We start from the raw sequence: 144179 nt of genomic DNA on the forward strand, positions 1-144179 counted from the left end.
AATTAATGTAAGTGCTTTTATAAAATTATAAGCTTCACATTTCTGCCTTTAAACCCTCCAAAAATTGGCCACATTCACTTCCGTTGTAAGTACCTCACTGTAACCTCAAATCTTTGCTTTTTTTTTTAAAGAAAAGGAGAGACAAGTCTTTGTTGTTGTTGTTGTTGTTGTTGTTGTAATCAATATTATGCCACAAATGCTGTCGATTGAGCTTAACTTGTACTGAATCCGGAATATTATTTTAAAAATGTAAAATTTTAACATCAAATCCTGATGTTGAAAAAAAGTCCATGGACATGTTATTTGTCAACAACCCATATACACAGATTCTAGAGTAATGTAAATCACAAGATAGACAGACAGAATGACAGATCGATTAATCAATCGATAGACAGATAAATCGATTGATCAATAGATTGATAGACAGAATATTAAGGCAGAACATTTGTGAAAGTAGATATTGGGTGAAGAATGTGTTATAGCATACTGACCTTACCTTGGTATCAGTGCAACTGTCCAAAGTTTAAATCAAAACAGGAATAGAACATTCTGGAATAAATTTAGATACTATTCTGAACCTGACTTAACAAAAGAAAGCCTTAATAAAAAAATTAAACCCCTTTATTTTTTCTCAAATACAAAAGAAATACAAAAAGAAACACAGACAGCAAAAGAGACACTCAGTCAGCGGCAGCAATCTGAAGTACCGCTCAGTCTTTTGGTTAAGTTTGCAGTCTCTTTTATCAGAGTTTTCTAGGCCAGCTCGCTCTTGTCTGTGACCTCGGCGTGGCTGGTGTCAGAGCCGCCCGGTGCCAGCAGAGTTCTGCGGTTATAGTGGCCCTTCATGATGCCTGAGTTGTTGTTTTCGTTGAGGATTTGTTTCTGCTTCTGGCGGTTGAGGGACTGGACCAGGCCGAGCACCACGGCGGCGAGCGAGTACTGGCCGGTGAGTTTCCGCGGCTGCAGAATAAGTGGGTTCGGCTGCTCGCGGCCTAGCAGGAAGTGTGTGCGGATCTTTCCTTCCTGTTCGCTGATGCCCTTCACGTAGATCTCACCTCGGTACTCGAAGGCAAAGCCACGCTCGTTGAGGATGGCGTAGGTTTCCTCTGGTAGCTGGATCTTCCCGCTGATGCCAGTACTGTCCATTCGGCTTGCCAGATTTACTGTCTTTCCCCAGATATCATACTGCGGCTTTTTGGCGCCGATGACGCCAGCCACCACTGAGCCATGTGCCATACCTGAAAGAAACAGATAGTGAGGGCACAGGATCGGCAAGTCTCACTTACTACAGCCTACAATATTACTATAGTAAAACCACGTTTCCGCCAAAAAAACAAAACCAAAAAAAACATGGAACTGTCATGGTTACATATAGTAAATTCATGTTTTTACTACAGTAAACATAATTAAACTATGGTATTTGTATAGTAAAACCATAATAACCACAAAAAATATGATTTTCATTACGAGAGTTTTCGTTTCCTTTCATGTTGGTCATTTCAATGCTAGGGGTTATTTCCGCAGGTGTAACCAATCACTGAAACTCTTTAAAATCTCGCCAATTTTAATTGGGAGATAGCGCTTTGTGCTCTGCCTCCCCACGAGTATCATCGGGCATATATACGGCGACATACAGCGCTGTCTCCTGAGAGTTTTCTCCTTCAGGATACCGATATCTCTCATACTCTGCACATCACTGGATTTCTCTTCTAGAATTGGTGTCAAGATTTGCACCCCTCACAGCGAGTGGATCTGAGTTTCTCTTCTACTCCCAGTGGTGCTCCGGCAATCACCGATTACTCTACGCCATTGAACGACAGCGTGTGGAATTTCCTTCTATGTGACAACGGACAGACGAGCATCTTCACTGTTTTCACTGCTTCACAGCGACCGGATTATTCTACGGGCAGCCTGTGGGCCTCAATGGAAAGTGTCCTTTGAATTATTGGAATTTTATTGGACTTTTCTGTAGCATGTAACATAAGCACTACAGCCTGATTGCATGTGTGTGTATTTGTTTACTGTGGTACATTTATTTTAACAAACTATTGCAAGGGAATGTAAAACTTATTGCGAGGACATGCAAAAAAATTCCCGCCTGTCCTCTAAGGGGCTCTGTACTATTCTTACAGTGATTTCCTTGAAAACAATGTTTTTCTGTGGCACTGTAAAAATTACTTCTTTGACAAATTCTGTGAATTTGGAGTGGGACTATCTGTTTGTTTGATTTTATGGTAGACAGGGGGAGTATTTGGGAAAGCTGTTTGAAAACAATGTTTACTTTTGCAGTTCCGTTGGGTTGCGCTAGTGGTGCAGAAATTACACACTTCAGCTTTAAATGTCGCCAAGAGTCTGTGTTTGATTCATTTGATTCTTACCAATTCTGAGTTGGAAGTTGTTGAAAGAATGCTTGTTGATCTCCTGAATGCTCTCATTCAGAGCAATGGCGAAGTCTGCCAGTGCACACAGATGCCCCCATTTATCCTCACATTGCTATGGTAACACACACACACACACACACACACACACACACATACACACACAAATAGAATGATTAGTGGACAAAGAAACAATATTTCACTAGGGATGAGAATCATTAGATATTTGACGGTTCTGATTCTAATTCCAATTTGATTCGTATTCCACTTAGTGATTCAGATTCCTTAAAGGGATAATTCACCCCAAAATGAAAACTCAGTGATCATTTACTCACCTTCATGTTGTTCCAAACCTGTATGACTTTCTTTCTTCCATAGAAACCAAAAGGAGATCTAAGGCAGAATCTTAGCCCCAGTCACCATTCACTTTCATTGCATCTTTTTTTACAGACGGTGAAAGTGAATGGTGACTGAGGCTGTTAGTCCCTAACATTTCTTTTGTTCCACAGAAAAAAGGAAGTCATACAGATTTGGAATGACATGAGTAACTGGTTGCAGAATTTTTATTTTTGAGAAGCGGTTCTTGATTCTCAACCTTAGATTTCACACAGCAGACATGGTTTACAGTAGATATCAAACAAGCCATAATAATGTTAATCCATGTAAATGTGTGTATGCTTTCATACTTGTTTCTCAGGTGACAGCCCCGACACCGCCATGTATGTGCTGCCGATGGTCTTTATCTTCTCGATGTCCTGAAATCGCTCCTCCCCCAGCAACTGTAGAGAGAAAATCTCTCAAATATGAAAACTTTCATATGTAACATTAAACATTAATTAGCAGCCACACACACACTGAGTAGGTTCTCTTCTCTGATGAATGTGTGTGTATTAGTGTGGATCATCAAGATTAACTGTGTGTTTGTTGCATTCTGACCTCATCAAAATCAGCGATGATCTCGTTGAGCAGTCGCAAACACTCCACACCCTGATTATTCATCTCGGTCTGCGTGTAAAAATCAGCAAAGCCTGGAATGGATGCGAACATCACTCCCACCGTATCATATGACTGAGAGTAAAGCTCCTATGGGCAGAGACCACACATTAGAAAGAATGTTGATGCTGCTCTTTCACATACAATGAAAGTGAAAGGTGACTGAGGTTGTAAGTCCCTAACCTTCTGCACCTTCTGCCTACAATCTCCCTTTGTGTTCCATGGAAGAAAAAAAATCATATAGGTTTAAAATGACAGGAGGTAGAGTAAACGGTGACAGAATTTAAATTTGGGTGAACTATCCTTTTTTTATATCCTCCAAACTTCAGATGAGTTCCATTCCATCTTGTATTGATCAAGGGAGACTGCTATACACATTTGAACATAGTGGTCAGTTAATTGTCAGTGAGGGATGTCACTGCTCTTGCTGCATGTGTTGACGCATCAAAACCTTTCACTAGAGGGCAGTGTTGCTTTATAACTAACAGAGATTGATTCGTAAAAGGAAAGCCTTTTAAGAAGATAAAAGATGCAACTGACTGGTTCACAAGTAGATGACCAATATTTGTTTTTCAGTGGTCATTGTCATTATCTAGAGTAGATAATATATATATAGTTGAGATATATATACACACACACACACACACACACACACACACACTACCGGTCAAAAGTTTAGGGTCACTTACTCATTCTTTATTATTATTATTTTTCACATTTAAGGATAATACTAAAGTCATCAAAACTATGGAAGAACAGAAATGGAACTATAGGAATTATGTTGTGACTAAAAATATTCCAAAATAAATTAAAACTATGTTATATTTTAGTATCTTCAAAGCAGCCACCTTTTGCATAGAATTTGCAGAAACATACTCTTGACATTTTCTCAACCAGCTTCTTGAGGGATCACCCTGGGATGCTTTTTAAACAGTATTGCTGGGCACTTATTAGCTGCTTTTCTTTATTATTCCAAGTCATCCATTTCAAAAATTCTCTTTTTTTTTTTAAATAAAATTTTAGTTTTGTAATTAAATAAATTAATATGTTGGCACAATTATAATTTTGTATACAAAACACATTTCAAACATTTAAGCATACGCCTTCAGATCAAAAGATTTTTAAGATCATGAGAAACACTTCAGTCAAGAGACCCCAAACTTTTGAACGGCAGTGTATATATATATATATATATATATATATATATATATATATATATATATATATATGTATATATATATTTACTGTAAATATATACACTCACCGACCACTTCATTAGGAACACATGTACACCTACTTATTCATGCGATTATCTAATCAGCCAATCGTGTGGCAGCAGTGCAATGCATAAAATCATGTTGATATGGGTCAGGAGCTTCAGTTAATGTTCATGTCAACCATCAGAATGGATGAAAAATGTGATCTGAGAGATTTTGACTGGCATGATTTTTGGAGCCAGATGGGTTGGTTTGAGTATTTCTGTAACTGCTTATTTCCTGGAATTTTCACACACAACTTTCTCTAGAGTTTACTCAGAATAGTGCCATAAACAAAAAAACAATGCCTTGTTGATGAGAGAGATCAACGGAGACTGATTCGAACTGACAAAATCTACGGTAACTCAGATAACCACTCTGTACAACTGTGGTGAGAAGAATAGCATCTCAGAATGCACAACATGTCGAACCTTGAGGCGGATGGGCTACAACAGCAGAAGACCACATCAGGTTCCACCTCTGTCAGCCTAGAACAGAAAGCTGAGGATGCAGTGGGCCTACCATCTGTTTACCTCAGCAGAAATCCAGATTCATTAGACCAGGCTATGTTTTTCCAGTCTTTAACTGTCCAGTTTTGGTGAGCCTTTGCCCACTGCAGCCTGATTTCACAGATTTCACATGTTCTAAACAGCACATCACAACATTTATGCACCCAGAACTACACACTGCAACAACACAAACTAATTACAGAGTATATCTGAACTGGTGACATTTTGTTATTTTTTTTGTTTTGTCACTTTATTAATAGGAGAGAAATAGAACGGGAAATGATATGAAAAAGTGTGGAAAACAGGAGCCGAAAATGACATAATCCAGATTCAAACCCTTTTCACCCTTTTGAACTCCACAGCTTAATGTGCCTGTGTACCAGAGCATGTGTGCTAGCTCTGACTATTTTGTTGTTTACAGAGGAAACGGTGGTGAATATGCTGACAGATATTAGAAAAAATAAAATTAGCTCAATACAGCATGGCTATGTTGGTACACCAGCTAGATCAACACCAAACCAGCAAAACCCAGCTTGGACCAAAATCCATGCTAGTCTAAGCTGGTCTGTTCAGAAGGGACACATCATTCCACTGATACGCCCCACTGATGCAGGATGTCATTATTGCGTACCGGTACTGTTAAGCGATTGTACATATTATAAGTTAGTGACTGCTGAGGTCAATTGTATAAAACAATTGTACAAAATACACTTAAGAAGTGTCATCAAATTAAATTATAATAATAATCAAATTGCTGCAGTGCCCTCCAAGTGTCAGGTTTATGTGAGCTGACAGTGTATGTGTGTCTGAGAGAGATCATTTTCTTGTCTTAATAACAGTAGAGAGTGATGTAAATTATGGCTCACACACACACACACACACACACACACACACACACACACACACACACACATCAAGAACGCACACACACACACCAGTTAAATCATGCCTCAAAACGCCACCTGATTATAAATGAATGGGATAAATAAAGCAACTCAATACACCCACATACACACTCACACTGGCTTAATGGATGCATTTTTTGTTTGTGAGTTATACAGCTCCATTATTTCACCTCCCTATTGTTTGATTGACTGACAGCAGAACATTCCAGAAATAAACAGAGGAGTCATGTTAGGACAAGAGAGCACAGATGCACACACACTGATTTAATTACAAAATGTAAAGGTTTTAGATGGAGAGAAACAGAAAACCCCCCCAGAAAGACAGTGAGGAGAAAGAGAGAGAGAGAGAGAAAGAAAAAAGAAAGAAAAAAGAGGTACCTACATTGCAAACACTTTTCACAGACTGTGATGACGCATTTCTGCCCTAATTCAGCAGGGCAATTTTTTTTTGGTCAAACTTTTGTTTATCTTCAATTTATACGTCACTTTATACATTTTTATGACTATAGTTTACATTATATCATCCTGACATTAATAATAATAATAATAAAATCACAACTGCTGTAATGGGGTATGTAAACTTGGCATCTTTTTCTCTTCTGTTGTAATTCATATTTCTCTATTTTTTTCCTCTTTTGGAAAGTTGTGTTAATGTAATAGTGGATTTTTGGTTTTTGCTGTTGGAGCAAATAGGAACACAAAAATAATATACTATGGTCTCCCATTCACCTCTTTGGAGGTTTGCCGTTCTATAGTTTTAATAATAATACAAAAAAAAAAAAAAAAAAAAAAAAAAATCATGAATTAAATTAATCAGACATCCTCCAAATGTTAAAAGTTTTCTAGTGAGAACTCCTTTGCTTACTACAGGAACACAAAGACAGCTGTGTATTCACAGGACAAAATGTCTTTACCTGCCATCAGTAGAGTTAACTACTATAAATCTCCTATTTCACATTCACATTCTTCTTCTTTTATTTTTTGGCAATTCGCATTCTTCGTGCATATCGCTGCCTTCTGGGCAGAATTGGTAAAAAGTGGAGATTTATAGAAAAAAGGACTTAAATATTGATCTGTTTCTCACCCACACCCATCATATCGCTTCAGAAGGTATGGATTTAACACTGGAGTCTTATGGATTACTTTTATTCTGCCTTTATGTGTTTTGGTCACCATTCACTTGCATTATATGGACTGACAGAGCTGAAATACTCTTCAAAAAATCTTCATTTGTGTTCTACAAAAGAAAGAAAGTCATACACATCTGATATGGCAAGTGGGTGAGTAAATGACAGAATTTTCATTTTTGGGTGAACTATCCCTTTAAGATGGAATATAGACATGTCAACTTTGTCAACTACCCTTATTTTGCCTGTAGTTTATTGTCCGCAGCTAAGCTGCAACTGCTTTAGCAAAACAAATGTTTTAATAGTTGTGCCAGTACAGCACAATATAGTTGAAAACTAAGAGAGAGAAATGGCTGTCATTCATTCTCTCCTCACATGCTCCTGCTGTCTCAGTGATGTCATGTTTTTTCTGTCAGACTAAAGGAGTGAGACACACAGATCCATTCTGTCTCTCTACCTCATTGTCTCTGTCTTTCTCCAGGAAGTGGCGTGCGACGTGGCTAGGGAGTATGTTCCGGAGCATGTTCTCATTGTGTTCGCGCAGCTCTCGCATCTCATTTATCTCTTCCTTCGCCTGTACACGCCACAGGAAGTCCAGACGAGCAGTGTACTCCAGCTGAGAGAGACAGAGAATGATGCTAATCAGAAAACATGGCACAAAAATAAAACATTAAAATAAATCAACAAAAGAAGCATAAACACAGTAAGACTAATCAGTATTACAGCACTTTACAGTTACTATAAAAGCATCTCTCATCTGTTGTGACATTTGGCCATTTGAAAATTATCAGCAGTGATCGATAACTGTGCCCGCTGACATCTGTTGCAGGGCTCCCTGTTCTTCTATTTTAATATTTTCTATTTGCAAAAGTAATGTTTGGAAGTCTAACATTTATATTTCCTATTAACACACTAAAGTTGAAGATATAAATAACCATCTTAAGACAAATGCTTTTGTGAAACATCTTATGTGCCTAAGACTTTTGCACAGTACTATATATTGCTACAGCTATAATTAAATTGTATTAGCTTACTGTAAAAAAACAAAAAAACTACTCTTCAGGATCACACAATCCTTGATAATAATAATAATAATAATAATAATTATAATTATAATAATAATAATAATAATAATAATAATAACATGTTCTTCTAAAGCTGTGTAAGTCTTGAGATACACACACAGACACCAAAGGCTTACACTTTGGATGAGACTTTGTTTGTGTGAGACTCACTGTTTATCACCACAAACACACTGAATATCATTAATTTGAGGCCTGCTACAAAATTTATGAGAGGCAGAGAGAGAAAAACAGTGATCGGCAAACAGAAATACTAAAACCCAGAGGAGAGACATCTTAGTTGCTTTATAATTCCCTGAACATTATTAAGTAATGCACAGGCAAACCAGTGCCTTTAACAGTGCCTTATAAAACAAATACAAAAATTTACCCAGATTAACAAACAAATTAAAAATAGTTTATAAAATCAAAAGAAACGAAAAGGAAATGTCAGTAGAAATGGAAAGAATTTGAATTGGTAAGCACTGGTAGTCAGTTACTGTCAGAAATATTAGGCAGAGAAATATTCTGCCCAAATACACACTCAGCAAACACAATCCAGCCACTGGAAAAGGAAGGCAAACAAAAATCATAGCAACAAGAGGTGAAAAGCACCTGTAGGTAATCAATGATGGGAAAGATGCACAGAGGTGCACTTAGGAATAACTACAAACCGATATTTCTAAAAATGCTAATATACTATAATAAAACTTACGTTAAAAATATGCTTAATGAAAACAGTAACACTTTACAATAAGTTTCCATTCGTTAACATTAGTTAATGCATTATGTTTCATGACATAATGAACTAACAATGAACAATGCATTTTTTTACAGCATTTTATTAATATTGGTTAATGTTAGATTATAAAAATACAATTGTTCATTGTTAGTTCATGTTAGATCATAGTGCATTAACTAATGTTAAAATATACAACTTTTGATTTAAAAAATGTATTATATGTTGAAATTAACATTAACCAACATTAACAAATGCTGTAAAAGTATGGTTCATTGTTAGTTTATGATAACTAATGTTGTTAACTAATGTTAACAAATGGAAACTTATTATAAAGTGTTAATCATGAAAACGTACAAGACCAAAATATGCTGTTTGCACAAGTCAGTTGCACATGTTAGTGCCACCTTCTCTGTCAGTGTCAAAATTAAAGGGATAATTCACGCAAAAAGGAAAATTGTCATAATTTACTCATTTATGACTTTCTTTTTTAAAGGAATATTTCTGGTTCAATACAAGTTAAGCTCAGTCGACAGCATTTATGGCATAATGTTGATTACCACAAAAATGTATTTTGACTTGCCGCTCCTTTTCTTTAAAAAAAGGAAAAATCTGGGTTACAGTGAGACACAACGGAAGTGAATGGGGCCAATTCGTAAACATTAAAACACTCACTGTTTCAATAGTGTAGTCACAAAATGTAAACAATATGTGTGTTAACATGATTTTAGTGTGGTGAAATCACTTACTAACCTTTTCTGTGTAAAGTTTAAGCCAATTTTACAACTTCGTTATCATGACGATGTGATGTCAAACCCTAAAACTTTAAAATGACTATAAAATTACCATTTAAACAACTTTACAGCTCAAATAATACATGAGTTTTAACAGAAGAATTAATGCAAGTGCTTCTATAAAAGCTATATTTTTTAAGCATTTAAACCCTCCAAAAATTGGCCCCATTCACTTCCATTGTAAGTGCCTCAATGTAACCTCGATTTTTGCTTTTTTTAAAGAAAAGAAAAGGTAAGTCTAAATTATTTTTTGTGGTTATCAACATTATGCCACAAATGCTGTTGACTGAGCGTAACTTGTATTGAACCTGGAATATTATCTGGAAGTAGCCAGAAAGCCTCAGTCACCACTCACTTTCATTCCATTCTTTTCCATGCAATGAAAGTGAGTGGTGACTGGGACTGAACATTCTGTCCAACATCTCCTTTTGTGCACTGAAGAAAACAAAAAAGGATTGAAATGACAATGTAAATGATGACAGAACTTTCATTTTTGGGTGAACTATTGCTTTAAGTGTTTTCAGGTATGTGTGTTCAGGTGTGATTTTGGCTCATTGTTCCAGGCAGATTTGCATCAGGTTATTGAGGTTAATCAGAAAAAGTTTGTGCATCGCAATTTTTAAATAGTGCCACATATACTCAATTAGATTGAGATCAGGACTTTGACTGGGCTATTGTATTATTCACATTTTCGTTTTGGAGTCACTCTAGTATTTATTTGGCTTTGAGATAATTGTCCTAGTAAAAGTGTCAGGCTTTTAGCAGACTGAGCAAGGTTCTTTTGCCACATTTTCCTGATTTTTTAAACCATCCATTGATCACTATGCTTTAACTGGATGCATCGTTCCAGCTGCCAGATAACCCAACCATACTAAACTGTAGGTACTTAATAGTGTTATTGTTGGGCCACAGATATCAATTTAATTTTAATTTTGGCTAAAAAGCTCTATCATGGTGTCGTCTGACCATCTTTACTCACATCACAATTGGTTAACCGTGCTTTTGGCAAAATCCAGATGGTTCTTTATAAATAAGTGGCTTTTTTAGCCACTCTCCCATACAGACCACACAAGCAAAGCTTTCATGTGGTTAACAGGTGCACCTTTATTCTGTTCCAAGCTACTGAACTCTGTATCTCCTTCAAAGTAATCATTATACTCTCTGTGGCTTCTCTGACAGGTCTCCTACTTGTTTGAACCAACAGAATCAGCTTGGACATGGTTTGTACACTTGAATATTATGCCCTATAGATTGGCAAAATGAATAATAATTCCTCAGCTAGGATTAACAGAGCATAAAAACAATATCACATTGAACTAATTAAGTTTCAGTACTTTGAAATGAAAATATCTGAGTTTCAGGAAAAGAGTCTAAGACTGATTTCTCCATCCCAAACTCCAACTTTACCTCCAATAATGGCTTTAATTTCGGTCTGTTCCTCACACAAAGCTATTGTATGGCTTTAGATGACTTGGAATATAGAGTCAAATGGACTACTTTTTTGTCTTTTTTGTAGCTTGATGAATTAAACTAGTCACAATCTAGGAACAGAGCAACCTGGGAATTCTGCTAAGTATCTTCTCTTGTGTTTTACAGGGAAAATAATAGTAATTCTGGGTTTAAGCGACATAAGAGTGAGCAGATGATGACAGAAGTTTCATGTTTGGGTGAAATATTGCTTTAAAATGACCCTGGTTTACTGGATTTCTTTCATAGACTACTGTGTAGGAAACCTATTGAGTCCCTTTTTGCAGTACTTGTTGACTCTAACAGGAAGTGAGGTGTGCAGTGTTTAGGCTTGCGTCTAATATCTCAGTTTAGTCTCAAATACTGGCTTCTGTCAGCTCTTTTCCAAACGAACAGCTCTAACAAGGTCTCCCCTAATTGAGCAGGAACAAATGCTCATCTGCATTCATTAATATACAGCTTTAATTGAAACTGTTTCACAAAGGAGTCCAGATTGAAAAATTAATTTACTAACAGTCAGGGCATGATGTAAGTATTTGTGCTTGTGTGTGTGTCTGTATAAGTGTTAAAATACGTGTGTGTGTATGTAACTGTACTTATGTGTGAATACTCAGATTGAATATGGATTGAAAGATTTTATGAGAAGTAATTATGCAAGTGGGGCAGACGGGTGTACGACTGTCCGTCTGATTATTAAAAACACATCAACAAGACTAACCTCCATTAACCTCTCACAGACAAACACACACACACACACACACACACACACACACACACACACACACACACACTCTCAAATGGTTGTCAGTTAAAGCAATGCATATTAAGCATATTACTCTTGACAAAAGTAAACTAAATAAAAAGATTAGAAGAGGGTGTAATACAAGTAAGCGTTCCAAGATTTATGCTTTTTATGAGATGTTATTTTGAATTTCATTGTTGTCAGAACATTGATTTAGACGATTGGTGTTTGGCTGGTAGAACAGCAGCTGTGGCACTGGGGGCCAAAATGAAAGCATTGTTTTTTGTATGTGACCCTTTGGTGGTGGTCTACTGGTTCTTAAGGCAGTCAGCTGATAACCCTAAAGTTAAATTCCCCTCCTGCTTCATGACCTTAAGCAAGGCAAATATACTTATGGTTACTCAAGTGGAAATTTTGCTGCTCAGAGGTTGCTGTTTCATAAAACGGCAGCCATAATGCCACGTTTAATTTAAGTCAACTTTGTCCCAGATGATTCTCCTGAAATTCCACAGGAGTAATAGAAATCCAATAAGAGTAAAAACTATTAAATATAATTTGATGAAAAATGTTTGAGTTCATATTTGACTTTTGATGGCAGACTTCTGAGCATAGTTTGTGACACTGTTGATATATTTTCAAAAACACTAGAGGAGACAAATGTTAGATTTGATACTATGTTCTTTTTTTAGGATTAAGTCTCCATCTGCTCTTTACTTTCATATGGGCAGATTGGCACCTGCATATAAAAAACAAACAAACAAATAATGTCTCGAACCGAACTGAAACAAAAGCAAAAAACACAAAACAAAATAAAAAAAACATAACAAAACACAAATAAAAAACCTAAAAATAATGTCTTGACAAAAACAAACTAAACAAAAAACAAAATGAAAAACATAACAAAAGCAAAAACACACACACACAAAAAACATAAAACACAAAAACTAACAATAATATCTCAAACAAAAACCAAACCGACCCAAACCAAATAAAAAAACAAAACAAAAAATGTATGTCTTAAATTGAACCAAAAAAAACCAAAACAAAATAAAAACCACTGACTATGAAGAGTACGGTAAATACTTAACGTGGAGATTGACCAGCGATGACAGTGTTTGCTCATTCTAACACACACACTTACACACACATACACACACACACACACACACACACACACACGCACACACACACACACACACATTTGTTTCACTATATAAGTTAGGACATCTCATAGACTTCCACTGATTATATAGCAGGCTAATAATATTTTCTATTCCCTAATCCTACCCCTAAACCTAACCCTCACAGAAATCAGTAGATTTAAAGCTAAACGTGATTTGGCCAATTTCAGGACTACCTAAAATGTGTGTCACTAGTAGGTTTTCAACAAGTATCACTATATTAGTGAGGACATTTTAAAAATGTGGCACTCACAAATATAGTGAAACCTGTACACACACACACACACACACATACACACATACACACACACACACACACACACACACACACACACAATTATCAAGATAAACATAAATTAAAATTGATCAAATCATTGTCCAACACACACACACACACACACACACACACACACCAAGTCACAATCATAGGCCAAGCAGTGCCAGTGGCACCATCTAAATGAACATCGGTTGCCATGGTTAAAGGGTGAGGGGTGGGGGCAGAGGGTTTAAATCTAGAAAGTGATTTTACAATACAGACAACATAATGCATTTGGCACAAACCAAAGCAAATCATTTTGGTCATATATCCTTAAGCCTTTATCAGGGCAGTGTCAATACCTAGAAAAACCCAGCACTCATTTTTCTCTCTCCCTCTTTTGCTCATAAGCACTCTGACCAGCTCGTCCCCTGATCTACAGCATCAAAGACAACAATCTGCAAAGTGAACTTAAAAAGCTTTGTACAGAGAGAGTGCGTCAGAGAGAGCAGGGCTTTTATATATTGACTGTGAGACCTTATGAAACAGCCAGTAACTTGCCTCTGTTTCTTGGAAACGTGACATTATAAAATAGAAACTGAATGGCCCTGAACCCAGGGCAGGTTTGTTTTTGTGTGTGTGTGTGTGTGTGTGTGTGTGTTACCTGTTGGCCATGGTAGAACACAGCTAAAAGGAACATCGCCATGAGAAGCAAAGACGTTTCCTTGGTTCCCAGGAAGCTTTTGCTGTAACCAGGGGAACGAAACAGTCGCATGAGCTTTGCAGCACTTTTATAGTGTTCAGAAAGCAGTTAGTTAAAGGTGCTGCAAGCGATTTTTTTATGGAATTGTATGCAGAAAATGCTAGATATCACTGAAATAAGTGTTCTGACTCACTGGTCTCTGTGACAACACTAGACTGTGTAAATAGCAAACAAAAATGTTACCGCGGGCTGTGGACACATTCTTTGATCAGCCGATCAGAAGATTTTGATTTGCTTTTAGCCTGTCATTTATTTTGCACATTCTCATAGTGTAGTAGTGAAAGCGGAACATTCAGGTTTAATGTTATATTCAGACCCTTAACAATTGTCAGCTGAGGGCATTATTTTGCTACTGTTGCGTTTGACGGCTGTGAGAAGATGCACTGCTGCTCTAATGTTTGGTGACGGTCTCAGTGCTATCTTTAGAGGGTGGTGTTTTGGAAAGAGGGGGTGTGTCTAGTTTAACGACTCAGTCTCGTGGAAGGACCAGAATGGAAAAATTTGCTTACAGCACCTTTAACATAAACATTTGTTAAAGACAAAAGGTTCTGATGCTAAAATCAGATATAATCATTTTGTTTTTAAATCCCAAAGTGTTGTATAATGAAGAGGTGTATTTCTTTTTAAGAATGTGTAGTAAAAGATCTGAAAAGGGGAAGCATGCAACTGACAGTATAGCATTTGGTTCAGATTTAGGGTTAGCTCAGGTTCAGGGTTTGCAGTTTGTTTGTTTTGGCTCTTATTAAAGGTTTGGGGTTTATATTTAGTTCTCATTTGGGTTTGGGTCCTGTTTATGGGTGTGTTCACACTTGTAGTCCGGTTCTCTTGGTCCTCTTGGTCCGGACCAAAAAAGAAAATGATACATTTAGTCCTGGTTCGCTTAGCATTCACACTGGCATTTTTAACACCGAACCTAAAGATACGAAACAAAAGGCATCAGGAAAAAGTCACAGCCTGATTGGACAGTTTTATGATGTATATTTTGCGACGGAACTTTCCGAACATCCAAAACAATGCTGGCTGCTGGCCAAAATGCACAACTTTAGATTTATATGTATATATGGTGGTATTTTTACCAGCTGAGAACAAACAAAGAGCTAATAAAATGTGTAAAAGAGTCAAAACAGCACCAGGAATTCCTCCGTTGCACACACAAACGAAGATATGCTGCAAGGATGGCTGATGGCGGTTCCGACGCCTGTACCGAAATGTAATGGGCAACATAGCTCCTATGATGAGAAGAACCAGGTATGCTTGAGGTCAGTATTAGGCAAATTACTTCCTGTTTTTGGTCCGTTTAGACGTCTTTGGTCCATGTTGCGTTCATATATCAATCGAACCGCGCCAGAGTTCGTTTGAAGCGGACCGAGACCAACTATTCAGGAGGTCTCGGTCCGCTTGTTTGGTGCGCACCAAGGTTCAGATGGCAGCGTTCACACTTGTTCAAATGAACCGCATTAACAGAACAATCGCACCAGAGTTCGTTTTAATCGAACCAAACCTGCTAAGTGTGAACACACCCTAAGGTTTTGGCTTAGTTATTGTTCAGGGTTAAGGTTTAGTTCTCTTAAGGGATTGTTTGTTTCTGGTTTTAAGGTTAAATTCTTATTAAGGATTTGGAGTGTGGGTCTGGTTTATGGTTTGAGGTGTAATTTTCATTATGGCTTTTTGGTTGATTCTGGTTTAAGGTTTGTGTTTTACACCTCGTTAGAGTTTGGTTCTGGTTCAGGGTTTGAAGTTAAGTTCTTGCTAAGGGTTTGGTTCTGGTTTAGGGTTTGAAGGTTGCTTCTTTTTAGAGTTAGGAACTGGTTTATGAATAAGGCTAAAATATGTCAATGCTTTATTTGTTGTAGATTTGAGAGCAGACAATTTGTGATGTCAATAGTAAAACTTTAACCAAGCTGAAAACCATAAATAATACCCTGGTGATTGGACAACTTAATGATGTTGCTCTCAAATCTGGTCTGCATCCGATTATGGTCGGACTTGCCTGAGTAACAATAAAGAATACACTGGTGAGCAAAAACATTATGACCACTCATAGGTGAAGCGAATAACGCTGATCATCTCCTAACAAGGCCACATGTCAAGGTCTGTGTAGATTAGATGGTAAGCGAACAATCAGTTCTCGTAGTCGGTGTGTTGAATGTAGGAGAAATGGGCAGGAGTAAAGACCTTGGCACAAGTCACAGAAAATGTTAATGGTGGTTACGGGAGGAATATGTCACAACATACAGTGCATTGTACCATGCTGCGTATGGGTCTGTGTAGCCGCAGACCGGTCAGAGTGCCAATGACAGCCCCTGTCCACCGTCGAAAGCGCCTACAATGGACCTTGGAGCAGTGGAAGAAGGTCGCCTGGTCCGATGAGTCCCATTTTCTTTTACGTCACATGGACGGCCGTGTAGGTGTGAGCTGTTTAACTGGGGAAGTGATGGCTCCAGGATGCACTGTGGGAAGATTACAAGCCGATGGAGGGAGTGTGATGCTCTGGGCAATGTTCTGCTGGGAAACCCTGGGTCTGGCCATTCATGTGGAAGTCAATTTGACACATGCCACCTACCTAAACATCGTTGCAGACCAGGTACACCACTTCATGGCAATTGTTTTCCTGATGCCAGTTGTCTCTTTCAGCAGGATAATGTGCCCTGCCATACTGCACACATTGTTCGGGAATGGTTTGAGGAACATGATGAAGAGTTCAAGGTGTTGCCCTGGCCTCCAAAATCCCCAGATCTCAATCCGATTGAGCATCTGTGAGATGTGCTGGACCAACAAGTCCAATCCCGCCGGGTCCACCTTGCCACTTACAGGACTTGAAGGATTTGCTTCTAATGTCTTGGTGCCAGATACCACAGAAAACCTTCAGGGGTCTTGTAGAGGACCAAAAGCATATTAGACGGGTGGTCATAATGTTTTGGCTCGTGTGTATATTGGTAATAGTTTGATGTATAACCAAAATGATTGATTTTTTTCCAATGTTTTCTGAATTCAGACTGAGGGTGCGGATGGCATAGTGTGTGGAAGAATGTGTACTTACCTTTGGTTGAGTGTAAGTGTGTCATAGCGGATGAATAATGGTGTGTAGAAGGCCTCGGTCAGCACTGCGTAGATGGTGATCATGATCAACAGAATGGCCAGCTTCAGAACTGAGTTCAGTCTCAGGAACACTGCACAGGTCACCATTGCCAACACTCCCGTAAACACGAAATACTGTCAACAAACGACCACACAACAATAAAGACCACATCAACAAACCTTTTCACTCATCACTTAAAGTGCAGTGAAAGAACTGATCATTAACTCTGTTTCTACAAATGGCAGAACAGTTCTATAAATCCTTTTAACAGACTGAAAATGCCCAAAAGAAATGGATATGTTTGTGTGGGAGGTGGTGGATGAAAGGACCTCTGGATAGAAGCAGATATCTGGGATTGAAGCAGATGCATTAAAAGTCTGGTTCCTGAATGAGACGGATTTATCGAAATCACACCAAAGCTACAATAAAAGAGAGAAGAGAATGTTAGATGCAAATGTTAGAGAATAGCATGCAATGAAATCTCACAAATAAACACCAACATACAAACAATTCAGATGCTTAGCTCTGGTTGCACATGCCATTGTCATTTCTGTTGTAGAGTGAAACGTCAATGGCAACTATGCACTCTGTGGTCATATGTTTGCGTGTATTCTACAATTCGTACAAATTCTGTGTTAAAGATGCAGTGGCTATATAAGGATGACAACTAAGTGTTTGTTCCATAAAGTTTGTTCCAAACTTTGCAGCTACTGGTTCGTGTATGCTCTAGAACTCGGAAATTATAGTTTGTTGGGCAGTTTAGCCAACTCTTTAGCCATAAACTGGTGAGTGTTGTGTAACTTTGTGACTAGAACTTTTTTTTTTTTGGTATGATAAGATTGTCTACAAAAGAAAACAAATTCCTTTCCACAATTAGTTCAAATTAAGGTAGAAATTGATAGTAGAATGTGTAAATTGCATATTCGTAATGATGTGTATGCTAGGATTTTGTGTCGCACAACAATGATAATTTTGGAAAGAAAAAATTATATGTGTTTTGCTCACTATGTTGATCATGGCAGCCAGGAAGTTGATTAGGATGGAGAGGAAAATGACGACGTTCCGTGCAGCGTACGTTTCATTCACCCAGCAACACGCTTTTCGCAAAACCAATGGCAAACACTTATAGTCCTCCGCCGTTGTCACGATGACAAGGCAACAGTGAAGAAAGATGAGGACAGAGAACTGTATCACCATTGTGACCATCCTACAAACATCAGTGAACACAGATATTACATGATACTCTTTTGTGAGTTTGTTTGCATATGCAGGGATGTAACAGAATATTCAAGATTGGATGGGATGAAATCTAAAAGTTTAAAACTTGGTCATTGAAAAACCCATATCGAACACTATTGTAAATAGTGCCCCCTAATGTCTATGGTAAATATGGCACTATGCTTGGGTGTTTCTTCAACTAGGAATAATTTTTTTTATGTATCCCAAATATGTACCGAAACTTTTTGGAAATTTGATAAAATTCCAGCTTAATTGCTCTCTTCATAATTCACATGTTTCATATTTCATATTAGTGAAAAATATATTCATATTTTTTATATATGAAATATATTCATATTTCACATAAATTAAGAAATATATACATATTTTCATATTTACTGTATCTCATTGGCTCTGTACATGTACTATGCACAGTGACAATAAAGTTGGATCTAATCTAATCTAAAAATAGTTTAGTTGTGATGGAAATGATGCCTTGGGGGCGTCTAAGAGACAATCCTAAAAATGTATATAAATAATTTCACACAATAAATATTGAAATGGTTTGTTTATTTTTTTATAAATGTAATAATAATTATTTTTATGATGGATTTTCATATTTTAAGTTTGGGACAATACAATAAAATCTACACATAAAAAATATTTTAAAAGTAGCTTAATAAATTATTAAATTATTAAGGCATGGGGCCAAGACAGTTTAAATGTGATCTTAATATAACAAAAAGAAAAAAAGTTGCAATCTTTTAGTGTTTCTAAAAATATCAACCCCAAGGACATAAAAGTGTCTAAAATAGAAGAAACACCCATAGGTATTTGAGTGTATGTATATGAATAAATGTATGTGATTATATGCATATGAGTATACGGTGTGAATGTGAGCATATGTTTTACCTTGCAGAGGGCAGAAAGCTCTGTATTCCAGTTATGAAGAAGAGAACAATGAAGGCACACACAAGATTAGACTTAAACACCTCATCTCTCATCTGGGAGTACTGCAGAGGAAACAAACACACATAGAAAAGTGAGGACAGAAGTTCTTCTTCACATGACATGATAGACATCACACACACACAACACCATGAAAGCAATACAGTTCACATAGGAGAGAGTAGGGTAGGGCCTCTCTCTTTTACTCACAAACTAACACACAAACTCCTGCGCTCTTTGGGTTAGTGAGAACATGTGTGATGTCAGGGCTGGTGGCGAGGCAAAGCAAAAAAAGCACAGAGTAGCACAGAGCAAAAAGTCAAGCAAAGGGGCAAAGGAAAACTCAAATGAGCACAAATTATGTGACAAAGGAGACAAATAAAAGACTTAAAAGCATTTTCACTAAGATGACAACATGCATGGTTAGTTGATCTTGAGTAATTTGAAGGCCAGTTGAGCGCAAATCCCAATTCCTCAAGATTAATTAATGTTCATATGGTCAACCAGGCTGCAGTGGCAGTGATTAGAATGAAACAATTTGGAGACCATCAGGTGAAGTCAAAGAGTCATTATACTAAGTGTTGATTTGAATTAAGGCTCTCTCCCTCTTTGTCAGAACACATTGATCGGATCAGAGCTAAAAAGAGAGAACCCATTTTGTCAGAACATTAATGAAGCTACAGTCTACCATGCTGGAAAATCCAGTTAAAACCAGCTACTGATGGTAACTGGCATTATATAGTTTATGGCTGGTCAAAGTTGGTCATTTATGGACATTAGCTAGGCCAAGCTGTTTTAAATAGTTGATCTGTTGGACTTTCTCCTGGTGTGGCTGAGGCTGACCAAGTAGACCTTCTTGGATAAGGTAGTTAGTGTTGGTAGACCACACTGGACCAGCTAAAACACCAAAAAAAATAAAAAAAATATAACACTATATTTTAGCTGTTCCAAGCTAATCTAGACGGCAGTTGGAATACCAAATGTTGAGCATGAGGTTGACCAGGAAGACCATTGTGGTGAGGTCGTGGTTAAGTGTTCATCCGGGGAGAGGGGAAGCAGTAAAGATTCATCCCTGGGTGATAATTAGGTCTAACAGCTGTTTCTTGTTGCAGTAATCCGGGGAGAGCGATATGAGGAGCCCATGCCAGAGGAAGGGGAGAGAGTGAGTGATGCACAGGAGTGCAGCACAATAGAGTGTTTATCCTGACCATTGAGTGTTTATTTTGTGAATAAAAAGTTTGAAGATTCCTGAACCACGATACCTCATTCCCACCCCGACCAGTCCTGTTACAGTGGTGTTGAAACTCAGGATCTTGAGGAAGACAATATGAGTCCTCGCTGCTAGCCGACGTCATTAAATCCCTTGGCAGCATGCACCAGGCTCAATACCAGGCCCTGCTTGAGCTACGTTGAGATCAAGACCAGTGTTTCCAGGCAATACTCCGGGCTCCAGTGGAGGACCAGCAGACCCTCCGGAGCTTCATACACCAGCAGCAAGGCTCAGCTGTGACCCCGGACCCAACAGCTTCCATGCCCCCACTCACCCTCTTGAAAATGGGCACGTAAGATGAACCGGAGGCATTCATAGAATTATTTGAGCAAATGGTGGAGCTGCAGAAATGGCCGAAGTCACAGTGGGTGGCTCGCCTCCTTCCGCTGTTGTCCAGGGAAGCCCAGCTCGCAGCCCAACATCTGTCTTCAGCGAATCTCCTGGTGTATGAGGATTTAAAGAAAGCCATCTTGCAATGGGTTGACCGCAGCCCAGAGCAAAAACGACAGCACTTCTGCTTGCTAACGCTGAGCGAGCGTGGCCGCCCATTTGCATTTACCCAACAGCTCCGTGATGCCTGCCAGAAGTGGCTGTTGGCGGAGGAGCGCGATGCCGAGGATGTCATCGATCTGGTGGTGCTGGAACAGTTCATCCTTCATCTGCCGACAAGAACAACAGAATGGGTTCAGTGCCACCGTCTGGATCAGAGGAGGCCGTCCAGCTGGCTGAGGACCATATGGCAGCGTACCCGAGGGTGGAGGTGCCCTCGTTTAATCTCTCTCCTCACTCTCTCTCTCACACTACCCCGCTGGGGACAAAAACTTAGTGTAGAGTCTGCGGTTAATTCCCGCCTCACCCATCCACTAATTTTGGGAATGAATTGGCCAGCATTTACTACTTTATAGAGGGGAATGTGTGTGGATGGGTCCTGTGACAAAGAGTATCGGTGTGTGGGGTGTGATGCGCTGGCTGGGGAGGTGGAGACAGGGCCGTCAACAGCAGCTCCACGTCAGGATGCCATAAGGGAGGGGGAAGTCTCGGCTTCCCCAGCCCTTAGAGAATTCCCTGTTGGGGATTCCCCTCTGGAGCAGTCACGAGACGAGACCCTTAGGCACGCTTTTGGTCAAGTGAAAGTGATTGATGGTCAACACCTCCGGCCAGACGTTGTACTCACATATCCGTATTTTTCAGTTATTAAAGACAGGTTGTATTGAGTGACAAAGGATGCTCAGACAAAAGAGGATACAACCCAACTGTTGATACCAAAAAGCCATCAGGAAGTGCTGTTCCAGATGGCTCATCATAATCCGTTGGCGGGTCACTTAGGGTGAGAAAAAACACTTAACCATCTAATGGCCCATTTCTATTGGCCGGGCATTCATGGGGATGTCCGCAGGTGGTGTGTGGCATACCGTGAATGTCAGCTGGTGAACCCGATGGCCGCCCCAAAAGCGACATTGTGCCCGCTTCCATTGATTGAGGTCCCCTTTGAAAGAATTGGTATGGACCATGTAGGGCCATTATGAATTACTGGGTATTAAATCGATTTGCACCCGTGTTTATCACCCACAAACAGATGGGTTGGTGGAACGATTTAATAAAACCCTGAAAAATATGATTCGTAAGTTCTTGCATGAGGACACTAGGAATTGGGATAAGTTGCTTAAACCTCTGTTATTCGCAGTACAAGAGGTCCCTCAAGCCTCCACAGGGTTTTCCCCATTCGAGCTGCTGTACAGGCGTTGGACATGCAGCGTGCTTGACGTCATGCGGGAAGCTTGGGAGGAGGGGCCTTCTAACAGTAAAAACAAAATTCAGTACGTTCTTGATCTTAGAGCAAATCTCCACACTTTGGGTCAACTAACACAGGAGAATTTGCTCCAAGCTCAAAAACATCAAAGCCAACTGTATGATAGGGGCACTCGGCTACAGGAATTTGCACCAGGAGATAAAGTGCTTGTATTACTCTCAACATCGAGCTCCAAATTACTCACCAAGTGGCAAGGGCACTTTGAGGTCACACGACAAGTGGGAGATCTTGATTATGAGGTAACATGAACAGATAGAGGTGACACATGTCAGGCTCCTTGGCCTGAGTTGGGTGATGGGAGTGTGTGGCGAGGCCGTGGTTGACCGTTCGTCTGGGGAGAGGGGAAGCAGTAAGGATTCATCCCTGGGTGATAATTAGGCCTAACAGCTGTTTCTTGTTGCAATAATCCGGGGAGAGCGATAAGAGGAGCCCACGGCAGAGGAAGGGGAGAGAGAGTGTGATGCACATGTGTGCGGCGCGTAAGAGTGTTTATCCTGACTTTTGAGTGTTTATTTTGTGAATAAAGAGTTTGAAGTTACCTGAACCACGCTTCCTCATTCCCACCCCGACCAGCCCTGTTACAACCATCTTGGCCAAGCTAGTTAGGGCTGGTAGACCACCTTGTACCAGCTACCATGTTTCAAAAACACCACCTTTAAGCTGGTCCAAGTTAGTCCAAGCTGGTCTAGATGGTTGATACCATCAGTTGAGGCAACCAGCTGGTCCAAGATGGTCCAAGCTGATCTAGATGGTTGATCAGTTGGATTTACATCTGTTAATCATGAGGTTGACCAGTTAGACCATCTTGGCAAAGCTAGTTAGGGCTGGTAGACCACCTTGGACCAGCTACCATGTTTATAAAACACCACCTTTAAGCTGGTCCAAGCTGATCTCGATGGTTGATACCATCAGTTGTGACAACCAGCTGGTCCAGGTTGGTCCAAGCTGATCTAGATGGTTGATCAGTTGGACTACCATCTGTTAAGCATGAAGTCGACCAGTTAGACCATCTTGGCAGAGCTAGTTAAAGATGGTAGATCACCTTGGACCAGCTACCATGTTTTAAAAACACCACCTTTAAGTTGGTCCAAGCTGATCTAGATGGTTTATCTGTTTGACTACCATCTGTTAAGCATGAGGTCGACCAGGAAGACCATCTTAGCAAAGTTAGTTAGGGCTGTTAGACCATCTTGGACCAGCTACCATGTTTCAAAAACACCACCTTTAAGCTGGTCCAAGCTGATCTAGATGGTTGATCAGTTGGACTACCATTGGTTGAGCCACCCAGTTGGTGCAAGTTAGTCAAAACTGATCTAGAGGGTTTATCAGTTGGACTACCATCTGTTCAGCATGAGGTTGACCAGTTAGACCATCTTGGCAGAGCTAGTTAGGGATGGTAGACCACCTTGGATCAGCTACCATGTTTCAAAAACACCACCTTTAATCTGGTCCAAGTTGGTCCAAGCTGATCTAGATGGTTGATCATTTGGTCTACCATTGGTTGAGCCCAGGTAGACCATCTAGGACAAGCTAGTTAGGGCTGAAAGACCACCTTGGACCAGCGAAAAACAGCAACCATATTCCAAAAACCAGCTTGACCACCTTAAGCTAATTTGACCTGTTTTTCCAGCAGGGTTTAGTAAGTGAGAACATTTCAAATGGCTGTACGTGTATGTTTTGCCTGCCTGTGTGTTTTCCAGGAAGTATTGATTGGTATTGCTAGCACAAAGCGTCCTTCAGTTCACTTATGATAAAAACACTCTCCCCTCCTCTCTTTTTCCTGCACCTCCAAAACAAAAACAAAAAAACAATACAACAAGAGCGAGAGAGAATGAAAGGGTGAGAGACATAGAGGCAGAACAGGATGGCTGGAAGAGGGCAGCAGGCTACCTTGTGCTCCAGCAGCGCTTCTCTAAAGGTGAGAGAGAAGGGTGAGATATGTTCTTGGCGGAGCTTGTCCCCGCTGCGCAAGGCGATGGCGCTCTGCATGCGAGCATTAATTTCCTGTGAGCCGGCGCGCACATGCAGGGCTTGAGCCAGGTGGTTGGGGAGCAGGTTAATGGAGTGACGTGTGAGCGCAGCCAGAGTCTACAGAGGAAAAGCACATGCAGCGCCCATGAGTCTGAGAGGGAGAGTGTATTTGATAGTTTGTGTTGTCAGTGTGTGTACGTGTCTGTTCATCAAAGAGCTCCGCACACCATGAATGGAAGTCAAAAAAATTAGAAAAAGTATTGAACACACACACACACACACACACACACACACAAAAAACACATGATTAACTTTTGTACTGCAGATGCTATGAACTGAAAATAACAGGCTTTTCTTATTGTCTACAGCTTGGGCCATTTGTTTAGAGTGGATATAGAAAATCCACACACCATCACAATGTCTAATATTTCAGTTGCTTTAAAGCCGGAAAGCCAGACCTTTTATATTGGATATTTTAAGTATCAGAATATGAGGCTGTTCCAGTTAGTTATTCTAGCCTGTGCTGGATGGGTGGTTTTCCATAGTTTCTAGCTGGTCCATGCTGGTCTAGATTAGTGTTTCTCAATCCTTTCCTAGAGGACCACTAACACTTCGCATTTTGGCTGTCTCCCTTATTTGACACACCCAATTCAGATCATGAGGCACTCTACTACTGAGCTAAAGAGCTGTTCAGCTTGTAGTCCAAAAACCCGGAAGAGAATTCACCATGGGTTCCCTTGGGATTTTCCTATGGGTTTTTATAATGGGGTTTTTGAACTTATGAGAAAAATAAGGTCTGTGGTAAACATTACTTGATGATACGTGGATGTTTTGTTCTACAACATAAATTACAAACAGTCATACCTCAAACGTGAATTTTGAAGCCATATTGATTCACATTCCTTTTTTTAAAAATGCATGCCGGCTTCAAAATTCACATTTGTCACGTAATGTTTACCACAGACCTTATTTTTCTCATAAGTTCAAAAACACCATTATAAAAACCCATAGGAAAATAGAAAATAGGGAAACGAGGGAACCCATGACTTCCAGGTTTGGCTACAAATTGATGTCACACTTCAGCTTTATTCAGAGTATCAGGTGTGTTAGATAAAAGAGACATTCAATACAAAATGTGTAGTGTTAGGCCCCATTTAACCCTGACATTTAAAGCACTTGACCACATTTAAAGGGATAGTTCACCCAAAAATGAACATTCTCTCATCATTTTCTCACCCTCATGCCATCCCAGATGTGTATGACTTTCTTTCTTCTGCAGAACACAAACAAAGTTTTTTAGAAGAATATCTCAGCTCATTTGGTCCTTATAATGCAAGTGAAAGGTGACCAGACCTTTGAAGCTCCAAAAATCACATAAAGGCCACATAAAAGTAATCCATATATCTCCAGTAGTTAAATCAATATCTCCTGAACTGATATGATAGGTGTGAGTGAGAAACAGATCAGAATTAAAGTCCTTTATTACTATAAATCTCCATTCTCACTTTCAAAATGTAAAAGAATGTGAAAGTGAAAGTGGAGATTTATAGTATAGATTTATAGTATGTTTCTCACTCACACCTATCATATCGGTTCAGGAGATATTGATTTAACCACTGGAAATATATGGATTACTTTTATATGGCCTTTATTTGATTTTTGGAGCTTCAAAAGGTCTGGTCACCATTCACTAACATTGTAAGGACCAACAGAGCTAAGATACTCTTCTAAAAATCTTGTTTGTGTTCAGCAGAAGAAAGTAAGTGTGTAAGTGTGATCAGATCTCTATCCGATCACAATGCAATGCACTTGACTGCAAGGAGTAAATGCAATCCATCTTAAGAAGATCCATGTACTATCCAGATAGGAAAGCATTTTAATGCCAGGTGTAAAGGGTGGCATAGTGGTCCTCCAGGAAAGAATTAAGAAACACTGGTCTAGAAGATGGATCAGTTTGACTACCATCTTGTTAAAGCTTGTTATAAGCTAGTAAATTACCCTGGATCAGGAACAAACTGGTTACCATGTTCCAAAAAACAGATCCCAGCTTAAGCTGGTCTAGTGTGTGTTTTTTATTTTTCCCCAGCAGGTTTCTTTGTGGTCTGAAATATGCTAATATATGGGCAATACAGGCTTTGAGGAGATGACAAAAGATTTAAACATGAAATAGCTGAGATGTTCATATATGGAAAGAGGTTGAACAAAGATATCACAAGCCTTAAACATACTAAAGTCAATGATCATGACATAAATGAAAAATGTCATGAACGGGACCTAGCTGTTTTAATATTCATAGACACACAGTAGAAAATAATTTTTTTTCATGTTAATTAATGTTCATGCTACTTATGATAAAAGCGCTAAGATCTAATCATTATGTTTGGCTCCCCTGGAGTTTTCATTTAGATAATCTGGCCCCGAAAGGAACTATTTGAAGAGACCTGGTCTACTGTATGGCAAAACCTTTGCTATGTAATCGTGCCTATGTTGCCCAAAAATGCTGTCGATGAAGTCAGCTCTCTGAGGTTTGGAACAGAGCCCATATATATTAATACAAGCTTACTTGTTGTCTATAATTTTGAGCAAGATGAAAGTCCCTTCTCATAAGGCAAAGCACACATGAATTGTGATGCTCAGGATGTTTAATATCCATGTGGAAAAATGTTCTGCTGCCCAACAAAACCAAAGTAGAGATGGTAACTTGAGGGGTGGTGGTAACTTAAGAGTTAAGGAACCAGGCTGGTTATGCAAAGATTGTAGGTTTGGTCCTCCTACCATTTTGTGTTGTGCCTTTGACTGAAATCTGAAATCAACGGGATTGTCCATGCTATCACTGTACTCAATTGCTGTAGATGAAAGTTGTCTGTCAAATGACAAACAACAAGTCTTTTTGGCTTTTATTCCAAATGATAGATGTATGTTTAGTTCAAAGCCACCAGAATCAACCAACCTGAGAGCAAATTCAAGTTTCAAGAGTGCTGTTTTGCATCATCATGCTGTCAAAGAACATTAGATGGAAGAATGAGAGAAGACCTCCATAAGGGTCACCAGACACATTTCTTTAAAGCTGTACACAATAATGGCCATATATATCACACACAGATGAACTGTAAGTAAAATGAAAGCACTGTATCATGATGTGTTGTATTGTGCTTGTATGTATTTAACTGTGGATATGTCAGCGCAAGGGTAGAGGTCAAATGACAAAATTTTCTCATGAACGCATGACTAGGAGATGATATTGCATAAACAGTTTCTGACACACACGTTTGATTTTGTTTTGGCTGTTGAATGTATCTTTAAAGAGGACCTTCTATGAGGTCATCAGAGCTGTTAGCAGGATTCCTGTGGTCACTGTGAACCGTGACTCATCTAGAGATGGACTAGAAGTAAAGTACATGAACTCAGCTGTAAGAATGCTCACACTAACACACACACACTCATGAAAAAATTGGGGCTGGGTATTGCCAATCACCTCATAATACGATATGTATTGCAATGTGTATCATGCTTGTCTAAGCTGGTCTTTTCTGTAAGGAAACCTTTTTGAAATCTTACATGGGCTTCTCATTCATCAGACATTAACAGTTGTGCATTAGTAGTCTTGCATTGCCACTATTTTTGGACTTTTGGCATAAAGTCTGGTCCACTTTGCTGCTTAATCTGTCCAAGACTGACTATGCCTAGGGTCATGAAGGTCACTGATGCACTGCATTCCTTTAAAATATTCTTTAGTCAAATAGCCAGGGAGAGAAGCTGGCAATTTTCGTGCCAGCGCAAAGTGCAAGTCACCGTGGGTGGGAGTGTTTGCACTATCTGTGCACGCAAACTTTGGGTTTATTGTATGTAAATGAAGTGGAGCAGAGCGCAGTTTGCTATTTTCCTGAGAAATAGGTCATTGCGCTAAGACGTTTTAAAAGGACATCTGTTTGCAGCGCAAGTCCAAACTTAGTTTCTGCACTGAGTTTTAATTTTTATTTATTTATTTATTTTTTAAAGATCTAATTTGTATTGGTATTTTACCACCTGTTGTCTTAGAGGGATTTTTAAAAGGGTCCAGTGGAAGAAAGAAAAATGTTTGGATTTGGTATGATTTTTTTTGACCACTTTGTTATTTTTATTATATTTTCATTTCATTTGAAGTGTAATTTGAATTTAGAAATATTTTTTTGGTTAAATTTGTTCATTTATTTCGATAACTGAATTACATTTTTCAAAATCGACTGGTAGAAATGAAGTGCGTTCCGATACAATCACTGTTAATACTAGCCATGATTTCTGTCAGTAGATGAAAATGATTCAATAATACTACATTCTTTATAATTTAACAGAGCTAAATCCTAATCCTGACGAGAGCCACATTTTCCGTGTTTATAAAAGGAACGTGTCACTGTCAAAGAAAATGCCTGACATTCAACAGGGATGAAATTGTTAATGCACAAAAGAACGTAAGTCCATATTTCTACTCTTCTAATTCATTGCGCATACAGTCCATGTACACTACCAACTTCTTATGTATGTGCTGTCTTTTTTTTTGTTTTTTTATCACTAGTGCTTTAAGAGAATGGACTATATACAGGGTTGGGAGGGTTACTTTTGAAATGTATTCCACTACAGATTACAGAATACATGCTGTAAAATTTGTAACGTATTTCGTTAGATTACACAAGGTCAGTAATATATTCTAAATACTTTGGATTACTTCTTCAGCACTGGTAGATTTTTTTACTTGTTTTGACTATAAAAACTCTGCCAGTACAGTAAGACAAAATGCACATGTTAAAAATACATTCTCTGAAAAACCTAAATATCTTATGCACTGTTGTTTCTAAAACAAGACAAATCAAATTAATCTTGTTTTAAGGATTTTTAGATATATTTACAGGAAAACAATACAAAAATTATTATCAAGAATACGATTTTTGCCCTAATATCAAAGGTCTTACTAGAAAAAAGAAATTATGATCCAATGTGAATTTTCTTGATTAAAATATATGATTGTGCCTTACATGTGCATGTAAAATGGCTATAAATAGCATTTTAGCTTAGCATAAAGCTGACAGTTTACACAAGGTTTATTTCTATTTCTTTTCTCAAAACTTACTTCAAACTTACTTCTCTGTCTTCTTGTATGAATGTAACACTTCATAAGAAAGCGTTTCACCGCTGTTCAAATGCACTTTTGATTGCATCATTTATATGTATAAATGTTTTCCATCTGAAAGGACTAAATATTAAATGAAACAAATGACAATAAAATGCAATGTAATCTCTTCAGTAATCAAAATACTTTTTGAATGTAACTGTATTTTAATTACCAATGATTTAAATTGTAACTGTAGTGGAATACAGTTACTAATATTTTATTATTTTTAAATATGTATTCCCGTTACTTGTATTTCATTACTCCCCAGCCCTGACTATATACTAGAATGCAAACAGTGCTGGAGAAGGACCTCAGAATTAAATTGCACTTGACCTAGCCCATTAGCACTTTGCGTGTGAAATTTCATCAAACCCACTTGTGCCTAGTCTTAGCGCATGTTTGCACGAAAATACCAAAACTTCATGGCTATGCCCACTGAGTTTGCATGCATGATTTATGGCATAGCCATGTGCTTTGTGCTAGCACTCTTAAAATAGTGCCCAGTGTGTCATAGGTTATCAAATGTATGTATCTAAATAACTTCATTTATGTAGTAGCTCCATGTTTGGAATGTCTTTAGAAATATGTGAACTTCTCAGCCAGCCCTTGCCATTTGCATTGTGTGAAATATGCATCAGACAGGCTATGGTCAGAATGGAATATTAGCATACTACTTACTACATACTTTGTACTATTTTTAAGAATAGTATGTGAAACAGAATGCATTATGCAAGAATAAATGTTTCAAGCTGTTGTATTCTACTTCAGTCAAAGATTGGAAACTAATGAAAATAAAATAGAAATAAAACTAAATTAAAAATTCCAAACTATAATAACCCTGCTCACAATAAAAATACTGTATACTTCATAAATAGTACAAGTAGAATGGTGGTATGCCACTCTGATCATAGCCAAAAGAAAGACTAGAGAATAAGCATCAGTGTATGTGTGAACTGATGTGTGTAATCAGAATTGTATTAACTGATGTGGGCTGGGCGAATCTGATTGGATTAGGTTGTGTTAATCTACTGTTAGCATTGGGATTTTTCATAGAATAATCCCAGTTCCCCTCTTTCTTTTCCTGTAGTCCCCCTCTCTATTATCACAGTGGCACTTCTTCTGATTAACATTTTTTATTGATTCATATAGATAACAAAGAAAAGCAAAACAAATATACACAGAATCAACATTTAACCCCCACTATTACGCCTCCTCCAACCTGACCCTCAACAACATCCCTGTGGTCACACATGATTATAGACACACACAAAAAAAACATTAAAATAAAAATATACATATATACAACAATCACACACATTTAAAACTAAACTTCTCCCTCCACTACCCCTCCCCGAGAGCCCTCCAAAAATGCTAAATAGCTACCCCATTTCCCATCAAACAAATCCCAATTCCCCAGCTTTCTACATGACCCTTCCTCGAAAGCCGCCACCCTCCCCATCTCCATGCACCATTCTTGAAATGAGGGCGCTCCAGCTGACTTCCATCCCCTTAAAACAATTTGTCTGCCAATCATAACACTGGTTAGGACCCAATTTTTTGTGTGTTTATCCCCTATATTGATGACCGCCCCATCACCTAAAATACAGAGTCTGGGGCAAAATACATCACACATAAAACAATGAACCTTGAGCCAAAATTATTGGATCTTAACACAACACCAAAAAACATGGGTTGTGTCTCCATCTTCTGATTGGCATCACCAGCAGGTGGGTGTGACTTTATGACCAAGCCTATACAATCTAGAGGGGGTCCAATAGAATCGATGTAACATTTTGAATTGCATAAGGCATACCCTTGCATCTCAAGATGCAGACTTGACATTTTTTAGAATCCTAGCCCACACTCCCTCCTCCAATACCATGTTTAAATCTTTCTCCCATAATCTCTAGACAGAAGTTAAAGCTCAATCCCCCAGACTCTGAATTAGCAGGGAGTAATACACTGATGCCTCATGACCTTTTCCAAAAGCAGTAATCACCACTTCCAGTGTATCTGCCGCCTTAGGGGGTTGTGTGCAACTCCCAAAAATAGTAAGAGCAGGTGGCGCAGCTGTAAATATCTAAAGAACTGAGTTCTGAGAATCCCAAAATGTTGAACCAAATTTTCAAAGGATCTCAACACTCCACTCTCATATAGGTCACTGAGTGTATTAACCTCCCTTACAATCCACTCTGACCAGCAGAAAGGGGACTTATTATTACTTAATTTTGGGTTCAGCCATATGCTTGAGGCAACATCTAAATAAATGTCCGAATTAAACACTCTGGACACTTTTGTCCATACTGAGTGCAAATGTGAGATAACGTGGTGTAACTTAACTTCTCTGGTTAGTTTAATAGAAAGGCTTTGCAATTGTGAAATAGGGGCAAGAACTTCCTGTTCAGTACAAAACCAGGGAAGGGCTCTCTCAGGTGGAAGCGACCAATGAGCCAAATGTCTGAGACTGAATGCACAATAACAAAACAAAATCCTGGGTATGCCTAGCCCACCTTTGTCAATCGGCCTATGCAACTTACTGCAATGTAATCTGGGACGTTTGCAGTTCCAAATGAAGGACTTCACTATGCTGTCAAATTGTTTGAAATAAGAGAGGGGAACATCTAGAGGGAGAGACTGTAGCAGGTAGTTGAATTTTGGAATACAATTCATTTTGATAACATTAACCTTCCCAATCGTAGATAAATGCAATGAAGCCCACCCGCCCACATCGCTCGAAAACCCCCTATTTAAAGGGTCAAAATTAACTCTAACTAAATCACACAAACTTTCTGGGAATAAAACACCCAAATACTCAATTCCCTGTTTGGGACAGTAGGCAAGACACAACATATGCTGGCAACAGTACTGTCTCACTCACAGACCATTTAATGTTCTATTTCAAGTCATTTCAAGATCATTTTGATTCTGACATGACCAGAAGGAGAAGGGTCTGTCTGCATCCTTCTGACATGACAAGCCCACTACAAGGCACACCCACTACAAGTTACGCCCTTCTTCAAATAACTAGAGAAATGTTAGTCAACAGTTGGATGTCACATTCATACACTGTCTTTGTTGTGTTTATTAGGAGTGCTGCAGCAACCGTACACCCAGTGTGATTCTTTCCCCCAAGCCACTTGAGCGCAACCACGCACTGCAGTCATGACTAAACCCTCAGGAATGTTTTCATTGGTCATCTCAATCACGCAGTCACCTGTGAATAGTTCAGACTCCAGAAAGATCATGAACGGATCCGATGCCGACCAATGGTAAGATTAGCCTGCCAGCAGTTTTCAATAAGGGCGTGGCTTGCGCTTAAGTGGTTTGAAAAAAATCATGCGTACACCCACACCTTTCCCTACCCCTAAAACCTAACCCTAACTACAATGATTATAAAAATGTAATTTTTGTAAAATTAATAAACATTCTGCAACTTAAAAGTTCTACTCAATAAAATCATACCGCCGTGTCACAAGGTGGTGACAATGAAATTTGATGAAAACGAATAGGAGAAGAAGCTAGCAGTGTGCTAAGCTAATAGACTTACCGGTTAGCTTGTGAGCTAACTGGAGAAAAAAGAACAGAGAAAAGTTTAATCTCACCATTTATATCTTCGGTTTAATAATATAATTTATGACATATAATTTAAAAGTTATTATTTGTTATATTTACACATTCAACACAACATGAACCATATAGCGATTGCATAGGATTTATAAAGTTCTTTTAACCAATATAATCGCTTTATGATCCAAGGGGGCGTTCCTTGGAGTAGTAGGTGTTCCTTGTCATCTAGCGGGATGCAAACAGGTACTGTCCATGGACAGTGTTATTTTAGAAATATGAATGCTATACACATAATTTGAGCTCACATTTCATGTTTTATTTATTTGATTTATGCACAGTCAATGATTTTTCTCATCCAAATTATTTGAGGAGGCACTGCCTCCCTTGCCTCCTCAGAGAAAACGGCACTCGCTGGTGACCAGCAATACTGGTTGTTTAAGTGGGGTGTAGTTGGAAGATTGAATTTTTTTTGGCAAGAAAGTATGACATTGGACTGGATACTGTGCTTTTACGAGCAGGAAAGATACCCTGTTTTTCCTGATTAAGGTGGGGTTTAAGTTGCTTTTTTATTGGAGAGTTAAAGGTGCACTCAGTTATTCCTGAGAAACACTGTTGATATTCAAACTCAACTGCCAAAACAAACACACCCCTCCCTTCAGTGCTGCTTTGGGAGCTCCGCCCCCCAAATTCATGCACGCCAGACGGTTTTACGCACACCAACTCCAGACACTCACAACTCTCCTGCTACTAAATCTAACATCACAACAACAGCATATATGGGTTCTGTGAATCATAGCAAAATTAATGTTACCCACCTATTGAGAAGAAAAAGAGCAACTTCTGCATCCGTCTTCAAGCCTTTTACCTCTCGGAGGTCTCTCCACCGCTAAAAAGCCTCGCCGATGTTGACGCGGCTCCTAGCCCTCGACTTATCATAATCCTTCTATTTTAGTTTATATTCGTCTGACCTTTTTCTCTTGGTCTGTTTCTCAGCCATTTGTCCTCCTTGGAATTTAGAAAGTTCACATCAGCCAGATTTGCCGTCGCTCTTCTTATGAAATTGCCTCTCGCTCTGCCCCCACCCCCCATCCTGTGTACGTGCAAGAACCACCTCCTGTTGCTGATTGGCTGGAGTAGTGTTGTGTGGATCGGTCTGTTCCACTTTGTTTTTGTCCCATTTAAAGAGCCAGGGCTGTGTACAAATACTAGATTTTTTTCAGCCCACACTCAGAACGGACAGCTAGCAGACTGTGAGGAAATAGTTGCAGAATTTGACAAAAAGTGTATTGGATTAGAATTACTGAGTGCACCTTTAAGTGCATGAATGATGGGACGAAGTTATGGGTCAAGGATGCGGAGATGAAAGAAGAAAGGCTCACTTTCTTTCTGCTTTATTGTTTGTAATTTGGAACAACTGTCATGGAGGGACACCAATAGCCAAGGGCTGGTTATAGTGCATGTGTGTGTGGATCTGAGCTGTCCTAAAATGGGCCATTACTAAAACACACAGTTTTAGAACTTCTACCTAGAGATGGCTTTTAGAAAACAAGAAAAATGATAGAGGCACTAAAGCTCTCACGAATTGTATATCTTTGGCTTGTTATGGATTTATTTATCGTCTATGGAACACAGATGCCATTTATCTTTTAACTCGCATCTTTTAACTGATCATTTTTAAATGTGTTCTCTCTGAAATACAAAATACATAGTCCCTCTTAAAGGGACAGTTCACCCATAAATTAAAATTCTGTCATGATTTACTCATCCTCATGTTGTTCCCAACCTGTATGACTTTCTTCTGTGGAACAAAAAAAGAGATGTTAAGCAGAATGTTAATCTCAGTCACCATTCACTTTCACTGCATTTTCCCCATATCATGAAAGTGAATGGTGGCTGAGACTGAAGAAATTCATGAAACAACATTAGGGTAAGTAAATAAAGACCGCTTTTTCATTTTTGGGTGAACTTTCCCTTTGAACTCCTGAGTGAACACTCTCAGCTTGCAGTGTTTATGTGTGGTTGTGTATGTAAGGGTCTCCATAAAATTTTGGACTGCACGCAAAACACAACTAAATCCATTAACAAAACCATCCTTCGGCAGAACACACACCCAAAAACCCATACACTCTCTAAAAAACTCACACACACACACACACACACACACACACACACGCACACACACATACACAGTGGCTGCAATGCGTCACTGAGGACAAAAGCTGAAGAGAGGGAGAGGATGTGGGGTAAAGGAGAAGAAAAGGAAAGCACATGAAAGAGGAGAGGAGAGAAAGAGAGGGAGGGATAAACGGAGTGCGAAGAAGAAAAAGAATCCTGTTACTGCCTTACAGACATTCCTGTTGTCATGGATACCAGCCTTATAATCTTACATACACACATGAACATATCAGCATACTTCTGTTTGAACACATCTAGAATAGCTGAGACATGCACGCACGCGCGCACACACACACAACACACACAGACATCTAATCAACCTGAAAGCTTGTGCTCTCAGCTGATGTGTAATTGGCTGGTCGCCCTGCCAGTCATACAGTGAGGGCTCTTTGATGTGTTAAGATGACTGCATGACAAAGGCAACAAAAGCGCCGCATTAATCAAAGACAACATTCCCTTATGTTAACAACGTCACCATAGCAACAGCCTGGCAACTTGGCCCACACCAAGTGAGAATTCTGCATCATAATCAGCTGCACTGTTCCTGCCCTACAGCCTTGAGAACCCTCTACAATACTGGCCCCTGTCCTACAGCCCTGAGCAGTGGTGCCTGCAGCTGTACAGCCGTACGCACTGTGCGTACCATGAGCGCTCCGACTGACCTGAGAAATTTTTACTCAGAATATTTCACCAATCAAGAAATGTGTCCCATATTTCTGTTGGCTGTTTAAAAGAACTAGCAATGCCCAATTTGCGAATGAATAATTATTTTGAGTCGGTTCTTTTCAGTGAATTGGCCAAACGGGCTTACAAAATGGTCTGAATCGATTCGTGATACACTACGTTCAGATCGCTCTGTCATGTGTATTTTGTTGATTCATGTATTTCATGTCTTTATTTTGTAAAGTTTAGTTCCTGTTTCCTTGTCATGTGATTTCATGTTTTCCCTCCTTGTTCATGTGTCTTGTTTTCATTGGATTATTGTCTCATTATCTTGTTATCAGTTCTGTCTGTTTATTGGTTATCTTTGTCATGTGTTCTCCCATGTCCATGTATTTAAACCCTCATGTTTTCCATTGTCCTTCTAAGTATTGTTGATGTAGGTTGGTTCATAGTCATGCCATGTAAAAGTCAAGTTCATGTTTTGTTTTTGTTTCATGTTTATGTTAGGGTTTATTGGATTTCACGTTTATTAATAAATTGCACTTGGGTTCTTATCATCATCATCGTCTTTGTCATTGCCAGCGCCAGCCATCGTTACAGAATACTTGACCCACAATGAACCCACCAATCCAGCTCCTCTGCCTACGTCAGGGGAATCGTCCCCTGGAGGACTATGTGGAGGATTTTTGCGCTCTGCCATACCAGGTGGATTTTAATGAGGTGGCCTTCAAGGACTGTTTCCAATTTAGACTGAGTGAGCCAATCTCCACTTTGATGTCTGGCGGTCGTAGTTCCCTCAGCCTCGCTCAGTATATCGACCTTGCCCTGCAGATTACTGGTTCTATGTTCACTGTGGGGGAGGCGGATGCCGAGCCAGCGTTCCACGTCATGGCCGCCGAGCCAGTGTTCCAAGTCACGGCTGCCGAGCCAGCGTTCCACGTCATGGCCGTCGAGCCAGAGTTTACCGTCATGGCTGCCAAGCCAGAGTTTCCCATCATGGCCACTGAGCTAGCGCCATCTTTTGTCTTAGCAACGCCTCAGCCAGCTCCATGCCACATCACAGCAACGTCTCAGCCTGCTCCATGCCACGTCACAGCAATGTCTCAGCCTGCTTCATGCCACGTCGCAGCAACGCCTCAGCCTGCTCCATGCCACATCACAGCCACGCCTGAGCCTGCTCCATGCCACGTCACAGCCACGCCTGAGCCTGCTCTATGCCACGTCACAGAGACGCCTGAGCCTGCTCCATGCCACGTCACAGCCACGCCTGAGCCTGCTCCATGCCATGTCACAGCCACACCTGAGCCTGCTCCATGCCACGTCACAGCCACGCCTGAGCCTGCTCCATGCCAGGTCACTGCCACGCCTGAGCCTGCTCCATGCCACGTCACGGCCACGCCTGAGCCTGCTCCATGCCACGTCACGGCCACACCTGAGTCTGTTCCACGCCACATCATGGCCACATCTGAGCAGTTGGACCTGGAGATGGTTCCCGCCCTTGTACCCACCCTTAGTTCTCCTGAGCAGGCAAGGGGAACTTTCAACCCTCCAACCCCGCCTGGACCCTCTGAGCCCTGGACTCCACCTTGGCCTGTCAGTCCCTCGACATTGCCTCAGCTCTGCGTTCCCTCGGCTCCACTACGGCCTGTCGGCTTTGCCGGCATCCCTCATCCCTCTGGCTCCTCCTTGGTCTGTCGGTCACCTGGCCCCGCCTTGGCTCTTCGATCCTCTGGCTGTGCCCCGTCCCTCCAATCTGTCAGCTCCACCGGGGACCTCCTTCCCTATGGCTCCACCTTGGTCCTCAGTCCCACAGACTCTGCCTCAGTCTTCTGATCCCCCAGCTCCGCCTTGCTCTTCGAGTCTTCGGCTACTCTCCGGGTATCCAGTTCCCCATGGCTCCGCCCCTCGAGCCTCTCATGGCTCCACCCCCCACGGGCTCTGCCCTGATCCCATGCTCCACGCCCTGCCAAGCCATGCCTCAAGACCACCCCCCAGCTCCCTATTGAACTTGGAAATTTATGTCATGTTTTATGTGTTTTGTTTATGTGTTGGGGCGTTGGGAGCCACCCCTTAGTGGGGGGGATATATCATGTGTATTTTGTTGATTCCTGTATATCATGTCTTTTATTTTGAAAAGTTTAGTTCCTGTTTCCTTGTCATGTGATTTCATGTTTTCCCTCCATTTTCATGTGTCTTGTTTTCATTGGATTATTGTCTCATTATCTTGTTATCAGTTCTGTCTGTTTATTGGTTATCTTTGTCATGTGTTCTCCCATGTCCATGTATTTAAACCCTCATGTTTTCCATTGTCCTTCGTCAAGTATTGTTGATTGGTTCATAGTCATGCCATGTAAAAGTCAAGTCAAGTTCATGTTTTATTTTTGTTTCATGTTTATGTTAGGGTTTATTGGATTTCACGTTTTTTAGCAAATTGCACTTGGGTTCTTATCATCATCATCGTCTTCGTCATTGCCAGCGCCAGCCATCGTTACATGCTATTTCACTTAATCATTTGGAGCGGTTTCTCACACAGTAAAACAGTATCGGGATATTTACAAACACTGAGAACAAACAGCCACTGAAACAAAAGGTTGTCTTTTTGAGAGGTAACTTTGAGAAACTTCAGCTAGTGCTGTGCCATGTGAACAAGGGAACGTGTTTTAGCGTCCGCTCGCGATGTTTTTCAATCGTTTTCCATGTAAACATTCATCAGATGTCTTTTGACAACTGCGTCACATTTCACTGTGTTTTTAGCATCTCTCTCAGGAGCGCTGCATTTTTAGACGCTGTGTCGTTAAAAAAAACTTCAACTGATAACAATGCATCTCGAGACACCTGCGTTCTGCTCTATTCGTTGTGGTGTGTTTTGCTTTTTTAGTGTGAAAACGCATCTGTCTGAATGGTTACTGGAAGAAATGTTTTAGCCAATAGTTACATTTACGCTACTCGTACTCAAGAGAATAAAACAAATGCTTATCTCAAAATTACCAGAATTGAACGCTTTGTTCACACACAAATCTCCCAGGGGAGCATGCCCCCGGACCCCACTACATATAAGGTTTATTAAGCAGATTTCTGTACGTACCCTCAGATTAAATCCTGCAGGTGCCCCTGGCCCTGAGTATCCTTTAGAACACTATTCATGCACAACAAAATACTCTCCTAAAGCTTTGGTAACCTTTTAGAACACTAGGCCTAGTGTAAGCCTAGGTCTATTTAGGCCAGTAGGCCTAATAGGCCTAAAAAGCTTCTACAACACTATCTATGTGAATGATCGTACATTTTATTTAAGGATAGTGATCATATGAAGCCATTTATCATCACATAGTTGTTTGGCTTCTTTTTAAATAATAATGATAACAGAAATCACCCAAGTGGCCTTGTTCAAAAGTTTACATACCCTTGAATGTTTGGCCTTGTTACAGACACACAAGGTGACACACACAGGTTTAAATGGCAATTAAAGGTTAATTTCCCACACCTGTGGCTTTTTAAATTGCAGTTAGTGTCTGTGTATAAATAGTCAATGAGTTTGTTAGCTCTCACGTGGATGCACTGAGCAGGCTGGATACTGAGCCATGGGGAGCAGAAATTACTGTCAAAAGACCTGCGTAACAAGGTAATGGAACTTTATAAAGAAGCCTTGAAAATGCCAGTCAGTACTGTTCAATCACTTCTTAAGAAGTGGAAAATTTGGGGATCTCTTGATACCAAGCCAAGGTCAGGTAGACCAAGAAAGATTTCAGCCACAATTGCCAGAAGAATTGTTCGGGATACAAAGAAAAACCCACAGGTAACCTCAGGAGAAATACAGGCTGCTCTGGAAAAAGACGGTGTGGTTGTTTCAAGGAGCACAATATGACGATACTTGAACAAAAATGAGCTGCATGTTCGAGTTGCCAGAAAGAAGCCTTTACTGCGCCAATGCCACAAAAAAACACCTTGACACGCCTCACAGCTTCTGGCACACTGTAATTTGGAGTGACAAGACCAAAATAGAGCTATATGGTCACAACCATAAGCACTATGAATGGAGAGGGGTCAGCAAGGCCTATAGTGAAAAGAATACCATCCCCACTTGAAGCATGGTGGTGGTTCACTGATGTTTTGGGTGTGTGTGAGCTCTAAAGGCATGGGGAATCGTGTGAAAATTTATGGCAAGATGAATGCAGCATGTTATCAGAAAATACTGGCAGACAATTTGCATTCTTCTGCACGAAAGCTGCACATGGGACACTCTTGCACTTTCCAGCACAACAATGGCCCTAAGCACAAGGCCAAGTTGACCCTCCAGTGGTTACAGCAGAAAAAGGTGAAGGTTCTGGAGTGGCTATCACAGTCTCCTGACCTTAATATCATCGAGCCATTCTGGGGAGATCTCAAACATGTGGTTCATGCAAGACGACCAAAGACTCTGCATGCCCTGGAGGCATTTTGCCAAGATGAAGGGGCAGCTATACCACCTGCAAGAATTTGCGGCCTCATAGACAACTATTACAAAAGACTGCATGCTGTCATTGATGCTAAAGGGGGCAATACACTCTATTAAGAACTAAGGGTATGCAGACTTTTGAACAGGGTCATTTCATTTTTTTCTTTGTTGCCATGTTTTGTTTTATGATTGTGCCATTCTGTTATAACCTACAGTTGAATATGAATCCCATAAGAAATAAAAGAAATGTGTTTTGCCTGCTCACTCATGTTTTCTTTAAAAATGGTACATATATTACCAATTCTCCAAGGGTATGCAAACTTTTGAGCACAACTATATATATATATAATATATATCAAGGTTTCCGTTAGCCGGTATTTACTGGTTTTTGACCGTTAAAATGTCCTAATGTCCGACAAATTCAAACATGGTCGGACACAATGTCTGGTAAAAATATTACCACAATGCACCAGGAACCCCTTTAGTTGATGCCACATATGCACAGCATTACACCATCCCCCTGATTACAGCGCTTTGCTACCATGGAGGTTTCAACTTTCCCAAAGGCAGCTCTCACTCGACCTGCCACTGCCATAGGCAGCTCTCGCTCAACTTGCCACCGCAAGAGGCAGCTCTCACTCGACATGCCACTGCCACAGGCAGCTCTCACTTGAGCTCTCACCACCAGGAGTTGCGTTAACCGAGAATTCTACATCATTTACCGATTTTTTTGAAACATTGACGGATAATTCCAAATGTTGTCCATCATTTTGACAGATAAAAAAATAAGAAAATCACTTTAACCTAGTGCAAAAAAAGCGGAGCATCGTTTCTGTTAACTTGCATTTAATATAAGTGCAAACATGATGTTTAGAGCAGAATTGTCAGTTATTTTAGTCAATTAAATGCATTAGAGCCTCATATGTGTGTGCTTCTCATCTGTGACATTTTATGTATGTATGTGAATTTTAAAATTTTCCGATTGGACGTTTATTTCCTTTTAAAGCCGCACGTAACCGGCAAAGTATAAAAATCTTGTTTTAGCGCAGCGGTTGACTGACAGGTAGAATTTGCGCTTGGGGAGTCAAAAAATCTATCATATCAGCCTATCCACTGTCATGTATATGCCATTATAATGGATGCTACGACCCCTAAATGTAGTACTTATAAAATGACAACTCAGTCTGTCAGAGTGACGGATACAGATTTTTGTTTACGCAACCTCTGGACCGCCACAGGCAGCTCTCACTCAAACTCTCACCGCGACAGACAGCTCTCACTCGACCTGCCACAGACAGCTCTCACTCGACCTGCCAATGCCTCAGGCAGCTCTCACTTGACCTGCCACCACTACAGGCAGCTCTCACTCGATCTCTCACCGCCAAAGACAGCTTTCACTTGACCTGTCACCGGCACAGACAACTCTTACTCGACTTTCCACAGCCACAGTCAGCTCTCACTCGACCTGCCACCACCACAGGCAGCTCCCACTCGACTTGCCACCGCCTCAGGCAGCTCTCACTTTACCTGCCACCGCCAGCTCTCACTCTACCTGCCACCGCCAGCTCTCACTCTACCTAACAACGCCTCAGGCAGCTCTCACTCGCTTCATCACTTTTCTTTGCATCTCCCTCTTGATCTGCCACAATCAGGTCATTTACATGGACACCAGAAAGCTGTTTATTGCGAGAAAGCTATATTTAAGATCATAACCATACTCTTTACCTCCATGTACATGCAGCTCCCCCATGTACAGTGTACTCCCCCAGGGTTGGTTGGCACACTTTTCATATTTGGTTGAATATCTCTGGTGGAAAAAAACTTTAAAATAGCCCAACTAGGTGCAAATGAAAGCTGAAGTTCGTCAATAAAAGAATAAATGCATGCAATGCCACGAAATGTTTATTGACATTTGTTAATGAATGATTACAGTTATGTTGTGCATTTGAGGTTGATTGGCACAGGTTTTGGGGTCGGTTGGCACAGTGTTGTTTGGCACTGTTGTTTGCAGTGATCGACTAGATTGACATGACTTATTAATAGACTTGAATGTGAAGTTACATTAATTCAACACATGAACAGCTGCCTAAATACCATTACTGAAGTGTTTATTTGTCCTCCTAGGGTCAATTGTGCTATAAACAGTGATAACAACACTGAATAAATGAATATGTAAAAAATAAATAAAAAATGTATAATACTTGTTTATATTTATGGAGTTTCAAATGTTTTGTCTACACATTTTATGATTATGTCAAATAAGAAGACCTTATTTGATTGAACTAGCATAAATTATGCTACATTTCAATGCTGCTTTGTTTTCTTGAGTGAACAGTCTCTCTCTCTCAGACAGACACACACACACATACACACATGTACACACACATACACGCACACCTGCCTGTTGTGTGGTGGACACACAGCTTTCTTGGAATGGGTGGGGCTAAAGTTAATAAATTTGGCTTTACTGTCAGCCCCGTTAATATTTTATACTTTAGCAGCCTCGATTTGAATCTCTAGGTTCACGTTCAAGTGACTTATTGTAATTTCTTTCCTGCGTGGCAGGGGATGAAACGAAACACAATGTCTCCTGAACCAAGTAACATATTTTCATATCTTACAAGACCAACACTTGGCACAGTTAGGGTAATTTACAGTGAGCTAGACATTTGAGAAAAAGGTACCCTACATCTTACTCTTAGAAGTACTGTTGTGCAAGTTGCACATCTGCAAATATTGCAGCGTATGATTTACATTATGAGGTTACAGCAAGTTCTCTTGTGCAATAGACATGCAGAGAAAATAGAAGCATACATATTACATTTAAATTTTTTCATTTGGCAGACATATGGATTGTAGAGGCAAGGGAAGTGCATATACTGTATATATAGGCCATATGTATTAAGTAGTGTATGGAAACAGAATATATATATATATATATATATATATATATATATATATATATATATATATATATATATATAGAAATGGGGCGGGGGGGGTAACAGTCAGTATCTGGTGTGGACATCAGCTGCATTAAGTACTGCTGGGCATCTCCTCCTCATGGACTGCACCAGATTTGACAGTTCTTGCTGTGAGATGTTACCCCACTCTTCCACCAAGGCACTTGCAAGTTCCTGGGTATTTCTAGGGGGAATGGCCCTAGCCCTCACACTCCGATCCAACAGGTCCCAGATGTGCTCAATGGGATTGAGATCCGGGCTCTTCGCTGGCCATGGCAGAACACTGACATTCCTATCTTGCAGAAAATCATGCACAGAATGAGCAGTATGGGTGGTGGCATTGTCATGCTGGAGGGTCATGTCAGGATGAGCCTGCAGGAAGGGTACCACATGAGGGAGGAGGATGTCCTCCCTGTAATGCACAGCTTTGAAATTGCCTGCAGTGACAACAAGCTCTGTCCGATGATGCTGTGACACACCGCCCCAGACCATGACGGACCCTCTGTCTCCAAATCAATCCCGCTCCAGGGTACAGGCCTCGGTGTAACGCTCATTCCTTCGACAACAAACACGAGTCCGACCATCACCCCTGGTGAGACAAAACCACGACTCGTCAGTGAAGAGCACTTTTTGCCAGTCCTGTCTGGTCCAGCGAAGGTGGGTTTGTGCCCACAGGCGATGTTGTTGCTGGTGATGTCTGGTAAGGACCTGCCTTACAACAGGCCTACAAGCCCTCAGTCCAGCCTCTCTCAGCCTATTGCGGACAGTCTGAGCACTGATGGAGGGATTGTGCATTCCTGGTGTAGCTCAGGTAGTTGTTTTTGCCATCCTGTACCTGTCCCGCAGGTGTGATATTCGGACGTTCCGATCCTGTGCATATGTTGTTACACGTGGTCCGCCACTGTGAGGAAGATCAGCTGTCCTTATTGTATCCCTGTAGTGCTGTCTTAGGCATCTCACAGTACAGACATTACAATTTATTGCCCTGGCCACAACTGCAGTCCTCATGCCTCCATGCAGCATGCCTAAGGCACGTTCATGCAGTTGAGCAGGAACCCTGGGCATCTTTCTTTTGGTGTTTTTCAGAGTCAGTAGAAAGGTCACTTTAGTGTCCTAAGTTTTTATATCTGTGACCTTAATTGCCTACCATCTGTAAGCTGTTAGTGTCTTAATGACCGTTCCACAGGTGCATGTTCATTAATTGTTTATGGTTCAGTGAACAAGCATGTAAGCATTGTTTAAACCCTTTACAATAAAGATCTGTAAAGTTATTTGGATTTGTACCAAATTATCTTTAAAATACAGTGTCCTGAAAAAGGGACGTTTCTTTTTTTGCTGAGTTTATATATACAGCGACGGATGTAAATAACGGTGACGGATCACGAGGGAGAAGATTATGACTGTGATGGCGCGAGTGAGAGCTGCCTGTGTTGGTGGCTTGTCGAGTGAGAGCTGTCTGTGTTGGTGGCAGGTCGAGTGAGAGCTGTCTGTGTCGGTGGCAGGTCGAGTGAGAGCTGTCTGTGTCGGTGGCAGGTCGAGTGAGAGCTGTCTGTGGCGGTGGCAGGTCGAGTGAAAGCTGCCTCCGTTGGTGGCAGATTTTACCTCCTCTCAACTTTCCCAAAGCGGAGTTCTAATCTGTGACTACAACTGGCAAAATCTCCCTGCGTTATTCTTGTCTAACGTATCACCTTAAAACCTTCTGGAGGAGCTTTTATGCTATGAAGATCTGAAGAAAATAGTTTTAAAAATAGTCAAGGAAATTAGCAAAGGTGAGAAATGATATGACATACGGTAACTAGGGGTGGGCGATATGACCAATCTTTTACATCACAATATGAATAATTTTATACCACGATAACGATAAATATCACAGTATAGTGTTTTTTTTTTTTTAAATAAATTAAAATTGGTTTATAGATTAAATAATTATATTGTAATGCCTATTTTTGGATAATCCAGTCAGTGAATTAAATACTTCCTAAATACTTAAATACTTATATAATTTTCTCTTTATTTATTTGACAACAGTCAAAGAAAAACTAAACATTAAAAAAAAAAAAAAAAAAATTGGAAAATAAATACTTCTTGCAGAAAATAAATATCAAATAATTAAAAACCCCTCTTGCAAAAACATACATGATCGGAATAATGTGGATTGCATCTTTTGGCTTTCATAATATACTTTTGCGTGCTTCATTTGATGTCCAGATGTCCCAACTGTTTTAATAGCAAGCTTCTCATTTTCTTGAATTGTTTGGGAGTCGTCCCGTTCTATGTTTTTCCTCTTCTAGGTTTCCTCTGGGACAAAAATGATTAGTAGTGCGAGTGATCCCAAATTTCGAGTGATGCAAATTTCAGGAAGCCTGCTGGACTCGCCCGCACTTGTGTGCTCCAGAGAAAGTGCACGCGACACTCACATGAAACGCATATGCGTGTGTCAGATAAAAAGCATATTATTCATATCGCACAGCCCTAAGCATAACCTAACGATTTTTGTTATCTTAATATTTCATTGTAAATGAAAGAACGTGGCAATTTTGATGGTTTAATTTTGCACATGCACTTTTGCTCCTTGTTGAATGTTTTATTTTTAATTAGAAGCTAATTCAATGACAGATGTATTTCTGTTAATTAGACGTTATTTCCATGACAGCCATTTTTATTTTCTTTTTTAAATAGCGCTTACCGTTCATTTTGTGTAATTATATTACATTATTATGCATAGTCCATTGCATTACAGCGCAAAATATACACAGAAATGAAATGACTGGATTTTTTCCAATTTGTCCGGCAAACTTTAGCATTCGCGGACACGTTGGCCGGCAGCAATATTTCTTGGTGGAAACTCTGATATAATGTATATATATATATATATATATATATATATATATATATATATATATATATATATATATATAGGAAATTGGTACTTTAATTCACCAAAGTGGCATTCAACTGATCACAAAGGATAGTCAAGACATTACCGATGTAAAAAAAACAGCACATCACTATTTGAAAAAAGTCATTTTTGATCAAATCTAGACAGGCCCCATTTCCAGCAGCCATCACTCCGACACCTTATCCTTTTTTTTTTTATCCCCTTTTCTCCCAATTTGGAATGCCCAATTCCCACTACTTAGTAGATCCTTGTGGTGGCGCGGTTACTCACCTCAATCCGGGTAGCAGAGGACAAGTCTCAGTTGTCTCCGCTTCTGAGACTGTCAATCCACACATCTTATCACATGGCTTGTTGTGCATGACACTGCGGAGACTCCCAGCATGTGGAGGCTCATGCTACTCTCTGCGATCCACGCACAATTTACCTTGCGCCCCATTGAGAGCGAGAACCACTAATCACGACCACGAGGAGGTTACCCCATGTGACTCTACCCTCTCAGCAACCGGGCCAATTTGGCCCTTACTCCTGGCTGGAGTCACTCAGCACCCCCTGGATTCGAACTCGCGACTCCAGGAGTGGTAGTCAGCGTCAATACTAACTGAGATACCCAGGCCCCCTAACACCTATTCTTGAGTAATCATGCTAAATTGCTAATTTGGTACTAGAAAATCACTTGCCATTATATCAATATTAGGTCAATATTAGGTCAAAAATGGCAAAAAAAGAAACAGCTTTCTCTAGAAACTCATCAGTCAATCATTGTTTTGAGGAATGAAGGCTATACAATGCTTGAAATTGCCAAAAACACTGAAGATTTCACACAAAGGTGTACACTACAGTCTTCAAAGACAAAGGACAACTGACTCTAACAAGGACAGAAAGAGATGTGGAAGGCCAGATGTACAACTAAACAAGAGGATAAGTTCATCAGTCTATAGTTTGAGAAATAGACACCTCACATGTCCTCAGCTGACAGCTTCATTGAATTCTGCCCGCGCAACACCAGTTTCATGTACAACAGTAAAGAGAAGACTCAGGGGTGCAGGCCTTATGGGAAGAATTGCAAAGAAAAAGCCACTTTTGAAACAGAACAACAAAAAGAAAATGTTAGAGTGGGCAAAGAAACACAGACATTGGACAACAGTTAATTGGAAAAGAGTGTTATGGATCTTAACCCTATTGAGCTTTTGTGGGATCAGCTAGACTGTAAGGTGCATGAGAAGTGCCCGACAAGACAGCCACATCTATGGCAAATGCTACAGGAAGCGTAGGGTGAAATGTCACTTGAGTATCTGGATAAACTGACAGCTAGAATGCCAAGGATCTGCAAAGCTGTCATTGCTGCACGTGGAGGATTTTTTGATGAGAACTCTTTAAAGTAGTTTAAGAAGTTCTAAAAAAAATTTTTCAAATTGTAATAGTCATTTTTCATGTTATTAATGTCCTGACTATACATTGTGATCAGCTGAATGCCACTTTGGTGAATAAAAGTACCAATTTCTTTCCATAAGAGCAAAATCTGTACATTATTCCAAACTTTTGGCCACCAGTGTATATATATATATATATATATATATATATAATTTTAATAAAGTTTCAGAATATAAAATATAACATATAATAACATATGCAACCTAGTCCACCATATGCTATTATTATCATAATGATAATTTTTAAACATACAATTGAGGCTAAATGGTAGACAAGCACTGAAGAGAAACTTCTTGTTCAAGAACAATTTCTGAGGCTGTACTGGATTATGATGACACATGTGAAAAATTCACATGTAGTCCCAGTGTTTTTGCATATCTTTTTCGTATGTATCCTGAGTTGGTCTGAGATCATATACAGTGTTCATAGATGACACTATTCTTGCAAACTGTTCTGAGATGACTGACAGAAAAGAAATAGTGAGAACTCATTATATGCACGTTCCGCGAGACACACTCGCGCTGTACGCTTGAGCGCCAAATCGCCAATGACCCTCTGAATACACAGCAAATCAGAAACGCAAATTGACAGCTTTTCTTTCCAAAATATCAAGGTGTCTAACAGCATTTTTTGTCATATGTCACTCTGAGACGTCTTTTACAGTTCGCCCGCCACAGTGGCGGGAAAATGAGCAAGAAACACCTGCATTTGGCGGGTACTAATTTCATACCCAGGCTGTAGGGCAGGAAGAGTGTTTTAAACCTTTTTTTTTTTTTTTTTTGAAGCACTTGAACTTAGTGTGAAATATTCTGCTCATCTCTGTGTGTAAAAAACCTAAAGTCTCAAACCAGCTTCCTCTTCATGTACAGAAGATCAGTTACTGTACATGTGCCCTTACCAACCAGATTAACATATACATAACAACACATTTAATCACAACCATCCAGAACAAATAAATACAAACTGAAATCATGCAAACATAACACAAGATAAAATGGAGAGATGTGGAATAAAAGGAATATTCTGGGTTCAGTACAAGTTAAGCTCAGTTAACAGCATTTGCAGCATAATGTTGATTACCACAAAAATTAATTTTGTTGTCTCTCCTTTTCTTGAAAAATTTGGGTTACAGTGAGGCACTTACAATGGACGTGAATGGGGACAATCCGTAAACGTTAAAATAATACACAAGTGCTTTTATAAAATGACAAGCTTTAAGTCTTTAAACCCTCTAAAACTTGGCCACATTCACTTCCATTGTAAGTGCCTCACTGTAACCTCGATTTTTTCTTTTTTTAAAGAGATGGAGGAATTAGTGTAGTTGTGGTAATTAACATTATGCCACAAATGCTGTTGATTGAGCTTAACTTGTATTGAACCCGAAATATTCCTTTAAATCAAGAGTTCACACTAAGTGACAGGCGCAGTGAATATATACAGAGCATCTATTTAAAGGGTAGTTCAGTCATTATTTACTCACCCTCATGTTGTTCCAAACCCGTATGACTTTCTTCCGTGAAACACAAAGGGAGATGTTAGGCAGAATTTTAGCCTCAGTCACCATTCACTTTCATTGTGAGGAAAAAGATACAGTGAAAGTGAATTGTAATTAAAACTAACATAGTGCCTAACACCTCCCTTTGTTTTCCACAAAAGAAAGAAAGTCACACGGGTTTGGAACAACATGAGGGCGAGTAAATGACAGAATTTTCATTTTTGGGTGAACTATACCTATAAGCTCCAATTGCCTGCTGTGTTGGATTCCTGGGGGTGTGCTGATGTGTTGATTATGCATGTTTATGGTTGTTTGCTTGTGTGTGTGTTTGGTTTGTGAGTTGCACTCACATTCTGTTTGCCCACTATGTTATGGAAGGGAAGTTCAGGGCTCCATGTTCCCTCTGTGAAGGAAGTGTTGGAGGTTCTGTGATCTGATTGGTTGGTGGAATCTTTCATGATGTCCTCAGGCAAGGTGAGCAGGCTCTCCTCCGGCTGTTTGATCAAGAAGGTCTCGATGTTGTGTCTGCGCAGGAAGTCATTACGGTCCTTCCCATGACCCTCTTCCACCTCGTAGTCACCATTCAGACAGTCTAGTGCTGCTTTGGAGATGTGGATCCTCCTGAAGGAGTCGAAATAAACAACAGTTTCATCTCACACACTGAAATCAAGACACCTACATAAGACTTTCACATTCAGTATTAAAAACATAATTAACTTCCACCACACACACAACATTCCTGCTAAAAAGACAGCAGCATGAACTTCCATGTTGGTTCAGGTTGGTCAATGCTGGTTAGTGCTGGTCTGGTGCTGGTCTAGCTGGTGGACCAACATGGTCATGGCAAAAACGTAACTGGTAAAACTAGCCAACCTATGAAATCTCACTGTTTCAGCAAGTTAAAAAGTCTGAAAGTCATCTTTTGGCGAAGACCAATATCAAAAACACAACACATGCTAGTCTTTTCAACAGGGATTACATGAGAAGGGAAAGTATCCATAAAAGCTCTCTCTTCCACACATGCACACTGAGGGTTAAGCACTGCAGTAATTATGGCTGAGTGTGATTGAGAGCAAACTGATAATCCTACTGTATTTCCCACCCTTTCATCTAATCATCAGAGAGCGAGAGTGTGTGTGTGTGTGTGTGTGTGTGTGTGTCTGTGTGTCTTACCCAGGTATGCCCCCTGATTCCAGTTTGTTGGCTATGTCAACATCCCAGGACCAGACATCGAACTGCCATTTCCGTAGGCCGAGAACTCCACATAGAACCGAGCCAGAGTGGATTCCAATACGCATGTCTATGTCATGTTTTGTACGTGAGCGCACATACCTAAACACACACATACAGTAAAGAAGATCAGGATAAAGAAAGATACATGGATGGATTGATGTACAGAGAGGCAGATAGACAGACAGGTAGATAGATAGACAGACAGACAGACATATAGACAGACATATAGACAAATAGATAGACAGATAGATAGATAGATAGACAGAAAGAAAGACAGACAGACAGACAGACAGAGACTGGGTTCATGAGTGAGAAAGACATGCATGATACTATTACTCCTGACTGGGGTAACAGGCAGAAATAAGTGGCTGTTTACAGAACGAGGAATCAAGGTCACAATATTAGTGCTATATGTGTTGAGTGGTAATGTGAGTGGTGATATCTGACTGTTAGTGCAGCACTCACAAACACACAGCTGCTCAACAAGAGCCTCTCATCTGCTATCTAGCCTCTATTAAGGGTCAACAGGACTGGTCTAGTACCCTCTCTCTCTCATTCACTCCCTCACACACGTTTACATTGCTGTGAACATACCATATACTTCAACTGTTTAAAATCTATACATGTATTGTGCTGCTGAGACAAGACCCCAGTAATCTCACATGTGTCTCCTCTTCAGAAGAGATCTAAACATATTTCACAAACTGTGCCCAGATTTGCCAAGATACCAAAGTCTGCAATTAAAAGTCAAGAGATTTTAAAATGAACTAAACATTTCTCATCAAATACTTCCAAGACCACATTATCTACACTATGATTTCACTATTATTTTTATAGCTTTAAAATTCTTAGTTTACAGATATATCAACAATTGTCTCATTTGTGTCTGTTTGAGCAATAAAACCTCTGATCAATACTGTGAACAATACAAATCTTTCTCTTGGCACATAACATGCTTATTGGGATGTTGAATCATTATTTCAGTGTTACTTATCAAGTGTAATCATTAAAATTAAGGATTACCTGATGGTTTTGATCATGCTGAGGCCCATCTCAACACAGCAGTGGGCGTGATCTGGTCTGGGCTCAGGGAGGCCAGAAACACAATAATAGCAATCCCCCAATATCTTGATCCTCAGACAATGATGCTCCTAAGAAGATAAGAGAAGAGAAGAGAAGAGAAGAGAAGAGAAGAGAAGAGAAGAGAAGAAGAGTTCTGTTTGGGTCAATTTAGGTATAATTGTCATTGACAAATAAGGTTGTCCGAGATGATAAAAATTATAAATATTTTTAAAATCTAGTTTAAAACACATGCATCAAGTTTGTAGAAATATAATAATTGGTTTTGTTGGTTTTGAAAAACATAAGAATTGACATAGAACATAGAATTTCCTTCAAAAAAATATTTTTATGACTAAAATATCAAGCGGTGTAACCATTATGTAAAAGGTATTAATATACTTTCCATGCACCTTGAATACATGTGAGTGTACATGATTTAATCATTAATTTAAAAAAAAAAAGTTTTCCATTTGATCTGAGCAAAATGTGCCTTTTCAAAAAATGTCAACTCTGATATTTAACACATTATAGCAACCACGAGAAGGTTACCCCATGTGACTCTACCCTCCCTAGCAACCAGGCCAATTTGGCTGCTTAGTAGACCTGGCTGGAGTCACTCAGCATGCCTTGGATTCGAACTCGTGACTCCAGGGGCGGTCAATACTCAATACTCGCTGAGCTACGTCAATACTCGCTGAGCTACCCAGGCCCCCTTTCATGTATTTTTGAATAACATAATAGAACCCCAAATTCTTCACCCAAAAGTCAACTTTTATTTACTTTTATCAAACATATGTAAACAAGTATTATCAAGAAAAGATTCTGATTAAAGTCCATCCATTATAAATGTATATTTTAGGTTAAAATGCGAAGTTGTTTGAATGTATTCTTATATAATATCCCTGTGTTCCTTTAGTTCAAATGTTAAAGCATGACACTAGCAAAGGATCATGGGTTCAATTTCCCAGGGAACACACATTCTGATAAATGTATACCTTGAATGCATTGTCGCTCTGGATTAAAGCATCGGCCAAATGCATAAATGCAAATGAATGTTTGTGAGAGTGTTTATAATGCCAGTCTAATCAGCCTGTGATTTCTATTGCAGACGGTATCTGTGTTAGTTATCTCTCAACCAGTCAGGCATTTGTGTAGAGCTCAGAGAGGGTGGTAATTATAAGGCTGACACTCACTCATTCGGTCTCTCTGAGATCCAATACTTATGCCTACTGCCATATTAACATCTTTTCACAGCTCAGTAAACGGCTGTATGGAGACAAAGAGTCGTTCCACTCATACGAGTCATTTGTCAATCGCAAAAAAACAAAAAAAAACAATAACAAACACCACCTACAGCTCGATTAGCTCTGGACAGACTCATGAAAACATATTTGAAGCACTAATGGAAATTGCCACAGGCTAACTGAATGCCTTTTACATAATCAACACCAAATCGAGGGCCAATTTAATGGATATAAACATACAGACTAGTGTTAAATTGTAGTGTTACAATATGTGCTCCATAAACAAAACAGCGTATTGCAAATAGAGAACCCACAGTTAAAACATGAAACTTCCAAGTAATCTCAAATCTTCCTTTCATAGGCAAGATCATTGAAAAGGTTGTTTTCAATCAGCTGAACAAATTCTTAAACTCAGATGGCTTATTGGACAATTTCCAGTCTGGTTTCCAACCACATCACAGCACAGAGAGCATCCATAAAGATACTTAATGATATTCGGCTAAATACTGATTCAGGCAAAATATCAGTGCTGGTATTACTAGATCTCAGTGCTGCCTTTGACACTGTTGACCACAACATTCTCCTAGACAGATTGGAAAACTGGGTAATTGCTCTCTGGGATGGTTTTCATTTTTGGAGTCAATAAATAAATCAGCCTACTATCATCTACAAAATCTAGCAAAAATTTGATGTTTTGTATCCAGCCAAGAGAAACTCATTCATGCATTCATCACCAGTAGGGGGGATTACTGCAATGGACTCCTCACTGGCATTCCCAAAAAGACAATTAGACACCTGCAGTTCATTCAGAATGCTGCTGCCAGGATTCTAACCCAAACCAAAAAAATCTGAGCATATTACTCCAGTCCTCATATCTTTACACCGGTAACAAATACAAATACAGATACAGATAATGGCTTCATTGCAAACCCCTACTCAGTGGCCTAGGACCTAAATACATTGCAGATATGCTTGTTGGATATACAGGTGCATCTCATTAAATTAGAATGTCGTGGAAAAGTTCATTTATTTCAGTAATTCAACTCAAATTGTGAAACTCGTGTATTAAATAAATTCAATGCACACAGACTGAAGTAGTTTAAGTCTTTGGTTCTTTTAATTGTGATGATTTTGGCTCACATTTAACAAAAACCCACCAATTCACTATCTCAAAAAATTAGAATACATCATAAGACCAATAAAAAAAAAACATTTTTAGTGAATTGTTGGCCTTCTGGAAAGTATGTTAATTTACTGTATATGTACTCAGTACTTGGTAGGGGCTCCTTTTGCTTTAATTACTGTTAAATTACTGTTAGGTGATCAGTTTGTGGCACTGCCGAGGTGGTATGGAAGCCCAGGTTTCTTTGACAGTGGCCTTCAGCTCATCTGCATTTTTTGGTCTCTTGTTTCTCATTTTCCTCTTGACAATACCCCATAGATTCTCTATGGGGTTCAGGTCTGGTGAGTTTGCTGGCCAGTCAAGCACACCAACACCATGGTCATTTAACCAACTTTTGGTGCTTTTGGCAGTGTGGGCAGGTGCCAAATCCTGCTGGAAAATGAAATCAGCATCTTTAAAAAGCTGGTCAGCAGAAGGAAGCATGAAGTGCTCCAAAATTTCTTGGTAAATGGGTGCAGTGACTTTGGTTTTCAAAAAACACAATGGACCAACACCAGCAGATGACATTGCACCCCAAATCATCACAGACTGTGGAAACTTAACACTGGACTTCAAGCAACTTGGGCTATGAACTTCTCCACCCTTCCTCCAGACTCTAGGACCTTGGTTTCCAAATGAAATACAAAACTTGCTCTCATCTGAAAAGAGGACTTTGGACCACTGGGCAACAGTCCAGTTCTTCTTCTCCTTAGCCCAGGTAAGACGCCTCTGACATTGTCTGTGGTTCAGGAGTGGCTTAACAAGAGGAATACGACAACTGTAGCCAAATTCCTTGACACGTCTGTGTGTGGTGGCTCTTGATGCCTTGACCCCAGCCTCAGTCCATTCCTTGTGAAGTTCACCCAAATTGTTGAATCGATTTTGCTTGACAATCCTCATAAGGCTGTGGTTCTCTCGGTTGGTTGTGCATCTTTTTCTTCCATACTTTTTCCTTCCACTCAACTTTCTGTTAACATGCTTGGATACAGCACTCTGTGAACAGCCAGCTTCTTTGGCAATGAATGTTTGTGGCTTACCCTCCTTGTGAAGGGTGTCAATGATTGTCTTCTGGACAACTGTCAGATCAGCAGTCTTCCCCATGATTGTGTAGCCTAGTGAACCAAACTGAGAGACCATTTTGAAGGCTCAGGAAACCTTTGCAGGTGTTTTGAGTTGATTAGCTGATTGGCATGTCACCATATTCTAATTTTTTGAGATAGTGAATTGGTGGGTTTTTGTTAAATGTGAGCCAAAATCATCACAATTAAAAGAACCAAAGACTTAAACTACTTCAGCCTGTGTGCATTGAATTTATTTAATACACGAGTTTCACAATTTGAGTTGAATTACTGAAATAAATGAACTTTTCCACGACATTCTAATTTATTGAGATGAATCTGTAAACCTAACAGACATCTCAGATCATTATGATCAAGTCTGTTAGAAATACAAAGGGTTCACTCAAAAAAAGGTGAGACAGCATTTAGGTATTATGCCACCCGCAGTTGGAACCAGCTTTCGGAAGAGGTTGGGTTTGCTCCAACAGTAGCCACATACAAGCCCAGACTGAAAACACCTCGGTTTAGCTGTGCATTTATTTACTGAGCACTGTGCTGCACTTATTGATTGCACTGCATCATTTTATTTCTGTATTCTTTTTATAATATATATAAATGTAAATAATTTGTACTTGTTTTACATTTATTTTATTACTTTTTATTCTTATTTCTTATTCTTAATTGGCTTTAAAATTTAATTTATCTTGTATTTTCTTTATCATTTTTATGTAATGCACTTTGAATTGGTATTGTGTATGAAATGTGCTATATAAATAATCTTGCCTTGCCTTGCTTTGCCTTGAATTATCATGGAATATGCTTGCAGCTTGATTGACCCTCTCAGAAAGTACCATGACAACACAATGGTACAGTGATGGAATCAGATGGAAATACCTTGGTACTTTGATATATACCATAGTACTGCATGATTACTATTCTTGTATGCCAAGATTCCTGTAGCTCAACTGGTTGAGCATGGCGCTGGCTAGCCCAGGTCATGGGTTCAATCCCTAAGAAACATATAGTAATGATAAATATATACTTTAAATATGCTGTATATTGCTTTGGGTAAATGTGTCTTCCAAATGCATAAATATCAATATAACATTTATTTACATGGTAATTAAACAAATACCATGGTACTACAATGGGACATGTCCAAAAAACATGGTAACAACATAGTGTACTCTTTTATTTGTGGAGGAGGAAAATGTTCCTTGTTTCTATGTATATAGCACGTGCTACAATAGTGAGATGTAGATTTAATGCACATTTCCCATAAGGCAGCATGTGTGCATAGTAGAGAAATAGAGCCAGAGCCAGAGAGATTTGTGAAAGATAATGCTAGTAAAAGACAGGAGTTTAAAGTGCTGTCAGAATGTGCCAGGAGGATGCAAGTAATCAAAAACATTTAAAAGTGACAGCTCAACCATGCAGTTAGCCATTACAGCACTAACAGCAAACACGTGGCATCTCTGAGTAAACATTGCCTTCGGGAGAGAAAATTAATACTGTTCATCCTGATAAACAGTGCTGCAGAAATTGAAAACAACACAGAGTGTTAGCCGCACAAGGCCTGCTTAAATCAGTGTGACTGCAAACTCACACAAGGACACAAGGATATTCAAATATGACATACTGATATAACCATTTGCATGCACACATATGCCACATTAGAATATCTGCATTATGCATCAGTGAGCCACTTCATGGATGGTTAAACTCCAGTGACTATTGTACTGACTCATGAATAAGATTATTGAAAAAGTGCAGTTAAACCACAGAGACACTCGGCATGAGGACAGCGTTTAATATGTTTCATAATGCATTTATTGCCTCCCACAGACTGAAGAAAAGAAAAACACATATATTTTTTCATAATACAGTCGATCTGCCGCATGTCTGTGTGTGTGCACGTACTTTGCTATAGTTTGCAGAGAAAATTGTCCCCAAAAGTGAGCTAAATCTAACAATACCCCCTTCTGGGGACATCCGGGGACTTCATTAATTGGAAAATAGATTCATAAATACAAGATATACTGTTTTTGAAAATTATACAAAAGCAAAGTTTTCTTTTAGGCTTAGGTGTAGGGTTTGGGTTAGTCTATAGATAATTTAATTTGCTTTATATAAAAACAACAGATGTCTATAGTATATCAACACTTAGATAGCTAAGTAAATGTGTGCATGTTTCCTTAAGTAATGATACTGTCTTTCAAAGGCAACTATCAAGATTTGCACCAGCTGTTGACAGTTGTAAACTTGTGCAAACACACACTTACAGTACGCACAAATACACAGGCACTTGCGTCACAACCATTAACAGTTGCAGACACGGTCACAACTTTTTGTAATTACGTGACTCACTTTCAAAAGCCATTTAGCATATCAGTGCACTTCAAGACATGAATGAGGGGGAGCCCACACACATCTCAATCTCTATCTCTATCTGGGCACAACTGATCTGGTCCTCTGGTGCCACTATATATGCCAAGCCAAGAGAACCTGGCACTGCCTTTGGCACACAAAGATCACACTGCTCTTTGAGAATAAGACTTGCCATAACTGCCATAATGAGCTTTTACACAGACAGCGTTTTTGCTGTATAAAGAAAATAAAGAGATTCTGGGTTACCACATTGAGTATTTCCTTTGATAATGGCCAGAAATTATAAAATGGTTATCAGGAGTGAGCTAGCAAAAACTATTACAAATTTGAAATCTTCTGTTAGGTTGTTTCTCACCAAAACCTACCATGCCTCAGAAGACTTGGAATATGATGCATGAGTTGCATGGACCACTTTTATGTGTCGCTATACATTGCCATCATTTTGAAAAGATGTACCAGTATATTTATTAAAACATCTCCTTTTGTGTTCCACATACAATGGTGGACAAAAATATTGGCACCCTTGGTAAATATGAGCAAAGAAGGCTGTGAAAAAAAATCTTCATTTTCACTTTTGATCTTTCATTAAAAAAAACCCACAAAAATCTAACCTTTAATTGAAGTAAAACAATTGAAAGAGGGGAAATATCTCATTATTAAATACATATTTTCCTCCAAAACACATTGGCCATAATTATTGGCACCCTTTTATTCAATATTTTTTGCAACCTCCCTTTGCCAAGATAATAGAGTCTTCTCTTATAACGCCTAATGAGGTTGGAGAACACCTGGCACGGGATCTGAGACCATTCCTCCATACAGAATCTCTACAGATCCTTCAAATTCAGAGGTTGTGTGTTCAGATGTTGGTGGACTCTCCTCTTCAGTTCACCCCACAAATTTTCTATGGGGTTCAGGTCAGGGGACTGGGATGGCCATGGCAGAACCTTGGTTTTTTGGTCAGTGAACCATTTTTGTGTTGATTTTGATGTTTGTCTTGGATCATTGTCCTGCTGGAAGATCCAACCAGGGACCATTGTAAGCTTTCTGGCAGAGGCAGCCAAGTTTTGATTTTTGTAACTGTTGGTCCATGATGCCATGTATCCAAACAAGATGTCCAGGACCTCTGGCAGAAAAACAGCCCCACAACATTAAAGATCCAGCACCACATTTAACCGCGGGCATTGGGTACTTCTTCATCTCTGTGTGCGCCAAAGCCATCTCTGGTGTTTGCTGCCCAAAAGCTCTTTTTTTGTTTCATCTGACCATAGAACCTGGCCGCATTTGAAGTTCCAGTACTGTCTGGCAAACTGAAGATGCTTGAGTTTGTTGTTGGATGAGAGCAGATGCTTTTTTTCTTGAAACCCTCCCAACATCCTTGTGGACCAAGACCTCAATTCTCCAGCTGTGATCCTTGGAGATTCTTTGGCCACTTGAATTATCTTCCTCACATTGCGTGGAGACAATATAGACACACGTCCTTTTCCAGGCCGATTCTTAAGATCTCCAGTTGATTGGAACTTGTTAATTATTACCCTGGTCAATAGGCATTTTCAATGCTTTGGCTATTTTCTTACAGCCATTTTCCATTTTGTGAAGCTCAACAACCTTTTGCCGCACATCAGAACTATATTCTTTAGTCTAACCCACTGTGACTGATGATTAAGGGAATTTGGCCTGTGTGTTACCTCATATTTATACCCCTGTGAAACAGGAAGTCATGGCTGAACAATTTCATGTTCCTAGTCACTCAGGTGCACAAAAAAAAACAAAAACAAAAAAAAAACAAAAAAAAACAAAACAAATGTAAAATATGATTGAGAATTTACTTCAGATATATTTTACTCATAAGAATTTCTAGGGGTGCCAATAATTATGGCCAACGTTTTTGGGAGAAAAATATTTTATTAATAATGAGATATTTCCCCTCTTTCAATTGTTTTACTTCAATTAAAGGTTAGATTTTTGTGAATTTTTTGAATGAAAGATCAAAAGGATAAACAATGCAGATTTTCTTTTTTTCACAGCCTTCTTTGTTCATATTTACCATGGGTGCCAATATTTTTGGCCACCACTGTAAGAGAGAAAGTCATACGGGTTCAGAACACCATGAAATTATGACATATTTTTAAATTATGACAGTATATTCACTTTTGGGTGAACTATCCCTCTAAATGTTTGTTTATTCATGAGCCAGAGGCAAAGAAATGTGCTAGTTTACAGAATTCTGACATGGTGATTTCTCTGACTCATTTAATGTCATGATTCATTCAAATTCAAATCACTTTTTTAAAAAGTGGTGGGGACCTTTTATTTATTTATGTCACGACGTGGCAAAAAATCATGAATATTAATAAGGTTATGTGCAAATAATTTCAAATTATCTTTTACTGTTTTGATAAATATTCAAATTTGATGCCCAAATCAAGCACTCCAATAAATATTTCACAAAATGTATTTAATAAATTGATCCGTACATCTAACACTGTCAGTACTGGGATTTTGTTAGTCAGTGGATAAATATTGTACATATATCAGTAAGCTTTAGCTAGAAGGACTGATTGGTCTCATGGTAAGTTTTCGACACTAATACATGGAGTTCTGTGTTCTAATCCACCCTCATATAACTTTCTAAATTAATAAATGAATATAGCATCTGTACGTCAGTGAATGTATATCATGAGCGGGGACACGTGTTTGCATTTTGCTTTGTGTATAAACTGGAAACAGCAGAGTGACTAGAGCGCGCGTCTGGATGCTCGAGAAAACATTACCGCCCACTGTCACTCATCGCCACTGATAACAGCCACAACGAGCACTCATTATAACATTAAAAATAAAAAACGGCAGTGCTGGATCAGCAATTATTATAACACACTTGAACGAAATGGAAACTCCTGCTCAACAACTGGAGATGTTTCTTATGTATTAGACACTTACCTGATGAAAGCTACTTCAAAAAGTGGTGAGAACAAAATTGGCAAAGGTAAAAATTGGTAGGGATATTACCCACGCCTTCCACCCATAAAAGACGCCTTTGCTCGTCACCCTGCTATTCTAAGGACCATTACATGAGGCATTATCTCCTAAAAATTAATTTGTGATTAGGTGTTGCGGTGTTTGTGTGTTATAGGTAACTCACATGCGCCAGTCGGTCAAAGCGTGCAAAGAGTTCGTTGAGCATTCGAACAAGTTCCTGAGCGGAGAGGGTGGTGGAAAGATTGGTGAAGCCCTTCACATCAGCAAAGAGAATACTGCACAAAAAACACAGACACAGGTCATCTTGAAAATGAAAACGAATTTCTCAAACTGAAACATTCCAACCAACCGGTGTGCAATCTGAATAGAGTCTGCAGTTATGCAGCAACGTATATTTTTTATGATATTTGGAGTAAAACAGACTAAGTTTCTTACGTATACATCTTTTCAACAGCTACAGTAAACAGTAAGTCAGTTGTATGAATAAAAATATTTGCATACATAAAATATACTGTGTAACATACAGAATTCTAAAAACTGTCTGAAGTGATATCATTTTTAAAGCTGAAGTGTGTAATTTTTGAGCCACAAATGGAACTGCAAAACTAAGGATTGTTTTCAAAAAGATTTCCCTAATGCTCCCCCTGTCTGCCATTGGTCGGAAAAAAAAAAAATATTCCTGCCCCAAACTTTGTCAATGTTGCTGTGTAAGGCTGGTTTGGATGCTCAAACAAACCGAGCAATGTTTTGATAGCACCATACAGCAACACGGTTTACACTTTTCAGGGAAATCAAACTGATTACAGATGGCTTAATTTTAATGCAGTTGTCTCTGCATATTAAGCAGGAATTGGAGAAATTGTTTTAATATCGAAAAATTACACACTTCAGTTTTAAGGAAATAATAATCTGACAGGTTTACATTCATGTTGTTTTAGATGTTTTTTAAAGAAATGTATTCTGAGTGTGATGATCTATACATACTGTATGTTTCATAATTGAACAGATGGTCAACGACAAAGTCTTGGAAAATCTTGGCCATCAACTGGCATTTTTCGGGCCAATGAGAGCCCATTTGAGGCTTTCGTGGTGACTTACTGTGTTGCAAAGAGGCTACATGTTTTAAATTTAATAGAGTGTGACTCAGACATAATGACAGGTGACTGAGATGTAACAGAGGACAACTGAGCCATAATGACTGTCTTGATTCTGTTCAAATTAATTATATTCTCTTCATAATGGCTGTTGACTGGTAAGGAGGAAGTTACCTCACGTTCTCATAGCGGTGAATGTATATACGATGAAACTGGTGTTGTAGAGTCTCGTCTTCTACGTTGGTCATGTCGTTTATCATCTCCAGCACTACAAAGCGTGGCAGCACCGACAACACCAGGCGCTCCTAAAACAGGTGCGGTGTGGGAAATTCAGTTAATTAACCATTAGCTTAAAGGAATATCCCGGGTTCAGTACTAGTCAAGCTCAATCGACAGCATTTGTGGCATAATGTTGATTACCACAAAAATGTATTTCGACTTTTGTATAAAAAAAAAGCAAAAATCTGGGTTCCAGTGAGGCACTTACAATGAAAGTGAATGGGGCCAATCCGTAAGCATTAAAATACTCACTGTTTCAAAAGTATAGTCACAAGATGTGCATATTAACATGATTTTAGTGTGATAAAATCACTTACAAACCTTTTCTGTATAAAGTTATGTGCAAATTTTACAATTTGTTGCCATGACGACGTAACACCATAAACACTAAAACCCTAAAATGACTGTAAACATGACGATTTAAACAAGTTTACAGGTCAAATAATAGATGAATTTTAACAGAAGAATTAATGTAAATGGATTTATAAAATTATAAGCTTCACATTTCTGCTTTTAAACCCCCCAAACATTGCCCCATTCACTTCCATTGTAAGTGTCTCATTCACCATGTATACATGCACTTAAGAAAGCCATGTAAACACAAAAGCGGTGTTCTAACAGGTTTTTGAAGAGTGTGCATGTGCGTGGAACAGACCGAATAACAAACGTCATAGGATGGAGCCCAACAACAAGTCAACAAAACATTTCTGGGAGTACAGTGGGAAAAGCACACTATAAACTATACCCATTTATAACACCACTGTAAAATATCGATGGTCCCTCACGTTCGTGTATATGCGCTCATACATTGAGGGAATCCTGGAGTTTTATGTAAGAGGTAAGCCCCACTATTTAAGCACAATTCTACTGCAGGTCACAATAGAAAGGTAAGGAAACAAACACAGTAACAGCTCTGGAATATCTGGAAATAAAGTGAAGCAACAAAGAATAAAATAGTGAGGTCTTCCTCGGATACCATGTTTGTTATTTACACATGCGTTATGGGGAAATTACGTTGCTGTGTGGTGAAAGCTACTTACAGCCGCATGCATATGGGAGTACAGTACACAGCTTAAACAGTTCATGTAAACGGAAACTTTGCTTTCTCACAATACGCCACTGAACGGCATCTGAAACTGAAAACTACTGATGCTGCATCTAAGCCGCTAGGTGTCACTGTAATTCCAAGATAACACAAAGACAAAAGTTAAAGAGTGCACCTTTAAAGAAAAGGAGGGACGATTGGAAATAATTTTTTATGGTAATCAACATTATGCCACAAATGCTGTCAATAGAGCTTAACATGCATTGAACCTGGAATATTGCTTTAAAGCATTTGAATATTGACTACTGTATGTACACAAACAGAAACATACATATCATATGTGCCAATTCTGTTACAATTCTAAATTACAAATGATACACTGAAATTGCATACAATGAAATAAATACAATTAGTTAATACATACTACATTGTTGCCTTATTAAGCAACTCCAGACATAATATATAATGCAGCTTCCTTTTTACTGCCATAAATCCATTTTAATCCAGTGTGATTTTCCTTAATGGTTCACTGGTCAATCAAATATCCTTGAGCATCCAGCACACAGAGCCAAATATTTATGTAAACTGTGTAATCCTCTATTTTCATCTAAAAATTATCTAACTGAATATCTATGCCATCTCAAAATAACTGTTTTCTGACAGAATTTCACAAAAACCTGAAAATGCTTAATTTGTGATTAAAATGTGAGAATAGACTAAATCATGTTCAAACATCATGTTTAGTGTGTATCCTAATTTTACTTTGTGACACTGCATGGATAAAGGAAATATGTACCGCATATTTGTACTGCAAATATGAATTTAATAAACCAGAGGATTGTGTTTGCCACTGGCTGAGCTGAATACAGGGGGAAATTTGGATAGATGGACATACAAAAGAAGAGGAAATGGGTACACACACACAGACACAAAAACACACACAAAGTGGTACCAGCATGGGCTCCACTTGACTGGCAAATAAAACCCACTTCAGCAAACAGCCTAAGAGCCCTCAGAGAAAGAGATGGGGGGAGGAGGAAGGGAAGGAGACAGAGAGAGATTCCCTGAGGAGTCTTGGAACCTTTCTACACTAGTCTTTCATCCCCACAAGACGCTGTTCTCATCTTTAAATCAATTACTCTCACCCACAGCGGCTCATTGCTGGGAAAGGTGTGATATAGTAACATTATGTGTGTGTGTGAGTGTGTGTGCACTTGCATGTGCTTGCTTGTGTCCTGTGACATAATTTTCTTTACTTTTATTTGTCCAGTGTTGTACAACACTGTACCATGTTAACCACAGCTTCTGCCAAAATACCATAGTTACTGCAGTTCCTCTTACAACTATAAAACCACAATACATTAATTTCTCATTCATACAGTGGAAGAAATATTCAGAATCTGTTTTTAAAGATAATTGTGGCTAATACCAAGTTGTAGTAAGAATAACAATAAAGGTGCGAAATTAATGCAACAACTTTTTGTGCATTGGTGGGTAATTTCTTTCTGATATTTTTAAAAAGTAATTCAGAAAACATAGCACAACAACTTTAGGGGCAGCCTAAACTGGGCTCCAAAACATAACAGTCAGTACATTTAAATTCACTTTAAAAGATTTCAGTAGGACTAAAACAATAATTAATCTTTTTAAAATGTCATTTAAATGCTTTAGTCTGACTGAAATCGACGGGCCGATTTTTGCTAAGTCAGACAAACAGACCTAGATGTGTTTGTAGCTTAGCTTCATTCAGCATGTATACTATTTAATCGGACCACAGTCGGCCTTGGCATTGTACGCATGCTCCGAAAGTCAGTGGTGACGCGAGGCGTGTTATACTGCCACTTTCTCAGATGATGTCCTTCCTTTAAATATTTCATTACACACTGTGTCATGTATACTTGGACAAACAGATGAAGACTATAACTCGATTATAACTGCGCATGTAAATATACTTACTATGAATGGAGTGTGGACTCAAGTGGACCAAAAAGAGATACAATTCAATTTTCGAGGCAAAGGACAGTTTGAACCAGGTTCATTTTTGGTCCACTTAAAGAGGTTTTAGTACGTTTGTGCAATTTCATATACAATATAAATTATAAAGAGTTTTTTATATACAGTATTTAAATTGGGAAAATCAAAATCGCTGGTCAAATTGCGCATTCTCCAGCCATTGTGGCTGGTGGGCAAAAAACTAAATTTTCCACCCTGATAACAAAAGTAACTGGTATTTTGTTAGAAACTATGGTTAGCATGGTCATTTTTTGTAATAGAAGCTTTTGTCTACAAACAAACCCATACATGTACTGTACATATAGCAGTATTACGCAATTGCTCTCTTACACTTTAAACTTTGCAAATGCATACACACTGACCTGCCGCTGGTTCTCAGTCTCCAGGCGGAGGCGTGCCTCGATGCACCTTCGCGTCTCTAGGAAGGCCTGTCGCTGGGCACGGTCTGACAGGTAGCTGATAAACATCCCTGCAGTGTTTATACATAAGAACAGCAGCACCTGAGCTAACAGCTGAAGAGAGAGAAAGAGAAAAACATTAAGATAGAGAGACAGAGAAAGAAACACAGCTGCTACACAGTTTAGACAATTAGTACTAAAATGCAGCCATTTATCAACTCGCTCTCTATATAAGTAGTATATAATATGTGGAATCTTACACCTGCAACTTATAAACAAATACTATAGCATTTCCTAACCTAAGGGGCTGCTAGAAATCTCAGCAGCTTGCCTAGTCTTCTGAATTTTAAAGGTTTACAATTTAAATGATTACATTAAAAATAAAATAATTGCAATTAATGTACCATGTTAACACATTCAATTGTAAACAAAATTAGAGGCTAAATGCAGGTTTTGTGTGGATGACACTTGTATACACATTATATGTTTAGTGGCTAAAACAAAGTTTGGTTTTTCCAATAACCTTGGTTCCTACGTATATTCTCCTTAGTTTTACCACTTAAGAAACGCTGCTTAGATCTATCTCATGCTTCCTATAAAACCGGTCCAACACTGATGTGAATGAAATATGTTGAACATTTATTTGAAATAAACAATCAAACAACAACCAAAAAAGTATCTTTCTTCCTTTAAAATTTAAGGGCTCAGTTAGGCAAGAACACTGTAACCCCATGGCATGCAATGCACAGTCAATGATAGTGTGGCTGGCACCAGATTTGTGTAGACTGTACATAAAGAGATCAAACAGAGGTAGATTTCTGCAGTGTACAGTATATTTAAAATGGGGGTCTCTTGTAAAAAAAAAAAAAAAAAAAAAAAAACAACACTAAAATACAGCATTAGCATTTAAATGAAAAATTACTAGTTGTAGATTAAATGTAACAATAATCCCTGAGAGACAGAAGCTACTGTAAATGTAATCTCTTTCTCTTTCACACACACAGACAAATATGCAAAGATTTATATACTGTAAGTGAACCATTCTTAGTTTAATTCCCCTGAAAAGTGTAAACACTTGCTCTGTGATGCTATCAAAACTTGCTCAGTTTGGCTCAGCCAGTGGAGTGTGCTGGGGGCAGGACGATATGTTTGCAAACCAATGGAAGATGCTGAATGTTTGAGAAAATATAAAGAAACTGAGAAAAATGAGTTCGGATCATCTTGTTTTTGAGACTGTTAAAAATTTTGAGGATCTACGCACCCTGAACCGGTAGTGCGCGGTGATTCCCTTTCTCTAAAAATGTACTACAGAAAATGTATTAACTTTAACTTTACACACAAGGATGACAAACACCCAATGTAAACTTATGAAGTTTATGAATTTGTCAGAGTAATGACTGCTGTTCATCAACTAGGATGGTAAGAGTAAAAAAAAAAACTAAAAAAAAAAACTAATGGCTTCTACATAAATTTCTGTGCATAGGTTTTATTCATTCCGCCGGGAAACAAAGTGCGGATAGTGCTTTAGTAAAAGTAAATGGTATATGCTTAAGCACAGCTGCGTGTTATTGATTTCAGATATCCCCGTCTCAATTTTTTTTACTGTGTTGGCTATCTCATTTATCAAACATACAGTCCGTCCCTGTCTAACTGGGTCAGAATAAGCTGCAATATGGGCCAAATTTATACCAATGTCCAAACTATGCAAGACTACACAAAATACAACAGACATAGCAGCACCAAAAGAGGCACACTCCCTCTTTTTGTCTATCTGTCTTTAAATGTCTTTCTTTCTGCATAGGTATCAGATTTTGCTGTCTTTGCTACTGTATGTTCCCACAAAAAATGCTAAATTCTGAAAAAGGTACTCTGTAGTCCCTACAAGGAAAGCAGCTTCATAAAGGGACTAAATCAGGTCTTATTACCTGTTAAAAGGGCAAAAGATTATGGTAAGCATTTGTGTTAGTCTGATTAAGAACAACAGGCAAAAGAGGTCCCAGGAAAAAAAAAAATGTGAATATCTTTCTGTCTGTCCACAGTAAAGGAGCCAATGACATCAAGGCCATTACAGAGCTAATAGGAGAAACAACACACACAGAGTAAGGTGCATACTTATATTTAGACACGGACACAAACACTGATAGTTTACTGCGACTGGAATATATACTGTCATGCACACACTATAGCAAACAGCGTATGCATTCTCCAGAGAGTATGATAACCACCTGCAATCATTAACACTCTAAAACAATCAATACTCATGCACACACGCGCGCGCATTAACATGTTAAGACATGTCACACGTATTACTACAAAAGCCTCATAGGCATGGTGTGTGTGTGTGTGTGCTTCACCTTGAAAACATGCCTCCTGGGAATCTACATTTTATGACTGAGTATCAAGACCCCCCCCCCCCCCCCCACCAACGTACACAGTTTCAATTACTGAGTTTTTTCCTCACGGGGGCATTACAGTGCTGCCATTTTAGGCAAAGCTAATTAATACAGTCCCTTCAACACTCACACATATACACACACACACTCAGGGCTGTTTGTAGGACTGGGCGGTCGCCTAGGGCGCCACCTGCTGGGGTGCTCCAACGAGTAGAACCCCCCCCCAACAGGGGCAGTAATAGGGATCTTGCCTAGGGCGCCAGAATGGTCTGAAACAACCCTGCACACACTCCAGTATTAACATAGTAAACATCAGCATATACGAATTTCACTATAACATAAACAATCGTTAAAATAAAAGATTTTTTAAAATACTAAACATCCTTAATCATGAGATAACTGCTCATTATAAACAGACACACATATTAACATGCAACTACACCCACAGTGTGTGTACAGTTTGTGTGTTATATACAACAACACACACTCAGAGGTCAGTGATGTGGAGAGTTTTAATAGGAAAGATCATTATTTCAGGCTTCCTTTTCCAGTCACTAACCTTAAAATTCATGATCTCACATCACATACATCCCTCTGTCCAATACGAAGTCATGGTGAAGTCAGAATGATGAAGATGTGTCTATGTGTATGATTTTCTTAGAATATTCCTCAATAGGACAAATGAATAAATGGTCAGTTATTCTTTCTAGCTTAACAAAAGTAATTTAACCAAAGGTCCCTAGGCCAGGGAAGTTCACATAGGTGTCCTAGCAGAGTAACCACATGTGTAGTTCATCATGTTCCACTAAAGTTTGAAAACCAGAAAGTTTCAGGATTTTTATGAGTGTATTTACATGCACACCAATACACTGATAACCACCAAAAATCAGCTCAACTCAAGAAAACTGTTTACATTACATTTAAAATCATCACGTTATTCTCTGCTTTTGACAACAGGCATAAAAACATGCATACATTATTTGAGTATGTTAAGTATAGTTGTATACATGCAGAGCAAAATCGTGGTAATGGGCAAAAATCTATGTGTGTTGATCGGTTTTTAAAATGTTTATGGCCTCACCCCAATAAAGGAACGCTCTTTAAGGTGTTCACATGACTACACACGTTGTCGGTTTATTAAGCATAATCCATGTAAGATTGTGCAAGTAAATGCGCTCACTGTTTTCCTTGAATTTTCCTTGCTATTTTTCTTTAAAAATAACGCCACTTGGTTTGATATTTTCCATCTAATGCAAAGACATCAATTTATTTGAATTGCAAACTCGTGGGAATCAAATTGTAAAACCTGAAATCACATACATTGTAAGAAACAGCCAATGGCACCCACAAGGAAAATGGCTTAGTAAACAAACTAAATAATGAATGAAAGTCTAAAAGTCTAAAATGAGGAAAGGTTTCTGTGAAGGTTAGGTTTAAGGGTAAGGGATATAAAATATAATTAGCTCAGTATAAAACTGTAGAAGTCAAAGGAAAAATCCCCACCATTATAGAAAAACAAGTGTGTGTGTGTGTGTGTGTGTGTGTATGTGGGCAGGTTTAAGTGGTTTATGAGGACTTTTTTTTAGGTTACATACTGGTAATTACAAGAGTATTATGCTATAAATGTGGTTTATGAGGACATTTCTAGTGTCCCCATAATTCAAATCACTTAAAAAACATACTAAAAGATGTTTTATTGAAAATGTAAAAATGCAGAAAGTTTTTTGTGAGGGTTACGTTTAGGGGTAGGGTCTATAGTTCGTACAGTATAAAAATCATTATGTCTATGGAGAGTCCTCATAATGATAGCTGCACCAACATGTGTGCGCGTGCGCCCATCAGGTAAAAATGCAAGAGTTAAAGGGATAGTTCACCCAAAAATGAAAATTCTCTCATCATTTACTCAACCTCATGCCATCTAAGATGTGTATGACTTTCTTTCTTCTGCTGAACACAAACAAAGATTTTTAGAAGAATATCTCAGCTTTGTAGCTCCATAAAATGCAAGTGAATGGTGACCAGAACAGCAAAAGTACCAAAAGCTGCAAAAAGTTGCAGGACCAAAAGCCGCAAAATAGAGATAAAGGCAGCACAAAAGTAATTCATATGAATCCAGTGCTTTAGTCTATGTCTTCTGAAGCGATCCTGTTGATTTTGGGTGAGAACAGACCAAAATATAACTCCTTTTTCATCTTGCCATTGCACTCTCTAGTCTAGACACAATCATGATTTCAAGTTTGATTACACTTCTTAGTGCTTAAAGCATGTGCAGAGAACTAGATGCCGCTACAGGAAGTGTAATCAAGCTTGAAATCAGGATCACCAAGGAGACTGCTGGCAAGAAGATGTACAGTGAAAAAGAGTTATATGTTGGTCTGTTCTTACACATAACCAACTGGATTGCTTCAGAAGACACTGATTAAACCACTGGAGCCTTATGGATTAATTTCGTGCTGACTTTATCTCCTTTTTAGAGCTTTTAAAGTTCTGGTCACCATTCACTTACATTGTATGGACCTACAGAGCTGAGATAGTCTTCTAAAAATATTTGTTTGTGTACAGCATAAAGAGGAAAGTCATACACATCTGGGATGGCATTAGGGCGAATAAATGATGAGAGAATTTTCATTTTTGGGTGAACTAACCCTTTAACACTAACAGCACTAAACAAAATCTAAACATAATTTACTGATGGCTAAATTATTACTGCACACTCAAACACTGTGCACTATATAAGTATAGTCTTTAACACTATAATTAGTGCAATGATATCCAACAGCAAGTAGCAAAGACCAGGTAGTCTTTAAGAGTGATTGACTCCCACAGAGGGCAGCAAGTGAAAGCCTCTGTTTAAAATAAAAACAAAACAGCATCACAGCCCCTAGTCAAACAGATCTAATGAAACCATTATTATAAACATTGTACTCCATCCAGACAGTCTTACCCACACCAAGGAGCTGAACTGAGATTTAATTAACACTCCATTTAATTACTGGGGTTGATTATAGTTGTAAAATGCTGCCTCTTAATCATATAATGCCCATTTGATAAACTTTGAAATTTAAATTTGACATTTAAGGTTTATTAAGTGACGTACAATGGGCCAATAGCAGCCAGCCTACATGCAGCATCTTGCGGCAGAGTGCTGAACTTTTCTGAACAGTACACTGTAGTAGCTGTGTTTTCATCACTGTTTGCTCTCAGCGGCTCTGAGATTAAACTCCACAACCTTTTCTTCTGACAGCCAAGACCTTTAAATGCTACAGCATCACTGTGCCTTTAACAGCTTACCTATAGCATTTTTAAATATTTAATTAACTTTTCACTGATGCAGTTAGTGTACATATAAATCTTGAACCTATGTGTTATTTGAACCTATAAATAAATCTATATATATATATATATATATATATATATATATATATATATATATATATATATATATATATATATATATATAGTATATATAGATTTTTATTTATTTATTTATTTATCACACATCAGGTTTTAAAGGTCATTATCCTCCTGGAACCCAGGAGTTCATTTTTGTATAGGACTTTTATTTAAGTTTCTCTTAGCCCATACTTGCCACAGTAGTAAATCTTTGGGTATCTTAAGAGGACTCCCTGGGCTTTTCAGAGATACCAAATATTTGGGAGTTTGAACTTCCTCTCCTTGGTTTATGGAAATCTATGTCATTACAATATAGCACGTCAAATCGAATATGAATAAAATAAAATAATCATATGTTTTTATGCACCAAGCACTATATTGACATTTAAAAAAGTGAAATTGTAAAACTTTTTATTTTTATTTTTTTCTGGGTCTCAGAAGATTATAAAGGCATCATAACATAATAATAATCAAACGGCATCATAATAGTTTGTAATGAAAAACAATGAGATTTTTTAAATGACAGAGAAGGGCTCATATATATATATATATATATATATATATATATATATATATATATATATATATATATATATATATATATATATTACATTTCAGTATTTTCAAGGATGTTTTTTTTTTATTGTGGTTATTTAATGGTTTATAATGATGATTGAGGGATATACCTCAAAAGCCTTTTGTGTCATATTTGATGCATGTATTTCAAAGTGATTTTTCTGTAAAATAATGTGCAAAAGTTTGCTTCAATTCAGCAAATACAAATTTTGAAATATCAGTAACAATATAAATCCTATTGTTACTTTTACTTTATCAAATCCGCAAAGATTTTTCAGCAAAGCATTGACCATTTTGATGATGTAGAGGCTTTAGAAAATCATGTATCAAATATGATTTGTGCTGCTTCATATTGTAGCGTTAATTTGACGCAAATTAAAACGAGGATGTACGGAACAGAAGTCAAGTCTGTTCAATATGTCGTTCACAGCCCATGTTTTCCAGAATTGTTTCTCCACAAGTTTTGTGTTTCATTTGCTTATTGTAGACTGGACAGGACTACAATACACATTAATCCTGACTTTGTCGCACTAAGTTATCTCAGTACAATTTTAAACTCATTGTTAGCAGCAGCTGATTGTTTTGAAGGATCTGATTACAGTACAAGGCGGGACCATCTACAGTGTCAGCGATCAAATACTAGTTTGATATATACATTTTTATTCACTCAGACATGAAAACATTTAATCGACTAAGCAGCCCACTGTTACTGATACAGGTACATGGGTAAAAATCACCATGACCAATAAGGTCTATAAATGTGTTTGTGGGTCAGGTTTTGCCTACTTGTGGGGACCAAATGTCCCAGCAAGGATAGTAAAACTGGAAATGACTTACATTGGGACCAGCCATTGATCTTTACAAGGAAAACTGTTTAATAAACATACTAAATAATGTCTTAAAGGTATAGTTCACCCAAAAATTAAAAGGATCTAATTATGTACTCGTCCTAATGCCATCAGATGTGTGACATTTTTCTGCAGAACACAAACAAAGATTTTTAGAGGAATATCTAAGCTCTGTTGGTCCATACAATACAAGTGAATGGTGACCAGAACTTTGAAGTTCCAAAAAGCACATAAAGGCAGCATAAAAGTTATCCATAAGACTCCAGTGGTTAAATCCATATCTTCAGAACCAATATGATAGGTGTGGGCGAGAAACAGATTAATATTTAATCCTTTTTTTTTCTTCTATAAGTTCACTTCCTTGCCCAATAGGTGACAAAAACAAAAGAAGAAGAGTGTGAAAGTTAAAGTGGAGATTTATAGTAAAAAGGCATCTGACCTTTTTTAGCAGAAGAAACAAAGTCATACACATCTGGGATGACATGAGGGTTAGTAAATGATGAGAGAATTTTCATTTTTAGGTGAACTATCCCTAATGAAAATAACACTAAAATGCAAAAATGTTTCTGCGAGGGTTATTTTAGGGGATAGAAAATATCATTAGCGCAGTATAAAAACAAGAGAAGTCAATGGAAAGTCCCCACCATGACAGAAAAACAAACATGCTTTTGTTCACTGTACAGCCAGGTCTGGAGGCCCCAGCTCATTTTACACACACACACACACACACACACACACACACACACACACACACACACTGTGTATTTTTCTGTAAAGCTGCTTAGGAACATCATATTTAGTAAAAAGTGCTGTACAAGTAATTTCTGATTCTACTCACTATACTGCACACAAGACTCTCAAGAGAGCTGCTCTGCTCAGCCAGCCAACATGCTGGTCTGGTGGAGTTTGTGAAGTGTCGTGAGCTTGTGTGGCTTATAAATGATTGATACAGACCCTGCAGGAGTTTCCATAAACCCAGAGGGAGTGAGGGAAAGCAGCATGCTGATGTCCATCCTACATCTAAGCCACTGAAGACAATCTACACAGCACTAAACACAAAAACAGGTGTGTGGTCAGGTCTGAGAGTGTGTGTGTGAGAGTGTCCTGCAGTATAAGGGAAGGATAGAAGGGAGACGGAGCTATGCTGGCAGACAAGTATGTGAGTCAGAGAGCCCTTCTCCATATCTGCCTCCTACGCTTGCTATTTTTACAGTGTACCTCACAACATCTTCGACCACTGCTTGGACACAAATGCACTAACAAACTCTCTTGGGTCTGCTAGAGGTATGAGGTATCCTTTGGTTGACTGAGTTTGGTTGTACTGGCCTGAATCTGTATGCAGATAGCTCGATTTGGCCTAAATCTGTGTGTGAAAGGAAGAATGTAACCACATATTCAGGATTGGATGGACGAAATGTAATACACATATCCCCCTCAAAGTCTTTGATTACACTCTTTTCTCTCTGTATTTCTGTCTGTCTCTCTCTGCTGTGATCACAGTGAATAATCGTTGCACCCTATAATTAACTCACTCGGCTTCCTGTCTCTTCACTGTTGTGTGTGTGCCTGCTTGTTTGTGTGTACAGCATGCTCGTTTCTTTGTGTGTACAGCCTGTGTGCTTTAGTGTGTGAATGCATGTGTGTGTTCGTGCAGGTAATCATCACAAATTGTTGGTAGTGCCACTATGCAATAAAGGGATAGTTCACCCAAAAATGAATATTCTCTCATCATTTACTTACCCTCATGACTTTTTCTGTTGTGCTGAATGCAAACAACGATTTTTAGAAAAATATCTCAGCTCTGTAGGTCCATACAATGCAAGTGAATGTTGACCAAAACTTTGTAGGTCCAAAATCACATAAAGGCAGCATAAAAGTTATCCATACGACTCCAGTGATTAAATCCATATCTTCAGAAGCGATATGATAGGTGTGGGTGAGAAACAGATCTGATCCTTTTTTACTATAAATTCTCCTACCTTCCCAGTAGGTTGCGAAATGCACAAAGAATGCAATTAATCAGGAACAAAAGAAGATGAATGAGAAAATGATTGTGGAGATTTATAGTAAAAAATTATTTAAATATTGATCTGTTTCTCACCCACATCTATCATATCGCTTCTGACGACATAGATTTAACCACTGGAGTCATATGGATTACTTTTATGCTGCCTTTATGTGCTTTTTGGACCTTCAAAGTTCTGTTCACCATTCACTTGCATTGTATGGACCTACAGAGCTGAGAAATTCTTCTAAAAAAATCTTCGTTTGTGTTCAACAGATGTAAGAAAGTCATACACATCCGAGATAGCATGAGGGTGAGTAAAGAGAGGATTTTCATTTTTGGGTGAATCTGGGTGAATTATTATTATTATTATTATTATTATTATTATTATTATTATTATGAGCTCTTTAATGCTTTGAGAAAATGGAAACATTTTCTCTATTTGCTTGTACTTTATAAATGCTTAAATAAAAAAGCTCATAATAATTCAGATGTTATTAAAATGAGTAACTGTCTGCAGGGCTCTAATATGTATGCTGTGCCGCATTCTCCAGCCTACTCGAAATCTTCTTGACCTCTGATGACCTCTACGAAATTTGGACCGTGCAAATTCACACAGACGTCGATATCAGACAGAACGCAGCATGCAACCCGCGACAAAAGACCTTAAAAATGTCACTTTCAGCACCACAAGGGTGGACAGCGACAAGAGCGCCCTGGCATAAAGGCTTGATGGATAGTCTCGAGCTTAGAAAACAACCACGGAATGACTTAACCGCACAAATTCTTATAAATTGCATGATGATGATGGTATTTAAGTGCTAATACGAGAATTATGTGTGGCTAAGGTCTAACTGTGGCCTAATGCGTGCGCGGGCGTGTGTTGTTTTTGTCTGTCAAAGCGCGCTCAGACTGATATCTTGCTGATGACAGCTATATTGCTCTCGCTAGAACGCCCAGGTGAGTAATGGACAGTCACAGTCTGATCTCACCTGATTCGTGGAGATCTGCGCTCGAGGGGGCACCAGCAGCTGGAGCGCGATGTGCAGCGCAGAAGTCAGGAGTCCCGCCACGATGGCCCAGGTTAGAGGCAGCGGCAGCATGCTGTAGGTGGCAAAGAGCGTGAAGAGCACGTACCCTATCCCATCCCCGAGCAAGCCGTACCCAAGTCCCGTCGCGAGGATTTGGGTGGCCATAGCGACCCATGTCACCGCACCGCTGTACTGCAGGTAACCGTGTGAGCTCGTGCCCTTGCGCACCACCACGAGCGCGCAGATGACCACCTCGATTCCCGTGAAAAACCCGAGCAGCATTCCTTTGATCGGGTCCATCGGTGTGGAGGCCAGCGTCAGGTGCAGCACGAGCAGGGTCAGCTTGGTCACCACGTCCAGAATGTTCATGACCACCACGGACTTCCGTCGCTGGCCCAAGAAGTAGCGCTGGTACAGGCGCTCTAGGTCCCTGGACTTGAAGGCGTAGCGCAGCGTGGGGAAGATCACCCCGCGGTACGTGTAGCCCCAGCTCAAGAAGAAGTCGGAGTTGCTGGGCGCGCAGTCGATCTGCAGGAAACCCAGGTCGCTGCTCGAGCGCTCAGGGAAGACTTTTGTGCCGCCGTTATTGTGCCGGTCGCTCACCGAGGTCCTGCCGGCGGACTGTTTGCGCGAGTCCTGCCCGTGAGGCTCGTCCGGTGAGACGGGTTTCGGGCTGTGTTCATGTATGAAACGCTGCTCAGTGATGTGTCGCACGGCATTCTGCCACAGCAAACGCTTAGGTCGGTTCCCGCTGTTGTTGGTGGGGGTTTTGTTGATAGTGTACAGCTCCTCGCTCGCGCTGGAACACCGTACCTCAGATAATTCCATTGTTTCCACACCCGCCGTTCTGTTTAACTATACACGTTCCCAAAAAAAGAGACAGTTATGTACAGGTGTATGCGTAAGGAGAGCTAGCCTAACGTGTTCAGCGAGGAGGGTGAGGTCTGGAGTCCACACAAAGTGGAGGACGCATCGGTGAGTTGTCCCACGGCAGCAGCCTTTCATCATCACGCGCTCAGCACGCAGAGAGAAACGCTTCCTTTGACCGCATCATACGTCTTGTCCTCCGCGAACGTCAGAGCGATTTGGTCGCGCTTGCCCGTGCCATCTGGCTGTGGCTCAAGATGTACAAGCGCTACAGCATGGCATGCGCCCGCTCGCGTGCTGAAAAACAGCGCATCTTAACGCACTGCGATGCGCGCGAGCATCTCCCAGACCAGCAGCAGTGTCTGGCGAAGGCTGAAAATGTCAGTCCCCTGTTTTCTGTAGCAGGTCTTGGTGCGCCCCTATTCCCTCTCTATCGCAACCAGGGTGGACAAACAAGAATTGTGCAGAGTCCTTCCCACAAAGCCATTCTGTAGAGCCGAGATGGATCGATCCCTGTGTATCTTTCTCAAGAACTGACTCCAGGAATGCTTGTAATCTTCGTCAGGGCAGGGGGAGGTTTAGGGTTGGAGGGGGCGTCGCGAAGACCCTCCTCTTCCTCAGTTTTGGGGCTCACTGATAGCTGAACGCAGACCAGGTCGCGAAGAATAAATGGGCGGTAGGAGTGCTGAATCGCACGAGTAATGTCAAATAAAACAAATAAGGCTCGCGGTGTCCGTCGGGGGCGTCTGTGTTTTTACAGAAACATTCAGTGCGTTCGCTCATCTGGTGGAAATGGTATTTACACTAAGAGAGAAAGAGAGAGAGAGAGAAAGGGAGAGAGGAGTGTGTGTGTGTGTGTGACTGAGTCTTCCCGACGTCATGAGCTTCTTGCCTCTTTCCCCCCGCGCGCAGCTTTTGTTACTTCCCTGCACAACGCAGATGAGCGCGCGAGAAAGACAGACCATTATTCATCTCATTTTGATTTAAGAGCATTTATTTTTTTTTGCCTTCTTATATCATACTATTTATTACAACTTTGTCTAATATCAAACTCAATATTATTGTTAGAATATTTTTTTTCTCTCGAATTTATCAGAATATATATAGCAACATCACACTTAGCTGAAGCATCGCTACCGTGACTCACCGGCAATTCGTATTTTTCCTAGATTTTACACACTCCGACTGCGGCTGATCAAAGCAGACCGACAGCTCCTCGCGAGTGACTCATCACGTCCCCCGCTCGCGCAATCGGCTCTTTTTTTTTAACGGATGTGGGTTTGTACCGAGCAAGAAGCGCTCCAGTCTCAGTCTTCACTTTGCAGGAGTTTCTCTATCTGCTTTGCTCACTCACTCCCTGAATTGATCTTGTGCTTTATCTGTTTGTTCTGAAACCGTAAGTTTAACTGAAACAGTTGAAGGATGCATAATGCACGCTCACAGACTGCTCTGGGCCTCCACGCATCACCCACTGAAATGTTCATTCAGCTCAGTGAAACACATAACTTGGGATGTCCCTAGAAACTACCGATATTTTATTTTTGGTACTTGCCGATGCCGAGTTCCATACCTGTTTTTTGGTTTTGTTTTTTTAATCATTTTATAGATTTTTACTGAATTCCATATCAACAATTTATTTCAATTTTATCATCAAAATAGTGTTTAAATAAAAATGTTAATCAAATGAAAGTATAACAATTCATTATTCTTTTTATCAAATGAAGTGATTTTATACAGAACCTCACAGCAAAATCAAATATACAACATTGGAGTTATTTTTGTCAAAGTGCTGCATAACAGAGCATCACAGGTGTGATATATTGCTTAAATATAATAACATTTCTATTGATTTATAATTATTATTATTATTTGTAGTATTAAAGTGAATATTTCATAACTACACAGTCGTGTTCTATTTCTGTTGTACTTTTTTTACGGTAATTAAATTAGGCTTTTATTTTTATAATTTACACTTTGAAGTTTTTCTGCGTTGTTATGACCAAGTACAGGTAGCTCTGATCTTATGATGGTAGCTTCCTACTCTGGAAAAGCCAGTTGCTACGTGACTCAAAGTGATTATTAAACCGCAAAAGGCTGCTATTTAATGTAATAAATATGTAGTCTGTTTGTGCCTCACGCTAAAACGTGAATTAGCGCTCTGCCTGCTGTCATTTGTTAGAAACAGGGCACACGATGCTCATGGTGGTGTTTTCTGTGTATGAACCAAGGAGCTCTAAAAGGTATAAGCACTTTGTGTCTTTATATTGGCACACTGTCAAGTCATTTTTATTTGTATAGCGCCTTTCACAACACACATCGTTTCAAAGTAGCTTTATAGAAAATCATGCATTAACAGAAAATGAAACTGTAATATCTATAATGTCTTAGAGTCATTATTGTGTAGTTTGATAAAATACAATTGTGAATTGTGTTTAAAAATAAGTAATTCAATAATAATTGTATTTAGAACCCCTGTGAGCAAGCCGAAGGCGACTGTGGCAAGGAACACAAAACTCCATAAGATGTTGGTTAATGGAGAAAAATAACCTTGGGAGAAACCAGGCTCACTGTGGGGGCCAGTTCTCCTCAGGCTAACATCATGAATATAATGCCAATATTACATATGTATAGTGCAAGTCATGGTTTAAAATTATTAAACTAAGTAAGTGTTAAGGACCAGTGTTTAAACAAAGATTTGTATGAACTGTAAGATTAATGACTAATGTCTTTGAAGTTCAGGCTGGATTAACTGCAGAAGTTCACATAGATGCATTATCCTTGTTAGTTGGCTGATGAAGGGTTTTGTTGGCAATTAATTGATAGTCTATGTATTCCATTATAAGAGTGTAGTCCATCATTAGACCGAGGTGATGCAGGCAGAGATCAGTGAGGTGCATCACGGTTCAACCGGCTGGTCATTTCAGTGAGGTCTATCCTAAATCCAAGGTTCAGGCAATGGCATATGATGTATCCCATGTCTTATGGTTGGAGTTGGTATCAGTTCATCCTCTGAAGTCCATCGTAATAAACTAAAGTGATGTTTGGCTGGCACCGGCTGCTATTAGTCATCATCACTCAGAGACACGTAGCAGTGGAGTCCAACACGAAGCAGGAATGGAGCTAGATCCAGCCAGTTCTGGTGACCTCAGGATAGGTTGAGACAGGGAAACAAATAGAATAATTTTAGCATAGATTCCATTCAATTTATTGCAGAGTTATAGATCATGATCAATGTTTCAGGTTCCGGCAGACCTAACTAAAGCAGCCTAATTGTGCTGAAGGATAAATTAGGTGTATGCCTGGCTAAATAGATGAGTCTATAGTCTAGACTTAAACTGAGTGAGTGTGTCTGCATCCCGAACAGCGTTAGGGAGACTATTCCATAGATTAGGAGCCAAATATGAAAAGGATCTACTTCCTTTTGTGGATTTTGATATTCTAGGAACTATTAACAGGCCATAATTTTGCGATCGTAATGAACGTGATGGAATATAGCATGGTAGAAGGTCACTTAAGTACTGCAGAGCTATTCCATTCAAAGCTTTGTATGTAGTTAACAGAATGTTTAAATTAATATGAAATTTAACAGGTAGCCAATGTAACGACGATAAAATTGGGATAATATGATCATATTTCTTGGTTCTAGTCAGCACTCTGGCTGCTTCATTTTGAACCAATTGAAGTTTATTTATTGATTTTGCTGGACATCCTCCCAGTGATGCATTACAATAATCTAGTCTTAAGGTCATGAATGCATGAATTCGTTTTTCGGCATCAGCAACAGAGAGCATGTGTCGTAACTTAGCAATATTTCTTAGGAGGAAGTATGCTGTTCTACAAACATTGGTAATTTGATTTTCAAAGGACAGATTGGTATCAAATATAACACCTAAGTTCAAATTAAATCAAATCAAATCACTCCAAATCACATTTATTGTCACTCAACAATATACACAAGTGCAATAGTGTGTGAAATTCTTGGGTGCAGTTCCGAGCAACATAGCAGTAGTGAAAGTGATGAGACATATACCAATTTACAATAAACATCAGATTAACACAACACAGTTTAAGTCTAATATACACATAATTACACACAACACAATATACAAATAATAACATACACTGTACAGTATACAATACACACAATACAATAAAAAAAAGTATATATAGTATATATAGAATGTACAGTAGGTAGTATTGTACTGTATTGCCATTCAGGCTGTCGGTTGATAGTCAGTTGTTAAGAGAGAATATAATATTATAATAATATAATTTATGACAGTCTGGTGTGAGATATAAGAGTAATAAAGTGCAGTGCTGATGTATTTTGATCGTGGGAGATCAAGAGTTCAAAAGTCTGATTGCTTGGGGGAAAAGCTATCATGAAGTCGGCTGGTGCGGGTCCTGATGCTGCGATACCGCTTGCCTGATGGTAGCAGTGAGAACAGCCCATGGCTCGGGTGGCTGGAGTCTCTGATGATCCTCCGAGCTTTTTTCACACACCGCCTGGTATATATGTCCTGGAGGGAGGGAAGCTCACCTCCGATGATGTGTCTGGCAGTTTGCACCACCCTTTGCAGTGCTTTGCAGTTGTGGGTGGTGCTATTGCCGTACCAGGCAGAGATGCAGCCAGTCAGGATGCTCTCAACAGTGCAGGTGTAGAACCGTGTGAGGATGTGGCGGTTCATTCCAAACTTCCTTAGCCGTCTCAGGAAGAAGAGGCGCTGATGAGCCTTCTTCACAACGGCTTCAGTGTGGATGGACCATGTGAGTTCCTCAGTGATGTGGATACCCAGGAACTTGAAGCTGCTGACTCTCTCCACTGGTGCTCCATTGATGGTGATGGGACTGTGTTCTCGGTCTTTTCTTCTGATGTCCACCACAAGCTCCTTTGTCTTACTGACGTTGAGGGAGGGGTTGTGCTCCTGACACCAGTGTGTCAGAGTGTGCACCTCCTCTCTGTAGGCTGTTTCATCATTGTCAGTGATCAGACCTACCACCATCGTGTCATCAGCAAACTTAATGATGGCATTGGAGCTATGTGTTGCCACACAGTCATGTGTGTACAGAGAATACAAGAGTGGGCTGAGAACAAAGCCCTGCGGGGCTCCAGTGTTGAGGGTCAGTGATGAGGAGATGTTGCTGCCTATTCTAATCACCTGGCATCTGCTTGACAGGAAGTCCAGGATCCAGTTGCACAGCAAGCTGTTTAAGCCCAGAGCCCGGAGTTTCTCATCAAGCTTGGAGGGCACTATGGTGTTGAATGCTGAGCTGTAGTCTACAAACAGCATTCTCACATAAGTGTTCTTTTTTTCCAGGTGGGAGAGAGCAGTGTGTATTGTAGATGCAATGGCATCATCAGTGGAGCGGTTGTTGCGGTAAGCAAACTGCAATGGGTCAAGTGAGAGAGGCAGCACAGAGCAGATGTAATCTCTGATTAGTCTCTCAAAGCATTTGCTGATGATGGGGGTCAGAGCAACAGGACGCCAGTCATTTAAGCAACTGATTTTGGATTGCTTTGGAACAGGTACAATGGTGGATGTTTTGAAGCATGTGGGGACTACAGACAAAGAGAGGGAAAGATTGAAAATGTCCATAAAAACACCAGCCAGTTGGTTCGCACACGCTCTGATGACGTGGCCCGGAATGCCATCTGGACCCGCGGCTTTGCGGATATTCACCCATCGGAAGGATCGGGTCACATCCGCTACAGAGACGGAGAGTGAACTAACCTCTGTAGCTTCGGCCACGAGAGCTCTCTCCATGAGGGCGGTGTTATTTCCCTCAAAACGAGCATAAAAATTATTTAGCTCATCCGGGAGAGAGGCAGCGGTGTTCATGGTGGAATTTTTATTCCCTTTATGTCTGTGATGATATTATTTCCCTGCCACATGCTTCTAGAGTTGGTGGTGTTTAACTGTCCTTCAGTCTTGTTCCTGTACTGGTGTTTTGCTGTTCTGATAACTGGCTTGTTTATTCTCTTCCGCGTTCCCGCGATTAAAAGTGGAGGTCCGCACATTAAGTGCTGCGCGAACATCGCTATTAATCTATGGCTTCTGGTTTGGATAGATCCGTATTGTTTTGGTCGGAACGACGTCCTCTACGCACTTCCTGATGAAACACGTTACGCAATCAGCGTAAAGCTCGATGTCATCATCAGAGGTGGACCGGAACATCTCCCAGTCCGTGTGATCAAAACAGTCTTGTAGCGTAGAGTCTGATTGGTCCGACCAGCACTGGATCGTTCTGAGGGCGGGAGCTTCCTGCTTCAGTTTCTGCCTGTAAGCGGGCAGAAGCAGAATGGAGGAGTGGTCCAATTTGCCAAATGGTGGGCGGGGGAGGGATTTGTAGCCATCCCGGAAGGGAGAGTAGCAATGGTCCAAAACCCGGTCCCCTCGTGTGTTAAAACTAATGTGTTGGTGGTATTTTGGTGCGACTGATTTGAAACTGGCTTTGTTAAAGTCCCCGGTCAAAATGAACGCGGCCTTAGGGTGCGCGGTTTACTGTTTGCTTATAATCCTGTACAGTTCCTTGAGTGCCCGGTCTGTGTCGGCTTGTGGCGGGATGTACACAGCTGTGATAATGACCGCTGTGAATTCCCTCGGTAGCCAGAATGGTCGACACAGAAGCATGAGAAATTCCAGATCAGGAGAGCAGAACGACTTGATAGAATATACGTTCCTCAGATCACACCAGGATTTGTTGATCATAAAACATGCGCCACCACCTCTGCTTTTACCTGAGAGGTCTTTCGCTCTGTCCGCTCGGTGCACGGAAAAACCCGCGGGTTCAATGGCTGAGTCTGGATTCTCCGCAGACATCCAAGTTTCTGTAAGGCAGATAATGCAGCAGTCCCTCTTCTCTCGTTGGAAAGAGATCCATGCTTTCAGCTCGCAGAGCTTGTTATCCAGAGACTGAACATTTGCCAGTAGAATACTGGGTAGCGGGGGTTGATTTGCATGGCGTCTTACTCTGATGAGAACGCCGGCTCTGTTTCCCCTTTTCCTCCTGCGTTTCCACGGCCGGGCAGCCCAGACAAAGCTGCCGTGTTTGTAAACAGCGGGTCGGCATTGAGGAATTTGAAGTCCGGTTTACGGTGTGTGATTGCTGAACCAATGTCCAGAAGTGTTTGTCTGTCGTAGACAATAAAGCAGACAACATCCAAGACAAAAAACATAAGAATTGTAAACAAAACAAACAAAGCACTACCATGTTGTGTTGGAGCTCGCAACGCAGCAGCCATACTCGCCGCCATCTCGAGTTACTGTTGAAGTTCTTCACTGTTGAAGACGATGTAACAGTACATTCATCGAGAGTCAAATTATATTTTAGCGGCATGTTTTTAGAGGTTTTTGGTCCAATAATTAGTACCTCTGTTTTGCCGGAATTGAGTAGAAGGAAATTTCTGGCCATCCAATCTTTTATATCATTGATACACTCTGCTAATTTGGAGAATTGTGAAATTTCGTCTCCTACGGACACTGTCTCCACACATTCACAAGCACTCGCATTTAAAGCGCTGCACATGCAAACTATTATTTATCGCAGCTTTTGCTGTTAAATAATCTCACTAGCACATGATGTGATTTTCATTTGTGTGCTGAACATTTACATAACATTCATACGTAAGATGTTATTGGTTTTTGGTTTCTGAGCATTTTTACAAGCACGAGTACAAGTACATGAGCACGGTATCGGACCCGATTCCTCTACCAGTATCGTTATCGGTGCATCACATAACCAGTAAATAGTGCACACTTGCGAATACCTGGACCTGGAGTAATGAGTGTAAAAAAAACTTCACTTACTCCCCCTCATGCCGTTCTAATCCCATTTGCCTTTTATTCTTTCACAGGGAACACAAAAGATGATTTGAAGAATGTCCACACTGCTCTTTATCACTCAATGAAAGCAAATTATGACCATGCTCCAAAAAAGACTAAATAGCAACACAAAAGTATCCAAAAAAAGTCAATTTGGCTTTTTCCACTGAAGAAAGAAAGTCATACGGGTTCGGAACGACATAAGGGTGAATACATGATGACATAATTATCATTTTTGGGTGAACTGTTCCCGACATCAAGATAACATCAAAGCATTGTGTCTATTTGTCTTAATTCGTCAGAGTTCTTTGTGTAAGAGATGTGTGTATAGGGTACAACGGGGCTAAAGGCCCCAGGGGATAAAAGTCTCTTTGAATTGTATTTTCTCCCAAAACACTAAACAGCAACAAAAACTACCACAGTACTTTCCTAAGCACCTGTTTGTCGCTATGCACTTACAAATATTCCTGATCCATCAACTCATTGTGTGCAATGTCTAAAGTTTGATTTTGAGGTAAATTGATCTAATATTTAATCATTTTTAAAATGTTGCAAGTTTATGTTGCTAATGAGAATCCCTAAAATTATTACATTTATTGTTAGACAAAATACTTATTTATCCTTTTTAGTTTTCTTCAAGGTAATTAAATCAAAAAGTTTTTAATAACTGTCCAATAAGTGAAATGATAGTATTTGGGGTAAAAAGCCCCCATGTTGCAGGGGCTAAAGGCCCCTATAAACCACGTTGTTCTTCTTAAGTGGGGCGAATAGATTAGTTATGAAATATGTTCAAAGTGGGCTCATACTGACTGATCCAAATGAAATGCCAAATGTGATTGAAATGAGTGTTATTTTGAATAAGTATTATCTTAATTTGTTACTCAAAAAGCATCTTGCTGTCTCAAAATTATTTGTGTAAGTTGACAAATGTTGACCTTTAACTACTGTTCTTATATTTACACAATATTACTTTAACACCCGTGAGGGCCTTTTACCTCATATGTGGGAGCATTTTGCCCAAGTGTAGGGTAAAAGGTTCCCTCACCACCTTTAAAAAACAATAAAATAAATAATCAATTTATATTGTAAATAATTTCTTTTCATACCATCTATGTGGTCCATCTATATTAAATAAAAAGAAATTAATTTTTTCAATCTTGATACAACTTGTGACCTGAAAAAAAAAAAAAAAGCAAATTTTCCTTAAAGGTGGAGTAAGCGATTCCCAAGAAAGACTGTTGATATTTGAACTCAACAGCCAAACAAACACACCCCTCCCTTCAGTGCTCCTTCAGAAGCTTCGCCCCCCAAATTCATGCATGCGCAATAGTGTTGTGTGGATCGGTCTGATCCACTTTGTTTATTTTCCCATTTACAGAGCCAGGGCTGCGTACAAACACCAGATTAGTTTTCAGCTCACACACAGAATGGACAGCTAGTGGACCGTGAAAAAATATTCGTGGAATTTGACAAAAAGTGTATTGGATTCAATTGACTTACTCCACCTTTAAAATGTGCCTTTAGCACTGTTGTACTCTATACATTGTGCTGGAAACATACACTCAAACATGCAGAGCTGATATTGAAGGCCTACCTCCATCAGATAAGGACACTGTTAAAAGATTTATTGTCAAGGACACTGTACAGTAAATAATGAGTCATAAACAAGGCAGGACAAGCAACATGCACACGTCTGAAGATGTACTGATGTACATGTCAGTGTCGCCATGCATTCAGTTATGATAAGTGAGTTGTGTTGTCTAGGAAGGAGGATGGGATAATTGTCAGGAGGTGTGACGTAAGCATGGCTGGCTCCTAAAGCAGTCCCCAATTCCGACGAAGAGGCAACCACATCTTATCTATCATAATCAGTCATTGTAAACATCTTAAAATCACATTATATGTTTAATAATATTACATTCTTCCTCCAGTATGTCTGCTGTGAAGTGCAAGGCGACATTTAAAATACAATGCACATTAAATAATTCACGCTGGAGGATTAGACAGTACTGTAAGAACGAATGAAGAGGTCAAGTAGTTTTCACTCTCAAATCAAATCAAAACATTGATAAACTCCAGAGGAAAAACCAAATATGGTGACATGTCAGCAACAATCAATCATCTTTGGTTTTTGTGTTATGACGTTTGGTCTTGATATGTGAGAGAATGATGACAGTAAAGTAAATGACAGAATTTTCATTTTTTGGTGAACTATTCCTTCAAAGAATAACATGTATGGATGAACAGTTTAAAATAAGACAAGGAACATGCAATGACAAAGTACTGTACATAGGGTCAACTCTGATTTCATGTTGTTTTTAAAGCTTCATTTCTATCTGAAAAATGACTTCAGTGGGTTTAAACCAGCTTGATACTGTCATATTTAAGCAATATCATATGAGCAGGAGTGCACTGATACTAAATATCAGGAGAGCTGTGAAAATACTGATATACTGTACAACAGCACAATTGTGATATTGCTTTTATACAACAGTTCTATAATCAAGATACAATATGGCTGGCTATTTTGTCTATTTGTGCTCTGCTAAAGAACAGTTCCAAACAAAGTCAAAATGTCTGACCATTTTAGCATTCAAAGTGCCTGTGTTTAGTTTCCAATTAAAGTGTGACATTTGAGTTGCTCCCATTGAGGCACAAGAGTCATATCTCTCTCTCATTGTCTGTCTGTCTCAGTTTAGTTTAATGAAAATCAGATGAGAACAGGTCATCACCACTGTTTTTATCTCAAAATTCTCTCTTTTACAGGCTGAATTTTCATTCAGATATTATTTAGTATGTTTATTAAGTAATTTTCCAAGTAGAGCATACACCCAACAACCCAAACACACACACACATTCTTCTCAAATTCACCTGACACACCTGTGAGGGTTAAAAGGTCTTGATTGCAGCAATTATTGGCTGAGATCATGGCTCACTACTAAGAAAAGCATCACTGATATGACTCAGCACTCTCTCTGTCAGTCTGTCGCTCCCTCTCCCTCCAACAGGCTGTTTGTGAACAAGTAAGTGAAAAAGTAATAGAATTAATGAAAAAGGGAGGTTGAAAGACAAGGAGTCTGTTAAAGGTGAAGTGTCTAATTTCTGAGTCACCAAGTCCAATTGAAAAATAATGACTGTTCTCAAACATGTTTCCAGAATACTCCCCCATTTGTCAATGACAAATACAAAGAGATCGTTCCACTGCACACTCATTTATATTTAGTCATTTAGCAGACTTTTGTCCAAAGCGACAAATGAGGAACATAAGCTATTTGTTTTACAAGAGTCAACAATATCTGCAGTATCGCACAACCAGGTTCTCAAAATGGCTGGAGTAGTACACTGTAGAATCTAGCGTAGAAGAAAGAAACAAGTGACAAGAGACAAGTTTTTTATATATATATTGTTAAATACTAAGTGCATTTAGTGTGGATTGGTTAAGTGCTCTTGAAACAGATGTGTTTCCAGCTGGTTCTTGAATGTTGAGATGGTTTCAACACATCATGTGAAGGTTGGAAGCTCATTCCACCACAGAGGAAAAGAGAAAGTGAAGGATTGTCAAGTCATTTTTATTTGTATAACGCTTTTCACAACACACATAGTTTCAAAGCAGCTTTACAGAAAATCATGCAATAACAGAAAATGAAACTGTAATATCTATAAAGTCTTAGAGCCATCATTGTGTAGTTTGATTAAATATGATTGTAAATTGTGTATAAATATAATAATTGTATTTAGAACCCCAGTGAGCAAGCCGAAGGCGATTATGGCAAGGAACACAAAACTCCATAAGATGTTGGTTAATGGTGAAAAATAACCTTGGGAGAAACCAGGCTCGCTGTGGGAGCCAGTTCCCCTCTGGCTAAACAGCATGAATATAATACCAATATTAGTTATTTATGTGCAGTGCAAGTCATGGTTTAAAATGAGTAAACTAAGTAATTGTTAAGGGCCAGTGTTTAAAAGATTTGTATGAACTGTAAGATGAATGACTAATATCTTTGAAGTTCTTGCTGGATTAAGTGCAGAAGTTCACATAGATGCATTGTCCTTTGTTAGTTGGCTGATGAAGGTTTTATTGGCAATTAACTGATAGTCTATGTATTCCATTTTAAGAGTGTAGTCCATCATTAGACCGAGGTGATGTAGGCAGAGATCAGTGAGGTGCATCGCAGTTCAACCGGCAGTACATTTCAGTGAGGTCTATCCTAAGTCCAAGGTTCAGACAGTGGCATATGAAGTATCCCATGTCTTATGGTTGGAGCTGGCATCAGTTCATCCTCTGAAGTCCATCGTAACAGACTGAAGTTATGTCTGGCTGGCACCGGTTGCATTTAGTCATCATCACTCAGAGACACATAACAGTGGAATCCGATACCAAGCAGGAACGGAGCTGGATCTGGATATGAATCCCGAGGTTGAGAGAGAGAAACAAATAGAATAATATTAGCGTAGATGCCATTCAGTTTATTGTAGTTATAGATTATGATAAATGTTTTTGGTTCTGGCAGACCTAATTAAAACTAATTGTGAGTTAATGGATAAATTAGGTGTATCCCTGACTAAATAGATCTTAAGTCTAGACTTAAACTGAGTGAGTGTGTCTGCATCCCGAACAGTGTTAGGGAGACTATTCCATAGTTTAGGAGCCAAATAGAAAAAGGATCTTCCTCCTTTTGTGGATTTTGATATTCTATTAAATATTAACAGGCCAGAATTTTGCGATCGTAATGAACGTGATGGAATATAGTGTGGTAGAAGGTCACTTAAGCACTTCGGAGCTAGACCATTCAAAGCTTTGTACGTAAACAAAATTTTAAAATTAAAATGAAATTTAACAGGTTGCCAATGTAACAATGATAAAATGTGGCAAATATGATCATATTTCTTGGTTCTAGTTAGAACTCTGGCTGCTGCATTTTGAACCAATTGAAGTTTATTTATTGAAATTTCTGGACATCATCCCAGTAATGCATTACAATAATCTAGTCTTGAGGACATGAACGCATGAATTAGTTTTTCGGCATCAGCAGCAGAGAGCATGTGTTGTAACTTAGCAATATTTCTGAGCTGGAAGAATGCTGTTCTACAAACACTGGAAATTTGATTTTCAAAGGACAGATTGGTATCAAATATAACATCTACTTTTTTCACTTTAGAAGATGGTGTAACAGTATATCCATCGAGAGTCAAATTATATTTTAGCTGCTTATTTTTAGAGGTTTTTTGTCCAATAATTAGTTCCTCTGCTTTGTCGGAATTGAGTAGAAGGAAATTTCTGGCCATCCAATCTTTGATTTCATTGATAAACTCTGCTATTTTGGAGAATTTGGGAAAACTTATTTCACAATTCCTGATAATATCTCCCAGGGGAAGCATATATTAGGAGAAAAGCTGAGGCCCTAAAACTGATCCCTGTGGCATTCCAAACTTAACTTTTGTTTGATTGACAATTCCTAATTTACACAGACAAAGTGGTAGCAGTCTGCTAAATAGGGCCTAAACCATGCTAATGCAAGTCTACAAATGCCAACATAATTCTCAAGCCTGTTCAAGAGAATGTCATGATCTATCGTGTCGAAGGCAGCATTAAGATCTAAAAGCACTAGAAAAGAAATGCAGCCGCGATCAGATGATAAGAGCAAGTCATTTGTAACTCTGATAAGTGCAGTCTCTGTACTGTGAAGCCTAAATCCTGACTGAAATTGTTCACATATACTATTTCTCTGTAGAAATGAACATAGTTGGGAGGACACTACCTTTTCTAGTATTTTCAACATAAATAGGAGATTTGAAATTGGTCTATAATTAGCCAATTCTCCAGGATCAAGCTGTGGCTTCTTAATAAGCGGTTTGATAACTGCCATTTTAAAGTTTCTTGGGACATGTCCTAATAATATTAAGAAGAGGTTCTGAGATTACAGGGAATATCTCTTTTAAGAGTTTAGTTGGTATTGGATCTAACATACATGTTGTGGCTTTTGATGTTTTGATAAGTTATGTTAGCTCTTCAAGACCTATGACAGTGAAGGATTTAAGTTGCTTGTAAGGAAAATTATGAGACACTGTTTTCTGAGATGCTGTGACAGACGATTGCATAATTCCAATTTTATTTCTGATGATTTCAATTTTATCAGTAAAGAAATTAAGTCAGTACTATTGTGCTGCGATGGAATATCTGGTTCAATCAAGGCTTTATTCCTAACCAATTTATCCACAGTACTGAATAAACACCTAGGATTGTTGTGGTTATTTTCTATGAGTTTGCTAAAATATGCTGACCTGGCAGCTTTTTGTGCCTGTCTGTAGCTACAGACACTATCCTTCCACGCACCACGAAATACCTCTAATTTTGTATTCTTTCACTTGAGCTCCATTTTCTGAACGGCTCTCTTGAGAACATAAGTGTGATCATTGTACCATGCTGCTGGGCTTTTTTCTTTAATTTACTTTAATCGAAGGGGGGCGACACCATCAAGAGTGCTAAAGAAGACTGTATTTATTTTTCTGTTATTACATCAAGTTCTTCTAGACTTTTTGGTTTACTGAGTATATGAGATAAATCTGGAAGTTTATTAGTGAAGTTATCTTTAGTGGTCGAAAGAATAGTTCTTCCTGAACGATAGCGTGGTGAAGATTGAATAACATTAGCTGATCGCAGCATACTAGAGATGAGGTAATGATCTGAGATTTCATCGCTCTGTGGCAGAATTTCTATAGTATCAACATCAACTCCATATGACAGAATTAAATCTAGCGTATGATTATGGCGATAAGTTGGTCCTGTCACATTTTGTCAGACTCCAAAAGAGTTGAGAACATCGATAAATACTAATCCCAATGTGTCATTTTCATTATCTATGTGAATCTTGAAGTCACCAACAATTAAAGCTCTATACACAGTAACTACTAGATCTGATAGAAAATGTGCAAATTTGCCAAGGAAATCAGAATATGGCCCGGGTGATCTATATACTGTAGAAACGGCAAAAGGACAGAGATTTATTTTTTTTTTTTTTTACATTTGTATCTGACGGTGTCACATTAAGCATTATTAGTTCAAAAGACTTAAACTTGTATCCTGTCCTCTGAGTAACACCAAAAACATCACTGTAAATTGCAGCAACACCTCCTCCTCGACCCTTCAGACGAGGCTCATATTTAAAACAATAACCTGGGGGAGTAGACTCATTTAAACAAAAATATTAATCCGGTTTAAGCCAGGTTTCAGTCCAACAGCGCACATCCAAACTATGATCTGTAATAATTTCATTCACAGTTAGTGCTTTGTTTGAATGAGATCTAATGTTTAATAGCCCTACCTTTATATGATTATTTATCGTACTTTTTTTTTTTTTTTTACCGTAATCACATTTTTTCTAAATGATTTAGTGAGGGGTTTGTGTTTGGTAGTTCGGGGAACAGACACAGTCTCTGTGTGATATCTAGGTTATACAGTCTCTATGTGTTGTAGTTTATGTGACCCGTGTGATGTCTCAAGGCAGCTTGCAGATGTTCCAGATTAGCCAAATGCTATCACTATTAAGATTATGAGCCAAATTACTAGAGAGGAGAGCAGAACCTTCCCTGGAGGGATGGAGTGCGTCTCTCTTTAGCAGGTCAGGTCTACCCCAAAAACTCTTCCAATTGTCTATAAATCCTATGCTATTCTCCAGACACCACTCAGACATCCAGCCATTCAGTGACACTAATCTACTATAAACCTTGTCACCACAATGAGCAGGGAGGGGGCCAAAGCATATTACAGTGTCTGACATTGTTTTTGCAAGTTCACACACCTCTTTACCATTATCTCTAGTGATCTCTGACTGGTGAAGCCGGACATCGTTAGTGCCGACATGCATAACAATTTTAGAAAATCTACATTTAGCATTAGCTAGCACTTGTAAATTTTATCTGATGTCAAATGCCCGAGCCCCCAAAATGCATTTAACAATAGTGGCTGGAGTCTCTATTTCCACGTTCCTTACAATAGAATCTCCTATAACAAGGGCGCTTTCAACATGATTCTCAGTGGGTGCATCACTGAGTGGGGAGAATCGATTGGAAACCCTAACAGGAATGGGAGACTGGTGTCACTTTGCTGAGCGAGTATGCTGCCGAGACGTCACCCAAACGCCCTGCTGCGGCGGCTCTACAGCCGGAACCAAAGTGTGTGTGTTGCTTGCTGTACTACCCACATCCAAAACAGTATCTCCCGGCTTCTCTTTCTCACTGACCTCCACTAGCATTTGGATGCATGTCTCTAACTCATTAACCTTCTCCGTCAGCTTGACTAATTCCTTACATTTATTACATGTAAATCCCTCACTGCTGACAGAAGAAGCTATAGTAAACATATGGCATGCAATTCAGGAAGCAATAACATGAGCGGATGCCATGACTTACCGCAATTGTTTGTTGTTGTTGTCAGGGGCGGACTAAGAAGAGAAATCGTCCCTGGATTTTACATAGAAACCGGCCCAAAAGTTCTGCATGTCGCAGCCCCCTTCAGCATACACGGCGCCATTTTGCGGCCCTCTTCAGCCAGTCGCAGACCCTTCAGCATAACGCGGCAGCCCGTTTCAGCTTATCGTCACCCATTTGGCCCCATTCGGCCTCGTGTCACAGCCGGCCCACCGGGAAAAGTCCCGGTTCTCCCTATGGTCAGTTCGCCATTGATTGTTGTTATTATGGTTGTTCTTGAGTGGTGAGGGTTTGAGAATGATGTGAATCCTCACGCAATTGTTTGCTGTTGTTGTGGAGGTTCCTGATTAGCAGATGTTTGAGATCGATGCAATAATCAGTGTAAATACAGAGGAGAAAATGAATGCACGCAGTCGAAATGCGAGATGTAGACAAGCGGAAAAAAATGCACGGTAATATATGCACAGTTGAAACAGTAGAAAGGCTGAAAAAACTAAGCATGCAAAGGATAAAATGATGAACGTAGAGGAATAAGCAATGCTAAGCAGGCTAGCAAGCTACAAACAAACAGACACGTGCAGCGTGCCGGCAGCAACTGGAACAGGAAACAGCTTCACAACAGGCTTATGAAATAAACTTTGTGCCTCTATGCAACAGGACCACCAGGCGCCCCTCGTTCATTGACTGAAGAAACCAAGTTGGGACATAGACCTGGAAGAGTGAATTGAAGTAAGAAGGTGCTATTCCACAGGCTGTCCTGAAGGCCAGAGTCAAAGCTTTAAATTTGATGCAGGCAGCTAAAGGTAACCAGTGGAGTGATATTAACAGTGGGGTGATGTGAGCTCTCTTTGGCTGATTGAAGCCTAGACGACTGCTGTGTTCTGGAACATCTGTAGTGGCTTAAACATGCTAGCTGGGAGGTTGGCCAACAGAGCACTACAGTAGTCCATTCTTGAAATGACCAGAGCTTGGACCAGGAGTTGTGCAGCATATTCAGACAGGAAAGGTATTATTTATTCCTGATGTTGTAAAGCGCAAACCTGCAAGACCGTGCGGTTGATGAGAGGTGGACAGTGAAGTTAAGCTGGTCATCTACCACCACTCCCAGTTTCCGAGCTGTCTTGATTGGCGTTAGTGTAGTTGAACCAAGATAAAGAGATTATGGTCAACAGATGGGTTGGCTGGGATCATGAGGAGTGCTGTCTTGGCCAAGTTGAGCTGAAGGTGACGTTCCTTTATCCAGGTTGATTTTCCGAGAGGCAGGCAGAGATACGAGTGTAAACGGTGGGGTCGTTAGACTTGAATGACAGGCAGAGCTGCGCATCATCTGCGTAGCAGTGGTAGGAAAAGACATGTGCCTTAATTATCGTCTGAGTGATGTAGTGTAGATCGAAAAGAGGAGGGGTCCAAGCACTGATCCCTGAGGAAAACCAGTGGTCAGGTGTCCTCTCCTGGTGACCTTGAAGGATCTGCCTTCAAGGTGCCACACTCACGCCATTGGCTGACAATGTTGCTGTGTTGGGCTGGTCAAGATGTTTGAACAAACAGCAACGTTTTGATAGCATCACAGATCCCACACACATACACCTAGACACACCTGGTCACACACTCAAAACAGAAAGAACAGTAATGTGGGCCTCTTCACTAAAATAGACATTGAAAAGTCAGAGAAAATACATTAGCACTTCTGCAGAAAAAGCATTACCACACGCGCGCACACACAGTGTCTCTGCTTAGGCTGTTTCGGCTCAGATAAGCATGAAGGACATTCTTTATTCAGCAGACAAATTTGTGTAATTATAGAATGTCTGCCTGGAAAGACCAGGTGTGTGTGCAAGCATGTTAGGTGCTTAATTTGTGTTTATCATGGTTGGGGCATTTAAAATTAAATGCCTGATCATAGTTCAATTCACTCTCTTTAATGCCATTGCGTCTCTCCCATCACACACACACAAGCCCACAAAGCAGCTTAGCTTAGGCCAAACCCTCATGAATTTGCGTGTCAGTAAAGAGCTTCCTGCCTCTACCCCATAAATGACAAGTCAGCAGGAGGCAGTAGAGAGAAGCCGTACAAGCACATTCACACATGTGGGTCCATTTGTTTGGTTGGGTCAAAGAATAAAAAGGAAAAGGAAAACAGCAGTTGAAAGGAGTACATTAAGTGTTTGTGCTTGTTTATTATCTCTACATATTAACTTATGAGATTATTAAACATGTTTAATACCCTTAAAATGATTAATTAGCAATAGTACATGTGGCTTTGTTCAATAAAACATTTTATTGATCTTCTGCATCTAAAAAGAACTGTATTACATAGTGTAAATATATAACATCTTTCAAAACATCTATCAAAACAGTGCATTAAACTGAATGCATTGTATTTTTATATTAATAATACTGTATTTACAGGCAAAATTCAAGAAGTTCAATCATTAGTCGTGTTACCAACAAAAAATACGATTGATCATTGTTTTATCTATTGACAGCGTCGGGCAACATCCATTCATTGTAAATAATAGTAATATATTCTTATCGTAATATCTTATCTGTCAAGCGCCATTCCAGTGTGGTCCGGTTAAACCCTCGAGTCTTCATTTGCACAGAACACTGAAGAGAGATTTTTTGAGTTTGTTTTATGAGGAGTTTAAATAGTTTTCATCAGCGACTTACGCTGTCATCTCCATACAGAATTAGCAGCTCGTCACATCTCTGTGCGTCATCATTACTGGTGTACAGTAACCTGTCAGGGTCAAACATGTTTGGAATTACACGAAAGGGAAAATTGAGTTAGCCCGGAGTGCTTCGTGTTTACAATGCACGTTATTAGTGAACCGAACCGTACCCAGACCACCTCCCGAGTTGTTCTCGGTTCGGTTCGCTTTAAAGGGGTCTGAGATCGTTTGGATTGTTCACATATGGGCCAAAAATCCCGCAAACCGCCCTCAGAACCCTGGAACATACCAATTGTGAAACCCCCAAAAACTCCCTTGAATCTGTTTTAGATCATTAAACATGACCATATGATGGCTTAGAAGGGTGTTGCCTTAGGTTTCAGACACAGCCACACTTAGAACAACATCTGAACTCTGAATGTGATTAATCTGCTCTCTTTATTGCTAACAAAGTTAAAGGTCAAGAAGTCAATAAAAAACTAGGAGGGAGAAAGAAACAGAGAGAAAGAGACAAATCAGCGGTTCAAAACGTATTATACTTGTTCCCATGATTTCACCCACATTTCTGCTTACATGCTGTCATGTACATGTGTTTGTTTGTGTTGTATGTGTATGTGTGTTGGACTCAGCCACCTGTCAGCCCCTTCTGCTGTTGATGTTGTAGGTTCCAGAACTGTGGGTGTGATCCACAAAATTCAGCCCCAGAGTCCAGCGCTCTTCACACATGCTGCCGTTGAGACATGAAGAAGTAGGAAGAAGAGAGTAGAAAATCACTGCAAATAACAAATCACAGATTTAAGCCTATAATTAAATAAACATATCTGCCTGTCTATGCCTCTCTCATCTGCTTCATAATTAATAGTTTTTCCAGCTCTTTTTATAGTTCCTCTTCCATGAACATCTCTATTTTTTATTTTGTCCTTTTTCAGGTTTTTTATATTTCCCTTTCAGAGTAGCCAACATGTTGTATGAGTTTGAGAGAGAGGGAGAAAGAGACAGTGGCAGTGTTTCACAGGATGGGATAGAGTACACTTAACAAAACTATAAATAACGAAATGCCTCCATATCAAATCTGTTCCATTCATAACCCAGTAGCAGAGAGACTTAATACGGCAGCATAATCTTAAACAGAACTACTAAACGGATTTAAGTTAAAAAGGAAAAGGAACACAATGAGATATTAAAGCTAGCTCCAAAAGAAATGAACAGTAATTTTGAAACATACACTGTAAACGATTTGTTGTTTTGAAAGTATTATTGCTGTATTTTCCACCGTGCCTTACTGTACAAACCATTTACAGTATGTTACTGTTAAACTGAGCTGTAGTCTTTGGGGAAAAATTTAGAGGGAAAATAATTACAGTAATTTACTGTTAAATTGCATGAGGTCACTATTATCAAAAAGACGAAACCCAGGATGTCTTCTCTGCATTGGATTTACTCATACAGTTGTGCTCAAAAGTTTGCATACTCTGGCAGAAATTGTGAAACTTTGGCATTGATTTTGAAAATATGACTGATCATGCAAAAAAAAAAAAAAAAATATTTAGGATAGTGATCATATGAAGCCATTTATTATCACATAGTTGTTTGGCTCCTTTTTAAATCATAATGATAACAGAAATCACCCAAATGGCCCTGATCAAAAGTTTACATACCCTTGGATGTTTGGCCTTGTTACAGACACACAAGGTGACACACACAAGTTTAAATGGCAATGAAAGGTTAATTTCCCACACCTGTGGCTTTTTAAATTGCAATTAGTGTCTGTGCATAAATAGTCAATGAGTTTGTTAGCTCTCACGTGAATGCACTGAGCAGGCTATATACTGAGCCATGGGGAGCAGAAAAGAACTGTCAAAAGACCTGCGTAACAAGGTAATGGAACTTTATAAAGATGCAAAAGGATATAAAAAGATATCCAAAGCCTTGAAAATGCCAGTCAGTACTGTTCAGTCACTTATTAAGAAGTGGAAAATTCAAGGATCTCTTGATACCAAGCCAAGGTCAGGTACACCAAGAAAGATTTCAGCCACAACTGCCAGAAGAATTGTTCGGGATACAAAGAAAAACCCACAGGTAACCTCAGGAGAAATACAGGATAATTATTCAAAGATAATTATTAATTATTAAAATCAATAGAACATTGATGAGAATCAATGCTAGCTTTTTCTAATCCTTTATATCAACAATTATCAAAGATAATTGCTAATTGTTAACATCGATGAAACATTAATTAAAATTAACACCAGCTTATTGATCATTCAAATTCAACAATCAAAGATAATTATCAATTATCAAAAATCAACAGAATATTAATAAGGATTAACATTGACGGGGCACCACACTGGAATCAGGGACAAATAACCAGATAGTATAACAGTCTCAATATTAGATTGTTTTATTAGGAAAATCGACATCTGAAGAATATCGATTTTCGGGAAAAAAAAACAATGAATGAAGGCTTGAATCCGAGCACTGACATCCCGTCAGCATGACACAGGTGTATGCAAAACAAACCAAAACACTTCTCTTTGTAATATAACAAAGTTTATTTATGCAGTAATATCAATTAATAATGAATACAATTCAGTCAATAAACTTCCGACTTACAACTACAAACTAAACAGTGATATGATTATATATGGAAATCAAAATAATCCTATAACACATGGGGGTGTGTGTGTGTGTGTGTGTGTGAGTGTGTGCATGTGTAAGTGTGTAAGGAGGGACGCGCACAAAATGGCGGATGGAGAGTATGTCACGCGAGACTTCCGGCCAGGGAATATGGCCGCGAATGTGGCTGGAGAGAAACCAGTGAATGGCGTCTACCAGTTACCGCATATATCCGCTTGTACGATAGCTTAGGGACAAAGCTATCTATGAAGCTACCTACTAGCCAAAAATGTGTCCGAGAATGTTTGTGAGGGATCGCGTGCGTGTGTGTGTGGTTAGTACGAGAGAGAGAGAGAGAGAGAGAGAGAGAGAGAGAGAGAGAGAGAGAGAGAGAGAGAGAATTAAGTGACGGCCCCAAAGCCGGTTTCGCGATTGTGGGAGAGGAAGCAGCTGTTAGTTTATCACTCAGAGACGCGGTGGACAGCTCGTAAACCGTTCCGGTCTTTGATTCTTTAATGGATAAACTCAGTTTGCTGGTCTCACCCGCGATGGCGGAAATGCACAACAGTCCAATGTGGTTGGACCACAATACAGTAAATCAAATTCGTGATAATTAATACCCTGAGTATTAATAATGAGCGGACATGGCGTTCCATATACTGTACAAGCAAAAACCTTGAAACACAAGAATAACACACTATAATATTCTATCTCTGCCCAGACGTAAACCTCTTACTTGAATCGCATGAGGATGCAGGTGGAATGCGTGTTCATCCGTCCTTTAACTCAGACTCTGTTCCTCGAGGCTTGGGTGATGACGGGAGGCTGTTTCCTCACTCTGTCGGCGGGCGGTACGGCTGCTGTTCTCGGCGGGCTGGCGGAGAAATCAGAAACGTCGACTTAATTGAAGATGGAAGAGAAATCTTTAATCTCTTCACTTCTGCAGGCAAACGGATGAAGATGCGGATTGCTCGGCGGTCTTGTTCAGATCCGTTAGAGTGTTCGGTTGAACACAGAGTAATCTCAACTTGTCCAGCGAGATGGAGCTTGTATGGCCACAGTTTCAAGTCGGATGTTACTTCCTTGTGCCACGAGACTGCACCTGAGAGCAGTGATGAGCTGTGTCTACCCACGGGAAGCAAAGTTGCTGGAAGCAAATCCCGGAAGCATTTCAGAGGTATTTCTACTCCTGATGATGTAATGGTTGAGGTGCGTTCTGTTGTGTGCCTCATCCAATAGGAGTTGAGAGTTCGATCCTTTAGTGAGCAAGGCTTCATGGGATTTGTAGTCTGTTTTGGACTCCCTTTGTTTGATTTTGGTGCGATTTTTATCAGTATAATTTATGACCTGGTATGTGGGGGCCTGAGTTAGGTTTTACAACTGTGTTAGGCCTGCCTTTGTCTTCTATCTGAATACATGAGGCCCAACACTGCTCTGGAAAAAGACGGAGTGGTTGTTTCAAGCAGCACAATACGACAATACTTGAACAAAAATGAGCTGCATGGTCAAGTTGCCAGAAAGAAGCCTTTACTGCACCAGTGCCACAAAAAAGCCCGGTTACAATATGCCCGACAACACCTTGACACGCCTCACAGCTTCTGGCACACTGTAATTTGGAGTGACGAGACCAAAATAGAGCTTTATGGTCACAACCATAAGCGCTATGTTTGGAGGGGGGTCAACAAGGCCTATAGTAAAAATACCACCATCCCCACTGTGAAGCATGGTGGTGGCTCACTGATGTTTTGGGGGTGTGTGAGCTCTAAAGGCACGGGGAATCTTGTGAAAATTTATGGAAAGATGAATGCAGCATGCTATCAGAAAATACTGGCAGACAATTTGCATTCTTCTGCACGAAAGCTGCGCATGGGACGCTCATGGACTTTCCAGCAGGACAATGACCCTAAGCACAAGGCCAAGTTGGCCCTCCGGTGGTTACAGCAGAAAAAGGTGAAGGTTCTGGAGTGGCCATCACAGTCTCCTGACCTTAATATCATCAAGCCACTCTGGGGAGATCTCAAACGTGCAGTTCATGCAAGATGACCAAAGACTTTGCATGACCTGGATGCATTTTGCCAAGACGAATTGGCAGCTATACCACCTGCAAGAATTTGGGGCCTCGTAAACAACTATTACAAAAGACTGCACGTTGTCATTGATGCTAAAGGGGGCAATACACAGTATTAAGAACTAAGGGTATGGAGACTTTTGATCTCATTTTTTTTTTCTTTGTTGCCATGTTTTGTTTTATGATTGTGCCATTCTGTTATAACCTACAGTTGAATATGAATCCCATACGAAATGTGTTTTGCCTGCTCATGTTTTCTTTAAAAATGGTACATTACCAATTCTCCAAGGGTATGCAAACTTTTGAGCACAACCGTGCAATCGCGTAAAAAGTAGAACTGTATCGAATCGTCACTTTAGCCTTGAGAGGAGCAGAAGCAAAGCAATCTCTTTTTGACTGAACTAGGTGAGCACCAAAATTGCTCAAAACATATTTTAGCAGTTTTAATAATTTTTTCAAGCATTAATTTGACAATGAAGATATGCAAGGTAATTTTCGACCATTAGCTTTGTAACAATAATGTTTATGTTCTCAAACAAGTTAGCCAGTAGCATTAGTTAACATAACGGCCATTCTGTTTAGTATTGAAGAAATAGCAAGTTTTGAAGTACTAAGTAACCACATTATCTTGTCTGTGAACAAATGTTGTTGTATTTACACTGGACGAATGTGCGCAACTCACTGGATGCCCCGTGTTTATTTTGATGCTCTGTAGTGTTATTCCGGCCTCTTTATTTGACCCGTCTATCTAAAGTTTTGTTATATTATGTACAAATATTATGTGTAAATGTTTTGTACTGAATTTTATTTGATATGTAAGTAACTTCTGACCATTATCTCAATCCGTTTTGAATGGTGCACAACCTTGGTTGTTGAGAGTGTATTTTCTTCCCTGTAGCTGAAATGCCATGTTAATATAAAAACTGGACTGAAGTTACATGATATTAATTGATTTTTGTATTTTGTTCTTTAGGTCTGGACAAGCAAAGAATTGGAGTGTTCTTTCAATCATTTTGACATCTGGTGAACTTAAGTTTTTGAATGGACTTTTGTGTGTGTAGTCATAATTTACCTTTATGAGTAACATTTACAGTGTGATGTTTAAGTTGTCATTTTTTAATAAATGTTTTGTTTGCAAAAAGGCCTCCAGTTATTTAATTCTTTTTTTTTTAACTGGTAATAAATTGAAATAATTTACTCTAACTCTGTATGCTATAACCGTGTTTAATGGGGTTAGTTCTGTGATATGGACACTGCAATTTAATATACAACATACAAACAATTACCGTAATTTTATTGTACAGCTAATATACTATATTTTAATATACATCATACTAACAACTACCGTAATTAATTTTTAAGTACAACACATACTGTAAATCATAATACAGTATGCTGTCAGTGACTGCAGACAGTAATTTTACTGTGGTATGAAATACAGTAAGTTGCTGGCTATTTGTTGCCAGTAAGTCACTGTTTTTACGTGAATTTTTTTTACAGTGTATGTATAAAATCATGAGCACTCACGAGATGAAGACTCCAGTTGTATCAGTAACCTTATAAAAGCTGTTCTATTCTACATGGAGAGGGTCCGCACATGGGGGCTGCCATGTTAGAATCACATGACCAGCCGAATACTACTCTCAGTAATGGTCCTGTTATTAGACACTTTCACTCATGGATTAAATTCATGTCTGACTGTAAATAGTACATTTTTATAGTCGCATCATTAACTGAAAACTATTGCATTTGAATAGTGCTGCATCCACACCGCTATTTGTCAGTGTTAGTCCAAAACAACAGATTAAAAAAATTACTGACTGCACCTTTAAAGTCAGCGTGATGTCAATCAAAATTGATGGGTACTATTCCAGGGTCTTATTGGGCATGATACATCAAGGCACATTATTTCATATTATATCTTAAAGCAAAACAAATTATATTCGTATTCTTTCATAAAAATGTAACACCTCTGCGCACATCTTTCTTTTTCACCTGATGTCACCTTAAGCTGTTAGGAAAAAAATATGTTAAATGGATAGTTCACTCAAAAAGGAAAATGTATTTACTCACCCTCAAGTTGTTCCAACCCCTTATGACTTTATTTTTTCCAAATAGGAGATGTTAGGTAGAATGACAATCTCAGTCACCATTCACCTTAATCCCATAGAAAAAAAGATGCAATGAAAGTGAATGGTGACTAAAGGCATATTTACACCAAATTCATGACGAATTTGTGAGATGAAATGCAGTCAAAAATTCTATTCACACCGAGGTCAAAACAAATAAAATGAAAAAAAAAAAATAAAATAAAAAAATCACCACTTTAAGCATTCAGCTGAGATTAATATATTTAATTCATTTAAGGCAATTTGGTATAACTGTTTCATTATGTTCTTTCCATGTTTTTGATGCATTTAGAGGAATATAGAATCTGTGCTTTTTGTGCAAGTGAGATGAGTAAGGAGTGCTGTTGCACATGCCTGTGTCTTCCATCTTTATACCATATTTATGCATGTATTTTTGCTATGAGTATATTCTAAACGAACACGTCAAAAACACAGCTTCTCTTTTTTTATGCTTGAATTCAACAAGTTACAGTGATATAAATACACGTGAAACAATGTACATTAAGTAAAATAGGTATAGCATAAAATATGATAACATTGAAAAAAATATATGAAAGAAGACAGCCTTATGGTCTTTATTTATTTATTGCATATTTGTATTGAATTCAGGGTTTCTTTTGCATGATGAGAAAGAGCTTTTTTAGGAATACTTTTATCCTTGCAATAAAAATAGCAGTGAGGTTCGACAATTAATTTTTCTACACTCATAGTAAACAACTGCATTGTAAGGAGTCTTTTTGTGTGATATTTTATACAAGCTTATTCCAAACGAATAGGTGAACCTCAATGCTATTTTTAATGCCTGAAAAATTTAACACTAATAGGCCTGCTAATAGGCCAACACATATTTAACAATATACATTAACAAAACACCAGGTATATTATATAAAATGATGTATCAGCACATGCCATAAATATATATTTTTTTGTTATTATAATTTTTTATTGATTCCATCCACAAGAGAGATAAACACAACATAAAATACGGAATCAGTTATATAAATTAAACCCCTCCCCCCGAAGATTACCCCTACTGACACAAACATGCACTACAGTGGTCACTTACAATTATAACATAAAAAAAAAAAGATATATTTTTTAAACCTAAAAAAATATATTTTCAAAAAACAAGAATGCACATACACAAACAATTTAAAATCCCTCTCCACTGCCCCTCCCCGAGAACCCTCCAAAAAAGCCAAATATCCACCCCACTTCCTATTAAACAAATCCCATTTTCCCAACCTTCTAAAAATCACCTCCTCAAATGCTGCCACCCCGCACCACTTCCGAAATGAGGGTGCCCCAGCTGTTCAAATCTATACAATCTAGAGGGTGTCCAATATAATCGATACAAAATCTTGTGCAGGTGGCACAGCTGTAAATACCTAAAGAACTGAGATCAGGGAATCCTGAAATGTTGGACCATTTTTTCAAACGATCTCAACACTCCACTCTCATATAGGTCACCGAGCATATTAACCTCCCTCACAATCCACTCTGACCAGCAGAAAGGGACTTATTAATACGTAATTTGGGGTTTAGCTATATGCTCGAGGCAACATTTATATAAATGTCCGAATTAAACACTCTGGACACTTTTGTCCATACCGTGTGCAAATGCAAGATAACGGGGTGTGACTTAACTCCTCTGGTTAGTTTAATAGAAAGGCTTTGCAATGGCAAAATAGGGAAAATCATCCTCCCTTCTTAATCATGGCTGCTAATGGTTCCAGCGCAAGACAGAACAATAATGGGGAAAGAGTGAAAGTGAGTGAGATGGCAGCGACCGGAGTCTGCTCATTCGCCACTGACCACATGATATTAATTAGATGCCTAATGTTATCAGAAGAGCAGCGGCCCCGAATAAACACCACCTGATCTAAATGTGTAAGAGACGTCATAACTTTACTTAATCGGTTAGCCAAATTTTTTGACAACATTTTAATGTCTAGCTGGATCAGGGAAATTGGACGGTAACTCTTACACTCACTTGGATCTTTGTCCTTTTTAAGAATCAGACTGATCCGGGCTTATGTCGTGGTTGGCGGAAGCTTTCCATTCTTTAATGATTCCGTATAAACTTCTAACAAAAGTGGAGCCATTTCTGTAGCATAAGATCTAAAAAAACTCAGCGGCAAAGCCATCTGGCCCCGGAGCCTTGCCTGTAGGCAGGGCCTTAATTACCTCGCCAAGCTCCTCCAAGGTTATCTCAGAATCAAGAGAATGTTTTTGCTCAGTCATCAGTTTAGGGAGTTCTAATGGTTCCACTAAGTTTCTAATATCTTCAACGGTGGACGACGATGTGGAACTATAAACATAAAGATGTCTTGCCCTGTATAGCCAAAACTCCACCTTCTGCGACAAAATAGTATTATATCTGTATTTCAGTCGGGTCAATTCTCTGAGGCCATCAGACGACATTCGACACTTCAGCTCTGCCTCGGCATTTTTAATATTCCTTTCCAACTCCACGAGTTCTTGTGCTTTGGATTTTTTGGTGAATGAGGCATACTGTATGATCCGTCCCCTAAAAACCACCTTAAGTGCCTCCCAAGCCACGCCCACAAAGGATACTGAGGACCAGTTGATCTCCATATAAACATAGATTTCAGCCTTTAACATTTGTTGGAAATCAGGATTTTGCAAAAGGGATACTTTAAAGCGCCAACAATATGATTTCTTTTTCTCCGTATGTGGCAACACCTCTAAACACACCAGGGTGTGATCTGAGACTAAAATGTTTCCAATTGAGCAATCAACAACAGATGAAATGAGGGACTTAGATATCAAGAAAAAATCTATTCTAGAATAAATCTTAAGGACTGATAAAAAAAAAAAAATGTATAGTCCCTCCCAGATGGGTTTAACAGTCTCCAAATATCCGTAAGACCAAGATTTTACACATCCTGTGAAGCATCAATGTTGCTCTAGGGGGCTTACACACTTTTGCTTCACTATGATCAAGGACTGAGTCCATCAAAAGATTAAAGTCTCCTCACAATATTATATCATGAGGGGTGCCAGTCACTTGCAACATCCCTTCAAGATCTATAAAAAAGCCCTGATCATCAGCATTAGGTGCGTAAATATTAGCCAAAATATTGCCCCTGAATTTCTGCTAAAACAACAATGACTCATCCTAATTTATCTTTAATCTGTTGGAGACATTTGAATTGTAGATGTTTACTTATCAATGTAATGTCTCCCCTGCTCTTACTTGAGCCAGCATAAAGAAAACATGTCCACACCATATCTTCCAAAATGCTTCAGCTTCCTGCGGGGAATGATGCGTTTCTTGAAGAAACACTATATCAAATTTCTTACGTATAAGAAAAGAAATAACCTTACTACTTTTTATGGGGTGCCCCATCCCATTCACATTCCACGTTGAGAGACAATCCACTCATATTAACATTTGACATTTTGACATATCAGAAAAAATAGATTGTGTGTCAAAAATACAATTCTAAAGACCACATTCCAACATTAGTGCAACAGTCAGACCCCGAACCAAACAAACAGAAAAAAGAAAAACAGCGCCAACCGGCGTCCATCCCTCTAAACTCAAACAGTCCATGTACACCTACGAGATTCCCACGACAACTTTACTGTCGGATTGCTCAAGTCCGGTGCTTCTATACAAATTATGCAAGACAGAATTACATAACAGAAAATAATCTATAAAACAAACTCCAGCCAATATGAGGCATAAGCACCAAAAGAGTGTTGCACAATGTTCAGTGAGCCGGCTGTTCATGTGTGCAGCAGATGTCCTAATCCTTCCAATGTCCTACAAAAAGTACTCCACAAAACAAACTCCAGCCAACAGGAGGCACAAGCACAAAGAATGTGCAGACTTATCCACAACTGTCCCGAAGGAATCTTATTCCACAAAACAAACTTCAGCCGCTAGGCGGAACCAGCACAAAAAGAAACAAAACAGGTGCCCAGTTTCTTCAGACGGTCAAGTGTATGTTCAGCGAGACAAGCTCACTTGGAGACAATTTGAGAAACACACTATGACTTCCTCAGTCCATCAGTTTTATGAAAAACATCGCTTGTTGTGGGCATGTAAATATTTTGTGGCCATCCTTAGTATCTATTCTCAATTTGGCCGGAAACATCAGTGCAAAAGCGATCCTCCGTCAATGCAAGAGTTTCTCGAAGGAGTACAAAAACTCCAGCCGCTAGGCGGAACCAACACAAAAAGAAACAAAATTGCGCCCAGCTTCCTCAGACAGTCAAGTGTATGCTCAACGAGACGAGCTCACTCGGGGGCCACATGAAAATCACCAACTGGCTTACTCACCCCATTGTCTCTATGAAAGACAATGCTTGCTATGGGCATGTAAATATTTTGCCATCCTTAGCGTCTATTCTCAGTTTGGCCGGAAACATCAGTGCAAAGCGATCTTCTGTTGATGTAAGAGATTCTTGCATTCCTTGAATCAATCACATTTCTCTCGTTGAATTCGCAAAGTCCAGGAACAAGAAAATGTTGCGATTCTTCCAAGAAAGCTTTCCTTTGCTCCTCGCCTCATGCAACACAATATCTTTATCAGATGATCTCAGAAATTTGGCCAGAATTGATCGGGGCCTGTCTCACTCCGCAGATCTCCGAGCCGGGACTCTGTGAGCTTGCTCCATTTCCAGCTTGTGGCCTGTTATGTCGAGCAGACTCGGGAAGAGCTCATCTAGGAATTTCACCATATCTCTGCCTTCTTCATGCTCAGGAATTCCAACAATTTGGACATTGTTTCGCTGATTACGATTCTCCAAATCTTCCAGTTTTTCCCAAACGCGTTCCAAGTCTATTTGGTCATTAGCGGATTAGCAGCTAATTCCCTCTCTGATGACTCCAGATAATCGATAAGTCTCTCGACGTCCCCGATTCTTGTAACCAACTCAGAGAATTTAGTTTCCATCGCAATAATCGATCGACATATTACAGCAAGATCCTCTAAGTCAGCAACAACTTTCGTCAGCATCACTGACATGCTCGCCAGTTGGCGTTGACTTTCTGCCGCTGCACCATCCAAACCGAGACACTGGTCTGCAGGCCTGTCTGAGGTATCAGCTTGATCACGTAAGTGTCTTTTAATATCTCCAGAGCCTGAGGATTTTGAATTCTTTGCCATGTTGACTTCAAAGAACAGATATATATCAGGGTTTATTGAATCTCACCGCTTTATGACATAATAATTAAAAACTAGCAAAGTGCGCAGAGCTCACTGTTTACACGTCCGACCCCTGCATCACGTGACTCCCCGACATAAATATTCTTTAAAAAAGCACAGCACCTGTTTTCCAGTTGATTAGCAACACCAACGTGCTGGACTGTGCAGTAGCAGTGACAGAATTTCAGTCAGTTTTCATCACAGTCCAAAAAACCTTCGGGTTGTCGGCGGATGATTCGTCAGACCCGATGTGAATGCCGCCATGGTAATCAATTGTTCCTATTCAAAAGCTCGCTCTGATCGAAAAATCGCACCGAAAATGTCATCTTAGTGTGAATAGGCCTCAGGACTGTCAATTCAAAACATTTCCTTTGTGTTCCACGGAGGAAAGAAAGTCATACTGGTTTGAAACAACATGAAGGTGAATAAATGATGACAGAATCTTCATTTTTGGGTGAATTATCCCATTATCAAATAGCTAAATAGCTGTTTAGGCTACTGAAGCCTTTCAAATACCTTGCCAATAGATAACAGTAATTTAATTCTGGATAATGTAATAAAGGTAATTGTAATAATTGCGTTTAATGACAGATTTGAAAAGTGTTACCATTGGGATATGATGAGATGCTCAAGGATGAACTTCACCTCCAGAATCCACATCACAAGGTCCGCATCTTAGTTCCCAGCAGGTAGATTCTCAAGTGTTCTTCAAACAGTGGGAGGAGGAGGTAGTGTTTGGGAAATGTTTCATTTTTGCAATTCAGTGTGGTACCATTTGTGGCTCAGAAAATACACACTGAAGCTTTAAAGGTATAGTCCACCCAAAAATGCAAATTCTGTATTAATTTAATCACCCTCTGGTTGTTCAAACCGAGTATGATATTCTTTCTTCCGAGGAGTACAAAAGGAGATGTTTGGCAGAATGTTAGCCTCAGTCACCATTCACATTCATTGCATCTGTTTCATATAAAAGTAAATTGTTTCCTTTTAGCAAAAAACATAATGGTGAGTGAATGACAGAATTTGCATTTTTTAGTGAACTGTCTGTTTAAAAGGCCATCACACCAAAAAAGGGTTAAATGCACTACATTCATACACTGTAAAAAATGTCTGTAATTTTAACAGTAAAAGACTGTAAAAATGCTACAGATATAAAATGTTAATTGATCAACGAGTATTAACTGTAAAATATGCAGTAAAAAAAAATGTAATATATTTTAAGACAATACAGTAGTTTTTACAATAAAATATTGTAAAAATTATTTTTTTTAGATTGAAAAATTATGATTTTCCTGTATAATTAATGGTAAAAAAAATAATAATAATTACATGTTGAACACGAGAGTACATTTACTTTTTACAGCAAATTATTGTTCAAAATTACAGTATAAAGCAGTAATCAGGCGTTCCCACAATTCCCTGCGTGACCCATTACATTTCATTATATTTTACGGGAATAGGTATGTTTCTTCTTATTTTTAATATCAGTTATGTACATCGGGGTGTACCGTTTTATATTTGATGTAGCTTAGTTAATGTTTACTGCATTATTTTAATTTCACATGTGTTACCCTGATGGCGTATAGTGTTTGTGTGAGTGACAATGAGCACTGTCTCTACATCTTTACTGGTCATTGCTCCTGGAAGAGCCATTATTGGTGAACTTTTTGTCATCATATGCTCTTTTGTAGTTACAGCAAATATCTCATAAAGTAAAAAGCAGATTTTTACAGTTACAGTAGGCTAATATCAAGTTTATGACGTTTTTTTTTTTCACAGTGCCATCGTGGTCATGTAAATTACAACAGTTTTAAACTAAAATTTACAGGTTGTTCTGTAAAGTTGTTTACATTTTTACTGTATTTTTTACATAATTATTCTGGCAACCACAGCTGCCAGATTGTTTTTGTAAAAACAACAGGATTTATTTTTTTTTTTTCAGTGTATAAGATCAAATGCCCTACTTTAAGTCTTTATGTAAACCTTATAACACCTTTAGAAATATTCCTTCTGCCAATACATTATGCTCATATCAAATGTCAAGGCCAAACATGACATAAGTGACATCATTGGGAGGAGAATGTCTTTTAAGACTTACAGATAAAGTCATTCTGAACAGTACAATTTTCTCTCATATTGTTTCCTTTGGTGACAAGTAAAATTAACAATTTGACCTGTTCTCCTCACATACGAATTCTAACAATGCCTGAAATCTTCCAAAGAATCCAATTACTTTTGAATTGTGAAACATTTAATATTCCTTTCAACTTAAAAAGCTGAGGCCTGTTCATAAACCCTGGTTGTTTCATTCCGAGTAAAATTAAAAATCTTTCAACTGACATGGAATATGATTGAAATCTTTCATTCTTGTTGCTTGCAGAGACGAAGTGTATGTCCTTCACTTTAAACATCATAGAACACAGAACAATACAAATTCAGTTTTATCACTGCTAATTACTTTTTCATAATCATTTAACAGAATTCCATGATACAGCATGTCTTTCAGTGGGCCTGCTATTTTGAAATATACTACTTTGACACCTCACAATCATGATTCCATATTTATTCCACAAAGCAAACAAATGTTTCATAAATATCTTATAAAACCTCATGTAATTTTTATAAATCAGTTGCAGTCAGATGTTAACATATTGCATACAGCGCCATCCTCCCCATTCCCCACACAAACATTCAAAGATCAGTGATCCAATGAGAGATTATTGATTGTATAATATATAATCTTTATATTATAATATTTAAATATATATATATATTATTTTAATCTATAAATCTATAACTATTTAAGTGAATGTGTCAAATGAAACATTAAAAAGTTAAAGCAAATAATTGACCTTGAATTCAGTTAAAGTTGCCTTTAAAAATGTCTGAGATGGAGACTTCGCCCAAACATAAAAATTGTTATCATTTACTCATGCTCTTGTTGTTACAAACCCCTATTACTTTTTCCATGGGACTCAAAAGAAGTTAGGCTAAATGTTAGCTTCAGTCATCATTCACATTCACTGTTTGGAAAAAAGATTTGTACTGATATACAAACCCTAAACACTGAGGTTCTTTGTTTGGACCCCTCCTCTGCTTCATCTACACCAGATCCCGTGGTAATATCAACCAATCAAATGGCTTCTCTTAAAAACTACTATATTAACGTATGTTAACCAATGTTCTCTCTCCACATCTCAGAAAACATCTCTGCAGTCTGCTCTGATGCATTAGACAGCTTGCCTACTCATCACCCTAGAGTTGTACCTCCCCCAAAAGCTACACTACACTACTATATTATATCAAACACTTCTGAAAGATATTTTGTTTGTTAAATGAAGCTTAACATTGTCTTTGTGTTTGTTTTTGAGTTGCCACAGTATGCAATAGACTGGCATGTCTTAAGGCCATTATTAGGTCAAAAATGGCAAAAAAAGAAATGGCTTTCTCTAGAAACTCGTCAATCAATCATTGTTTTGAGAAACGAAGGCTATACAATGCTTGAAATTTCCAAAAAACTGAAGATTTCATACAAAGGTGTACACTACAGTCTTCAAAGACAAAGGACAACTGGCTCTAACAAAGACAGAAAGAAATGTGGAAGGCCAGATGTACAACTAAAGAGGATAAATACATCAGAGTCTCTAGTTTGAGAAATAGACACCTCACATGTCCTCAGCTGACAGCCTCATTGAATTATACCCGCTCAACACCAGTTTCATGTATACCAGTAAAGAGATGACTCGGGGGTACAGGCCTTATAGGAAGAATTGCAAAGAAAAAGCCACTTTTGAAATAGAAAAACAAAAAGAAAAGGTTAGAGTGGGCAAAGAAACAGACATTGGACAACAGTTAATTGGAAAAGAGTGTTATGGATCTTAACCCCATTGATCTTTTGTGGGGACAGCTAGACTGTAAGGTGAGTGAGAAGTGCCCAACAAGACAGCCACATCTATGGCAAGTGCTACAGGAAACGTGGGGTGAAATGTAATTTGAGTTTCTGGACAAACTGACAGCTAGAATATCAAGAATCTGCAAAGCTGTCATTGCTGCACATGGAGGATTTTTTGATGAGAACTCTTCGAAGAAGTTTTTTCGTCTTACTTGCTTCTGTCTCTTCATGTGATCCCAGACTGACTCAATGATGTGGAACAGCTGTCTCTGTGGGGGCCATCATACCATCTGTTGCAGGACTCCTTGTTCTGTTTCTATTCTTTTCCATTTACAAAAGGAATGTTTGTAAATCTAAAATTAATATTTGCTATTGACACACTAAAGCAGAAGATATAAAATAACAATTTTAAGACAAATGTTTTGTGTAAAATACGATGGATGGATGGACAGATAGATATATATATACACAGATCAGCCACAACATTAAAACCACCTGCCTAATATTGTGTAGGTCCCCCTCATGCTGCCAAAACAGCAACAACCTGCATCTCAGAATAGCATTCTGAAATGCTACTCTTCTCACCACAATTGTATAAAGTGGTTATCTGAGTTACCGTAGACTTTGTCAGTTCGGACCAGTCTGGCCATTTTCTGTTGACCATTCTCATAAACAAGACATTTCTGTCCACAGAACTGCCACTCACTGTATGGTATTTGTTTTTGGCACCATTCTGAGTAAATTCTAGAGACTGTTGTGCATGAAAATCCCAGGAGATCAAAAGATACAGAAATACTCAAACCAGCCCATCTGGCACCAACAATCATGCCACGGTCCAAATCACTGAGATTACATTTATTCCCCATTCTTATGGTTGATCCAAACATTAACTGAAGTTCCTGACCCATATCTGTATAATTTTATGAACTGCACTGCAGCTACATGATTGGCTGATTAGATATTTGCATGGATGTCGTACCAGATGGGCTGGTTTGAGTATTTCTGTAACTACTGATCTCCTGGGATTTTCACGTTCATCAGTCTCTAGAATTTACTCAGAATGGTGCCAAAAGCAAAAAACATACAGTGAGCGGCAGTTCTGTGGACAGAAATGCCTTGTTGATGAGAGTGGTCAACAGAGAATGGCCAGAATTGTGGTGAGAATACCACCATCTCAGAATGCTATTCTGAGATGGAGGTTGTTGCTGTTTTGGCAGCACGAGGGGGACCTACACAATATTAGGCAGGCGGTTTTAATGTTGTGGCTGATCTGTGTATATATATCTATCTGTCCATCCATCCATCGTATTTTACACAAAACATTTGTCTTAAAATGGTTATTTTATATCTTCTGCTTTAGTGTGTCAATAGCAAATATTAATTTTAGATTTACAAACATTCCTTTTGCAAATGGAATAGAATAGAAATAGAACAAGGAGTCCTGCAACAGATGGTATGATGGCCCCCACAGAGACAGCTGTTCAACATCATTGAGTCAGTCTGGGATCACATGAAGAGACAGAAGCAAGACAGACAGCCTAAATACATACAGTAGAACTGTGGCAAGATGGAACAACCTTAAACTATGCGAAAGTGTAGAGAATTGGTGCTGATTTAAAGGCATATGGTAGTCACACCAAATATTGATTTAGTTTTTTTTATTTATTTTTTTATGTTTACTGCACTTTGTATGAAGTTAATTGATAAATACAAATTATTCATGGCATTATCCTCATGTCCTCAATATACAGCATCTTTCACAACTGCCTAAGACTTTTGCACAGTACTAACTGTATACACTGGTGGCTAAAAGTTTGGAATAATGTACAGATTTTGCTCTTATGGAAAGAAATTGGTACTTTTCGAACTCGCAACTCCAGGGGTGGTAGTCAGCATCAATACTCGCTGAGCTTCCCAGGCCCCCATAGTAAAAAAAAGTTTTAAATATTGAACTGTTTTTCACCCACACTTATCATATCGCTTCAGAAGATAAGGATTTAATCACTGGAGTCATATGGATTACTTTTATGCTGTGTTTATGTGCTTTTGGACCTTCAAAGTTTTGGTCCTTATTCACTTGCATAGTATGGACCTACAGAGCTGAGAAATTCTTCTAAAAATCTTTTTAAACTTCATATTTATTGTGGCCTCAAGATGATTTGTCCTGTTGTAAAAGTTTAAAATGTTCACAGAATTTGGGTGTGTTTCTCGCAGTGACAGTCAAATTAAGCATGTTAAATTGTTGTGTGACTTTGTGTGTGCTGGTTTCCAGGGGTGTAAAAAATACTCAGAAATTATACTTAAGTGAAAGTATGGATACTGACTGAAAATTTTCCTCAGTTAAAAGTCCAAGTGTCTAACCAAAAACATACTGGTGTGAAAGTAAAAAAGTATTCACATTAAATTGTACTTAAGAATTAAAAAAGTAAAAAGTAATTTTTTTTTCCTTAGCAATAGGAAATCAAGAGATGAGATTATGTGAGAAAGAATGTTGTTAAATTCGATTGGATGTTAAGTCGCCTTTTTACTGTCTCTGACGACTGTCATATTTCTCCCCAGTGACATTCGCAACCTGGTCAAAGAATCATGTTACAATAACTACATTTTTGCTAATTTATTTTTATGTGGCCTGTTGTACGTAACATGGCAATTTCCTGTTTAAATGAACACTAGAGGAGCAAAAACAACAATCACTTTTATACCCTTTCACACAAACCACAAGTAAAACAGCAGAGTATCAGTTCATGAACACTTTTCACCCTGTTCCTCACACAATGCTATCTTATGACATAAGAGATAAACATGTATGACATCAGGTTTAAGGTAAGGAGGTCGGCTTTGTTGACTTAAATCTCGAGAGAACATTAACCTTAAAAACCTCATCCATTCGGGAGAATATTTCACTCGTTTTTAGCGCCACACAGTGGACATTTTACTTCGACATTTACTGCCCTGAGACGTGTAATGAAACGCATAATTTTATTTAGCAAAAACAGTTCCACAATCACGTAATGTTCGTTGCATGGGAAAATGCACTCATGAATTGTGACGTCAATTCGCCCAGCCCCTTGAGACATAGAGAAAGATCAGAAAAATTCAAAATAAGCTTCGAAGAAAGTTAGTAATGTTGTTGGTTTTGTGAACTGTTTTCTAGTTTCTGGTTCATCTTATAATTAATAGTTGCTTAACAACAACAATAATAATTCAGCGAACTAGCGAACTCCAGGGGTGATAGCCAGCGTCTTTTACCACTGAGCTACCCAGGCCCCCCGAGTACTTTTCAAGTTTAAATAAAATTGTAAGGAGTAAAACGTACTATTTTTTCTTTTGAAATGTAATTAAGTAATTCTGTTTAAACTGCACTCAAGTAAAGTACAAATATAATAATATTTATTATAAATATATAAAAAAAATAAAGAGAGAATTTTCATTTCTGGGTGAAGGTTCCCTTTAACTGCACCACTTTAGTGAATGACTGGCAATACCAGCTGCCACCAAACACACACACAAACAATTGCACTCACTCAATCAATTAAACTGCCCAAACTTTCATGCTTTGTTAATCCATCAATATCAATGAGGCAGAAAATGTGTGTGTGTGTGTGTGTGTGTGTGGTGACAGACAGGAATCAAATCACACTGATTTGATGGACATTATTGGTGAAATAAGATATTTTTGCCCAGCATTTGAGTAATTATTGAGTAAATAGCAAGCATGTGTCCATGTGTGTGTCTGCGTATAGGTGTGCGTGTTTGTGTTTGCATCTGTGCAAGTGTGTGTGTCTGTTGCATTGCATTCTTCGAATGCCAAGACTGCCTCAATCCAACATGCACAACAGTATTCTGTTTCCTTTAGCATGTTGTGTATCCATTTATAAGACATATTACACTGTAGTCTGGATGAATGCATCCAGTTAAAGTTAATATGTGTGTATGAGTGGTGTGCTAGAGTGTGTGTGTTTTTCTGTTTTAACAGATGCTTTAATGCTGGGATAAACGGGAGTTTAATCACACATAATTCCCATAAAGCAAAGGTCTTTTCAGGCTGTTTCGCTGGATGGTTACAGCTTATCCTAATATAATCCCGTTATACAGTAGAGGTCTAACACAGACATCTCTGGGTTTTGTTTTAATACACAGTATGAATACTGTAAATTGACAGATTCTGTCAGTGATTTAAAGTGTTGTAATGAAGTGGCAGGGTAGTGTTTTTTAGACATCAGATACACAGAAGTTTGATTAGGTCAGGGACTGAGGCTGTAATATTAAAATGAAATTGAAAGTGAGAACATTTAGGTTACAGCGCAATTCTCTGGAAACTAATAAATCTTATAATGACTTTTTACACACACACACACAGAGTTCATTAATCTAAATCAAAGGCAAGTGAAAGTGCCCTACTAATTAATTTTAGAATACTAATAATTGCAATAAGATCAAATAAAACAGAAACACTTTATTTTTCTACCTACCTGTTCCACACTACGAACCCCTGAAGAGTTTGTTATTGGTGGTCACGCGTGTGCTGCGCGTGCTCTCCTCTTCTCACTTCTCTTCCCCGCGCGCGACACTCACTTCCGTGTTGGCGTGTCTCAACGTCACGCGGCGTGTGAAAGCAAGGAAACGCGGATGTGTTGTGCCTAATCTGCATCTACAGGTATTTTAACACAGCTCTCTTTCTTTACTTTATTAATTCTTAACAACTCCGACCAGAGCAGTGTCGCTATGTCTCATGTTCTGTGTTTATAGTCGTCGGTTTAAGCTCGGTGTTGTTGACGGGTTCTGATAGGATTCAGTTAATACAGTTTGGTTTGTGTATCTATGTTTGTGTGATCCAGCCGTGTTCCGATTCTATGTCGAACCCAAACCCCCATCCACGCTGATCTGAGTCAGGCGCAGTACAGCGGACGCGGGTTGGACGGAACCGAGTGGAGGAATGCCTGCCGGTAAGCACCCGAACCTCAATCTGTCACAGCCTACAGCCTTATGTCTTTAGCTTATGACGCTTTGTGCTGCAAATCTGTTTTTCTGCAGTATGTGTGTGAGTGAGTCCGTGTTATTGTTGGGGTTCTGTTGATCTCAGCTCTTCCCTTATGTTGCACCAACTAAAAAGTACCTTGGTAATACCATTGTATTTTTGGAGTACCATATAAATAGTAAGGTAGATTTGGTAATTAGTCAATCGCACGGTATATATCAAACTACCATGATTGCCATGGTCACTGGCTTCCAGTCTGTTTTTAGCCCTGATCTGATGCAGGACAGTGGAGTGGTGACTCATGTCAGACTCTGTTAAGGTGCTGGCACTGGTCCCATAAACTCTGACAGCAGGTGGAACTGTCATGTGATTTAGAGTCAGCATAAAATCTTACTGTGCAGGGTCCAAGATAGACATCTTACGTAATGTGTTTGGATGTCTCTTATTTGACTGTTTCTAAAGAGCTTATAAGAGTCTCCTGCAGACCAAGAAGAATTTTTGTGCCTCATTCTTTCAATAAAAGTCTTTATTTTGGTGTTTGTGACATTGTCTGCTGTTTATTTGATTGGGGGGGGGGGGGGGGGGTTGTTTAGTTAGGCTCTACATTTTTTGTTTGATGTGATATTGTTTTGTTTAGAGTTTGTGAGTAATGTTTTAGTGTTTTTACTTTGGTGTTTGTAGGATTTGTATGTTTTTATGGTGTTTAGTTTGGCAGTTATTTTCAGGGATATGCAGTATTCTCTGCTGGCGTAACATGCCTAATAAATAAATATTTTTTTCATCCTTTCATTCTGATTCACCTTTTTGGCTATGTATTTTCAATCGCTTTCCACTCCTAATTCATCTACAAAAAAATGAAAAGTTTATCCAATCAGAATTAATCCCTCGATGCTTACAAGCAAAGTGTGTCAGCTGTTTCACAAATCGCATGCTCCTTATCCGAAGCACCGCGTGAGTCTGAGCTCCACCCCGTTAGGCCTTTAGAGTATCTTCAGAATCCCTCAACAGTGCAGTGAATGGGCATCTAAAGTCAGATTGTCAGATTCATCAGGCAATCTGATTGATTTATTTGATCTTGGTGGGTGTGGTCTTTAGGATATGTCCCAGTCTAGGCCTTCTAGCTGACCTTGAGTGACGCAATCATGCTTTAAGTGATGTACGTAATTTGAAAGCGAAGAGCGCGAGATCTAGCTGATGAGACGGCTGTCATCACTGCCACATCACTGAGAAAGAGATCCTTATGGATTTATAAACCTGAGATGTTCTACATGATCGTGCGATTGATTAATTAAACAGGAAAGGAGGACTGATTTTCACTTCAAGCAAATTGGTATGTGCTTTTTGCATTGTTGTAGCAACATCAGGAGTTTTCTAAGTGTAAATTAGGCTGCTGGAGCATTCAGTGTCAGTTCAAGTTTTGAAAAGTAACCGTGTACCTTTACGAAACAGAATTTATTGCAAGCAACATTGCAAATATTAGATAGCTTTTTCTTCGTATTAGACCTCCTTGGTTCTGGCTTTCGTGCGTGGATGTGTTTTTAAAATGTCAATTGGTATTTTTGGATAATCCTGTTCATTCATTTCTTTACAAATGAATGGAACTTGATTTCTGTTGCTTATTAAAAACATAACATTCAGTAAAGGTAATGTTTTTAAACATATTGTTCCGACTCTAAATTCTGATTGGATGATCCACATTCTAAGCCGTGGTAAAAATAAAAGACAAAATATGCACACACTATGTGAAAATATATATACAATTTTGCATTGTGAGGATGTCTTCAAAAATAATGCCGTAAATAGTTTTAATTGATCATTTAATGTCATACTTAAGTACAATCAAGTCCAGTAAACATGAAACAACCTAAATAATAAAATATTGTGGTGTGATTTGGTTTTGGGTCAGTCCATCTCAAGTGGTCCAATACAGATTGCTTGACCATTTAAAAAAGTTTTTTTTGTGTGTGTGATTACCACTATGTATTGGTATTGCAAAACCACCAGTTTTATATTTGTATTTTACTTGGTTTGACCACGACGGCCATCTTTGTGTCATGGCACACGACAAATTTAGGTCATACAGCTGTTTACGGAAACCTCAATATCTCGGCTCAGAATGATCCTAGCTCCTTGGAACAAAAACTGATCTCTAGAGCACATTACAAGGTACATGAACATATATAAACATTTTGCACATTCTTGTTCCTTAGACTTAGAACTTCAGTCCTAATGTAATGCTCAAGATTGCTCAAAGTTCCACTTTTAGGAACAATTTATAATGGGAAGGGTTCGAGTCTCAGTCTTAACTATTTTTTAGGGGGTACCTAGGTAAGTATAGTGTGCATGCAGAACATTTCAGGTTTGAGACTTCTTTTATTTTGTTTTTTTATGGGGGTGAGAAAGTGCAATTTTTTTTTTAAATTCCCCTCACTTTGGGGTTGAATATCTCTGGTGGGGGACCAGATAGGAACCTGAAATTGCATGATTTATCACAGGGTTCTTCAAAAAGTTAATAAACAAAAGCGTTTAGTTTTAAGTAACCTTAATGAACTGTATGTGAAGTTTAAATATCAGCACCCAGAGTTAAAGATGGGGAGATCAAAATGTTGTGAACTGAGGCCAAAATGGTGTGTTCTGGCAGGAGCATCTGGAACTCACACTGTCTGTGTCTACACACAACATCAGAACATTAAGCTGATGGTTGAGTCAGCAAAGCTAAACGTGGACTACAAGGACCTGCTGGAACTTCTAGTCTGTGACATAAACAGTTATGATTGCATGCTCAACAAGTGTGACCAGTGTCCAGGTATAGAGGCCTTACTGCATATGCTTGAAGAGTCAGACAAATATGACACACTTCCTGATAACATCACCTTTAAGCGGTGGATTATGACTGACAGAGCAGATATGATCACTGTCGTTCTTATTAGGGATGAATTCTCTGTTTCTCTGGCTGAGAAACTCAATGTGTTAAAGACACACCATTGGTTGAGGACATCAGCGTGGAAAACTGATGTTTTTGTAAAACTCTTCCACCCACCTGGATCAAGAACATCATTAAAATGTCTACTGAAGACAAAGTGTGGGTTCCCATGAACAATGTTCTCAGAAAACTGACACCTGCCGAACTGACTACTGTCACTGGACGTTCCCACAACATTTCAGAGAGACTGAGTGAGGAAATCTAACAGCTTCTAATAAAACATGTACATGTAAACATGTAAAATAATGTTAATTTTTTTTATTTGTTATGCTTATATTTAGGGTGACCAGATTCCTGCTTGTGGAAAACGGGACAGCCCACTCCCTGCAAAAATGATATTGATGTATCCTTACCTAGGCGCAGATCAATGCGAAATAGAGGGTGCATCTGTAACTGTTGTCACCTGGTACAGCAATTTTTCTCAGTGTGTGCTTGACTTTCAAGAGTTTATCATAAAATGCAGAGCAGTCCAGCCCAAAATTAAGATGTACGAAAAGCATTGCCTTCATGACTGTTACAATGAGTCGAGATTTATCCGGTGTCCATGCTGCGTTCATTAATGAATGAATGAATTAATGTCCCAGACAGGCATAAAACAAATTCCATGACCTTGGACTTGAAGTTGATGGTCTTGCTCTCCAGCTCACAAAAAAACGTCTGTCCATCTCTCAGACAAGGCCGTCTTGTTCATGTTCCACTCAGTGATACGACGAGTGACAATGTATTTCATGCAAGCCCACTCATCAAAGAGCATGGTTTTGTCAATCAAACTGAGAGCGGGGATTCTGGAGTAGAAGTGTTCGAGGCTGCTCTGAATGTCTTTCCACTCTGGGATATCTCTCATTAGGGCCCACACAAGCTTTTCTGTGTTCTCCAATGAGTGGCTCTAATTTTGGAGGTAATCCACCGATGCTGAATAAAAGTTTCTAACTGCACAAAATATATCATCCACTTGCATTTCACCAGCTTCAACCAGGACATCCAACTGCTTTTTAATGTCAGAGGGTTTGAATGATTCCTCCAGCCTGGCCTGCAAGTATTTTCTCAGGTCATGAATGTGCAAATCTATGGCCGTACACAACAGAATGATAAGCAAAAAGTCCTTCACTTGCGTGCACCTTGTCAGATTCGGACTTTGCTTCACAAAAAAAATCGCTAACATTTGGCACACTTTTAGCAGCATCCACATGCTTTTAGGTATGAACATGCTGCGCGATGGCAGTGCAGCCTCCATGGGTGATGGAAAAGCGAGCTCCACAAATCTTACACCTCACTTTACTAGGCTCTGTCTGTGACTCCTTTTTTAGAAATTTAAACTCTTTTTGAAGATCCTCATTAAATGTACATGCACGCTTCCTTGACATATTTCCAGCCACAATTTCATCTGTGTGCTCTTTCAAACGGACTCTTCAATCAGTTCACTAACTGGACGTCTATTGATAGGGGATTGTGATTGGATAGTTTAATCCAATCATGGACTTTAAATATTACGGTGTGATTTTATTGGTTTTACAAGCCGTATCCTTGGCTACTTTTGATTAGAATACTCACGTGACTGAGAAAGCCGCATAGGCGATAGAGAAATCTTAGGATAGGGGAAATACGGGACAAAACACGATTTTTTCAGAATAAGTCGGGACACTAGAAAAAGTGCTTGAAAACGGGACTGTCCTGGGAAAAATGGGACATCTGGCCACCCTACTCATTTTACATCTGTTCATTTCTCAAAATGCATGAATAAAGTAGGCTTTTCCCAAGATTTCTACTAGCCCTAGCTCTGTAACCAGTGGAATCTCAAACTAAATAAAAATAAGAGAAGTCTCAAACCTGAAATGTTCTGCATGCACACTATACTTACCTATGTACTCCATACAAAAATTAAGACTGAGACGCGAACGCTTCCCATTATAAATTGACCCTAAAAGTGGAACTTTGAGCAATCTTGAGCATTACATTAGGACTGAAGTTCTAAGTCTAAGGAACAAGAATGTGCAAAATGTTTATATATGTACATGTACCTTGTAATGTGCTCTAGAGATCAGTTTTTGTTCCAAGGAGCTAGGATCAGTCTGAGCCGAGATATTGAGATTTCCATAAACAGCTGTATAACCTAAATTTGTCGTGTGCCATGACACAAAGATGGCCGTCGTGGTTAAACCAAGTAAAATACAAATATAAAACTGGTGGTTTTGCAATACCAATACATAGTGGTAATCACAAAAAAAAAAAAAAAAAAAATTGGAAACTTAAAAATGGTAAAGCAACCACCTTTACTGTTATATACTTGAGATGGACTGACCCTTTTGTGATTTCAAAACAGCACCAATTCTCCTAGGTACACCTGGACACAGTTTTTCTTGGTTGTTGGCAGATAGGAAGTTTCAAGCTGCTTTGAGAATTTGCCACAGTTCTTCTATCTATTTAGGCTGTCTCAGTTGCTTCCGTCTCTTCATGCAATCCGATGTAAAGTTGATGTTTAGTGTGGGGACCATGCCATTTGTTGCAGGGCTCCTTGTTTTTCTATTCTTATTTATTCTATTTGCAAAAGGAATGTTTGGGAAGTCTAAAATCTAAATTTCCTATTGGCACACTAAAGCTGAAGATAAATAACCATCTTAAGACAAATGATTTTATGAAACATCTTAAGTGCCTAAAACTTTTGCACAGTTCTGTAAATGCATAAAGTTGCAATGTTACTTTGCAGTCGTAAACAACAAACACTGCCTGTGTTTTGCCTAAAAACACCCCATTAATAAAAAATTTTTCCTCGTCTTGTTTGCTTTGTTTTTTTGTTTTTTTCCCACATTTATCCATGTTTTATCATCTCTCCCTTGTTTAAATAACGAACATAAAGCAGCCCTACCCACTGAAAGCCACTCAAATATATACACAACGGTGTAAGCAAGATGTCTTGCCACTCAAAAAAAAAAAAAAAAAAAAAACTTTGGATATTGTGCTTTGGATAAGTGTTATGTTTGGTGGTTGTGACCAAGGTTATAATAGTTTTGAATTTAGTTTTTATTTCTGTTTCATTTAAAAAATTTAAAAATGTTGTTTAGTTTTGTCTGTTAGTTATTTGTTAATTTTAGTTTAGTTTTTCAGTATATTTAGTTTTTATTTTAGTTTTAGTATTTATATTAATGGATATTGGAGGACGGGGAAAACAGGTATTTGTGTAATTTGGATTGTATAGCAGGCCTCCCCAATGTCCAAGTTGTAAATAATATTATTGCAGGTGGCCTCCAATTAGGATTTTGCTTAGGGCCCCCATATGCTTAGAAATGGCCCTGTTAATAGTACAGCTCTGCAATCAACTCGTATTGCATGTGATATGTCGTCCCACCATGGAGGGGTGTTATGTTGTCCGACCCAACAGGGGCCTCCCCTCTTGCTCTAATTACTACTGGTCTTCACTGTATAATGCATTAATCCTTTTTAAAGCTAATAAAGTTATCCAGTCAAGAACAGTGAGTGGTTTTCTTGTTATGGTTCTTTGATTATTATTAACAACAGCAGCAGCAGGTCTATTAGGTTACGTTACCACTTACAAGTCCAATACTTAGATACAAATCTGCTTTTCCCCCACTTTTAACATTCACTTTAGACATACCTCACCAAGACGGGCATTTTGGCGCAATTTTGAAATGTATTTGATCGTTCAGGCGTGTATCCGCATTTCGAGCATTCTCTGAGCACACGCGTATGTGAGTGCACAAAAAGCCGCATGTCCAGTCAAAGCAAATTACAGATTGACAGGGTAAGACAGAATGAGTGAAAATACTGTTATCTACATGCTTTACCTCTCTTCAGGATGGTAGTGATTCTCGCTCTGTTGCTGATGCAATGACGTATTAGGCTGTCATCTTCATGTTACATAATGGCTGGTTTAAAGGTTAAAAAACACAGCAACAAAAACGAAAACAATCTTATTCAAGATTTTTTTTGTTAAATTTCAGTTAGTTTCAGAGCCATGGATTTTATTTTAGTTTAGTTTCAGTTTTTCCAATTATGTTATTTTTTTATTTTTATTTCAGTTTACGAAAATGTTTTTATACATTTAGTCTTTGTTTTCGTTTACAATAATAACCTTGGTTGTGACATTATTATTTTATTTTTTTTGTGTTATTTTAATATAGTTTTGTGTGCTGCTTGATTTGCCATTTGTGATATAGTTTTTTGCATTTGTTTCATCAGACTGTGTAATGTGTAGTTTCGTTTGACAGAGTAGACTAGACACCCCTGAGGGTTATTGCTGCTGACGCTCTACAAAAGGGAAGTACAGCACACACACACACACACACACACACACACACACACACACACACACACACAGACAGAGGGGGTGACCCCTCCACTGAAGTACAAACACAACTTCCACACCTCTCAGAGGGAGATGATAACCTCTCTGCTCTGACACACACACACATACACACACACACACACACACACACACACACACACACACACACACATGGAGAGAGTCTATTTCTGGGCAGTCAGGGCTTAGTAAGACAAACCCTTTATCCTTGAAATTGAAGTTAGAGGAAAATGGAGAGAAAAAGTGATTTTGTAAATGCTCTATGGCCATGTTCACACAGCAGCAGAATATGGTTGTCAGTCTTGTTTTAGCATTCGACAGCAATAAAAATGTATCCCTGTTAAGATTTAATTTATGAACTTGTGCCTCGATTAAACTCGTTTATTAAACTACAAGGGATACTTCACTGGCCACTGCCTGCACTTCGCTCTTAAGATGGACTTTACCAGAAATGAACTTGCTACAAGCTTCAAGCCAGACTGCGCTTCACTAACCTCTGCCAGCATCATCTTGGTCATTAAAATGGAGTACATATACAATAAATTAATGCCAACTAAAGCCTCCATCAGCCAAATAACAAAGGACAATGCATCTTTCTGCTCTTCAGCAGTCAATTTGGGAAGGACTTCAAAGACACTTTATCATTAATCTTACAATTCAATCAATATCCTTTAGTTTTAAACATTGCCCACCAACATCTACTCAGTTTACTTAAAACATGACTTGTACTACATATAGATAAATATTACTGGCATTATGTTCATGCTGTATAGCCAGAGGGGAACTGGCTCCCCCATCTGAGCCTGGTTTCTCCCAGTGTTTTTTTTCTCTCTCCATTAGGGTTTCACGGTATACCACAGTATGAAAATTGATGGTTATCATACCATGTACATTTGCTTAGCAACGGTATTGAGAAGAAAAATGCAACCGGACGGAGAATCTCATCTGCGCGTGCGCATGTCCTTTCCTCCTCGTCTGCCTGTCAGACTCGTCAACTTGACCCACACACACACATGCAGCGGAGAAAATGTCAGAGAGAAGCGAGGCGAGAGGGTCTGACATAAGGGAGTGGGTGTGTGAGTTAAAGCGGTGTTTCTCAACTGGTGGGTCGCAGGTCTATTCGGACTGGGTCGTGGACAGCAGGGAAAGAACAATGCCATGGTTCTCCCATTGAAGATATTAAGGCGGCTGCCCAAGTGATAGCCTATCATTATGCATCATCACTTTTACACCTTTTTCATGATTTTACATGAGTAAAAGTAACTGTTATATTTTGACAAAACGTTATAGTTTCATATGAAATAATCTAAAAGTAGAATCTATTAGACCTCATTTAATATCAACAGTGGCAGCTGTAGTTAAAGTTTCAAGATGTGTTTCAGCTAGTATTTATTTTTTCATAAATACTATAATTTGTTATTATTATTACTGTTATTTAAGACTAGCTACACTGACCTAACCATGGTAATGAGGAGCCTTTCCTCCTGTGTAATATGTATGTTCTTTTTGAATTATGTTTGAAATTAGGAAACAAACGGGATAATAATGGGCTCATATAATTAAATATGCTCTTCAATTTTTAAAAGGGGGGAGAGAAAACTTCCTGTCACTTTTAGTGTCACTTGATGCATGTCTTTGTACTTGGAAACCATGAACAAAACTGCGCAACTTAAAAGGAAATGCGACCCAGGATACGTTAAATACAGGTTACGTTTTTAATATGGTGGGTCGCCACTTGATTTCCAATGTAAAATCTGGGTACTGAAGCAAAACCCGTTGAGAACATGTGTATTTTTCTATGTGTGAGTGCAAATGTTTTTTTTATCTAGATCTTGTTGTTTATGCATAGTGCTCAAGACAAACATGTTCAAAAGTTGAAGGTTGAACCGAAATTCTAAATTTCAAGGAATCGATTACTTTTTTATTTTTATTTTTTTATGTTTATAGAACTCTACTACAAAATTACTCAAAATGCCCGTCCCCCTGGTTCTTTGCCACAGTCGCCTTTGGCTTGCTCACTGTGGGCCTAAAGACAATAATTTTTAAGGCATGATTTTCAATCATGTTATTCATTTAAACCGCACAATGAAGACTTCAAGGCATTACAGACTTTACAGCATAATTTTCTGTAAAGCTGATTTGAAACTATGTGTGTCGTGAAAAGTGCTATTCAAATAAAAATAACTTGACTTTAAAAAAAGTTGTCAATTGTGATGAGAATTTCTGGTGTTACGGAAGTCACGAACCTTGCTCGTGGAGACCGGTCTTGTCAAGCCACTTTGGAAGAACGAACTCAGAAGGACAGGAGGACGTAGAATGCATCTAAAGCGAGTTATAAGATGTGCTGTGATCTTTCCGCAATTAACAGTCACAGCACATTTGAAGCCAGTGAGAACTTCTGGCATTATCACACCAGTGACAGCATTATTATCATCCCACCAGTAAGGTTTTGCAGGACTAGTTACACGTTAAAATAATAAACTCTGTAAACACTTGTTCCCTACATGTGTTTATTACTATATTAAAATAATGCCCAACAAAACAACAAATGTTTACGGAGTATAACGACACTCATGAGCCGTCAGACTTTTGCGAGCTTACAGCAGGAAACTCTTGAGGTAAAACCAATGATAAATGAAATAGTGGGTAAAACACAACAATAAATGTCCTTTGCCTGCCACTGTAGTACCGGGTTCTTGCCCACAAGTCAACATCTGATGCATCCTTGATATTCTGCCTTATCAAGAACACATCTGGGTAATTTTATGCATTCACGGTACTTGCGTTCTTTTTTTTTTTCAATTAACATTTTTATTGATTCATAGACTTAACACAAAGAAAAAACCACAACATATAAATAATGAATCACATTTAACATTAAACCCCCCACTATAACCCCTCCCCCTCCCAATCACCCACCCCACCCTGACCCCCCCACGAACACCCCTGTGGTCAATAGGAATACACACACAGAAAAGAAAAGAAAAGAAAAAAAGAAAATATAATAATCATGTGTAATTGAAACTAAACTACTCTCTCCACCACCCCTCCTCGAGAGTCCCCCAAAAACAATAAATAGTTGTCCCATTTCCTATCAAACAAATTCTTAACTCCCATCCTTCTGCTTGACTCCACCTCGAAAGCAGCCACCCTCCCCATCTCTGCACACCACTTTGGGAATGAGGGTGCTCTATCTGACTTCCATTCCCTTAAAATAACCTGCCTACCATTCATAACATGGGTCAAACCCCAATTTTTTATGTATTTATCCTCAGAATTTATGACCGCCCCAGAGTCTGGGGCAAAACTAAATTTGAGTGCCCAACACGTCACACACAAAACTCTGTACCTTCAACCAAAATTCTTGGATCTTACCACACCCCCAAAAAACATGGGTCGTGTCTCCATCTTCTGATTGGCATCGCCAGCAGGTGGGTGTGTCTTTAAGACCAAGCCTATACAGTCTAGAGGGGGTCCAATATAATCTGTGTAAAATCTTAAATTGCATAAGGCACACCCTTGCATCTCTAGATGAAGACTTGACATTTTTTAGAATCCTAGCCTCATGACCTTTTCCAAAAGCAGTAATCACCACTTCCAGAGTATCTGCCGCTTTAGGGGGTGTATGCTACTCCCAAAAACAATACAGAGCAGGTGGCGCAGCTGTGAATACCTATAGAACTGATAAGGACCACATTATTGCAACTGTCAAACCCCGGACTTCCCCCCGACCAAACAAACAGAAAAAAGAAAACTTGCGCATTAACCCCACGCACGACAGTGCCAACCGGCTACCATCCCTCTAAACTCAAACAGTCCATGTACGCCTATGAGAGCCCCTTCGACAGCTTTGCCATTGGATTGCTCAAGTCCGATGTTTCTTTACAATTTTGTGAGACAGAATTGCATAACAGAAAACAATCTATAAAACAAACTCCAGCCAATAGGCAGAATAAACACAAAGAATCTGTAGATTCATTCACAAGACTGTCCCGAAGTTGTGTTCCTCCACAAATCATGCTCCAGCCGCTAGCATAACCAGCACAAAAAATAAATATAAAGGTGTTCAGTTTCCTCGGACAGTCAAACGAGTGCTTAGTGAGCCGGCTGTTCATGTGTGCAGCAGATGACCTAATCCTTCCAATGTCCTGCAAAAAATACTCCAGCCAATAGGAAGCATAAACGCAAGGAACGTGCAGATTCATCCACAACTGTCCCGAAGGAGTGTTATTCCACAAAAAAAATTCCAGCCGCTAGGCAGAACCAGCACAAAAATAAACAAAACAGGCACCTAGTTTCCTCAGATGGTCAAGTGCATGTTCAGTGAGTCAGGTCCACTTGGCTGCAAAGCGAGCGCCACACAATGACTCACTCATTCCATAGACCCTATGAAGGATATCACATGTTTGGGACAAGTAAACACTCTACAGCCATTCTTAGCATCTATTCTCAACCTGGCCGGGAACTTCAGTGCAAAGTGACCCTCCGTCGATGCAAAAGTTTCTTGAAGAAGTGTTATTCCACAAAACAGACTCCAGCTGCTAGGTGGAACCAGCACAAAAAGAAACAAAAAGGCACCCCGCTTCCTCAGACAGTCAAGTGAACGTTCAGTGAGTCAGGCCCACTACTCACCCCATTGTCTCTATGAAGGACAATGCTTGCTGTGGGCATGTAAATATTTTGCAGCCATCCTTAGTATCTGTTCTCAATTTGGCCGGAAACATCAGTGCAAAAGTGACCTTCCGTTGATGTAAGAGTTTCTTGCATTCCTTGAATCGATCACATTTCTCTCTTGTTGAAATCGCAAAGTCTGGGAACAAGAAAATGTTGTGGTTCCTCCAAGAAAGCCTTCCTTTACCCCTCGCCTTGCGTAACACGAGATCTTTATCGGATGATCTCAGAAATTTGGCCAGAATTGATCGGGGCCTGTCTCCGTCAGCGGATCTCCGAGCCGGGATTCTGTGAGCTCGCTCTATTTCCAGCTTATGGCCTGTCATGTTGAACAGACTCAGGAAGAGCTCATCTAGGAATTTTTACCATGTCTCGGCCTTCCTCATGCTTAGGAATTCCAACAATTCGGACATTGTTTTGCCGATTACGATTGTCAAGGTCTTCCAGCTTTTCCCAAATGCGTTCCAAATCTACTTTGGTCGCTAGCGGGTTAGCAGCTAATTCCCTCTCCGATAACTTCAGATAATCGATCCGTTTCGCGATGTCCCCGATTCTTGTTACCAACTCAGAGGATTTCGTCTCCAGTGATCGATCGACGTATTACAGCAAGATCCTCCAAGTCCGCCGCGGACATGCTCGCCAGTTGATGTTGAATCTCTCCCGCTGCACTGTCCAAACTGAATCCCTGGTCTGCGGCCCTGTCTGGGGTATCAGCTTTTTTTTTTTTTCACCCAGTTTGGAATGCCCAATTCCCAGTGTGCTTTTAAGTCCTCGTGGTCGCGTAGTGATTCGCCTCAATCCTGGTGGCGGAGGATGAATCCCAGTTGCCTCCACGTCTGAGACCATCAACCCGCGCATCTTATCACGTGGCCTGATGAGCACGTTGCCACGGAGATATAGCACATGTGGAGGCTTCACGTCATCCACCACGGCATCCGCGCTCAGCTTGCCACGCGCCCCACCGAGAACGAACCACATTATAGCGACCACAAGGAGGTTACCCCATGTGACTCTACCCTCCCTAGCAACCGGGCCAATTTGGTTGCTTAGGAGACCTGGCTGGAGTCACTCAGCACGCCCTGGGATTCGAACTAGCGAACTAGTGAACTCCAGCGTCTTTTACCACTGAGCTACCCAGGCCCCTATGTAAAGTGCCTTTTAATATCTCCAGAGTCTAAGGATTTTGAATTCTTTAGCATGTTGACTTCATAGAACAGTTATGTAGCAGGGTGTATCGAATCTCGCTGGTTTAAGAGACAAAAAGAATTAAAAACTAGCAAAGTGCGAAGATCTCGCCGTTCACTTGCCCGACCCCCGCATGGCGCCACGCGACCCCCGGTACTTGCGTTCTTGAGGATTTGGAATTGAATTTCAGCAGTGGATGATGACATTGAACGGGTCCACAAGAACGTAAGAACACAAAAGAACGCATATTGAGAAACAGCCTATTTTCGAAAGCCCCCCATGTAGGCAAAAGATGTTTCCTCTGGTACATCAGCTGTAATGAAAACAAAGCTGATTGTTTTCACATTTTATTAACAGAAACTAGGAAATTCAATGAATTAAAATAATTAACATGATTAATTGTGTGATTGCAGACGTTTGAAGAATTGTTCTTCAATAAAAACAGTAGATGTGTCCGTTTATGTTTATCTCTCTCTCTTAAAGATCTTTCTGGCTTTCTCTCACGGCTTTGAGATGATAATGTGTGCATTTGCAAAGCAAAGTTTGATCTTCCCTTGGCCATTTGAGTGCACGTGAGAGACAGTTTGATCTGTGTGTTTGTGTGTGTGTTTGATGTGTCATCTGGTTTGTGTTGGTGTTCCTCTGTTTCCCTTTAGTCTCGTCTCATTCATATGCACAGTGGAAAATGTGCTAGTGAAGATTCAGAGTGAGGAAAACATCAAGGGGAACGGCGGCATGCATTTGTTCTGCGTAGATCGAGTGCATGTGTGTGTGTATCTGCGCATGGTGGCATTATTTGGGCAAATGCTCATGTTGACATTGCAGTGAATTTTTCAGTGTGCCAAAACATCTGCATCATCAGAATTAAATACCTCTCATGCAGATACGTGTGTGTGTGTATGTGTATTAGAGAATATGGTTAGATTCCCTGCACTGTATAAAACCTAGAGAAAGAGATAGACAGAAAGAGAGATTGTCTCCCTGGTCCAGTGAGCAGACACAGAAATGGACTCAGAGAGGACTGATGCTGGTAGGTCTGATCAGTTTGAGTCTATGTGAATAATGTATTTGTGTTGCTTTTTTGTGTGTGTGTGTGTGTTTGCTTCCTGTCAGATAATTTTAAACAGGGATGTAGGAACAATTTGAGAAGTATGGGGAACACATAAATCTTATTATCTTGGCTCATGAATATTAATTAGGTGATAACACTAATAACACGCATCTCTATCTCCACTGTCTTATTGTGTCTTATAGCTTATTTTTTTGTCTTCTGTCTAGTTGGATGTATGAAATGTTGTACTGTAGGTTCGTAGATAAACCTCATATGTAAAAATGACAATAAACATGACTTTGTTAGAGAATATGGTTAGATTCCCTGCACTGTATAAAACCTAGAGAAAGAGAGAGACAGACTACAAGAGAGACAGAGAGAGATTGTCTCCCTCGCCCAGAAGTTCTTGATGAAAAACAGTGGACACTGTCCATGATTGATTACAGCCTACAGCTTGCGTGCTTATTCAGTTCGTTGAAGCGACCGGTTGGCAGAGCCTTCTGCTGGGTATTAAAGCTGCCGTTTTATGCGGCCAGATACAATTCTTTTGCAAACTGGCCAAAACTCTTAAAATATAATGTTTAATATTCAAAATAGTGTGTGTGTGTGTGTGTGTGTGTGTGTGTGTGTGTGTGTGTGTGTGTGTGTGTGTCATTATAGTATATTACTACAATGATTTTAAATTAAAGTAATATACAGTGCATTCAGAAAGTATTCAGACAGACCGTCGGTGGATAGTCCATTTCAGGTCTCTCCAGAAATGTTTGATTGTGTTCAAGTCCGGGCTTTGGCTGGGCCACTCAACAAAAGTGTTGTCCCTATGCCACTCATGCATTATCTTGGCTGTGTGCTTAGGGTCGTTGTCCTGTTGTAAGGTGAACCTTCAGCCCAGTCTGTGGTCCTGAACGCTCTGGACCAGGTTTTCATTAAGGATATCTCTGTATTTTGCTGCATTCGGCTTTCCTTCAACCCTGACCAGTCCCCCAGTCCCTGCCGCTGAACCCCCCCCCCAGCATGATGCTACCACCACAATACTTCACCGTTGGGTTGGTATTGCGCAGGTGATGAGCGGTGCCTGGTTTCCTCCAGAAATGACACTTGGAATTAAGGCCAAACATTTCAATCTTTGTTTCATCAGACCAGAGAATCTTGTTTCTCACAGCCTAAGAGTCCTTTAGGTGCTTTTTCTTTTATGTGCCTTGCACTGAGGAGAGGCTTCCACCTGGCCACTCTGCCATAAAGCCCAGATCGGTGGAGTGTTGCAGTGATGGTTGTCCTTCTGCAAGTTTCTCCCATCTCCACACATGATCTCGAAAGCTCAACCAGAGTGACCATCAGGTTCTTGGCCACCTCTCTTACCAAGGCCCTTCTCCCCCGATTGCTTAGTTTGGCTGGGCGGCCAGTTCTAGGAAGAGTCCTGGTTGTTCCAAACTTCTTCCATTTAAGAATTATGGAGGCCACTGTGCTCTTGGGTACCTTCAATGCAGCCTGATTTTTTCTGTGCTTCAACACAATCCTGTCTCTGAGCTCTGCAGGAAGTTCCTTTGAGCTCATGGCTTGGTTTTTGCTCATATTCATTTTCAGCTGTTAGACCTTATATAGACAGGTGTGTGCCTTTTCAAATCATGTCCAATCAGTTGAATTTGCCACAGGTGGACTCCAGTCAAAGTGTAGAAACATCTCAAAGATGATCCAGAGAAATGGGATGCACCTGAGCTAAATTTCAAGTGTCATAGCAAAGGGTCTGAATACTTATGTCAATGTGATATTTCAGTTTTTTATTTTTAATAAATTTGCTGAGTTAAGTTATAAAAAATCTGGGTTTTGCCTTGTCATTATGGGTTATGGAGTGTAGATTGATGTGAATAATTATTATTTTTTTTAATTTAAAGCATTTTAGCATAAGTCTGCAGCATTCAAAATGTGAAAAAACTTTCTGAATGCACTGTAGGATAATGAAATATGCAGTTTGATTCATACCTTTAAATATGTACCGCCAAAATGGTTGAAAATTAGTAGTGTTTAGTTCGTGAACGAATCAGTATTTTTGAACAAATCTTTTAAGCAAACAAATCGTTCTCATTTACTTCTGTTGTTTCGGTCTTGAACAGCTGTTTTTTGTTGTTGTTGTTGTTGTTTTATGTTTTTACAAATCAGTTTAATTAAATAAGCACTCAGTAATTTTTTCCTCATAAGAAAATATTTACTTTATATATGTATTAAATCAGCATTTCCCAAACAGGGTGCCATCTGGCGAGATCAGGGATGCCATGTGAAATTCTTTTTCAAACATTTCTAAAATCAAAAAAATACATATGAAACATAAAATAAATGGAAAATCATACATTTCTCAATAGTAACAATTAATAATAATAATATTAGCTCAATGGATGCTTGACAAGTGCGTAGTGAACCAAGGAAGCGCATTGCTAGATTTCAAATAAGCAGTACAATCTGACAACACTGTGCAGTCTGGCTTCCCTGGGCCTTGGCACTTGAGGGGAATAGCGGCCCGGCATCCTGGCCCGTCGGCCGCGACGCGTGCTCCAACTCGTTCCGGGTGTGGGTCCAGCAATGCATCTAACTCGCACTGGACCCAACCTGCTCCGTTCCTGGACCTGTAAAGACACCAGCAGGTAGAGATCATTGTCCCAAGGAGAGGCGCGCTCTGTGTTTACAGGCAGCGGTGATGAGGCTCTTCGTTGGGATCATGCGCGGTGAGGCGAGGCGACGATGATCCACGGGAAGGGCATGTTGTTCCGTCACAACTGGTATAATAAATTGTGTTTCTTCTCAGATTACGCTGTAAACAAATTTATACTGTCTTGTAAAGCTAATGCGCATGCATGTTCTCGAGTTGATTGACGGGCAATTTCTGTATCTAAAAGGTAACTGGCTATTTTACCTGCAAAGCAGGTTAACCGTTGGCTGCCATTGGGCGTTCCAGTTTATCCCATAAATTTTAATAGAAATGGCCCATTTCTGCTAAATAGTCTGTTTTGAAAGCAGGAAATGTTCATGGAACAATGATGTCACTTGACATCACAAACAAACAATCCTTGAAATGGTCTATACAGGTATTTTCTCTGCATTGTGAATCAGTCATTTTAATAATAAGTAGGCCTGTGTACCGATTTATATAATATAAATACTATATTATACATTAAAAACAGCTCTGGAAAAGAGACCACTGCAAAATTATCAGTTTCTCTGGATTTACTATTTATAGGTATGTGTTTGCGTAAAATGAACATTTTTGTTTTATTCTGTAACGTACTGACAACATTTCTCCCAAATTCCCCCCTCCTCCAAAATATTGTCATTTAGAGCATTTATTTGCAGAAAATGACAACTGGACAAAAATAACAAAAAAGATGCAGTGTTTTCAGATCTCAAATAATGCAAAGAAAACAAGTTCATATTTATTTTTAAACAACACAGTACTAAGGTTTTAATTTAAGAAGAGTTCAGAAATCAGTATTTGGTGGAGTAACCCTGATTTTCAATCAAAGCTTTCATGCATCTTGCCATGCTCTCTACCAGTCTTTCACATTGCTGTTGGGTGACTTTATGCCACTCCTGTTGCAAAAATTCAAGTAGCTCTAATTTGTTTGTTGGCTTGTGGCCATCCATCTTCCTCTTGATCACATTCCAGAGGTTTTCAATGGGGTTCAGGTCTTGAGATTAGGCTGGCCATGACAGGGTCTCGATCCGGTGGTCCTCCATCCAAACATTGATTGACCTGTCTGTGTGGCATGGAGCATTGTCCTGCTGGAAAAACCAATCCTCAGAGTTAGGGAACATTGTCAGAGCAGAAGGAAGCAAATTTTCTTCCAGGATAACCTTGTTCGTGGCTTGATTCATGCGTCCTTCACAAAGACGTATCCGCCCGATTCCAGAAGCACCCCCAGATCATCACGATCCTCCACCAAATTTCACAGTGGGTGTGAGACACTGTGGTTTGAATGCCTCTCCAGGTCTCCGTCTAACCATTAGGCAACCAGGTTGAGGAATGGTGATGATTAATTAGAGCCCGATACCGAATTTAGAGAGGGAAAATTCACCGATTACCGATATGGTGCCCAATATATTAAATTTTTGAGCTGGAATGAAAACAAACCTTTTCTATGTGGATTTTTCAACGATTTTGTACCGATATGACTATGCAAAAGTACTCAGAAGGCTGCTTTCTTAAACAAAATTTTTTATCAAAGAATATTTGACATTATTATTATACATCGTCAACAAATTCTAGAAATGAACACTGAGAAAATAAAGAATAAATAAAAATACAATAAATGGCTTAATAAATATCAGTGCTGTATGTTTAGTATCAGTCAAATGCTGACCATTAAAATAAAGAATAAATAGAAATAAAACAAATAGCTAAATAAACATCAGTATTACTGTTTAGTATCAGTCAAATGCTGACCATTAAAATAAAGAATAAATAGAAATAAAACAAATAGCTAAATAAACATCAGTATTACTGTTTAGTATCAGTCAAATGCTGACCATTTAAATAAAGAATAAATAAAAAGAAAATAAGTAGCTAAATAAACATCAGTATTACTGTTTAGTATCAGTCAAATGCTGACTATATTTAACACTGCTGAGTCAAGATAAACAGCGGCAGCCGTGTTACACGGTATTCTGCTGTACAAGTTCAGGGGAAACTTTCAACGGTGGAAAACCAGACTTTTAAATATTACATTTTATAAATGCAACAACTGGAATTGTTCGGTTGAAGGGGGAACCAAACTGTGAATCCTAAACAAAACAGTTTGGTGAATACATGTTTACACATTAGCTTCCACACAGCTGACAACAATGAAAGTAACTACGTGATTAGCAAGTTAGCTATAAGCTCATTGTTATGGAGAGTAAAAGACGGACGTTGTTTATTTTACTTTCCAGCATTGTGTCTCACCAACTAGGTAATAACATAGCGTGAAATCAACACTCAACAAACACAACCCACCACCGTTGTCTGCTGAGCTGCAAAAAGATGCTCTGATGTTTACCTTTTCAATCTGCTATATTACTGACTGCACTGACAAACTATAGCTGTCTAACGACAAACAGACATGAGTGACATTGTTGTCAGGGACAAGGTTAACGTTATATTAGTTATACTGAAAAGGGAAAATGATGAGGTCATTGTTTGGGGTCAGTATGTATTTCACTTACTAGTTAACAACTACCGTGATGACACTGCTGAACTCCGCCCTGTCTGCAGAGCTACCGTCAGTTCAGAGTCAGCTCTGTAAACAATGGAGTCAGAGCTCGCTCTGCTGGACAAACTACGCTATGACACCAATTTAAAGCATTGTTTTCTGCATTATATTTTCTGAAAAAAAGTTTTCATATCGGTGCATATCGGTAAAATATACTCCGATACAATATATCGGTGAAAGGCTAATATCGGCCTACCGATATATCGGTCGGGCACTACTATTAATAGTAAGTCCAGAGAAACTGATAATTTTGCAGCGGTCTCTTAATCTTTTCCAGAGCTGTACATAAAATTCAAAATATCATCTTATTATCTATATCCATTATACATATTCTAATCGAACAATTAATCTATTATCTATAAACATCCTAACTAATTTAGCAGCAAGGTCTCCTCTTTCAGGATTTCATCTGTTCATTTTCTGTGCATTTTGTCAACTTTAAACTGGAGAGCATTGACTTATGAAACCACTCTTAAAGGAATAGTTGACCCCAAAATGAAAATTCTGTCATCAGTTACTCACCTTCTTGTTTTTGCAAACCCATATGGCATTCTTTCATCTGTGGAACTCAAAAGGAGATGTTAGGCAAAATGTTTCACCATCCATTTTCATTGTATGGAAAAAAGATGAATAAAAGTGAATAGTGATTGAGACTTAACATTCTGCCTGACATTTCCTTTTTTTGTCCCACAGAAGAGAGAAATTCCTATGGGCTTGAAACAACATGGTCAAGTAATCATGACAGAATTATTTTATTTTTTTTGGGTGAACCATCCTTTTAACTACCTGTAAAAGGTATTTGCCAAGAACGATAATACAAATGTAAGTCAGCACATGATTGCATGTCTTGCTTGAAAACAAATGACTGAAGAGAAGGGCCATAATAAAGGTTGTTTACTAAAAAAATAATTCCATCTGAATAAAACTAGAGGTAAGAATTGAGGTAAGAAGTCCCCTGTGAGATTTAGATGACATTATTGTTAAAACCTGCTCCACCGCTTTATCACTCATTTTGAGATTATCAGCATTGTCAGATTAATAAAAGTGGTTTACCCTTGTGTCTGTTCCGATATCTGTAGAACTTGTAAATGGATAATTAAATGACAAGTTTTTTATAAATAATTGAAAAAGTGAATTTTGATGGCCATAAAAATATTTTTACACAATATTTGAGTAACTATTATGCAGAATAAATGTTCATTTAATTTTAGCAAATTTGTGGACGTATTATTTGCTATTATTAAATTATTATACATTTTGGGAAATTGATGTCCTCCAGTGTAACATCCTTTACTTCATCATAAACTATTTTAACAAATTGTAGAAGCTACATGGAATATTTGTACTTGAAATTTTTGAATATTGAAAAAATTATTATCACCATTTAAAATTAACTAAAAAAGGCAAAAGGTAATTTAAATGGTGAAAAACCTAAGGAACCAAGAAAAAATAACCAGTTACTGGACCTAGGATATAAACTTTAACTTACTCTTATACTTTCTGTATAAAGTTTAGCCTAAAATATTGTTGATATAAAAAGTCCATTGACGTTATGCATCAACTACTCAACAGCATTAGCCTATGTTGACCACCGGCCACCCTGATTTGGCATTGGCATTGGCTATTGAAAAAACATATCAGTCCTATACTAATTAGATAAGTAAATTGCATACATGCTACATATTGTTTTTTTGTAAAGTACACAGTATGCTGAGATGCATGTTTTCAGTTACAGTAAACTAAATTGTTACTGCCTTCCATAAATGTCTGTCCTGTTTTAAAAAGCTGCAAGGGAAGTTTGGACACAGATACGTTGCACATAAGAAATAGTAGCTGGGCGAATGATCTCCTAAGTGAACTGAAAATGTGCCGACTATGCACAGTGCGCAAACAATGTGCTGAATTTCTTTCGATTTGTAGAACCAGTGGGATGGTAGCAAGAGATAAAGGTTTTCCATTTCTCTCGCATCCTTTTTATCACAGTATTGACTAGCTGATGCATATTTTGTTATCTGCCCTCCACTCGATCGACCCATACCTGTATATTTAGCACTGTGTGTTTGAAAAGACTCTACCTCCACTCTGCTGGACAGCCAGGGATAATGGGTTTTGTTTTACACACTTTGGTATTCAACTTTAAATAATATCAGTAAGCTGAGTAAAGACATAGACACTAGGGCTGTCAATCGATTAAAATTTGTAATCACATGATTAATCAAATTGCAATTAATCGCATATTGAAATATTTGCTAAGAAAGCCCCTCAAATAACAATAATTCAATATATAATGATTAAATAATTAACAATTATTTAATATATAATGATTAAATAATTATAAATAGTTATATTTAAATTAAGGATGTGCACAGTTATTGTAATATTTGGTTAAATTATATAAATATATAGTTTGCATGTGCAGCACACTTATAAGGGCTTGTCTAAGGATGTGTCAGTGTACACCTGCATCAGACGGACGTTTTTGGAATATCTCACTTTGGTTGAGTCATGTTATAAACACAGTTTTTAGGTCACTGTGTCAAGTTAAACATAGTTTGAAACTAGGAAAACATGTCTTGAGATCCCTGCATTCGGAATTGCATCTCTCTTCCAGGGGAGAGCCTTCAAGGTTAACAAAACAAAGCGTAACTGGGCAGAACACTGGCAAGGAGACCAGAGGCTATTCGTTTTGACTGGATGTCAATGGAGGAGATGCTTCAGTTAATCGAATAAGCTGCTTTTGTGAGGAAACAGCTCATCACTTAATGAATTGGTCACCTGTCCGATAATCTTCAACATGTTTTAAACTGAACAATCCATTTGGAGTGAACTATGTGTGAAGTTTACTATGAAAAAACTGATGTTTTATAAGAGAAGTAACAGAAGATTTTGAGACAGCTAAGTGTCACTTTACGACTCTACCCCTTAATTTGTATGGTATGCATCCGCAAACGGTGATTTAATGTCGTGACAAACTGAACGTGGTTCATTGACATTCAGGGCCATTATATGAAGGGGTTAAATTGGGCTGGAACGGTCCGGAACGGCGTTCCGGCACCTTAGATCCCCCCAAAAAAATACAAATGTTTGTTTGTCAGTCCTTTCTGTTTCTTGTTTACTCTGATGTGTTTTTTTGTTTGATCCATTTGACACATTCCTTCTCTAATTAGCGAGTGTAATGTGTACTTGTTCAAAAATATTTCAAGTTCTTTATGCTTCACTCTATTCAGTTGAGGACACTGGTAGAGGCGATGTATTCAAGAGCGTCATGAGACCGCACACCCCCACGTTCCCCCACACACCTCAGCGTTCAGCTTCTGTATCGCGCCGTGGCCCGATCTCCGTTTCATAGAAATCGCGTAGAATCGACTGCTCACCCTTTTCTGAGATCCACTGATATGCAGTAGCGATTTTGCTTAGTTTATTAAAAAGCTGTATACACAAAGGGGTTTTGATTCCGGAATCACTCACATCGAATGCGACATCAACATAGACCAAAAGACCATTCGACCAACACACTGTAAAAGGGTTCACTGTTAATTGCCTATATGTATGTGTGTACTCCATTTTTGTTGATTCAGCATTTATTTTTATTATGTATGTTTTAATTTTGGAAAAAAAAAAAATTTCTAGCAAATTACAGTGGGATTCACTAATTAAATGTTTCTATACACCACAGTGAATAATTTTAAACTCTTATAATTTAATGCAAATGTTTTCATTACAAATAATATTATCAGAACAACAATTTGAGTAAAAGGTAGTTGTGTAGAAGATGTTTGATTCCGCTGTTAAGAACAATGTGCATTTACTTTTAAATTAACATATAATTAAATATAGCCTCAGTTTAGCATGTTCTATAAGTTGACCCCCAACCTAGGGCAAGAAGAAGGTAATTTGTCCCAGCTGTCATCTGATTTTTATAAAATGTATTTTATATTATTTTTATCATTCTTAATCGTGATATTAGTCATCTAATGTAAAACACTAAGCCATATATTAAACATAATTATGTATTTTCACAATTAAGTTGAATAATGACATACATAAATAATGACATACAAATCATACATTATAAAAGAATCCCAGTAAATTTGATTAATCTGAAAGTAAAAACTTCCTCTGTGAATTACATGCTATACAGGCCTATTAAGAGGAAGGGTTCCCCCACCTCTGCAATCCCAATTTAACCCCTGATTATATGTTTGGCTTAGAAGACTCATGTGATCCAAGTTGACCGTTCTCTCTATCCTATGTTAGAGCCTCAGTATATAAAATAATCTCTGCTCTGCCTAACTGTGTTTGAATGCAAGAACACATTCTCATCCTGTGTTGTTGCTAGCGTCAAGTAGGGATGTGCGGAACGACTAATTTCACTGATGTTTAAACGAAAATTTTGAAGTCGACTAGTCTAAAAAGAAACCAGCCTTCAGAAAACAGTAAAAAAAAAAAATTGTTTATGCGACCCGTTTAAAATACTTGATCTATACCAAATCTGATGCTAAATTCAACTGAAAAGGGGCATTTAACGGCGACTTGCTCGCCTGCATTATCATCATTGTACATTTAAATATAGAACATGACACGTATTCACTGAATCAACGTTAGCGAAAATGTAACGGGCATATTTGTTGAAAACAATTGAATGAATAGTGCAGCACCAACAGAGCAACCCAGCCTGTTCTAAATGGAATTCACAAAGTAAAAGTTACTTAACATATTAAAACAGTCAGAACATTGTTGAAAATAAACAGGTAGGCTAAGCCAAATCTACGATAGAAAAAATGTGCTGAAAAATTGTGTGTATTTAATGACGTGCATTAGCCATTGATCTAATATGACAGCTGTTCGGTAAAGAACGTTAACCAATAACAGTTACGATATTAAAAAAATAATAGCTATAGGATAGAAAAAATAGGCTTTCACACTTGGTCCGATTGCTTGAACCGAACCCGAGTTCGTTTCCTCCCCCTCCCGCTTCCTGTGCTGGTCTGTGTTCACACGTGTCCAAACCGCGGTCCGATTACATCATCAGTGTGAGTACAAGCAGCGGCTGTTTACCACTGTAACTAGGTAACAACTCGAGAAGATGTCACTGTATTAAGTGCAGTATTAAAGTTTGTCTCTTTGGATTTGCCACGAAAACTTGCCATGCACAGAACAACACTTGTGTATGTCTCCCGCTGATGCATTGAATGTGCAATGATGTGATGAATATCAGCGTTTGTCTGCTGCGAGCCCACGGATGCATTGCAAGAGATGTGAAGAATGTGAGCTGTTCTCTGAAGGCAGTGTATTTGGACACAAGCAGGTAGGAGAAATGCATTATACTATAATAATTGCGATCGCGAGCCTGCAAAGACTCAAATTATACGTCATCACAAGCGGTTTACTTCCGCAATTTGGTATGATTGCATTCATATTCGCAGCAAACCATATCCCAGACCACCTTTTCAAGCGCATCTTGAGTTCGGAAAACAGCGTTCACATTATCCAAACGAACCAAACTTTGACGTCATTCGACCCCAGGTGAGCACCAAAAATGCTATTGTGAAAACACCCTAAAATAAACCTAATTTATTCTAAAGATGACTTGCACACAGAATAAAATATATTTTAACCCGTTAAGCAGTCGTCACCTCATTGAAAATAGCCTTCTTAACCAGCAGATTAAAAAAATGGCATACCTAGCTGTGACGAGGAGGAGGGCATGGCCGTGATGTGAGGGTGCACAGAGGGTGAATCAGATGATCAGCGGGAGAGCTAGATAAAGTGGGGCTGGAGACACCAGTTTGAGAGAAAGAGAGAGAGAGAGAGAGAGAGAGAGAGAGACGCTCACGGCCTCGCTGCATGTGTGTCTGTGTGTCCTTATGATTTATGTTGTTTTAAGTTAATTTAGATCATTAAACTTTACGTTGACTGTTCAGCCGGTTCCTACCTCCTCCTTGCCCATCCTTTTAACTGTTACACTAGCCTAGAATAGTTATTTTCTAGGCCACTTACTCAAAATCATACATTTTTTGATGAGCAAAATTAACACGTCAACATGGTCCAGTGAAAGACAGGACTGGACTCCCCTGAGGCGGCTATCCTGCGCTTGAAAAAGCCTGCACAGCGGAAAAATTACGTACATGCACACACAGATTTAAAGAAGACTCAAATGTGAAAACATCCATACGGACTTTAAAATGTTTGGAAATCCGATTCCCGCACCACCACTGAAGTGATTTCATAGCTAATTTGCTGAGTTTGCTTGTCTAGCGAGAGGACATTTTCCTGCACACGTCGCGAGTGAGAGAGGGAAGAAACACCAGTAGCCTACAGTGAAATGAAACTTTGTATCTGCTCCAGATCAGGGACTGGGCCAGAAGGGTGGCACAGGGTGCCTAAAAATGAGCTTTGCCACCCCAGCTCAGACCCCGCTCGCATCCTGGAGACGGTGTTCAATGGCTTAACCCGTCCATGTTGCGCATGGTCCATAACAACGGTCCCCCCGTGTCTGGGAGGACAGCAACCCCCCCACCACCTCTCACAAATCATATGCAGTTAGAGGTAAAATACTTGAGTTGATCCTTCTAGGTAGAACATTTGAATGTGTGTTTTAAAGTTTTCAGGCAGATTAATTCAGACCAGTTGTAATCTTAGACAGACAAGGTTTTACATAGACACTGATTACGAAGTACACTCGTGTAAAATACATGTGCACGTGGATGCTTTTCAGTATGGGCATATAAAGGTTATATGTGCTCAAATGGGTATTAAAATTACTCTATTCATTATTATGTATCATGGTCGCTGTCCAAGATAGATGGTAATTCGCTCTTCAAACTCTTAAGCTATTTCAGGTCCTCATAAGGTTAAGAGGATTGTCTCTGCAGGCACTAAATCAATCTTTTATTTCCCTAGATGCTCTCATGTTGTCAGTTATGGGGATTCAACAGGCACCAGTGGGAAGTGGGATTTGCACCCTGCTCTGGGGGGTTGGCTGCACACGGTGAGCGCCCCCGGTTGCCTCGACTGAATACCTAATCTCTGTTATGAAATAGAGCTTTTGTCCAAATAATGCATCAGATTAACACCTCATAATAAACATGCAACATTAAAGGAAACAAGACCACAAATTTTGTATTCAGTATGTCCTTGGCATTAGGATTATTTATGTTGTCACTTTGGATTTGAGAGATTTAGACTACATTTTATAACTAGTTTTGGGTTCTGTGGAAATAAAAATCACAATGAAATCAACATTGGAGTTTTGTGGCTTTTAGTCCATATTCTGTTAGCTTTGAGGCCATCTATAGTGTCCTCTTAATAGTTCCACCTTTAACTGTAGGACTGGGTATTGATAAAGATCTCCTGATTTGATGTTATTCCAATTCAGAAGCTCTCGATTCAATCCGATTTCGAATTCGATAAGATTTGATTAAATTCTGATTCATATGGTTATATTTCAGTTATAGTGTCTATTTTGCTTACATATTAAATACATTATTTTTTAGCTTATGTTGTTATTATACAGCGAACCTTTTAACTTGCTATTTATTTAACATATATAACAATCAACACAACTAAAACTGAAGTAAACTTAAAAGTAGGCATGCCATAAAATATCAGTATATTGATTATTTATCAGCACGTTATTTTATCGATATATTAACATTAGCCGACATTTAAATTAGAAGCCTAATTTGCATGCTTTCCAGTTCACTCAGCTGGGCTTCTTTTGAATGTCTGGCGTAATAGCATTGAGAGACCACAAGGGGGTGATATCACATTTAATGAAGCTGGTCGCAAAGCACAGGTATCACAACATAGGACGGGTATTTTAGAGCTCCTTGCACAAGGACGCATACAAACAAAAGTTAAGAAGGTTTTGTACTTCAAGAATGAAAAAAGTGACATTGATGAGTTTGCAGATTAGTGTATGAAACTGGTGTAACTGTGCAAACTGAAAGATTAGAAATTATTATGCAATTTATATGTATGTCTCTTTGAAGAGGTTTCATTCCAGCTGTCAAATCACAAAAAGACATACTTGACATACTGAAAATATATTGCGTAGGCTATTTGAAAGATACATATACACCACATATACATATACATTACACCTTCATAGGAAATAATTGTTTTGTCGCCGTCAGACATGTCTGGTGTGTGACCCCCTTTTAATTTACCCTGCTGCTCACGCGTTACCAAAGTTGTTTTGAGAAATATGTTTGAAAAGACAGACCACTGTGCAACGGGTAGCCCTATTTATATCTGAAAAAAATCCCGATATGTATATCGATAATTATCGGGAAAATCTTCCTATTATTGATGCATGAAAAATTCTTACTGAAAAGTAAAAGATCTATCTTGGGATTTTACGAATCCATATTGGGATCTTTCAAATGTTGAAATCTATATTTTTACTCTTCTCTGTCCTGTTTAGCAGATAAACACATTACAAATCTACAGTCTTTTTCTTCGGGGAAAATGAACCAAAAATATTGATGATGCATCTTGCATTCATTATCTTGGCTGTATCCCCATTTTTGTCCAATTAGATGCTCTCTAGAATGAGAATGTCCCTCCCCTAAATACCACCTGCATCTGACTAGCAATAGCAAGTAGCTATAGTTTATTTAAAAGGGACGGGCTCTTTG

The 144179-nt window shown here is 39.1% G+C and overlaps 2 protein-coding genes across 6 annotated transcripts in view; one reads left to right on the forward strand and one right to left on the reverse strand.

The window, feature by feature from the left end:
• Window positions 1-603: 603 nt before the first annotated feature.
• On the reverse strand, window positions 604-77036 carry LOC127443123 (adenylate cyclase type 8-like). 2 transcript variants are annotated; one of them, XM_051701647.1, is made up of 18 exons: window positions 75401-77036; window positions 65158-65307; window positions 61633-61763; window positions 60528-60639; window positions 51495-51622; window positions 50412-50570; window positions 49589-49859; window positions 24387-24584; window positions 19381-19481; window positions 18256-18457; window positions 17580-17669; window positions 17212-17384; window positions 14073-14154; window positions 7626-7784; window positions 3315-3461; window positions 3065-3157; window positions 2379-2493; window positions 604-1238 (listed from the first exon to the last, which is right to left on the reverse strand). In XM_051701647.1, exons 1-18 carry the CDS (start codon window positions 76265-76267, stop codon window positions 754-756), a joined length of 3663 nt encoding a protein of 1220 aa, XP_051557607.1. In that variant the 5' UTR covers window positions 76268-77036; the 3' UTR covers window positions 604-753. The 2 variants fall into 2 exon arrangements, with proteins under 2 accessions (XP_051557607.1, XP_051557608.1); XM_051701648.1 differs by lacking the exon at window positions 24387-24584.
• A 38646-nt stretch (window positions 77037-115682) lies between these two features.
• Window positions 115683-144179, forward strand: part of LOC127443126 (protein EFR3 homolog A-like) — a 95959-nt gene continuing 67462 nt past the window's right edge. For 3 of the 4 annotated variants that reach the window (XM_051701650.1, XM_051701651.1, XM_051701652.1), the window contains exons 1-2: window positions 115683-115771; window positions 115953-116060. In XM_051701650.1, coding sequence (XP_051557610.1) covers window positions 116051-116060 — 10 coding nt within the window. In that variant the 5' untranslated portion in view covers window positions 115683-115771; window positions 115953-116050. Of the gene's footprint in view, window positions 115772-115952; window positions 116061-142487; window positions 142529-144179 lie in introns of those variants that run through there. The other variant, XM_051701654.1, reaches the window with a different exon arrangement.

The sequence above is a fragment of the Myxocyprinus asiaticus genome, chromosome 6 (assembly GCF_019703515.2).
Source record: "Myxocyprinus asiaticus isolate MX2 ecotype Aquarium Trade chromosome 6, UBuf_Myxa_2, whole genome shotgun sequence".
NCBI lineage: Eukaryota > Metazoa > Chordata > Actinopteri > Cypriniformes > Catostomidae > Myxocyprinus > Myxocyprinus asiaticus.

What these genes read in the sequence shown, in the direction of transcription:
- LOC127443123 (XM_051701647.1), bottom strand. Translation starts at nt 76,267, where the DNA reads ATGGAATTATCTGAGGTACGGTGTTCCAGCGCGAGCGAGGAGCTGTAC. An exon ending in TGTTCTACCATGGCCAACAG is followed by an intron (nt 7,785 to 14,072) that starts GTAACACACACA and finishes TGTCTCTCTCAG; the next exon opens with CTGGAGTACACTGCTCGTCT. An exon ending in CAACTTCCAACTCAGAATTG is followed by an intron (nt 1,239 to 2,378) that starts GTAAGAATCAAA and finishes TGTTTCTTTCAG; the next exon opens with GTATGGCACATGGCTCAGTG.